Genomic DNA, 136091 nt, shown 5'->3' with positions numbered 1-136091 from the left:
GCGTGAGGCCTCTTCCGACGCATGTATTTCCTGCCCCCGTGGAGCGTGCCAGTGGCCCCCAGCCACCACAGAAAAGCTCAGCACTGGGCAACAGCACTGGCAGGGCCAACACAGACATGGTTTCTGTTCCCTCTTCTGGGAAATGGATGTTTTTAAAAGCATGGATTTCCCTGGATGGTTGTAAGGGTTTGAAGTGTTAATGCATGAGAAATGCTTGAAGCCTGCCTTGACTCAGCACAAGCTCAAAGGGTACTTTCTCCTACCACTGTCAAGAAAAGGGTGCAGGGGCTTGGTGTGGAGAGTTGGAGGGTGCACTGAGGCCCAGCTACAGAGAGAACTTTGTGGCTAGGCCTGACTTCCACCGTTAGGCTGGGGTATGGGCCTCCTGACAGTCTGCAGCAACTCACAGAAATTCCCCCGAGAGCTGCACAGGCCAGAAGATGGCCCTGATTTTGTGCACCCACATATCAGGGTTCCAGGGGATCTACAGGAGGAGTCCAGGTGAGCCGCGAGGCTGGGGAGGGTGGAGGGAAGGCCCAGCTCCAGCACCAGGCCCAGCCTCCAGCCTGTGACTCCACAGAACCAGGACGGCACGGCCACCCCACAGAATCACGGGCGCACCCAGGTCACACTGCCAGGGTGGCCGAGCTTCATAAATGCGTGGGCAGGCAGCACCGTCTACATCCTACAGCAAAGCGCAGAGCTGGGGGCTCGGCCATGGAGCCGGGACACTGCGTGCAGTGCCCAGGCTCCCGGGACAAACAACAGTGTTGAAGGTACTCGGTGCCCCTCCCCACAGGCAGGAGGCCTCCATGCAGATGCGCGTTTTGAGCATGGAAAGGGTGTGCAGCTTTCATCAGACTTACCAGAATCGGAGAAGGTCAGACCCATAACTTTCCCCACTTGGAGGACAGTGGGCCTTAACCTGGGGGAACAATCGCCCCAGAGGCCAGGGCAGCGCTGTGCTGGGAGGGTGAGTGTCACACGGAGATGCACAGAGCTGCTGGACGGGACACACTGCCCTCATTTACCAGCCGTACATGGCCGGCCCTGTAAGGGGCACCAGGACGTGTGGCCCCCCTCGCATACAGACGGGAGGGTGGGCTCCTCGTACCTTGCAGACACGGGCCAGCTCGTACTGTAAGTCCCTGATGGTCCTATTCTTTGATTCAAGAACGTCCTGAAGGGGAGAGAGGCAGATCTGAGTTTGAGACTCATATTTGGGCCAAGGAAGATGGGGTGGCCCAGGGTCTGGGGGCTCCAGCAGGGACCCCTGACGGCCAGAGGACAGTGGCCTGGCTTCATCAGCACGTGCGCCCACACGGGGAGCAGCAGATGCATCTAAAAGCAGCGGAAGTCTCCAGGGAGAAAGGAGGCAGCCGTCTGGTGGCGACAAGTGAGAGGGGCAGGCCTGGCCAATTCTGGTGTCAGTCAGGGCCCAAGGAAGCTCCTCACACCCCCACCTGCCACCTGGGTGTCACTTCCACACAGGGTTCCTGCCCACGGGCCAGGTAACTAACCAGGAAAGGTGAGAGCTGACCCACAGCCACCCTGGCCCGTGGCCACTGCAGCTGGGGCAACACCAGTGGGCAGGACGGATGTGGATGCCACTCATCATGTTGGGCAGCCAGGGCCTCATCCGGCCCCACGACCAGCCGCCGCCCGGCCTGCCCACACTACGCTCAAGGTGACACACACACAAGTAGCGCCAAGGACGCAGAGCAGCCTCACACCTAGGATCACGGTGCTGCTGCCCAGGCGAGGCCTCCTGTGGGGCCGCAATGCCCCAGGCCCTGAGCGCCTGTCCCTAGGGATGGGTCACACAGGCACTGCCGCCCACTGAGCCAGAAACATGGGCACCAGGTCACCTGGACCTCAGGCCCCTCTGCAATCGGCGACAAGTCATTCCTGGTATCCAGCTCCTGCCTGTGGCACAGTGAGCCCTCTCGGATCCAGTCCGCACTGTCCATAACCTTCCATAGGCCCCCACTAGCCCCAAACTCAGGGGCACAGCTAACGGGCTGGCATCACCCCCTCAGGGGCCGCAGCATCACGTGCCAGCTGCAGACCCAGGTAGAGGCTGGGTACGGGAAAGCCAGCCTGCACTGCTTCGGACACAGACTCGGTGACTGGTCAGTTAACCCTCTGGTCCTGGGGGTATGTGAGCAGTGGGGTTTTGCATTTGGCCACGTTGCTGAATCACCTCAATGCTGCCTGTGCTATTTCTCAGGATCAAACAGACCTGCACACAGACGGTGCGGAGGCCTTACTATGACCCAGATCTGGTTCTCCATGAAGACACCCTCCAGTCAGGACAGATGATCTCTGGGACAGGCCTCTGGTGGAGACATGAAGGCCACCTGCACACCTGCGTCCCTCGCCCAGGTCCTCCAGGGAGCTGTGCCTGGGGCCACATCAGGCCTGGCGGCTACAAGTCACCCAGCTGTTCGGGATCTGCACTCCAGCTATGCTTCCCTAGCAGCACCACAGACCCCTCGTCCCACCTCACCCATTCCTTCTGTGACACCGCGTCAACCAGGTCCATGGAATAGAAGGACGAGGCCCACCTCCAGGTAAGAGATGACCAGCCAGGTCGGTCACTGTCCTGAGGCCTCAGCTGATCCCTGGGCACTGAGACCTCACTTCTCTGGTTTACTGCCGTCCCCTGTGCCCAGGACAGCCCAGCACAGAGGAGCACCCAAAAAACTGGACTCACAGAGGAACGAGTGTTCTAGCCTCTGACCAGACGTAAGTCCCTCTGGAAAGCCATTTCCCGCACCCACCGCAAAGGCCCACCCTGGCCCTGCCTTTCCCTGTCCTCACTGCCACAACCAAAGCAGCACATCTCGGTGTCCAACATGGACGGTGCAGGACAGTCAGCTGTCTCCCAGGCCTGGGTCTGGTCAGCCACCAGATACCCAAGGAGCTCAGGCCCATAGGATCGAGAACGGCTTGAGACCCAGGGCCTGACGGGTTAAGCTAAACCCAATGTGAAAGCTGAAACTGCCAGGGGCTCAAGGGCTCGAAGGTGCCGGGAGGTTAAGGAGGGGGCCGGGAAGACCTCAGACGAGAGCAAAACCAGTGAGAGAGGGTGGGGACCCTGGTGGTACACACAGGCGGGAGCCCCTCCCCAAGGATGAGGGTCTCCAATGGTGTGATGGAGGCAGGACGTGCTGGGGTCTCACCATGATAAGTGACCCCAACCAGAGCCAGGCTGCCGGCCCAGCGCCCCCAGGAGCCCATCCTGGCGTACCTCCAGCTTGCGGGACACCAGGGTCAAGGCAGCGGGGTCCAGGTTGGAGGCCGCCAGCACCTCACTGAACTGCGCCTCCTTCTTCTCCACGGCAGCACTCAGTGCCTGCAGCTTGCGCTCTAGGACCAGGCTCCGGAAGCCTGCTTTCTGCTGCACCTCAAGGACGGCCGAGCTGAACTTCCGGTAGAGTTCGTCCCGCTCCTGCTGCACCTGTGGGGTAGGCCAGGCTGTGGTGGGTGACGGGGCCTCCTGGGAGTCTCTCATTTGCAAGAAACACCTCCCACCTCTGCCGGAGCCAGAACACACCACATCGGCAGAGCAGACACCTTTCACTGCGCCGTCTGCAACCAAGGACAGGTGGGTCTGTGTCATCTAGACTGCCTGCGCCCCCACTTTCTGTGACAGAATTAAAGGTGTGCAGACCATAGGAGGGAAGAGGAAACACCAGTTGGACCCCCCTCGAGGAAGGAAGCAACAGGGCACCCTGGTAAGAACTGGAGAGGCACCACAGAGGGGTCAGGCCGGCCTGGCCCTGGGTTTGGGCAGAGCCCCCTGATTGTCCCCATGTACAATCCAGGGCCTCAAACTGTAGCAAGCAGCGTTTGAGGGTAGAGAGCCGCTCAGGGACCCACCCCCTCTGCCAGGTGCTGCCGATGTGCCCCACAAACAGGAGATCTAGGGCACAGCCCTGGAGCCAACTGCCTGTCAGTTAATCAAAGTGCTTTATCATCTGTTACTTTCCACTGTAAAAAACACAACTTTGTAGAAATGTAAAAAGGGAACCCCCTTTAGCCCCCCCTCCCACAGGCCACCAAGTGACCATCTGGTGTGACTCCTTCCCGTGGGCTATCCATCAGCCTGCAGGCCCCTTGCAGCCAAACTCGACCTGGTGCTCACAGAATGTTCCTGCACAGCATCGGATGGAAGCTGGCCCATTCCATTATCACAGTCAGCGAGTGCATTTCAATTAAGGGAGGAAAATACACGCTGTACTAACAAGCAACTCATAGGCAGACCATGGAAATTGCAGAAGCAAGGAGGGGTATCTCCAAGACTCCCCGGAGACGTCAGAAAGACATTCAATGAGATATTGCTACACAGCCACCTCAGAGGGGCACTATCAGGTGCTTCAGAAGTGAGTCTGAGGGGACAAAGTGGGCGATATACTCCCTACCAGGGAACCTGCTCTGTGGGACCCCCCTCCCCCAGGCTTTCTACACAACGTGCCACAGGTTTCTGCCTCTGGAGAGCTGTGTGGAATGAGGAACCGGCAGTGGGACCTCCAGCTCATGAACCCAGAAGCCCAGCCCCAGCGTCGGGGCCTCCTGGACACAGCCATGCAGGTGCACACCAGGTAGGGTCCCTCCCTAGCTGGGGCCCTGGCCTGCCGGCTGCTCACCTGGACGAACCGCTGCTCCAGCACCTCATGCTCCCACTGCAGGGCCTTGAGCTCTTTCTCGGTGACTTTCAAACGTGCTTTTGTACACTGGAGAGAGATGGAGGTGGGGACACAAAGCACTCAGGATTCAGGCTGCCAGGTAATAGAGGCCCCTGGAAGATGTCAAGGCCAAAAATCATCACGAGAAAGAACGGGCTCAAAGGCGCAAGAGGCTCAGCCCCAGTGGGCGGTTGGTGGGGATGCCTGTCTCCCAGCACATGGACTCCGGTCACAAAAGGGAGTCAGACTCCCTCCGCCCTAAGGGTCAAGCCCTGCTCTGGGCCTCAGGAGACATCTTGCTGACGCTCCTTCTGTCATGAGCCCAGAAGGAGCCAAGGAGGGGGATGAATTCAGGTGGAAACTCACAGCCAAGGTCTGCCTGTCCCTGTCGTGGTTCGCGAGCTGCTTCTGCATCTCAGCCATCTCGTCCCGAGCCTTCTGCAGGAGATCTGCCAGGCGCCGGTTCTGCACAGAGAGCTCCATCGCATCCTTCTCCAGGTGGTCCTCCTTCTTCCGCATGTCCTCCATCTGCTCCTGTCGGCACAAGTCGGGTGCAGGAGGCCTCAGCAGGCAGCACTGGGGTCTGCGGCACCTGCCCACAGTCCAGACCTGAGGGCTGGACGGACGCACACCTCCTAGACCTGTTTAATGTGTGAACACTGTATTCTCCACAATTTTAACTTATTCTGAATTTCCCAGGAATAGTCCCCATGAGATTATGTTTTGTTCAGGACACCCCGAGGGGCATTCTCCACTGTGGGAACTCCATCTGCCCGCACTCGGGCGACAATGACACCTGCAGTTCTGCCTGAGCCTTTCCCTATCAGGACGTGCAGTGTCCTCTTACTCCCCCGGGACTATGGTGAGGGTGACATCCTGTTTTCAGCTACAGGTGTAGACAGGTTACATCACCTGTGGGATTCAGTCAAGGAGAGGGGAATTATCAGGTTACTTGACAGCGGGCGCTGGGTCTGAAGGGCACCTTGAGGGAGTTGATGAGGGCCAGGTTGTTGAGGGTGATGTCGTTATAGTAGTTCTTGATGTCTGTGAAGGCTTCCTCGTGCCGTTGCATCAGCACGTTGATTTGGCCATTCTTCCTCTCCTCCACTTCATGGATCTCGGTCTTTCTCCGCAGGTCAAGCTCATCCCTAAGCATCTTCATCTTCTTATCATACTTGACCTCGATTTCTGAAAGGCAGCAGCACACAGAGCAGCTCAGCAGAGGAGGAAAAGGTGGTCCTGTACACAGGCCCAAGCACGCCCAGTGGGACAGCAGAGGAGGAAAAGGTGGCCCTGTACACAGGCCCAAGCACGCCCAGTGGGACAGCAGAGGAGGAACAGGTGGCCCTGTACACAGGGTCAAGCACGCCCAGTGGGACAGCAGAGGAGGAACAGGTGGCCCTGTACACAGGCCCAAGCACGCCCAGTGGGACAGCAGAGGAGGAACAGGTGGCCCTGTACACAGGCCCAAGCACGCCCAGTGGGACAGCAGAGGAGGAACAGGTGGCCCTGTACACAGGCCCAAGCACGCCCAGTGGGACAGCAGAGGAGGAACAGGTGGCCCTGTACACAGGCCCAAGCACGCCCAGTGGGACAGCAGAGGAGGAACAGGTGGCCCTGTACACAGGGTCAAGCACGCCCAGTGGGACAGCAGAGGAGAAACAGGTGGCCCTGTACACAGGCCCAAGCACGCCCAGTGGGACAGCAGAGGAGGAACAGGTGGCCCTGTACACAGGCCCAAGCACGCCCAGTGGGACAGCAGAGGAGAAACAGGTGGCCCTGTACACAGGCCCAAGCACGCCCAGTGAGACGAAGGCTGTGCCCAAGAGCGGGTGGGTTTTGGTGGAGTTTTCGCGGCTGATGCTCACAGGACACACTGAGCACACACGCCGCTGTCTGCTGCCCTTTGCCTGTGGCAGGCATTGCTAACAGATGCCTGCATGGGGCTCCCAAAAGCTGAGCGTCTACGGATCCAGTGGGCACTAGCCATGGTCCGGGTGGCCATCCAGCCACACCATGGGACTTTATTAGTAAACCAGACAGACTTCTCAAATGAGGGCCTCCTCCAGACAGGGGCCATGGAGTAAGGCTACCCTCAGAACGCTGCCCACGAGACTGGGCAACTAGCACCTGCTCCTGGTGCCAGGAGTGAGGAAGCAGGCAGTCACCACAGCCTCCCCAACTTATGCGGAAGCTATTCTGGGATTCTGAGTGGTCTATCACCCTAGAAACTACAATGTTCCCTGGCTGCAGAGCTGGGCTGCTTTAAGCTGCTTGAGGAGCCCTTTGACAACAAGTCCTGCAGGCAAGCTGCTTTCTGATGGCAGGGGCCCTGGCACCATCTCCCACAGCATGTACCTGTGACACTGACCTCGCACTTGCCTCTCAAAGTCGTTCCGCATCTTGGTGATCTCCTCAGTGTGTTTCTGCAAAGGCAGAAACCGGCCATTATTAGGTGACAGACAGAAAGCCCAGCACAATAAACCCCATACTGCTTTGGGCAGGCGCTGGGTTCCCCCATCTACGAGCTTATACACACACCCAGAATAACATGGTGTGGTAACTCCCACGTGTTGTAACTCCCTTGGCAAAAGTCACCTCTGAGCTTGAGAGAATGTTAACACAACGTGCTCACTGACCACGCTCGGCCCCTTGCCTGACCTGCCTGCAAAAGGACTGCAGTGGCCACGCCCACACAGGCCTGCAGACTCTCCAGGTGCCTGCTAACCTACTGTACCTGGGGCTCAGAGCAACATGAAAAATTACTACAATAGACAATATATAGAAATCCTGAATAAAAAATGTTAGTTATTTTACAGAGCAGTGTTTTTACACAAAAGGGAACTCGGATCACGTAACCACTCCCTATCCAGGCCTTGGGCAAGCAGACAGCCTGACATCACTAAGCTTCTGTCAGGAAAGACCAGACAGTTCTTGAGCGTCCCAAACCTTAGCACCCTCGGGCTTTGCTGAAAAGTCTTCAGTGTTACTGAGATTTTCCAGACCCAGTTGAGGCTGGGCTGCCTTCACATGAGACAAATGTGCTGACAGTCTTCTCAACCTGCAGCCAGCAAGAGCCTTTGAAAACCAAAGTTGGATCATCCTCGCCCTGCCAATCCTTGCACAGGCCCAGACTCACCTAGGGTCAAGGCCCCAGTCCTGCCCGACTGCCCGGCTCCTGGCTTCTCTGGGCCCTCAGGCTGGTCCACGCCCTAGCACTTCTCCTGGCCTGGTCCGCCAGCCTGGCTCAGCCCTTACCACCTTTGCCAAATGTCACCTTCTCAATGAGGTATTCCCAGGACAGCCAGGAGAGGAATGAAGCCCCCTCCTCCCGCTGTGCTCTTCCTACAGCACTTACGCCCAGGGGGTGCTGTGCAGCTCTGATGCCTGTCTTCTTTGCTATGTGCAGGCCCTCCTTTCCAGGCCATCAGCACACGTGGGAAGGCACTTTGTCAGTCCTGTTCCTGCACGTCCCCTGAGATAGAACCAGGCCTGGCTCCTATGGGCACTCGGCAAAGAAGTTCCAACCTCCACCTGGAACCCCCAGCCTCCCTCAGAATAGACCAAAGGGTCTCAAAAGGCAGTCGGCTGCTCATGACAAACTGCTGTGGCCGCCTAGGGACTGGCGTGCTAGACACTTTACTACTTGTTTCCCTGACATACTCCCTGGGAAAGCAGCTGGGTGTCAGCAGCACGTGGAGAGGAACCCCGAGCTGGGTTTTCCTCATGTCAGCTTGTGGCTCAAGTCTGAGACAGAATTCTGCACTTGGCCCCCAAATTGGGTCTCAGTGGCTGCATGCTTTTTAAAAAAATTTCAATTAATTGCCAAATTGTGCTAGTTTTTCAAGAAAAATGTGACTTCCCAGTTGTTGTTGACGAGCGGGGAGCTCGCTGTCCTGGCAGCCGGCTGATGACCTACCAGCCGCAGGTTCTTCACGGCCGCCTCATTAGCCAGCTCCTGCTCCTTAAGCTCCACCTTCAGCGCCCGTGTGTCCCTGCGCAGGGTGCCCTCCTGTGCCCGGTGCTCCTTCTGGGCCAGCGTCATGGCCACCGTGCCCTCAGCCTTCATCTCCGTCAGGCTGCTCTGATGCTCGTACAGCAGGTGCTTCACCTTCTGCTTATAGACCTGCGGGAAGAGGGGCGCCACCTGTTCACCGGCCCCACACACTGCTGGACACACGCTGCAGCATCTCCGCAGTGACCGCAGCGGGACAGGCAGCCTTTCCCACTCACCTTGATCTCCACCTGGTGCCTCTCCTCTGCCTCCTCCATCTCCCGGTCTTTGTTCCGCAGCTCAGCCTTCTTCTCCTCCAGCTGCCTCCGCGTGATCTCCCAGAAGGTGTGGATCTTGTCCCGTTCCAGCTGGAAGTAGTTGCGCTCCTCCCGCTCACGGTCCAGCTCCTCCCGGATGCGGCTGACATGTTCCTCCACCTGGCAGGGCAGAGCAGCTCCCAGCCAGGGGCCCAGATGACCCCCACCTCAAGGGCGTATGGGAGGAGAGAGGCCAGCAAGAAAGAGGGTGGGGCCGCTCATCTAAAACTACATGACAGCTGAAAGTGAGGAGTTAAAGTACAATGCTGGGAAGGCTGCCGAGACAGGACACATTCAGTAATTAGCAGAAATCTCTGCTTTTGGCCAGTAACCATAAACCTATGACATCCTTTCACCCACTCCTGGGAATTTAGACTAAAGAAATTTCTCAAAAGAACACAAGAGCTTTCTGCTCAAACATATCAGCCACATCATTATTACAAGATGAAAAAAATTAAAAAGGAAATGACCTAAGATGCTTTTAAATACGGAAATGGTTAAAAAACTAGTGTATTATCAACTATAAGATGATATGGCCCAAAGTTACAAAGATATGAAGATAATATAGCATCATGCAAACACGTTCACAAAATAATGCTGACTAAAAAAAGTTATATTTAAAGATATATGTTAGGCAAAAAGTATACAAAACCTGCAGACCCCCTAATAGTCAAGAGGTTTGGTCCAGAGCCAACTGTCCTCACTCCGTGTCATCTCTCTACGAGTTTTCAGGAGCCTTTTAGTTGAAATTAAAATTATATAATTACATTCTCTAGCGCTTAACTTCATCAAAATGGACAAGTGGCTTAAAAATAATCCCTGTTGCTTCATGGTAAATAAACAAGAATACTATATATGCATATACTGGTAACAGCTCTGTAAACATCACGAGCATAAAACGATAAGAATGAAAGGAAATACAGAAAATTAAACATCTGTTATACATCAGAAAAATATTTCCTTCCAAACTCCTAGCACAGCATAAAAAACTTCTTCAGTGTAGCTGTATTGCAATTTTTAAAACATATGTACTGCGCTTGAGAGCTTTGGAGCTGATGGGTCTATGGGAATGGGGACAGCACACCATGGTTTGGTCAGGACCACAGAAGCCAGATGCGGGGAGAGGAGCAAAGAGGCAGAGGGCAAGACGAGGGGCACTTGTCTCAAAGAGGTTCACGGAGACAGGTGGCCAGAGAGAGAAGGCTGGAACAGCACCCCCACCCCACCCGCCCAGGACTGGGCCAAGCTCAGGGCCGGCGCTCACCTGCTCCTTGCTCATGTCCTCCGGGGGGAGCCCGTCAACAATCGGAGTACCTTTGCCTTTCCCTTTCTTGCCTTTCTTTTTGGGTGCCTTTGGTTAAAGAAAAGGTGACTGGGTAAGGAAGGGAAGCTCTGTGGAGTGGCCTCTTTCTGGCTGCCTCGGATTCCTCGCCGGGGTCACCTGGGAGAGGAGTGCCTGGTCTGGAACCACCACGTACCATTTCTGTCTCAGGCCACGCTGAGAGCACATCACTCTGCTCTAAGGCTTCCCACCCTGACCACACTCATACTCTCTGTCGACACCTTTGGAGAAGCAAGGGGAAATCTCCCTTTTCTGAAGAGAACATTTCTCCCTCAGAAAGGAACGGAGGGGCACTCGTTCCAAACCCGCTCCTTGGTACACAAGGGACCTCCTTGGTGTGGATGCAAAACCCACTTGGCCTCAAGAGGGGTAACCGCAATCTATGGCGGCAGACGCCGCCGTGCTGGCTGTGGTGCCTGGGAAGCAGCAGAGAGAAGCCTGCACGAAGCTGCTCAGTACGTGCTGGGACTAACGCCTCCACAGCAGCAACCGAGGGCAGCATATGAGGTTTTCTTTCTTCCCACCTAACACTCCTTCACAGAACGCTGGTCCACCACATGGCCAGTTCATGGCGTCACGCTTGCTTTTACCAACTTTGAAAAGATGAGGAGGGAGAGACCCTTCCACCCCCCAGTCACTTCTCAAGAGCCATTCAAGCAGCTACTGAATTTTCAAATCCTTATGCTTCTGCCTTCACTTCTCCCAACTTTCTTCGGCCCATGCATTTGTGTGTGTGCGTCCACACATCTCTGTAACATTTTTAAGATTACAAAAAATTTCATGTGTAAATCTTAGAAAGAAAACGTAGAGAAGCAAAAGGAAAAAAGGAAAAGCATCCATATTCCCACAAGCTAGTAACAAGCAGAAGTAGTTTGGTGGTCTTTTTCCGGGGGATTTCTCAAAAGACCCATCCACTGAAGTCTTCACTACTGAGCCCTCTTGCTAATCCCTCTCCAGGAAGTCTGCCCATCACAGGGTCCTCACCACTTAGCATCTGGGACACACAGGCCGCTGCAGGGGCTCCCCCACAGAGACACCCACCCACCAGCTGGTACCTGCCTTGACAACTCCTATTTGGCGGGGAGGGGGCAGCTGAGGGCCCTATTACATGAGAGACAAACAGACCTGGTGAGGCAGAGAGCTCCCATCCCGCTCTTCCCAGTCCAGGCCCGACTCCTTGCAGGCTCCAAGGCACCGGCAGTTCCTATACCCTGAGGCTCTGCCCTGGGTGCCCCATGGGCACTGGACCCTCCATCCAGGTCCCCTGGATGTAGCGGGGCCTCTAGCCACCCTGGCATGCCCACGCTCTCCGTCCCAGACACTGGAGGTCCTAAAGTGACACCCTAGGCCCCAGGGAGCTGACTGACTGGGCCTTGCGTTCCGGGCAGGGCGTCCCCTTGACCCAGGTTCTCTTCTGGACAGCTTGCACATCGGGCGCTGGGTCTTGGGAGCCGGAGTTGGGCGGCTGTTGTATAACCATCCCTGTGAGCACAACACCCTGGAGAGCCCAGATCGTACAGCTGCAAGAGCGTGCGGGAGCCGGGATCCACAGCACCCTGGGCTCTGGCCACCGGGGCGCGACCCACGAGGGCATCAAGTCCTCAATTTCAGGAACCCCGGAATGCAGGCCTCCCCGTCCGGGGTCCTTCTGCGCGCAGGGCCGCTAACACAGCCCAACCCGGCCCGCCTCACCATTGCTCTAGACGTCCGGGCCCCGCCGCGACTACCAGACGAAAGCGCCCTCCGCGCGGAGGCTGCGCCGTCTCCCAGCAACCGCTGTGAGGTCCCGCGCGGAGTATCGGAGATCCTCGCGAGACTCCGTAGGCCTCTACAGGCCCTGGCAACGACGGGAGCGCGTCCCTAGCAACAAGCGTTGGACCTAGCCAGGGGGTGCGGGAGCTGGGTAGGTCTTGCCTGTAGCTGGTCATCATCCACACCCTTGATCTCGCCGGCGCACCGAAACGCTTGCGGGATGTACGTGTACATTGCCAGTCTCCCCCAAAAGTTCCATGAAGAAGGGAGGAACTGTCTCGTCCACTTCTTACCTACAGGGCCTAGCAGCAGGTGCTCAATAAAGATGCTGTCATTGAGGGAGGGCGGAAGCCCTGCTGCTACCCCTGGCTCCCGGACATTACACAAATTAGATTCCAATTTGGGCTGAGATTCTGCCCCAAAGCCTGACCCCACCTTACCCACCTTTGAATATTACAACCCACCCCTCCGCCCCCGCACCTCCACCCTGCTATTCTGCTGAGGATGGAGGATAACCCGGTTTCCACAAACTATCAGAAGAAAGCAAAAGTAAAAAAGAATAACATGGTTCAGCTAGCTCCAAAGTTTTTTTTTTTTTTTTTTTTGTTTTTTTTTTAAGATTTTATTGGGGAAAGGGAACAGGACTTTATTGGGGAGCAGTGTGTACTTCCAAGCCTTTTTTCCAAGTCAAGTTGTTGTCCTTTCAATCTTAGTACTGGAGGGTGCCGTTCAGCTTCAAGTTGTTGTCCTTTCAGTCTTAGTTGTGGAGGGCACAGCTCAGCTCCAGGTCCAGTTGCCATTTCTAGTTTCAGGGGGCGCAGCCCACCATCCCTTGCGGGAGTCCAACCAGCAACCTTGTGGTTGAGAGCCCGCGCTCCAACCAACAACTGAGCCATCCGGGAGTTCAGCGGCAGCTCAGCTCAAGGTGCCGTGTTCAATTTTAGTTGCAGGGGGTGATGCCCACCATCCCTTGCGGGAGTCGAGGAATCGAACTGGCAACCTTGTGGTTTAGAGCCCACTGGCCCATGTGGGAATCGAACCGGCAGCCTTCGGAGTTAGGAGCATGGAGCTCTAACCGCCTGAGCCACCACGCCAGCCCCCTAGCTCCAAAGTTTTAACATCAGTAAGTATCCCCTTCACAAAAATAAACTGCTCTGCCTGAAGGGGCCTCTTCTGTGGCCCCATGCTCCCGGGTGATTGAAAACTAGAAACCTCTACATGAGGGGTCCGGGCAGGCAGAAAAAAATGAGTTACCAGGTCCCTTTCCTAACTATTTTATATATAATTTCCAAAGCCAATTTGATCCCTGCCAACACACTATTACCTGCATGTAGCACATGTAGCACTCTGTGTCACCCAGAAGGTAGACAGCTTGTCACAAGCAGGTGCCCATCTTCACACACAATCAACTCCAGCATCTTCAGAACTACTGGTTTTGCAGTGGGACATTTTTCCCCATCTATTTGGAGATGCAGAAGATTCCAGAATCTTCCTCCCCTGGAGAGTTGCATTGGGGACAGAATGTGAGTAATGAAGAAAGGCCTGGGTCTGCCTGTCCCACTAGGGAGGGGGGGGAAGGAGTACGCCCTATGAGCTGGGCTTACCCAGACCGCAGGCAGCCACTCAGGAGCTGGCAGGGATCTGAGAGCCACATTGATGGACCTGACGGGCTTCCTATTTGTCCACCCAAGCCCTGATTGTTCTTGGAGTGGGACAGCCAGTTGCACAGAGCATGACTGACTTACAGTAGGCCCTGGGGCCTTTATGGGGTCTGGTCGTGTCACGGTGCCTGGGCAGCCAAGGGCCTGCACGTCAGTGCCAGACACCACTGGCCTGATAGGGGCCTCCTCCCTTGAGACAGGGGCCTCCTAGAGGGGGTTTCGCAGCCAAGGCAGTGTAGCTGGGTAACACAGTGGGATAATTCTTATTATTGAACAGTGACTTTGCAGACCCCATATGCTAGGTGCCTCATGCTGACTGGCGTTTGCTTTGGAAGTCTGGCTGGGAGTCCTGAATTATATACATACATTAACAATAATTCCTTTCAGCGAAAAGGGCAAGCGATAGGCAAGGGTTAGCTCAAGATAAGCAGACAGGGTGTTCACTGCTTACAAAACCAGTCGTGTGGCCTGGTTCATCAGCATGGACTGCAGAGCCCAACAAGGCCCACAGCAACATGTGCTTTTCATATTGGATCTCAGTCCAGATTTTTAGAAAAGAGCCTTTTCTTCACATGCGTGGCTTAAGGTACTTTTATTCAGCATCAAGCTGTGCAGCTCAGAAACCCAGATAAATGGCATCTGAGTTTCGTACAAAATCACAGAGCAAATGTTAATACATACAAACCACTGACCATGTTGTCTAATGTTTGGCTCTTCCTAATGCGCACTTACTTGGTCGTCCAGGTAAACTGCTCAGGGGGACCTGGATGTCAGAATGCCTAGAATCTCTTAAACGGTGAAGTATTTACCTATGTGTGAAATGATACAAAGTGCAGACCTTGGGTTCAGGACTACTGACTGTCAGTGTCTGGCTGTGCCATCTTGATCGGGTTACCAACCCTCTCTGTGCTCGGTTTCTTCACCTGGAAAACCAGAATATCCTCCTCTTAGGATCACTGGGAGAATTAATGAGACATTGCTTGTGTGCGGTCCTAGTACTAGTGCGGCCCCAGCGTTTGGAGGTGGGGCTTGGTTAAACCCTTCGGTACTCTCAGCAAGCCCAGACCCCGCCTTGGTTCCTAGGAGAGCCCTCCTGCCCGCCCTCATCTCCTACCGCCCACTTTCCGGCCTCGCCTTTAAACGCAGTCGCCCCCACCTCCACCCCCCGTGTTTCTTCATAACATTTATTACAACGTGCAGTTAGTTGTACGCTTATGGGCGCTCGAGGGTTGGCCCCGCCCTTGCCTCTCCCTATGTGAAGAGCCGGCTCCTAGTTGGCGCCCCATAAATATCGGGCTGAACAAATGGACGGAAGTCAGCGCGGCTGCGGGATGAGTGTGCGCAAAGGGGTCGGAGGCTGCGGCCAGGTCCCGGGTCCGCGAGCAGAGAACAGGGGTCCGCAGGGCCCGGAACGACAGGGGGCGCGCGCGGACCGGGGCGGGGCCGCACCTGTGCTGCGGGGCTGCGGGGAGGATGGGGAGGCCGGGGCCCCGGAGCAGCTGCGCGCCCCGCCCCGCGGGCTCCTCCCCGCCGCCGCGGCCCCCCGGCTGCTGCCCGATGCGCTGCGCCGGGATCCAGGGCCGAGTCGCCGCCGCAGCAGCAGGGTCGCCCCGACCGGGTGACGCCGCGGGATGCATGGAGGCCCCGGAGGGCGCCGGCCCGGGAGGTGAGTGCGGTCCCAACCCCCCAGGAGTCCCCGAGCTGCGCCTTCCCCGCAGCGATCCGCAGCCCCTTCTCCGGTGCCCGCTCATCTTCCGTGCTTGGGGGCCGCGAAGACCATCCGCCGCTCCGGGTCCCTGCTGCTCCCGGCCGAGCCAAGGGGAGCCTGGTCCGCCGCACCGGGCTGCGGGCACCTGCCGGGATCCGCCGCAGCTCGGGGCTGGAGGCGCACGGACCGCGTCCCCGCCCCCTCGTCCTCCGCGCTCCCGGCCCCGGCAGCCGTGCCTGGCGTGCTCCTGGGTAGGTGGCCCAGAGTTTCTTCCTGAACCCTTCCCAGCCGCCGAGCCGTGAATCCGGGAGGCAGAGGATGGGGCGTGCCGGGGCCGGAGTTTGGGGACCCGGTGGACGAGGCATGGAGAGCGACGCTGCTCTCCTGGACGCGCGTCTGCTTTGTTCTCCCAGCAGCGGCTCCGAGGGGCTAAGGCGGCGGTAGGGAGGTAGGGGGCCGAGGCCGGAACCCTGCGCAGCACCCGGCCGAGGGAGGCTCTCAGAGGGGGTACGGCGTGGGGGGGGGGGGCTCCCATGCATGCAGGGTTGCCAGCCTGGGCGAGGCCCAGGGAAGCACACATCTGGGAGGGCAGGTGTGCACCGAGTGACCCCTCCTCACACTCTGTCAGCTCTCCGGGACTAGCGGGTGAGATTCTCCCGTAGTGGGAGGAAACCGTAGGAACCCAGTCTCAAGCCCTTTCAGGAAGGGTTTGTAGGTGCCATCCGCCTGGGAACTTGGATACAAACTGCACGACTCTGCCACCCACCTTCCTGGTCAGGCCCCAGGTGCACCCTTGCTTTCCTGGAGGTCCCGTTCCAGCGAGCCATTCCCTGACCCACAAGGACCCGCGAGGGCTCCCCCAGTGACACCAGAGGCCTCCTCTGGAACCCAAAGGGCTAGTTGTGGGAAGTGTCTGGAAGCAGTGGGTCCATCGCTACTGTTTGTAGCCTGAGTGACACACGGCTGTCTGGGGGCCCCTATGACCCTCCCTGCAAGCACCACCAGACACACACAGGGGCGAGTGGGTGTGGGTTTTCTTTGTTTTGTCATTTGTGGGAGGAATCCAGCTTTTTCTCACAACTGACAGTTCCAGAAACACCCACCACCACCCTTTGCTTCCCAGTGGCAGCTTTGTGGGGATGTGTAGGGGAGGATTTAGGGAGAAGGGCTGGGAGCACAGAGCTGTGACGTGGGCAAAGCAGGCGCCGGCTGAGCTTGTGTGTCCACTTGTCAGTGGAGACAGCCCCCTGCCCTGAAGGGCCATGGGGGAGGAGCTGAACTCGGTTTCTGAATCTCACTGGCAGCCTCAGACTGACTCATTCAGTGCACACACAGGTATCTGCCAAGTGCCTGTTCTGTGGTGGGGCGGGGGAGGCAGGACACTCTGGATTCACCTGTTAGCCCATAGCCATTTCCTGCATGCACAGCAGGCTGGTCATCTCCACTCCATGGGACCTCAGGAGGTCACGTGTGGGTGAACTGACATTCTCTCAGTTCACTGACTTTTGAAACTTTATTTCCGAGCCTGTGGAGCACACACACGAGCGCGTAAGCAGTATGGTAAAGCCCTCCCCCACCACCCTGCTCCCTTCAGGAGCAATTTATAGCAAATCTAGACATATTATTTCATCCATAATTATTTCTGAAATTATCTCTAAAAGATACGGTTTTTGTAGAGCATATTTAAAATCCCACTTTTGCACCTAAATTAACAATTTCTTAATTACCAAAGTGTGCAGACACAAAAGTGAGAAGTGAGTGTGGGTGTGGTGGACAGTGTGTTTCTTAAAGGGACCCAACTATTGCTTCTGGGAAACCAGGGTTCAAGCCACCCACTCCCCCCCCCCCCCCAGAGAAGCCTGAGCCTGGGCTGGGCCTACCCAGCAGCTTCAAAATGCTTGGGGGTGGGGGGTGGGGGACACAGAATCCAGAGATATGGTTTGGGGAAATGGGGTATGGGAGCCCCACCTCTGTGACCATTTCTCCCTTCCTGAAGCCATTTTGTTTTTTATTATTCATTCATTCACTTCATTAATTTGTTTGTTCACTTGTGGGTATGTGCAGAGTGCCTCCTTGTTGCTGGTGCAAGGCCTTGGACACACAGCAGGGAACGTGAGATTTGGGACAAGTTCTCGGCACGAATGTGCTGGAAAATAGGTCAGCAGCATAGCACAAGGTAACCCTATCGGCTCCACTCACATCAGCTATCCGCCCTGGGTAGGGGCTGATGGTGGCACCCCAACTCCAGTCTCCACACAGGGGGCTGCACTGGGCTGAGACCAGGGTATTGCTTTCCCTCTTGCCGGCCCTCCTGGGGGCTGTTGAGCCCACCCAGCTTGCGGCTCAGTGAGTCTGCAAAGCACGCCACTTGTGCCTGCCTATGACACCAGTATTTGCTCCACACCCAGGAAGGTCAGTGGGTCTCATCTGTGGAGAATGTGTCCCTTTGTCCTACAAGGTATCAGACAGCTGCCTATTAACTGTAGCATGGGGTCGTGGGCTTATTCATTCAACAAACATTTATGGTGCACCTGCTGCGTGCTAGGACCGTTCCTAGGCCCTGGTGCTCACACTTCTCACACCCACTCCCAGCCTCTGAGCCTGGTGCCTGGTGCGTGCACAGCATATGTTAGCGCGTGCACTAAGTCCTCCTGACTTTGCCCTTCAACTCCAGCCCAAATCAACCTTTGTTTGAGGGCTTCTTTAAATTGAAATATAATTCACATATCACAAACTTCAGCCTTTTGAAGTATACAATTCAGTGCTGTTAGTATACACATGGTCCCCGACTTATGCTGGTTCAACTCAATGATGTATCAACTTTACAATGGCCCACAGTGATCCGCAGTGCAAAGGTCTTTGAATGTTGAGTTTGGGCCTTTTCCAGGAGGAACACTATGCGATACTCTCTCATGACCTGCAGGCAGGCTAATGAGCACGTGGGAGGTGGGCTGGGCTAAGCTGTGATGTTCAGTAGGTGAGGTGTATTACACGCCTCTGTGACTTACATTTTCAAATTACACTGGGTTTATCAGGGACGTAACCCATCACAGGTCAAGGAGCATATGTTTTCAAAAAGTTGTGCAACCATCACTATCACCTTCATTTAGAATATATCACTTCAAAAAGAAACCAGTAGCAGTCACTCCCCATTCCGCTACACACCCCAGCCCCTGGCAACCGCCAATCATCTTTCTGTGTCTTTTCTAATTTACTCTCTACTCTCTATAGATTTGCCCATTCTGGAAAGCTGGATAAATGGAGTCATAACATGTGGCCTTTTGTGACTGGCTTCTTGCACTCGCCATGTTTTCAAGGTCACCCATGTTGTGTCTTGTATCAGTGCTGTGATCCTTTTCATGGCTGGATAGTATGTCATTGTGTGGATGGACCACGTTTGTTTATGCATCCATTGATGGTCATTTGGGTTTGATTCCACATTTGCCTCCTATCAATAATGCAGCATGGACATTCGTGTACAGGTGCTTGTGTAGATACATGCTCAGTTCTTATGGGTTTAAGTGTAGGAGTGGAACTGCTGGATCACGTGGTAACTCTACATTTAATAGCTTGAGGGACTACAGTGGCCATACCAATTTGCATGCCAAATCAACCCCTCCCCCTACTGCATCCCTGGTACCTGCACTGGCATTTTTCACTCTTTTTCTTTTTTTTTTTTTTTAAAGATTTTATTGGGGAAGGGGAGCAGTACTTCATTGGGGAACAGTATGTACTTCCAGGACTTTCTTCCAAGTCAAGTTGTTGTCCTTTCAGTCTTAGTTGTGGAGGGGCGCAGCTCAGCTCTGGGTCCAGTTGGCGTTGCTAGTTGCTAGTTGCAGGAGGCACAGCCCACCATCCCTTGCGGGAGTCGAACCGGCAACCTTGTGGTTGAGAGGACACATTCCAACCAACTGAGCCATCCGGAACTGAGCCTTCCGGAACTGAGCCATCCGGGAGCTCAGCAGCAGCTCAGCTCAAGGTGCCGTGTTCAATTTTAGTTGCAGGGGGCGCTGCCCACCATCCCCGGGAGTCGAGGAATTGAACTGGCAACTTTGTGGTTGAGAGCCCACTGGCCCATGTGGGAATCGAACCGGCAGCCTTCGGAGTTAGGAGCATGGAGCTCTAACCGCCTGAGCCACCCGCCATTTTGACTCTTATTCTCCTATTTCCATTACTTTCTTCTAGCCAAAAGGTCCGTGTCCTTGACGGCAGAAGTTATATCTTCTTTTTCCTCCCCTCACAGCTTTGACACAGGCCAGGGCACCAGGATTTATAAAGACCAGGCCACTGCCAAAGGGAGAGAGAACAAAATAAAAAACTAGACACATATCTTATTGCGTTGACTCCAAAACACAGATGCTTTGCTGTTCCAGAGATGTTGGAAGTTGATAAAAGCTGCTTCTTATAGTCAGTGCAACAGGCCACTCTGCCTGTGGGGATCTGTTCCAGGGGCTTTCCGAGGCCCCTGCGTCCCAAGATCTGTAATGAGGCGTATCGATGCTCCCAACCCCCCTCCCCCACAAGATGGGGAAGGTGTGTGCTGTTTGGCTAAGGTCCGGCTTGGCCCCCCATCTCAGCACCTGTGGACCTCATCCTTCCCACCTGGACGGCGTTCCCCCCAAAATGCAAGTAGATGCTGTCCCACTCAGCTCAAAGCACTTCAGCAGCTTCCCCCAGTGTACTCAGAGTAGCAGCCAGCTGTGCGCCCCCTCCTGCCCTCAGGTATGGCACAGCTCCCACCCACCTTCAGACCCCTCCCCTAAAAAGGAAAACAGCCCCCACTGCTCCCCAGCACTGCCCACCCTTGAGAGGGCAGGAATTACCTACTTTGTCCATGCTGCAGAGTAGATGCTCAGGAAATCTTTGAGGACTGGCTGGCTGGCTGGATGATGGTTAAATGGATGGATGGATGGATGGATGGATGGATGGATGGATGCCTTTTTCTCTAGATGAGGGGCTCCACCCAGCAACACAGAGACAGAGCACTGTGAGCAGACAGAGCCTCTGTCCCACTTTCTTTCAGAAGTCTACTTCCATCTGGGTTGGGGCCCAGGATACCTACACCAGCTTCCTGGTGGGCACAAGGCCAGGGTTCTCCCTCTTCTGGCCCATTTCCAGCCCTGTGGCATGACCTGGGGACAGAGGTCGGCAGGTGATGACTGAGAGCTCATCCTGTGCTGTGTGCCTGGGACGAGTAGGACCACTCAGAGCCACATCTCAAAAACACAAAACTCAGTGTCCCTCCCTCATAGCTGGTTGTGATGTTAGTTGAAAAACAAAGTGCCTGGGCTGTGCCGAGCACTGACCAAGTATGAGAACACTGTGTCATTACCCGAGAGCCACGTGCCCTGAGCCCCCAGCCCAGTCACCCACCATCACAGGCCACCTGTGTAGGTGCGTCTCAGAACTGGGGCCACAGTATAGGCCAGCAGGAAGCGTGTACCACAGTGCCACCCCCCACACCCCGATGAGAAGACAAAGTGTCCTGCTGAATAAAGCCCCCCACCCCACTTCCACCAAAGACTTCCTGGACGCTGAGCAGGGACTCTCAGACAGCTGGTCTGAGCTTCCAGGCAGAGGCTCCCACTCCCTCAGCCCAGAGAGGGGTCCAAGTCACATCTCTAAGTGTCCTCTGGGCAGGACGGTGTCCTTGCTGGGCTGTGGGCCAGGACAGGGGTGGGTGTAATTCTACCCGCCAAGGAAGCTGAGAAGCCACATTGCAAATGCGGCAGAGGTGGGAACCGGATCCAGGCCCAGGCCCCATGTGGTGACACAGCATGGTGCAAAGCTTCACAGGCTGCCAGTCAGCAGGTCCGCCCTCCCTCAGCCACACTTCCAGGGAGGGTGGTGCCCTCCTAGAGGCCAGCATGGCCCTGCCACCCTGCAGCTGTGAGCCCATGTCATGTTCCCACTCAGCTAGGGACTCTCCAGACGCACATGTCCGGCATGGCGGTATCCAGGCTGCTGTCCACACTGTCGGTCCCACCCCTCACAGGCAGCTGTTGGCACAGGGGGCCCCAGATGGGCTCCCTTCAGCGCGCCAGTCGAGGCAGCTGCTCCTTGAGCTCCATCCACACCCAGCTCTCGGCATCCAGTTGCCGGACAAGAATGGGTGCAGAGCACGGCGGAGGGGCACCCGGTCCTCGTCCACTCAAGTCTTCACTGCGCAGCTGCTCGGCTGCGGGTTCCAGGAGAGGGCAGTGATGTGCAGGCAGGCTCTGCAGGTGCGGATGGAGGGGTGTGGCTGGAGAGCAGCGGAAGGCGTGGTTGGAGCTCCTGGGGACACTGCTCTCATCTCTGGCAGTCTCCACCAAGGAGATCCACGAGGGCCTCCTGCTCTCATCGTACACAAAAACATTGTAAGATATGAAAAATGAGCAATCGCATTTTTCAAGGAAACTAACTGTACAGAAAAGACCTGGAGGAACATCGTCCCAACTGTGAGGTGAAGTTGGTGGCAGGGGGTGTGCCGCTCCCCCGTTCTGTAACTCGCAATGGAGCGGTCATGTAGAAGGTTCTCTGAAAGCAGTCGGTCCACAGAGGACAGACAGGCAAGTGGGGCTGTGTGGGTTCAAAGGGCAACACAGGGCAAGGAAATGCAGGAGTGACCACTGGCCCCTGGTTGGACCAAAGTGGGGACAGGTGACAGTGTCGGGTCACTGGGGGATCTGAGGTGATGGGACCAGCGAGGAAGTCCACGTGACACCTGCATGGCCTGCGTTCATTCTAGCTCAAGTGATCAGGGCCAGGGTCTGGAGGCCGTCCATAGCCTCCTCTTCCACAGTAGGCCTCACCCTCGTTGCAGGACCCTGGCCTAGGCCACCTGGAGCACCCCAGTCCTGCCCAGCACCTCAAAGGAGGGCCCATGAGTCAACTCCAGTCCTCACCACCTGTGTCCGCTGGATGGGGAGCCCCCATGTCTCCTCCCAGGTAACACATTCTGTCTTTTGCAGAAATAGCTCAGGAGGCTGTGGTGCCACAGGCTACCCTGGGCACCACGGACCATGAGACGGGGGACAGCTGCCACTCGCCCGTGGTGGAGGATGTGGGCACCCCAACACTGGCACCAGGGCTCCTGCAGGTCTCAGAACGGAGGCGTAAGTATGGCTTACCTGCCTGGCACTCTCCATGGGGACCTGCAAGCCCCCCAGGACATGGGGAGCAGGGTCCTCATCCTGTCCAAACATGCCCCAGGCATGGTGGGCACCGAGCTCTTCCTAAAGCTTTGGCTCTCTGGGCCTCAGTTGTACCATCTGTAAAATGGGGGACCCTAGAGGGCGTTCAGTCTTGACTGTGGGGAGCAGAGTTGGGGGCCTGGCTGGGCTTTACCCAGAGCTCTGGTTCTTTCCTGGGCCTGGGGGACTCTTGAGGAGGCTGTGCCAATGACAAGCCCCCTGCCCCCAGAGCCCCTGAGCAGCGTCTCCTCCCTGGAGGTGCACTTTGACCTCCTGGACCTCACCGAGCTGACCGACATGTCCGACCAGGAGCTGGCCGAGGTCTTTGCCGACTCGGACGACGAGCAGCTGACCAGCGAGTCACCAGCAGGTGCGGCTGGCAGTGGGGCGCTGGGGGGCAGGTCCTGGGGCCCGAGACCACCAAACACTGCTCCCTGCAAACCCCTACTTTTGAAAATAATTTTATCTCAATATGTTTAAATGCACATTTGTCAGCACTGCACTATTTTATTCAGCATTTCTGCATTCCACATACCTGTGTGCCGCTTTATAAGGAATTTCCCTATTACAGCTAACCCTCAATTTTGCTTTTCAAACTCCAACAAAAGGCCAAAGCCACAGACCCACTGACGTTAGAGTTTACGAAATGTGTATTTAATTACAAGTTAAGCCAAGCACAGAGGGGGTGCCATTTGCCTGCCCTGGCCCCTCCTCAACTCAGGCTGACTCAGTTTGCCCTTTGGTTCCCAAGGAAACGGCACCCTTGGCCTAAGACCCTGAAGACCTTAGAATGGCAGCCAGTGGGTGGGTGGGCCCAGGCCCTCCTGTCCCGCTCACCTCCCATACAGATGGAGTCGGGGGGCTCAGACCCCAGCCATGTGGGAGCAAGGGGTGGTCGGCTGCTCGGCTACACCCAGACCCACACATCCACATTGCTGGTAACCTGGCGCTCAGGGGACCCCCAGTGTGTGTCTGGACCCCGTGTTGGAGGCACACACTGGTCCAGCCCAGTAGCTGCAGGAGAGAACCAGGACCCCAGACCATACTGACCCACCCATGTTCCCCAGGCCTGCACCCACTGCCCCGGGCCAGCTGTCTGCGATCCCCTTCCTGGACACGTGCAAGGGCCGAGCAGAACCGCGAGAAGCAGCCCCTCGGCGACCCTGAGCGACAGACACTAACTGTGGACACAGTTCTCACTGTGGAGAGGCCCAAGGAGGACTAGGACAGCCAGGCCGAGGTGGGGGAGAGCGGACAGAGTGGCCCCCACACTCCAGCACAAGCACAGCCCAGTGGCCTTACGTCCAGCTCCTTCCCAGGCCCTGGTAGTGCCCAGGAGGAGACGGGAGTGGCCTGGGCCTTCTGGAGACTTGTCTGCAGGACTGGTGCTCTTGTCTGTTACAAGATTGCCAAATGGGTGCCAGGTGAGGGGGGACCTGAGCAGGGGACCGCCGCTCTGCACAGCCCTGGGGGTCTCAGGCTTCTGGTGTGAGTGCCACATCGAGTTCCAGCCCAGAGGATGTTCTGTTGTCCAGCCAAGTACATGGTTGGGGAACTCAGTCCTGAAAAGTGCCACCTTGGTTTCAACCCCGACCCTTTCTGCCACACAGGGAGCACTGCCGGCACCAGGGTCCCCTCCCAAGGCCCTAAGACCCTGTGAGACAGCCAGGCCCAGCCTCCTTAGTTCAGAACACCAAACATGGCAGGACAGCTTCAGGCTACTTGAGGGGGAGGGGCAGGGGCGGGCGTGTTCGCCTTCTCCCCATCCAGCACCCATGACACATCCCTACAGCCTGGTACGCACATGCGTGGGTTTGTGTCCGCAGCCAGCATCCTGGTCTGGGGCGGAACGGCCCGAGGGGAGTTGGGGATGTGAGGGGATCTGGGCACAGCCCTAGCCCCCATCACTGCTTTTCATGGACAGAATGGGTTCTGGAACAACTGCGACTCCAAGATCAGTTTTAAAGTAAATGTGTGAGCTTGCTTGTTGTCACCAAGCCAACCTGCCCTGACCTATTCCCCAGAAACGTTTCTGGGGAAGGAAACTGGCTCCTCCACAGATGCGCTGGGCATGCGCTGGGCCCATGTGCAGGCTTAAGGCCAGTCCCCGCGGGGAACATTGGTTCAGAAAGGTAGGAGTTTGCTGGGCATGCCAGGGATCTGAGGGACACTGCCGGCTCCCTCCACACGCAAGGAGCGACACGGTGTTCACCAGGCAGTTTAGAATTTAACTTAAAACTGACCCCATAAGGTCGGCCGCATGCCCCACCCACCCCACCCACCAGGGTCCTCTTCCCAATTTTCATCCTTCCCGCTTCAGCTTCCGCAGAGTTCAATTACAAAAAATAGGATTAAAATGTCACCTGTCCTAAGTGAGGCCCAACGCCGTCTCTTCCTTTGTATCTGTCACCAGAGCTCCAGGGTGCATGCCAGGGGGCGGGCTGGCTGCTCCAGGAGCCAGCTCCCTGCTCTGTTGTTTGTCCAGCTGAAGCCACTGGGCGCCCTGCTGTGCTGTACTCTGCACTGCTTATTCGGGTCACATTTCAGGGAGAATTGTCCTGGATCTCCAGTCATTAGGTGAACACCCTGCCCCCACACAAGCCCAGGCAGCGTGAGGCACCAGGTGCTCCCTGATGAGCCGCTTCCCAGACCGGGGCGGGTTTCCAGGACCTCAAGGCCAAAACTCCAACCATTTCAATCCCCTGTGAAAGAAGGGCCCAGAGAAAGGCCCAGGGCACCGTGCCAAGTGGTTTCTGGAACCCTGAGCTTCCCTCATGGAAGATTCTCAGCCAGGTATCCTCTGCCCATGGTCCCAGGAACCGACTCAGCTGGTGGCGAGTACACCCAGGAGGTGCGATGGCCCAAACAGGGTGAGGGGGTGAAGGAGCGGAGGAAAGGGGGCACGGCAATAAGGGTGCTGCAGGCAGGGGATGTCACCAGGGGTGGTGGGAACGCCCAGGTGTGGCCGGGGCTGTGCCCTGAACCCTGGGGAGGAGCTGTGTTCAACTTCAGAAGGAACAGACCCCCAGGCTCTGGACACCACGGGTGGGCCTTCTTGGGGTAGAGGAGAGCACCCCCACCTCCAACAGTGGGAGCCCTGAGACAGGACCCCAACAGACCAGCTAGTAGAGGCTGAGTTTGGTGGAGGCAGCATGACAGGGTGAGCCCTAGATACTTGAAAAACACGACTATGCATGTTTTACAGACAACAGAAGTCGGAAGTGTTTGTCCCAAGTTGGAAATTCTATTTTTTATTTTTTTTTTAAGATTTTATTGGGGAAGGGGAACAGGACTTTATTGGACAACAGTGTGTACTTCCAGGTCTTTTTTCCAAAGTCAAGTTGTTGTCCTTTCAATCTCAGTTGTGGAGGGTGCTGTTCAGTTTCAAGTTGTTGTTCTTTCAGTCTTAGTTGTGGAGGGCACAGCTCAGCTCCAGGTCCAGTTGCCGTTGCTAGTTGCAGGGGGCACAGCCCACCATCCCTTGCGGGACTCGAGGAGTTGAACTGGCAACCTTGTGGTTGAGAGCCCACTGGCCCATGTGGGAATCGAACCGGCAGCCTTCGGAGTTAGGAGCATGGAGCTCTAAGCGCCTGAGCCACCGGGCTGGCCCTGGAAATTCTATTTTTGAAGCAACTATAACAAACAGTCCGGAAAATTTTAGACCAAGTCCCAGTCTGGTCTTGGCCGGCTGAGAGCAGTGGGGCAGTGAGTGAACGCCCCAGCAGCAGTCTGGGGGAGAAAGGGTGTCTGGGTGACCCAGCCACCTGCAGGCAGCAGCTGACCAAATTACTACTGTGTTTGGGACGAGTGTGGGAGGCAGCCTGTGCGCTGGAGCACACACGCTCAGGGACATTCCCACGAGGTCCCAGGCTCCCAGGATGCTGATTGCGCTGCAGGCCCAACCTGCAGGTCACCACCAGAACTGGCAGCTGCCCGACACCAGGAAGAACGTTCATAAAGTGGCGCTGACAGCAGCCTACGGGGACCAGCTGCTGCCTCTTGGTAATTCTAACCAAAGGGGCCACAGGGAATGCAGCGTCCTGGAGAAGGAAATTAAGGCCAGGTGCCCCATGGTCTTCAGGCGCCCGCTCTGGTGAACAGCAGTGCTGCCTGTGCCCAGGCGCTGGGGGTCCCTCAAGGCTCCCATCCTCCGCTCAATTGCACGCCTGCAAGAGGGGCAGTTTCCTCCATGACTGACAGGCATTCCACCAACCCAAACACTACTTTAAAAATCTAACACTTTCCCTTGACAACTGGCTTATATCTTTTTTTTCTTAATTCTGCCAGTTCACCAAATCTTGAGGATTTTTCAACTGAGCGAAAAGCATGTTCTCCTTGGGGCAATAAGGTGGCCAGCACTTGGGCGTCTCCCTGAGGCACTGTCCACCTCATCGGAGGCCATGAAAGTCCCTCCCTCGGCTGCCAGGTGGCAGGGCACGTTCTGGTGCCAGGACCCCTGAGGGCTCAGAGTACCCGTATATAAAACGCCTGTTTGCAGCTGTACGTGTTTTCATTTGTTCTCCGCGTTCCTGGAAGCTGCTTTCCAGGCAGAGCCGCTAAGCTGGGCTGTCCTGCCCACTGCTCTGTGTGCCTCTCCCAGGCTGCCTTCCGGTGCCGCCCACAAGCTCAGCGAAGGTGGACTCCTCCGCGAAGGGCGGAGGCCCAGCTCCACCACGTCAACCTTCCCCAAGACCTCTCCCCAGCAGCTGCCTGACCATCTGCAAAGCGCGGATACCACTCCCAAGACGGAAGACACCATCAAAGGTGAGCCCAAACCCTACAGGCACCGGCCATTCTTGCCTCGTCCACTTTCTCGGCCCAGTGTCCGCTTGTGGGCGCAGCCAATGAAACGCGGATGAGCTGGGCAGTGGTCTTGCTGGATGGCCCCTCCACCAGCATCTCATCTTGTCGGGGAAAGTCGAAGGACACCTGTCCCAGCTTTCCCCTCATCCCAAACTGCACCTGGGAGCGACTGAGGAGCCAAGGGTGAGCCTGGGGTCACTGCCCTTTGCCTGGGCCGAGGCGCTCTGGGTGACTGTCCTCAAGGTGTCCTGGCCTCCGTGGGGATCTGCCCAAAGAACAGCTGCTCAGCCACTGTGCCCCCCAGCATGGCATACACGTAGGCGAAGGGCAAAAGCTGCTCCTGCGTGTACAGATGCCCACTCTCTGGGCAAGCGCCGCATGTAGCCAGGTCCAGTCCCCGGAGAGCAGACACCTATAAGGCACAGGTGGGTGTTGCCTTCAGCATGCCCCATGTGGACCCCCACCCCCTCCAGGGGTCGCCCCTGGAGCATGGCAGACCAACATAGCCAAGCTTTGATCGTTGGTGTTTCTGCAAGAGTATGAGAGGAAATGTGACCTCTGGACACCTCCTCCGACCAGGGGTCACCTTGAGGATGACTATGGAAATCACCTCCATCTCACCTGTCCCAAAGAAGCTGGAGGAGCCGACCACCAGGTCCAAAGCCTAGGAGCAAAGGCTGTTTAACATCAAACCTCTAGGGTGTCAGGTGGCTGGTGCCCAGGCCCCAAATGGAGTCAACACCCCCTCTTCTGCCTACCCACCCACTAAGGAATCTTTCGACAAATTCTAGACCATTACATTCCTTGAAAAGCAGTATGAAAGGGCCACCACCTAGAATGTAACTGCCCACATGACCACAGGCTGCACAGACACCCGCAGGGTGAGCACTCAGGCCCGGAGACCCAGGGCTGAGCTGGGGTAGAGGCGGCCGCACTGCAGACAGGCTGGCCGGCGAGACTGACCTTCAGCAGGCAGTCTCGTGCTCCAGGAACCAGCCCATCACTGTGTGTCAGGCTCATGGCCTCCGTTGTCTTCTCACTTGGCTACAGGACCTGTGTCTTCCTCTCCAGGCCGAGAAGTCAAATCCCAGGTGAGTTAAGAAGCACAGGAGGGACAGACAGCTGGGAAGTGGGTGCCAAGTGCCTGCCCTGCACTCAGGGCATGTGGGGGGCTGGCAGGAGCCTCTGTTCGGCCAGGCAGATCCCCAGCCTGGTGCCTGTCCCCACACACTGCACACATTGGGCTGTGTCAGGAGGCGTTTTCAAGACAGCGGAATTTGCTACTTTCTGTGACCTGACAAGATGATGCCAGAAGCATGGGGAGACAAGGAGTGACTCTCAAAGCCCTCCTATAACCCAGCTAACAGATAAATGACGGGGCACAGAAAGGGACAAAGAACTCGTGCTGAGCTGGCTGGATGACTGGCCAATGCGTCAGAGCCACCAGGACCCCTCCAGGCCTGCAGTGCTGGCCTAGGGCTACTCAGTACTCTGAGTGCTTCTCTAAACATGTTACAGGTCAGTCAAGTTAAACAAGGACAAAGCAGTGTCGCCAACCTGCTGCCTGCCAGTTCTCACAGCCCTGGGGCTGGACCACGAAGGACAGTTACTGGCCATGTGGACACCTGCCTGCTCTCCACCCCTGGGAAGGCACTCGGGAGACCTTCACCCAACTGACCACAGCTCTCCGAGCTACTGAGCTGAAGACGTGGGCAGAGCCCTCACAAGCACACACACCAGCATCACCACTGACAGTGCACGGGCCGGGCAGGAAGACCCAGGTGGAAGTCCCATCTCTGTGTCTCAGTGTGGCTCTGGAAGATGCACAAGGCTGTCGGCAGAGCCCAGGTCCCAAATGCTGGTTTGGGAAACCACCTCCGATTCCCAATTCCCATGTGAAGTGAGCTGGGGCCCCAGGTGAGCGTGCTGCACCTCAGAGCTGCAAACGTGCCCTCCCCAGGGCCGCCTGGTTCACCCTCAATGACCCTGTCAATAGCCTGCACAAAGCGCAGGTCCTGGACAGAAAGCCTCAGGTGGCAGGCAACAGTCAGGGCTGCTTCGTTGCAAGCATCAGAAGTATCAGCACCTGACCTGCAAAGGAGAAACGGCCACCATCAGTGCCCTGGTGTGCTTTGTCCAAGGAGAACCTCCAGCAACTATGGCTGCCGCTGTCTCCTGTGTCCTGCCCAGTGCTGGGGTCAGATCACACACTGGATCAACATGAAAAATCTTCACATTTAGTGTATTAGGAAAAAAAAATCAATGTGATCACTGACACATGGTATGTATCAATACAAAAATAAAGCAACCTTCGGGGGTGGCTGGATGGCTCAGTTGGTTAGAGCATGAGCTCTCAATAAGGTTGCCAGTTCGATTCCCGCACGGGATAGTGGGCTGCACCCCCTGCAACTAAAGATTTAAAGTGGCGGCTGGACTTGGACCTGAGCTGTGCCCTCCACAACTAGATTAAAGGACAAGACTTTTTGAGCTGATGGGCCCTGGAAAGCTTACTCTTCCCCAATATACCCCAATTAAAATAAAAAAAAAAAACCCCTTAAAATACAGAATAACTTTTCATAGAATCTTACCCAAGGGAAGGCATTACAACACAGAAGTGTCTGGAGTGGGAGGTACATGAACTGCAAGGTGAGAGCAGCTGAGCAGCTTGTCTTGTTCCCTCTTCCATAAAATGCGGTTGTGCGCCTACCAGCAGGACGGGTGTAAGACTTACACGCGAGTCCGTGTAAAGCTCTCAGCACGGAAGCCCTCAAGCAGTAGTGGCTGTTACTAGAATGGCAGACTTGGGCTCAACGATTGACGGTTGAATTTCAGAACGTAACAATTTACAACACTTTCACGTCCATTATCACATCCGGTTCAGAGAGCAACTCTGCGAGAGACAAAGCAGAAGGAACGCGACTGCGGAGCCCAGGAAGACACGCGCTGGCCGCGGGAGCCAGGTGCCCGCGACGCCGCGCGGCAAGGTCGCCGTGGGGCGGGACTTCAACGCACTCGCTCATCCTGGGGCTCTCCGGGGAGGGGCAAAGGCAGCGCGGGGCACTCGTTCAGCCTCCCGGAGGGAGCCGGCAGCGCGAGCTTCTGAAGAAGAGGGTGGAAGGGGCCGCGGGGAGAAGAGCAGGGGCTCGAAGGACGGAGGGTGACAGGTCTCGGCTGCGACGACTACGCGAAAGCCCCAGACCGTCGGCCCGCACTGAGCCTGCGCCCCGCCCCCGCGCTCGCCGTCCGCCGCCCTCCGCCCCGCTTGCCCGCGTGACCAGCGTCCCGGTGACGTCACCGCGGCGCCGAGCGCAGCGTCCGCCCCGCCTCCCGGAACCGGCGGGCCGGGCATCCCGGCTCAACTGCCCCGCGGTTCCAAAGGCCTTCAGGCCTGACCCGGCCGTCCTTCCCTGTTCTGGGCCACCGTCGCATCGCCACCGCCCGGCTGCCGGCCGCCACCACCAGCCGATACAACATTACCCGCCACCGCCCTCAGGCCGCTGGGGCGGGCGCATGCGCAGTGAAACGGCCACAGGTCACCGTGGCGCCACAGCCCCAGGCGCCCCCGCGGGCTCCGGGAGGCCCGACACAGGCCGCCGGAGGCCGCGGTGCGGCCAGAGGACTTCTCTTTAGCTGTCTACTCTGCTGCCTGATTCTTTAAGGATATGGACAAATGCTGACAACAGAAACCCCAGCGAACGGCTCAGGCTAGGTACTAAGAGGGTAGCCGGCTCCTTTAGACTTATTTATTTTTTTAAAATTTTATTGGGTAACTGTGTTTTTTTCCAGGACCCATCAGAGCCAAGTCATTGGCCTTCAATCTAGTTCTGGAGGGCGCAGCTCAGCTCCAAGTCCAGTCGCTGTGTTCAGTCTTAGTTGCGGGTGGCACAGCCCACCATCCCATGCAGGAATCCAACCGGCAACCTTGTTAAGAGCTCATTCTCTAACCAACTGAGCCATCCAACCGCCCAGCCTTTAGGCTCATTTTAATCGGGCATCTATAAGGACACGTATTTCTAGGGTCCTCTATGGGCAGCGCTCACAAAAGAGGCCTGTATTCTGTCCCTGCTTTGCCCCTTCTCACCCAGTTGGTCGCTGCTGCGTCTCCTTCAGTTATTCAGTACAGGGGCTGGACTATTGCTCATATCCGTTGTGAGAAAGGGAACTGATTCAGTGTATGCTATACATCATTAGTCGCCTTCACGATTTTTTGTTCTCTGGATCAAAAAACCAGTGCCAATTTGGATGTGCCTGCAGCTGTGCTGTCCGGGAAACTGGACATTCAGATGGACACCAGAGGCCCATGCTGTCAGCCTGAGAGTCAAGAATGAACCAGCTTGTTTCTGGGCAATGGGGCTGGGCAAGCCTGTGGTGACCCACGTTTCCAGGTACATCAGCCAGCACCTCCTCCCTGTCCCAATTTCTCTTTCCCAGGTTCTGCAAGGGAGCATAGAGGGACCACAGTCATTCTTGCGCCAGAAACTGCTGTGATTTTATTACATTTTGCAGGCAAAGATGCCTGGGAAAAGGCGCCTAAATGCACCGGTTATCCCGAGTGCCAAAAGGGAACGGAAATCAATTACCCTCGACATAAAATTAGAAGTGTTAAGAAGATTTGAAGTGGGTGAAAAACTCAGCCAAATCGCAAAGGCCTTAGGCCTTGCTGTCTCCACGGTGGCGACAATCAGAGATAATAAAGAAAAAATCAAAGCGAGTTCACAAATAGCTACTCCCTTGAGAGCCTCTCGGTTGACTCGCTATCGAAGTGCAGTCATGGAGACCATGGAGCGATTGTTGCATGTGTGGCTTGAAGACCAGAGCCAGCGAAACATGCCCCTGAGTGTCACCATTATTCAGGAGAAGGCTAAGAGTTTGTTTGATGACTTACAGCGTGAACAAGGTGAAAGCTCTCACAAGGAAAAGTTCAGTGCAAGTAAAGGGTGGTTTGTGAGATTCAAGGAGCGCCATTGTTTGCCGCGCTTCAAGATGAACAGCACAGCTCCTGAAAACAAGGACGCTTATCCAGAAGTACTGAAAAGTATAATCAAAGAAGGTGAGTACACCCCCCAGCAAGTTTTTAACGTAGATGAGACAGGGCTGTATTGGAAGAGAATGCCTGAAGGAACGTTTATTTCTGTAGAAGAAAAAGCTGAGCCAGGGTTTAAATCATCCAAAGATCGCTTGATGCTGCTTCTTGGTGGCAACGCAGCTGGGGACTTTAAGTTGAAGCCCTTACTGGTTTACCACTTAGAAAACCCCAGGGCCCTGAAGGGATACTCCAAGCCCAATTTGCCTGTGATTTGGCGCTCAAACAAAAAGTCTTGGGCAACCAGGAGCATTTTTCATGAGTGGTTTACATACTTTTTTTGCCCTGCCGTTGAAAAATACTGTGCCCAAAATAATCTAACGAACAAAGCATTGCTTATTTTAGACAATGCACCATGCCACCCATTAAATTTGAGCGATCTGTCTGATAATGTAAGAGTGGAATACCTGCATGACAGTATAGCTGAGTTCATCCAGCCCATGGGCCAAGGTATAGCCTCCACCTTTAAAGCTCATTATCTAAGAAGGACTTTTGAGCACATTCTAGAAGCGACAGATGGGGAGAATACAGCTGTGATCAGGGAGTTTTGGAGAAGCTACAGCATCGTGGATGCTGTGGACAACATTGCAATAGCTTGGGAGGCTCTCAGACCAGCAACAATGAACAGTATGTGGAAGAAAATGTGGCCCCAGTGTGTTCAGTACCAGCGTGTTTCCCAAACAGATGACATTGCACTCCTTCAACAGAACATTGTCACCCTTGCCAGGAATGTGGCTTTTGAAGAGATTGTAGAAGCTGATGTGGACCAGTTGCTACGGTCCCATGAGGAAGCACTCTCAAATGAGGAGCTGATGCAGCGAGAATGGGAGCCAGAAGGAGAGGAGGGGAGCGAAGACACTGCACCCACTCTGCGCCAGCTAACCACAGGAGAGCTCGAGATGGCCTTCTCGCATTTTGAGGCTGGCTTGCAGTTCCTTAGCAGTAGCAGCCCCAATGATGAGTGGAAACTGAAAGTTTCAAGAGCAATCAATGATGCAATAAACTGCTACAGGGAATTGTACAATGAGAAAAAGCGGCGCTCACAACAACTCTCTTAGGTGGTTTTTCAGGGTGTGTAAGCGAAAGTTAAGCAGAGTGAAACCAAAAGCAACAAGACGACCTCAAAGGAAGAGGCCCAGCCAAGCCTCTGCCTCCAGATATTTAACATCCCAGGAAAACCCATTTCTGCTAGCTTCATTTTGACACTGGAGAGTATCAGATTTTGTCATTAAAATTTTATTTAAATATGTGCTTTAAAGATTGCATGCTAGAACACCCAGGAAAACACTTCTCTAAAAAAGAAGAACTATGAGAAGAGCAGCCCTTCTAGACGTGAAAATACACTGTAAAGCATCTGTAATAAATTAGTGTGGTAATCAGAACTGGGACTAGAATAGGCTAGTCATACCTGTGGAATAAAATAGCCCAGAAATAGGTAGATAGACTTTTTTGAAAAGGTTGAAGGACAACTTGTTAACCATTTGGAAAAAGATAAAATTAGATTCATACTTCACAGCATATAGAAGATAAATCAAACAGATAAGGGGTCTACAAGTGAAAATTGAAACCATACGAGTACTAACACACATGGATGAATGTCTCTTTGACCTGAGTGTGGGGAAAGATGTTCTATGACTCAAAATCCAGGTGACATAAACAAAAAGATTAATCAATGTTGCCACATAAAAACGGAAACAAAACAAAACCTTTCCCTGGGGAAAACTACAAACAAAGCCAAAGGCGATTGACAACTGAAGAAAATATTTGCAATTAAGCTCACAGTCAATAGGCTCATATCGCTGATATGTGAAGAATTCTTACAGATTGAGAAGAAAAAAGACCAAAAATCCAACAGAAAAGTGAACAAAATACCTAACTCATCAATAAATAAATTGGATCTTAAAACATAAAAAGAAGTTTGAGTTCACTCACAATTAATGAAATGGCTGGTTTGAGGGCTGGGAAAATACAAGCCCAGAACACCTTGCTGTGCTAGAAAGTAAATGAGTCCCTAAAGCAGGAACAGGTCCAAAGGACACAGGAGACAGGTGGATCAAAGTCATCCCCTCCACAAACAGGACAGATGATGGGCTAAGGATGTGGCATCATCTCTGGAATTCCCACCAAAAGTGCAAAACCTGAATCCAATCAGAAAAACACACATTGAAGGACATTCTTCAAAATAATTAGCCTGCGCTCTTCAAAAATATCATCATGCACCCCTCCAAATTTAAGAATGCTGAAGAGACATGACAACTGCAAGGCAAAATCTGAATAAGGTTTATTGTAGGTTTTATGGTATATCAGTGTTAGTTTATGGGTGTGTTTTGATCCTTGCACTGTGGCCATGTGAGATAAAGTCCGTGTTAGGGAGGAATACACAGAACTATAATACTTAGAGGTGAAGGAGCATCATCTGTGCAATTTACTGTCAAATGGTTCAGAAAAGTGTGTGTGTGGGGAGGGGGGGAGAAGAAAGCGAATGGGGCAAAATGTTAATGGAATCCAGGAGACGAGTAAATAGGAATGCAACGTTTCTGTAAATCTGAGTTTGTCAAAATAAAAAGGTTAAAAGAAAATACTATGTTATAACCTGAAGGGGGGGGGGGTGTAGATTGCAGGCCACCTCGTGTCCACAGTAGAGCTTGTTATTTGCAGTTGGAGGCGAAGCTCAAACACGCTAGTGTGGGACCTACATACGGCCCTCGCATGTCTTTCCTCCCAGCCTCTGCGGTCTCCCTTAGAGCACTCTGGTTTCTTTTGGAACAGGGTTGCCACCAGCCCATCTGTGTTGCAATTGGGTATGGATGATGTGCAGACACTGTGTAAAGCAGATTCCCGAATTTTCTGGGTCTTGGCCCCTTTGAGATCATGATAAAAACGTAAATCATCTCTCTGTAGAAAAATGTACGTCACAGAGGTGTGGAAATAATTTGGGAGAGGGGTTTCATGATTTCCTGAAGTCCAAGGGTAATGGGAATGGCCTTGAGATGCAGTGAGGGCTAGTTTGTGAAGATGGAACAGGCTGCTAGGAGCTGGACCTGTGACTCCGCTACACTGGGTTAGTGAGACAACCCTTCCACCATGCCTGGAAATAAGACATCGCTTCTATTTACAGAGCATTGTCTGCCTGCCCAGCTCAGGGCTCAGTGCCTCCCAGAACCCGAGCAGTCCGTGTCACAAAAGGGATCAGGCTGGCCTACGCCTGACACGCAGGTCCACGCTGCTTGCCACCCATCAAGAACACCTACTCTCCCAAACCAGATTACATTATACACCATTGGATGGGGAAGGCTGGTCTGCATGTCAGCAAACCCTGCCTTGTCCCCACTTACCACACACACCAGAATCTAGAGAACACAAATTTAATGACAGTGGCTGCAACATCGTTACAGCAGTGTCCCTCGCTGCTTTTCTGTGAGGTGCTGGCTGTGCCAACTGGTCCCCCAATAGGTTCTTATTATACCGTTCTGCTTTCAGAAAGGCCACACGATTCTGATCAGACTCATCAGCAGAGGTAGGTAGGAAGGGGCGTGGGGGGAGCCAACTCCATCCAGCACATTGACGTTTCCTCTGCACTCGGATTGTCACTGAGCAATGTGATGTTGATTACACAGTGAACTTGAGAATGGCTAATATCCCCATGATGGAAATGTGAGGCAGCTCTAGAGAAGGGGAAGCAGGCCCAGGACCCAGTGTTGACGCACCTCAACACTCTCACATGGCAGAGCACACAGCCTAAAGCCACCCTGTGACACTGCCTTCACCCACCCCCACATCGGGCAGCAAGCTGAGCTGACCCTTGTACCAGAGGCATCTCTCCTGCTTCCCAGTCAGGGGGGATGGATACCCCAGTGCTGTGTTCTCTGCCCACCATCTGCCACCTGTAAGTGACATCCAAGCACAGTCCACGGCAGGAAAAAGAGTGGGAAGCCATGCCCTGAAATGTCCTCTTCCCCCGGGCCTTCCCCTCAGCGCAGGGTCTCCAAAGTACAGAGTGTTCTGGCAAACGGGGAGACCTTCCACAGCTCCCACCAAAGGGCTGTGAGTCTCGTCCTCTGTGCAGGGGGCCCTTGTCCGCTGGGGCATGGAACCATGCACACCTCAGTCTTCCTTCATGGGCTTTCGGCCCCAGCACTTGACCTCAGCTGCCCCCTGGCTGGTCTCCAAGCTGTCTAGTCCTATGCAGACACTATAGCAGCAGCACAGACCTCATTGGGCAAATCTCATCCTCAGAAATGCCACTCAAGCCTACTTACTGTAACTAACCCTCTTGCCAAACTGGGAACCTCACGTAGGGGCACAGCTGGAAGCAGGACAGCCTCCAGGATGGATGCCCAGCCACCCAGTTCAGAGCACCAGGGTAAGCTGGGCTAGGCCAAGGCAGCAGTGGCTGGCCCACCCAGGGCTGAGCTCCGTGGCCACTTTCCTCCATGCTGTACAAAATGAACCTGTAACCCCTGGACTGGCCCTGTCAACTAATCCCTGTTCTCTCCAGGCAACCCCTAATCTACTCCAGAACCTCGGGGACAGTTGTAAAGAGCCCTGGCCAGGGACATCCAGACGACCCCACAGAGACAAGGGGAGCTGGCAGCCTGCAGGTAGATCCCAAACCATCCACTTCAGAGAAAACTCAGGCCAAGGCTGGGTGTTTGCAGCTGGCATCCTTGGGCCTTGCCGGCCACTCCCCTGAAGCCCTCCATGGTTCCCAGGGTGGCCTTGGCCCCATGGGGGAAACGAGAAGCCCTCTCCCACTCCCTTGCCCACAGAGCCCTGCAGTGGGGGGCACATTCTGGCCCTCACAGCAGCACATCCAGGAAATAGCCGGCATAGCACCAAGTCCCAACAAGGACCCGCAGGTGATGGTCCTCATGGTGCGTATACCCCTCTGGCCCAGCACGGGGGGGTGTGTGCAGGGACGGGGGGAGCACAGGTCCAGGGGTACCCTAGGAGTCTTCAGAGCACAAGAAACAGCTTGACTTTGGCGATGACCAGTAGAGTGGGCGCCAGACAGGCCCGGGAGTGATGCCCACCACTCTAGGCGTCCACGTCTGTCCCAGGCTCCTGGAAAAGTGACTGCTTCCGCAAGGTAAGCCTGGCACACTTGGGACACGTGGTGGAGTTGTCGTAGTAGCAGTCCCTGGGGACAGGGAGACAGGGTCAGGGCTCTCTGCATGTAAACTTCTACCAGTGTAAAATTCTTCACAAGCTTCCTAAGTCAGGTCCTAATATCCCCCTCTACAGTTGGGGGAACCGAGGCATAGTTTCCCCCAAGCAGGGTCTGCCCAGGTGTGTCTGCCAAGACTGCCACTGGGCACCTCTGGTGCAGCGCCTCCCAGTTTCCACATGTTTTGCTACAGACCTTTCTCAGCAATCCCAGCTCTGCAAGCCTATGACGTCAGCTGTTGCTAGACAAACAGCAAGGGGCAGGCAAAACTCAGTGTGGACAGAAATGGGGGTGGTGGTGTCCCATCTGAATCAAGTGTGAGAAGCTGTGCGGGGCCCAGCAGGCAGACACACATTATTAGTAATTGTGCTTAGTAAAGAGTTAATATACTTTTCTTCCAATTTATGTGTATTATTTTCCCAAACATCCAATAGGTCTTCGGTTCATACACGCATAAGTTGTTTGGCCCTCAGTACTTCACAGACAAAACGTTAGATATTTCTTTTAGCAGAGCGAGACAAGTTTGAAAAAACTCAGACACTAGAAGTGCCGGGAACTGGAAACTTTCGGAACCTCTGGCCTGTTCTAAGCCTGGGAGGGCAACCTCCATGCAGGTGGAAGGGGAAGCAGGTGAGCCGTGGTCCCCGGGGCAGGGCCGCAGCGCCCCCTCCCCAGGCCCACAGGTGCTTGCTGCCAGTGGAACTCTCAGCTTAGTCACAGACATCAAGGCCTAACTCTATATCTAAGGATCAAAGCAAAGGGCTTTGAAAATCTGGCAGCGGAGACGGAGCCCAAACTTCTCCCTGTCCCTCTCCCGTAGAGGAAGCCTCGCTGGCACCCGGCTTGAGGTGTGTGTGTGTGGGGGGGGGGGGATCAACGCCACACCAACCTGTGGAAGACGGCAGAGCAGTCACTGCACACGGATGTGTGGCTGTCGAAGGGGAACAGCACGTCACCCTCTCTGCAGAGCTCACATACGAAACCCTTGGCCTGGCACCGCTGTGAGTGGAGGGGGGGAGCAGGTCAGCGCTGCTCCGAAGGGCACCTGAGGCCAGGGACACGTGGCCTCCCCGCCCTCAGGACTGGGAGCAGAGACACGTGGTCTGCTGTGGGGCACCCACCTCGCAGTCCAGCTTGATGTGCTTGGCGAACAGTGTGTGGGTCTCGGTGAGCGAGCAGCCCAGGCGGCCCGTGTGAGCGTCTAGCAGATCCTGGATGGAGTACATCTCATCGTTCTCCACAAAGTGCTGCCGGTCCTGGAGCTGCGGGGCCCAGCCGCATGACTGCACGCGCTGCGTGAAGCCCCTCCCAGTGCCCAACCCTCCACCACGCCCACCTGGGAGCGGAACTGACCTGCCTGCCCTCCCCCCACTCCCAGAGGTGCCTGGCCAAGGGTCCTGGCGCGCTCATGGAAGCAACAGACTTCAGATGGTGTCACCATACAGCCCCTCCAGCCACAGCGGCCTCCTGGCTCACTAGGCACACCGCACCTCCGCCAGGCACACCGCACCTCCGCCTGGCACACCGCACCTCCGCCAGGCACACCGCACCTCCGCCAGGCACACCGCATTTACTCTGGGTCCTGACCCCCATTTACTGCCCCAACATTCCTTACGCCTTTCCCTGCTTTTTCTTGTCCACAGACCTCACCACCCCGATGTACTGCTTATTGTTCTTTTCTTCCCCACCCGAAGGGCACTGTCTGAGATGAGGGCAGGATCTTATTTTGTTCACTGCTCCCAGAACAAGAACAGTGTCTGCCCATAGCAGGCACTCGGTGAATAAACGGGTACCCCTTGGAAAGCGTTTTGTGGTCAGCCCTGCCTAGGCAGGCCTGGAGATTCACTGACAGGCAGCAGGGACGCGTTTGCTTCTCTGTTCCCACGTGATGTGATCACAGGACACTTCTATGGGTAGAACGTCTGTTCGCTCATTATAGACCTAGTGTTCCCCGGGTCGGAGTGTGGAAAACCCTCCATGAGAGGCGTGACACACAGAAGACATCAAGTCTTCCGAAAAAGACCTGGGCATGCCGTGCCCGTCTCTCTGGCTGTTTCTGACCTGCCCTTCCCCCCAGGACCCTCACCCCCACCCCCCAGGCCAGTGGTCTGACCTGCAGGAGCAGACGTGCTTCCATGGCCTCCTTGCAAGTGACGAAGTACGGCTTCATGAGCAGAATGTCCTGACGCAGCTTCTGCGGACAGGAGGGTGGTGGGCTCCCAGGCCATGGCAGCGGCTGCTGGGGCCCTCCATGGGGCGGCACAGGAAGCCGCGTCACCTTGCACGCTGGGCCAGTCCCTATACACCCCCAGGATGGGCCCAGATCCCAGTGCTCCAGCCACGCTGACGCTCAGACCACAGCTTCCAGGCCGGGCAGGACCCTGAGGCTCACTGATCCTCAGGTGCTCCACCCCACACGCGGGTCTGGGCAGCAAGCAGAGCCCCAGTTCCCCTTGACTGGCCCGGGGAGTGATAAGTAAACAGACTCTGCCTCAGTCTCCTCCCCTTTAATGGGGATCGAATCCCTTCTGAGCACTTCACCAGAGACACAGTCACGCGGGCCCTACCTTCCTGCTGGCTTGGCAAACAGAGTGGCCAACAGCCACGTGTAAGCCCTGAGCACTGCCCTAAGTGTAGAATATACCCGGGAAGTGAAAAGAAAAGCAATATCGTGACTTGGTAATGTGTACTGATTAAGTTGAAAACGTTGGGTTATGCAGGAAAGATACATTATTAAAAATAACTTTTCCTGCCTCTTTTTAGTCTTTTAATGTGGGTACTAGAAAATTTCAAATTGCCTCTGGGCCTAACATCATATTGTGCGCAGATGTGGCTCTAGCGTCTGTAATCCGCAGAGGACCGCGCAGGACACGGGGCTCTAGGGAGGCGGGGTCCCCGCAGCGCACCCTACCCGCCTCACCCGTATCTCCACCAGCTCTTCCACGTAGTTGAACAGAAGAGGGTTGATCGCCCGGAGCCTGAGCACAGGCCGTGACACCATCAACGCCAGGTAGCGCATGCTGCAGCGAGACACCTGGGGGCATGATGGAGCGGGCACATGCAGCAACCCCCCCCCCACCCCGGCCACGCCCCCTGGAGCCTGCACCGGCTCTGGCTCCTCTGGGCCACGCCCCTGCCCTACCTGGGGTCATGCCCCCACCCTCCCTCCCTCACCTTTCGCGGCTCAAAGTCCCAGTTGTGCACCACGCGAGCAGGGATGACGGCCAGGTCATTCCAGTGGCAGTGGCTGCAGTAGTACTGACCTGTGTAGTCACACTGCCGGGCCTCGTTGGGCACGCCCCCTGCGGAGGGGGCGGTCGTTACCAAGTCGGCGCTCGTTTCAGGGCCCGCCCCCCCCACTTGGTTTCCATGCCACGTGGTGCGGGCCTGTCGCCCAGCTGTGCCCATAGCACGTGAGGAAAAGAGCCAGCTGAGCCTGGGGTTCCACTTCAGGACCTGATTCAGCCTCTTCTCAGCCGCTACACATTAGGTGTGTCAGGCGCCTGGCTGCCTGCGGTTTTCTCATCAGTAAAATGGGACAATAGGACCGCCCCGCGGGGACTGCTGAGGGGACCCCGTGAACGAACATCAGTAAATCTCTAGGAACATGGCCTGACGCGCGCGCAGCACGTGCATGACTACCGTGTGGTTTTCCTAGTCCCTGTCTAGGTGGGCTTTCGGTGACAATATGGCCACACACGGGAGGTTGGGTGCAGGCCCAGCCCTGTGGTACTGCTGGGTGACCTGGGCTGGATCCTCAGTCGTACTGAGTGGGAAATCACAAAGTGCTGTAACAGCCCTTTGTTGTTTCCCAAGGAAAGAGACGCGTCTGCAGGAGCCATGCTGGCCATAGCTAGGATTCACCCCATGTCCTCCAACGGCTGTTCCTTCCCGGCACTCACGTAGAGAGATGGACGCGCGACACTCTGCACACCGGTAATCCTGGCTGTCCAGCCCCGCCTCTGGACAGATGTTGAGCTCGTACTCGGCTTGGTGGCTGACTTTGGAGCGCACGCAGGGCTTGGAGATGAGGTTCAGACACTTGCTGTGACAGCGGTAATAACATCCTGGGATGGGGGTAGGGAAGTGGAGCAGCAATGTGCCTCCTGTGGCCCAGGCTGACGTTCAGCTGCCGGGACCCCCAGGGGGGCTCTACCCGGATTCCCAGACCAATCCAAGAGCTTCTCACTGCAGGCCCTTGGTCCCCATCCCCAACACTGGCCCTGAAGGCATGTGCAGACCTTGCCCCTGAACTCCGAATTCCAAAGCCTCAGGGCCTAGCAGCCATTCAAAGCCAGGCCATCTGAAGGGGATTTCGTCTCACCAAACCCACCCCAGACACAGCAATTCCACCTCAGACTTCAGCGACTCCACCTGTCCTCCTGCTGACACTAAAAACCGAGAACTCATCCCAGCACCTCTCTCTGGCACCCCGTTTTCAGTCCTTCAGATAGTTCACTGGCTAGTAGCCACTTCTCATCCCCAACTTCCCCATCCTGATCCCCCCATTTCCACCTTTGCAACCCTCCTTCTGTCCAGGCCCAGCTCAGCAGCCAGAGTGACGGGTGAAACCTGGGTGTTTGCAGCAGGAGCCCCCTCAGCCACCTCTCCTCTCAGACGCAGTGCTCCAGCTCTGCTGCTCTGGCTCCTCATTGAAGACGCCACACATCCCTCCCCATAGGAACCTTCCTGCACACATGACCCCTGGCTTGCTCCCTGACCTCCAAGTTTCTGCTGAAACGTCAGTTGGTGTCTTTTCATTCGAGCGTGAGGTCACACCTACCCCAGTCCCCGACACATGCTACTCCCTTTCCTTATTCTTCTTCACTGAGCTGTACTGCCTCACACACCGTGTCATTTACTTATCGATTTCTCAGCCAGAACAGCACCATCCAGTGGAATTTTGTGTAATGATGAAAACATTCTCCCTGTAGTGCCCGCATGCGTCTACTGAGCACTTGTGATGTGGACAATACAGCTGAGAAACTACACATTTCTTAAATTTAGTTTGAAGAGCCAAGTGTGGCTAGTGGCCCCATACTAAAAGTGCGGGTGTGGCTGTGAGTCCAGTGAAGGCAGGGGTGGGAGTTTCATCCCTTGCGTATCCCAGCATGCCCAGGGCTCAGTGAGTCCCAAAGACACTGTAGAGAATTCAACTGCACACAATGCAGACGTGGCAGCAGACCTGCAGGGTCCTTACCCTTCCCTGGGACGCACCGGCCCATGCAGAGTAGCCGGTCTGATCTTGACTCACCTGTGCAGGTGTACCAGGTCTGAATGAGCCCCCAAATGATGGCGTTACATTTGTCACAGGTCTGCTTCACACTCTTGCTCTTCTCCTTGTAGAAGCGGTGCTCCAGAAGGACTCGGATGTTGGGCTCATCTTCATTGGGGTCCTGGAAAGAGGCCCAGGGAGGGGTGCCAGGGGAGCTGGGCTTCACATGAGCCCCTCGACTTGTTTCTTCCAGGCACCATTTGCAGCAGAGTTGTGAGTCTGCCCCAAAGTCACACCCCCTTCTGTTTAGCAACAGAATGCTGCAGTGAGAGCCAGGCCTGGACACCCAGACAGCAGACTACCTTCCCAACCCCGGGCACTTAGGCGCAGCCCTGTTAGGGCGTGGGGACAGGGTGACATGACCTGCTCTGCCCTTCCTGCCTGTTTGCCTGCTGGCTGAATGCAGACCCAGATGTGTAGTAGGGCCATTTTGGATTCCCCCAGGGACTGGCAGAGCAACAAAAAAGGAGGACCTGAGGTTCCTAACACCATTAGCTGACTTATGGGCCCTGGACCACCTATAGCATTTCTCCATGAGTAAAATTACACACCTAATTCCTTGAAGCCACTGTCTTCTGAGTGTCTTTCTTACCACAGCCTTACCTACATCCTAAAGAGCATTCTACTTTCTACATTCCCATAGACGGTGGCAGCCAGGCCAGAAGGCACCCTCTTGAGGACAACGTTATGGACGCCTGTGGTTTTTGGCCTCCAAGACCCACTACCCCCATTGTGGTCACCTTCAAGAACCAACCCTGAGTCATGTGATTCAAGGTGAACCTTATCTCACCCACTTCCTCCAGTGGGTGAGCACGTGACCCAGGACTGGCCAGTGAAAGTCAGACTGACAGAGAAATCGTCTGCACGTGGAGTAGGAGAGCCCATGTCTCTTCCTGCCTTTCTGGGCAGCTTCTGCCTCAGCCAGTCAGCCCCGGCGCCCTCCACGGAGGGCCAGGCCAGCACCCACCTTCAGCTCCTGGAACTTTAGTCGCAGGTGGATGAGTCTCACTACAGCATCCTTCTGCCTCTCTGAGTGCTCAGGCAGCTCCAGAATCACCTGCTTGCACTCCTCAATCGCCTGCCGCAGTTGCTGGATGTCGGAGGCCAGGAACAGACCCTGGGGGTGAGGACGGGCACACGAGTCAGATGCCCGCCCCCCTGCTCTCCTGTCAGGCCAGGCCTGTCCTCATGGACAGTTAGGCTCAGAACAGACCTCCCACCTCTGCTTGCCCAGAAGGGGTGAAGAACTCATTCACGTCCCAGAGAAGTTAGCAGCGTGAGTAGGAGCCACCACACACCACCTGCCCCCCAGCTTGACCTATCTACCCACAGGCCTCTGAAGACCTAGTCAAGGAGGTTTTTCAAAACACAACTTCCTTCTTTTAGAAATGCAATCGCTTTTCTGGCTGTGCTATTTTGCTTACCTCTACGGAGCTTCCTCTTGGATGAAAGCTGGGGAAATGACACTCGCCCTATTACGATGGAGAGGAAGTGGCCTCCCGCTTAATCACCAAGCCCAGAGTCACTGCAGGCACCCACCCACCTCCCACCCCAGCACCTCACCGCAACCCAGGGTCGGGCCCAGCAAAGTCCTGGACTCAGGACTCCACTGCCACTGGGGAAGGAAGACAGGCCCAGGTCTAAGCTGGGGAGCAGGGGCCCAGGAAGGGATGTGGCTGTTCTCAGGAGACATCCTGGGCTCCAGGACACCAGGCAAGGAGGCTAGGCCTCTCCTCTTAGAGGTCGGTGAGCGGCACATAGGAGGGCCTCAAAAATGGTACAATAAAGATACGACACGCAAATGAAATATATATATCTGTACCTGCAAAGCTTAAAGGCCACATACGAGATGAAAAGTAGATTAGAACTTGGTGCTTTGGGGGTAATCTTTTTTATTTAAGTTACATTTGAATGTTACTATAACGTTTCTCTCAAATAAAAGTTAGAGGCAGTTTGCATTAAACTAAAAGATTTTCAAAGTTTTGTTTAAATTCATCAAAGCCCATTCATTCATTCATTTATTTAAATATGGTTTCCATGGAACAAAATGCAGAACAGACAAGCAGGGCCCAGCCAAGCCGAGTTGTGGTGGGAGGTGGGCATGGGCTTCTCTGTCCCTCCTTCAGCCTCGCCCTGAGGATTGTCTGCAGGGTTCCCTAGGACCCCAGAAGGGTGAGCCTCACATCTGTGTCACAAAAGCCTGGAGTGCAGGGGGAGGAGCAGCCCTGCATGAGAACAGCCGGCTCGCAAACCTCAGGTCCAGCGTGTCTCCACCAGCCCGATGCGGGGGTGGGGGGTACTGAGGATGGCTGGATGGCTGGCTCCCCACACCTTGGGTGCTCCCCAGTGTCCCCCCAGAGCATGAATCTTACCACGGGGCGGGAGAAGTGGTCCTCGGACAGACCGAGATCCATCACACGCTCGGCGCAGTGGAAGTCCTCAGGGGGTGGCTCTGGCAAGGCCTCTGGCATGAGGTGGGTGGAGGGTAACAGAAAGAGAGAAGTCAGTCTGCCTTACCCCCCGTAGGGGGTGAGGGCCGCTGAGAGCAGAAAGGGCCCTCGGGGATTTGGGGAGCCCACAGGAGGTGCTGAGGGGAGCCTGGCCCTGCCCTGGCATCTGCCCTGTTTGCAAAGGAATCTGCACCCTTGTGCAGATAAGAAAGAGCCATTCAAAAAGGTGACACACAAAACACCCCTGGCGCTAAAAGACCAGTGTGACAGAAACATCCCAGTGCCTAAGCAAACACCTGTGCATGCGTGCATATATGGATTCCAGAAAAGCACGGAGGGCTGCACCACAGAGCCGAGTACCATGCGGACTCCACCTGCCGTCTGGCAGCTCCTGCCCTCACAAGTGCTCCATCCCCCAGCTCTCCGCTCTCAGCTCACCCCCTAAGTGTTCCCTGAAGGACTACCTGCTCCTGTGGGCCCTGGGCCACAGCAGTGACAAGACAGTCACAAATCCCTGCCCTCAGGAGCATTCACTCTTAATAAAGGGGCCGAAGGAAGTAACTGCAGAACAGGTGGAAAGTGATTTGTGCTGTACATAAAAGGAAACGCCAGTACAGTGCCCAGCTCGGCGGGGAGCCGGCACCTCCACAGGAGAAACCGCCAGAGAGGGAGAGGCCCGAGTGGGGGTCAGATCACCCACACAGGCTTCCCCTGCCACCCACCTTCAGAAGTGACGTCAGGGGTCTCCTCAGCAGCCCCCTGCTCATGCCGCCTTGGTCCCAGCTGCTTGTTGAACGGGTTGAGGTGGGCCTGCCGGAACCTGGCCAGCTTCTCATCATATTCCATAGCACCCCACCTGCGGGGTGTGGCGGGGCAGGGGCAGAGGTGACATCCAGCTCCCAGACTCCCTGCACCTCACCCCCTCCCTGCATTTCTGTGCTCTCAGAGGGGATGCCTGGCCTCTCACTCCCCAGGAGGGTCTGGGTGGAGCACCGCCATACCATGGCCACCATCTCAATCCCTTCACGCAGGCCCCCATTGGTGGTGCCCCTCAGTAGGAGCAATGGCATTCAGCGTAGTCCCACTATGCAGATGGGACAAGCGAGGCTAGGAGAAGGACTTGACCTATGCAAGGGTGCCCAGAGAGAAGGTCTGGGCCCCAAGTCCCTGCCTCCCACCCCAGGGTCCTGTGGCCACAGATGCCTCCTGCAGCTACAGTCCAGCCATGACTTTGCTGTCCGCAGAGGGAAAGGCTTGACTGTCCCCCTGACACTCGCCTCCCAGGAGTCACTTCCTCACTCCTGGTCCCCCAACCAATGCTCTCCTTTCTCGTCAGCATACCCCGAAACCATAGCCCCTGAGTGTAACAGTCAGTGATGACCATCCGAGGGCACAGTGCTGTAGCCACTGCCAGGGCCCAGGCCTTCTCCGCCACTTGCAGTGTGGCCGTGGGCAGGGCCCACCTTTCCAGGGCCCCATGGAGTTTCATGTCCTGCTGGCACCTCACTGGCCTGGGTTCCCGCTGATGCTCCCTGAGGCCCATCAGTGTGGGATCCCAGGCAACAGGCAGGAAGTGTCCGGTTCACCACCTGGCACTGCTTTTCCCTCCCTACAGCTCAGCATACTGGCACACACAGGGCGATGGTTCCTGGCAGAGGAAGGGGCTTTGATTTAGGTAGGAGTGTGCGTCCCAGGTCCCCACACCTAACTAGCTGGGCCTCCAGGGTGAGATGAGTTCGAAGGAAGTCGCAGATACTTTTTTTTTTTTAAAGCTTTGGAGTACGTGCCTGCGTGTTGGTTTTGCTTTCTCTACACCCATCTATCTATAGGCTGAAATAATTCATAATTATAAAAGATAATCCTATGACTTCTATCTGCTCCCTCCCAGGAAAGAGAACTGAGCCCAGGGCCACTCCCACACGTGCCCAGTGCTGGCTGTCCTACATCTGGGCCAGGAACTCCCACACCACTGGTGGGACCTGTTCTGCCTGTTTGGCCTCTGTGGTGGGAATGTGGGTTGAGAGTTACAGTCTGGCAGAAACTAGCACCCATTGATTGGCGGCCCCCAGGTCAAGACGGAGGAGGTCACAGGTGCCATGGGCTCAAGCCTCCTCTCTTATTACCTATTGGCTACAGCGTCTCATGCCGGGTGGGTGGGCCCTGATGCCCAGTGTTCCACCAGATGGTAGGGGCCTGAGTGGCCTAGGAAGCACCCATAGTACAGGAGAGATCCAACTGTCTTGGGATTCACGCACCCCTTCTTCCTGAGTGGTGAGAAAGGTTCTTTGCTCACCCAGGCTTCACTCAAGCTCCTGAACCTTCTCCTAAGCCCATCTGTGCCCTTCCTTTTAAAATCCAGTTTTAGCAAAAATCCTGCTAAGTCAGTTTAGCGAGAGTCCCCTACCCTGATATCTGGTCACTGTCATATCTGATTGGGTTCCTCATTCCTTCCCCCACCCCAGATGTCTGATCATGCTGGCCTGGCTTCAGCAGAGATCCCCTTAGGTCAGTTTAGCCAGAACCCCCCTCACCCTTAATGTCTCCTTTTAGCGATTTTCCATCCATCGATCCAAATTGCTCCTTGGTTATAGATCCCATTGGCCCAGGCTGTGTTCAGAATTGAGCTCGGTTCTAGCCAGAGGTCTCTTTTCCCCTATTGCAATTGTCCTGAGTAAAACCTATATTTACTGTTTTAACAATTGTCCAGGTCTGGTTTTCCTTTGACAGTGGGGAACCTTTACTTTGAGCTTATCACATGACTTCCCAGCTTCTCTACGGCTAAATGTGGTCATATGACCATGTTCTGAGCAAGATGTAAACAGAAATCTCTCAAAGACTTTCTGGGAATTGTACTTAAGCGGAGGGGCTGCCCCTCCCTCTTCACCTCTTCCTGCCTCTTGCAGTCTGGGATTAAGATGTAATGGGTGGAGCTGGAGCAGCCACCTTGGTTTGTGACAGAGAAGCCCTGAGCTGTTCACCCCTGGGCTTCATTCAAATGAGAAAGAAAGAAACTTCTTTTTAAACCACTGTTATTGGGAGGGGGATTTCTGTCTCTTGCAACAAAAACAGATCCTGACTGATCACTCCAACAGCCTTGTGGTAATAAGATGAATTGGCCCTATTCAAATTCCAGCTCTGTAGGCTCCTAGCTTGGGCAAATGCCTCACCCTTCCTTTGCTTTAGGTTTCTCATGTCTCAAAGGGGGTAATAATAGCACCCACTGTATAGTGTTATTGTTAAGATTAAATTTGTTAATACAAAGTTCTGAGGACCCTGGCCAGCACATGGTAAGCATCCAATAAATATTGGGTACAACTTATTGTTATTGTCACTATTATTATTAAGAATCAGACCATGCTGATTTAAACTCTGGCTTTCCAAATGATGAGCTAAGTGACCCCATTTTCTTGCCCAGAAGTAAGGGAGAATGCCTACCTCCTGGGTGGGTGAAAGGACTAAGTACTTGTATGTGGCAGTGGGCCCATTGCCCAGAGTTGCTACTGGGCAAACTGTCCGTCATCACGTGACGACCAGCCCCACCCCAGGGGTCTCTCCCTGGAAACCTCCCAGCATTTTAAAAATATGACCAGAGTAGCTTCAAGGCAGGAACACCTCGGCTCTTCCCAGCAGCTCTCCTCTGGGCTGCAAGTTCCCCCGGAAAAAGCTTCTTTCATTTACCTCCTTATGGGCAGTGCCAGCCCCAAGCCTGGCACAGGGGACCTGGATGAATGAGTAGGGTCCCTTGATCTCTCTCAGCCTCACTTTCCCTCCTTCCAAGTTAGAGAATCATATTTCCCTCAGAGTCACCAAGAGGTCCTGTTATCACCCCAGCCGCCACCGGAGGGCCCCATAATCCTTCCTGGAGAGGACAGGGGAGGGTTACTGTCCCTTTAAGGGCTGTTTGCCACTGAGTACTGGCAGGGTGGCCACTACCAGCCACCCCCAAACGGTACCTCCCTCACCTTCATCCACAGTGGCAACAGATATACACTCTGGGGACCCTCACTAACCAGCCCACACTGAGGCAGGTCTCTTCCACCACTCCACCCATTTCATAGGTGAGGAAACTGAGGTTCAGAGCGGCATGGCAGCACAGCCACAGGGGTCCCCAAGGGCCTCACGAATCCCACAGACAGTGCGTGTTGATGGCTGGAAGCAGTGACAGTGTCACCTGGGGGCCATACTACGTCTGGTGTGCTAAACCCTGCCGGAGCGGGGTGAGGGACAGCTGAGGTCACCAATAACCCGAGCCCCTAGGTGAAGCCCGAAGGGTGGGCGTCCCAACCCAGAGGATCTGAACCCTCCTCCGGCGCGGGCGGGGGGGCCTCAGGCAGGTCCCTCACCCTCTGCGCCCTCGGTGTCCGTGGGGAAAGGGGGCTCCCGAGCTCCGGGGTGCGGCAGGCCGAGTGGGTGGGCACCCGAGGGCCGGGAGCCCCGGTACGTCCACCCCCAGCATCCCCCCCCCGCCGCCCCTCACGGGCCCGCCTGGACTCCCCCTCCCCGGCTCACCTGACCGCCGCCGCCCTCGCTACATTGTAAGCAGCTCCGCCGCCCTTGCTACATTGTGTCCCACCGCGCCGCCCGCTGCTGCCGCCTGTGGCCCGGAGGCTCATGACACGCGGGGGACCCGAGTCTGCGCGCCGCGTCCCTCGCGGCCTCCACGTCCCCCTCGGGGAAATGGGTGACAATTCAACTCGTCTGTGCAAGATGGCATGGGGGGGGGGGGGGGGGGGCTGCATTTCCTATACTTTCCGGAATCATGAAAGTCCTGGTTTAAACCGAATCCACTATACATTAAAAAAAAAAAAGGGGGTCGGACGGGTGGCTCAGCTGTTTAGAGCGCGACTTCTGAACGACTAGATTGCCGGTTCGAGTCCCACATGGGCCAGTGAGCTGCACCCTTCACAACTAGATTGAAGGACGACTTGGAGGTGATGGGCCCTGCAGAAACACACTGTTTCCTAATATTCCCCAATAAAATTAAAAAAAAAGTGGTATTCAATTTTTTTAAATCCGTGGTTGAAAGGGGAAAAAAGAAAGAGGGACTCAGATGGCCAGCAGCAGGTGCCGGTTCTCCCCACTCACTTCCACCTGCACGACCCTGTGCTGTTCACATCTGGGGAAGGAGGGGGCGGAAGGCGCTGTCCTTCTACCGCCTCTCAGGAGGAGGAGACAGGCTCAGTGAGGTCTGGGCTGCTCTGTGGAGGATGGTGTGGGGTGTTGGAGAAGCCTGTGTTTGAAGGGTTGTTAAACTTCCTGCACGTCACTGTTTTATTTCTCTCTATAGCCCTCATCACTGTCATACACATTTTTTTACCTTCCCGTTGTCTGTCTCCAGTACCATCCCCAGCCCCAGACCCACCAGAGGCTAAGGGCTGCAGCAGGGGTTTTGTTTGCTTTCTCACTGTTTAGGCCCAAGACTGGTGACCAGGCACAGCTGTTTCTGGGCTCTCAGAAACTGTTTCTGGTGATTAAGTTCGGGGACTGAGAAGGGAAGAGCACCGGAGGGAGGCTGCCCTGAGAGGAAGAAGGCCCTTGCAGGTGGCCCTCTGCACAAACGAGTGTTCGCAACAGTTGGTGAGCTGGATCAGTGTCAGCTGACCCACACCTTGCCTGAGGTACTGACAGCGGTGAGAAGACAGACAAGGTCTCAGCACTCAAAGAGCCAGAGAGACGCTAAGCAAGGGTGCCAATTAATAAGAGACGTAACGAGCACTAAGCAGGAAATATGCAAGGTGACAAGGTAGTGGACATGGTCAGGGGAGGAGGACACCGTGCTGGAGCCAGACCCAAACGTCAGAAAGAAAGAACCACAAAAGAGCTGGGGAAAAGCCTCCAGGAGGAAGCCACAGTGCAAAGGCCCCCCCAGGAACCGAAAGAGCCTGCGAAACAGAAAGCAGGTCAGTGTGGCCTGAGTTGGGTGGAAGGGGAAGTGAGAGGAGAAGGTCATAGATGGGAGAGGCAGCGGCCATTTGTGAGCACATGGCTTTGATTTGTGGTGAGATAGGAGCCATGGGAAGTTTCTTTTTTCTTGACAGCTTTACTGAGGGATAATGGACGTACAATACATTGCACGTGTGCAAGCGTGCAGCCTGGGGAGTGCTGACAATGCACACACCTGAGGAGCCGAGCAACGACCATGCCCGAGGTAGCAAACCTGTCCACCATCCGCAAATGTTTCCTTGTGCCCTTTCACAACCCCCTCCCCTGCCCCCACCTCTATCCCCTGGCAACCACCAAGCTGCTCTGTCATTAGCGGCATTTTCTAGAATTTTCTAGCAGTGGATGTCCTCTTTCTTATTCTGTACTCTTCATTTTCACTGGCTTCTCTCATGCAGCATAATTATTTTGAGACTCATCAGTGTCGTAGCGGGTGTCAGGAGTTCATTCCGTGTGTGGAGGGACCACAGTTGGTTTTACCCATTGATGAACATCTCGGCTGTTTCCAGTGTTTGCCTCTGTTTGTCCAGATGGAGAGTGGGTTCAAATGATGCTGTTTCTGAATATGCTGTCGGGAGCAGTGATAGCAGCATCTCAGGAGAGCACCAATCACAGACCACGTGTGGCGAGCCCATGAAAATGGCTTTTGTAAATTAGCATCGAGGGAGACCTCTGAGTCTGCTCGGGTGGGTGGCTACAACCAAATGCCACAGACTGGGTGACATAAACAACAGAAATTGATTTCTCCAGCTGTGGAGGCTGGAAGCCTGAGATCACGTTGCCAACATGGTCGGTGCTGGTGAGGGCCCCCTTTCTGGGTTTCAGAAGGCAGTTTTCTCCTTGTGTCCTCATGTGGCTGGTGGAAGGGGTGAGGGAGCTCTCTGGGTTTCTCATGAGGGCCCCAATCCGCCTGACCTCATCTGGTCCTAATGCCATCACACTGAGGGCTAGGATTTGACATGTGAATTGGGGGTGGGGACAGAAACATTCAGTCCACAGCAAGTGCAATGCTGAGAAGCCTGTTTTTGAACCTCAAAGACTGTGAGAAACACTGTTTGCAACCACACTAGTGGCAATGGGTGTCTGGCTCCTGCCAGGAGTGTCTGAGTCACGTGGTCACTTGATCCACAGAAAGTGTGAGTTTCACGTAGGGGTTTCCACACCGATGCCCCACGTCTGTTTTAACTCTGCAGTTCCCCTAGAAACGGTGTCCTGGGCAGCTTCCAAGTCCCGGTCTGAGGTGGATCTTACCCCCAGCCCGTGGGGAGGCGACTTCATCTCAGTTTTGCTTCACGCCTCCATTCCTCTGAATGCCACATAACCCTGGCTCATCCTGTTTTGGGGAGGACCGCACCCCACTCCACTGACAGTCTGGGGGCAGTGATGGCGGCATCTGGTGTCTCTGAAGGCTGGGCTTTACCCAGTATGTATGTGCTCTTTCAAATGAACCTATATGGAATTCAACTCCTAAAATACAAGCAATGACTTGTTCTTTGCAGCTGGGGAAAGTGCCCTTGAGAGGGGGTGTGACCTGGCCGCATGGGGAGGAGCAGAGTTGAAGGTTATCTCCTTTCAACTCTCTCACCGTCCCCAGGGGTGTTGGGCACAGTAGTGATTTAGCCCCCAATCTCCTCCATTCAAACCATGGCTCTGCCACTGACAGCTTGTCTTCGTGTCTCAGTTGCTTTATCTGTAAGCATCCGTGGATGGAGTGAAGGGCTCAAGAGCATCTGGCCCCCAGGATAGGTCCAGCTGTGGTGCTGCTGGGGGGGTCCCAGTCTAGGATTATTGGTCTAGCAATTAATGGACCATTGCCTAATATTAACATGACTACAAGTGGAATATTGATCACTGTTGATCTGAAATTCCATTTTGACTGTGCATGTTGTATTTGCTCTGGCAGCACCACCCCTGGGCTTGAGGTCATAACCTTGCCCCTGAGGAACCATGCCGGCTGGTCAGAGGGCGGAGGGGGGGTTGAGGCTGGAGGGTGCCCACATCTGGATGCCCTGGGCCCTTTACCCAGAATGAAATGGACAAGTGGATGTGAGGGCAGAACAGTCAGTGAGGTGGCTGGCCCAAAACACCACCCAGTAGGGTCAACCACACTGGATGGTGCCTGGCTCTTCTAGAGGATTCTGAAAGAGTGAGTAGCCATTGAACTGGCTCCTCCTGCCCATGCGTTCTGCAAACAAACCCGTCACTAATAACAGCAGAACCCTAGAAGAGCTGACACAGCCACGTACTCCTCTAGCTGGTGTCCATGTGTGTTTCTATCCCTGTTGCTGCATAACAAACCCCTCAGAAATTCAGTGGCATAAAGCGGCAGCTGTTCCATCAGCTCAGGGTGGGCAGTCGTGGGTCAGGAATCCACGAAGGGTGCAGGACTGTTCCACAGTGTCTGCAAAGCAGGAGTGCGGAATGAGTGCTAAATTACTCCTCCTAAGGAGATGGAGGCTCCTGGAAGGAACCAGCTGAAGGAGGGGGGAGGGCTGGAAATGAAGGGGTGAGGCCCCCCCACTGGAGAGGAACTCTGGGGAGCAGCAGACGGGATATGCCAGTTCCTGTGCCTTTACCTCCCACAGCAGTGCTGGAGTTGGGGTGGGGTCTGGGGAAGGAGAGGTGAGGGGTTGGCCCCCCAGCCAGCTGCACTGAGGCAGAGTGGCCCTAGGAGGTCGGGTGCATCTGAGCAAAGATGAAGTCCTTGTGGGCTCAGGTGCTCAGGAGGCAAGTGTGATTTGGGGCCATTTTAAGGAAAGTGCAGAGGAACATGACCTTGGGCCAGACGGCTGGCTCTGCCACTCGCCAGATGGCACATGCCCTCGCTTCTCTGAGCCTCTGTTTCTTTGCTGTGAAGTGTGGACAATAATGTGACGGGTAAATGAGGTATGTGTGTCCAGGCCTTAGGAGAGGCCCAGTGAAGGAGTGGACCTGGGCCCAGCAGGAGTACCTGTGAGTATCACGACCCGGGCAGACCTTTGTCAACACTGGCCAGGTGTCCCAACTTTTTGGGGGACAGAACCCTTTGAGAATCTGAGCTGTGGACACCCCCTGTCTCCCAACTCTGTGGAGACTGGCAGCCCTGCAAAGCCATGTGGACGTGGCATTGGAACCCAGCGGCTGTCCAGCACCTTTCACCATGTGGTGGTGAGGGCTCCATCTCCACCTGCCATGTGGCCTTGACTGCCACACACATTGGAATTCAGCTGTCTCATGTGTGAGGTGGTGAGCGGGTGTGAGGTGCTCAGCACAGGCCTGCTGCAGAGAAGGTGCCCACAAGCGTCAGTCCCAGGATGCGCGTCTCCGTTGCGGGGGCCACAGCCCAAACCTTGGCCCTTCCTGGCCCTCAGTCCCCTGACCCCTCTTCTGCACAGATATCCATAGAGGGGTGAGGCACGGGGGTGTCCTAGGGGAGCTAGGCTTCAGGACACCCGTGGCTTCCAGGGTGGGGTGTGGGATAGCCAAGCGGAGTGGGGTCTGGGCCGTCTAGCCCCGTGCACGCTCGCCATCGGTGGCCAGGGTGGCTGTTTCCAGGCGCCCATGCAGCCAGACACCGGGTGCTGTGGCCACAATGCGCTGACTCTGCCCGCCCTTTCCCAGGGCCCAAGCCCCAGCCCCCAAACACACCACGTGTTTCCGGGGAGTGCTCCAAGGCAAGGCCCCCTTCCTACCTCCCAAATGGGTCTTGGGCTTCCTGCCTGTAATGTCCAGCACAGATAAGCCGGAGGAAAACGCTGGAATGTTCGTCACCCCGTAGGAGACTAGGGATTGTTCCCAAGTCACGGGGAAGCCAGGCCTGGGCTTCTGAGATAATGCTTCATGAGGCAAGGCCCATTTTTCTCTCCGTCCCCTCCCAGGAGCCCCTGCTCCTCATTCCCAGGAGCTGCTCAGATGCTCTGCAGCGGGATTATGTGGCTCCACGCACAAGCCTGGCCCAGCCACCAGCCGGGGCGACAATGCCCTTTGCCCAGGCCCCTGGGGCTCCCTGTCTGCCCCTCGTTATCCTTCTGGGCCCAACATTCCAGAATAAAAAGAAATCTGAAGCATCAGGCAGGGGTATCAGACAGCAATAAATTTATTAAGTATCTCCCCAAAATATGAACACAAACCAGTAAAAAAACCTAAAATGAACCATAAAACATCAGACCTGGAGCTGACAATAAAGCAGAGACAAATGAGTGACACAAAAATGCAAATGACCTGTGGCGGGAAGACAGAGCTGAATGGACTCAGGTGGGGTGGGGAGGCTGCAAATACTGAAGGACAGACACGAGGGAGCCCTAGGGTGACGTGACGGGAGCCGGTGGGCGAGGCTGGGTGGCGTCAGTAGGTCTGGGGGACAGACCTCTTGGCCCTGGCCATGGTCTGACCCGCCCCCCCACCGCTGCTTCACTTGGGGCCCTGGGCCTCCGATTCCTCCTCATCATCTTCGTACATCTCGCCCTCCTCCTCGGCCGTGGCATCCTGGTACTGCTGGTACTCGGACACCAGGTCGTTCATGTTGCTCTCGGCCTCGGTGAACTCCATCTCGTCCATGCCCTCGCCCGTGTACCAGTGCAGGAAGGCCTTGCGCCGGAACATGGCCGTGAACTGCTCTGAGATGCGCTTGAACAGCTCCTGGATGGCTGTGCTGTTGCCAATGAAGGTGGAGGACATCTTGAGCCCGCGCGGCGGGATGTCGCACACGGCCACCTTCACATTGTTGGGGATCCACTCCACGAAGTAGCTGCTGTTCTTGCTCTGGATGGCCAGCATCTGCTCGTCCACCTCCTTCATGGACATGCGGCCCCGGAAGACTGTGGCCACTGTCAGGTAGCGGCCGTGGCGGGGGTCGCAGGCGGCCATCATGTTCTTGGCATCGAACATCTGCTGGGTGAGCTCGGGCACGGTCAGGGCGCGGTACTGCTGGCTGCCCCGGGCGGTCAGCGGGGCGAAGCCGGGCATGAAGAAGTGCAGGCGTGGGAAGGGCACCATGTTCACGGCCAGCTTGCGCAGGTCTGCGTTCAGCTGGCCCGGGAAGCGCAGGGAAGTGGTGACCCCGCTCATGGTGGCCGAAACCAGGTGGTTGAGGTCCCCATACGTAGGTGTGGCCAGCTTGAGGGTGCGGAAGCAGATGTCGTAGAGGGCCTCGTTGTCGATGCAGTAGGTCTCGTCCGTGTTCTCCACCAGCTGGTGGATGGACAGCGTGGCGTTGTAGGGCTCCACCACGGTGTCCGACACCTTGGGCGACGGCACCACGCTGAAGGTGTTCATGATGCGGTCGGGGTACTCCTCACGCACCTTGCTGATGAGCAGCGTGCCCATCCCGGACCCCGTGCCCCCTCCCAGCGAGTGGGTCAGCTGGAAGCCCTGCAGGCAGTCGCAGTTCTCACACTCCTTCCGCACCACATCCAGCACTGAGTCGACCAGCTCGGCGCCCTCCGTGTAGTGCCCTTTGGCCCAGTTGTTCCCAGCCCCGCTCTGGCCTGTGAGGTCAGGAGGTGGCACAGAGGGTCATGCCTCCCACACCTGCTCGAACATCCCAACCCAGAGGGCCACTGCACCCGCTTCCCCGCTACCAAATGGGAGGCCACCCGTCCTCATGCTCCCCACGGCTCACCACGCTGTTCTGTCGGGGTCCATGCTGCCCAGCTGCCATATTAAGCGCCCTAGTCAGAATCTGAGAACCTGGAGTTACAGCTCCAGCTCTGCCTCACTTAGGGGTCCTAGGTGACTTCCTCAGCCCTTCCCTCCAGTCCACCCACCATCTGGCTGGCGGTGCTGGTGGCATGAACTACAACCCCCAGAGTCCCTGGCACCTTGGGTGATGGATATGGATTGTGCCCATCTGTAGTTCTGAGCTCTGGAAGGCAGAAATGGGGCAACGCCCTCTTATGGTAAGTGTGCCAGCATCCAGGGCCCTGCCACTCATCATGGGCATGAGGACCACCTGATCTCTTGATCAGTGATGTCGTGTTGGCAAATGCCAGGCCTCTGGAGGCTGTGATTCCTGTCCCATCAGCTCTACAACATTCCTGTAAGCTTAACTCTGTTTTACACACAGTTCTTGAAATATACACTGGTTTCTGTTCCCCGCACAGAACCCTTTCTCTGGGCCTCCACTGCAAACTGCAAAATGGGAGATCAGCTCTGCCCTGCAAGATTGCGTTGAGGGCGACGATGCCCTTTTGTGCCTGTTGATCTGGACTGGCCCGTGATGGGGTCTGCCATCAGTATAGGACCAGGGAAACTTACCAAAGATGAAGTTGTCAGGCCTGAAGAGGTGCCCAAAGGCCCCAGACCGGACGCTGTCCATGGTTCCGGGCTCCAGGTCCACCAGGATGGCCCGAGGCACATACTTGTGAGCTGAGGGGAGAGGGTGGGTTATGTGGGTCACAGAGGCTCAGGGGCTCCTCCTGGCCTCTGAACCCTGCCTTGGCCTCCTAGCCTGGTCCTATCGCCCTGAGAACTCAGAATCTTGTCACAGAGGCAGGAACTATGTGTGAAAAGGGAATTGACGGGACTGCCAGGACCAAATCCCACATCCATGTGGGCAGGTTAGCATTTCTCCAGCTCAATATAGACACCATTTCACACCAGTTGCTAAATGGTCCCTGCTCAAGTCCTCCAGGTGACCCCGGCTCCGGACCCTCCTATAGGAAGGCCCCCTGAGGGGGCTTTCGGGGCCCTGCCCAGCCTTGTCCACGCCTCTGGAGTGTGCATGTGTCTTGTGGCCATGGAACTCATTCGAATCTCACTGTAGTGACATTTACTAGGATTCCTTGTCTTTATTCTGTGCGTGTCAAGTTATATCTGCCTGCCAACCAATAAGAGGGCAGATCCCAGGACCCAGCATCCAGGTGCCCTCCCACCTCCCCTGGGTCAAGGATGGGAACTCACAAGAGGCCTCGTTGTAGTAGACGCTGATCCGCTCCAGCTGCAGGTCTGAGTCTCCCACATAGTTTCCACTGGGGTCTATGCCGTGCTCGTCGCTGATGACCTCCCAGAACTTCAGGGAGAAAGGAGAGGTCAGCAGGTGGCCATGACCCCCACCAGGCCCTGTCCCTCCCAAGGCGTACAAGCCCTGCATGTAAAATTGGGGGCTTGGACACAAACTCTACAGTAGTCCCTTTGAGTCTTCGGTAAAGAACCCCAAGCTTTGTCATCTGTCAGAAAATTGTTGTAATAAGTGTCACTTCCACGGTTCTTGGAGTCCTCAGCCGACACAGGGCAGCACACAGACCCAGCTCTGAACCTGCTGCCCAGGGTCAGTAACAAACACCCTCTGTGGGTGGCTCTTATTATTCACTTTTCAGATGAGGAAACTGAGGCACAGAGAAGGTAAGTGACAGAGACAGAGTCTGGGCTCCACGTGCCCCTCGGTATCAGGGCAGAGGACGTGCAGTGACAGGGTCAAGCAGCCTCAACCACAGCACAGGGGCCCCAAGTGGGGACTTGCCTGGGGTCACCCAGCCTGTCCACGCACAGCCCTAATTGCCAGGCCCCCTGCTGCCCGCGCCCCCCTCAGGCAGGAAGCCACAGCGCCTCTCACACTTTGCTCCCATGACTGCAGCAGGCAGGGGGGTAGGCCAGGGCCTTGACTCAGGAACTGAACCACCCCACCCAGCTGGGTGACCTTGGGCAGATTCCAAAAATACTCTGTGCCTCAGTGTCCTCATCTGTTCAATGGGCCTACCCATGAAAACAGGCCACTGTGAGAATAAAGTGAGTGTCTGTGAAGGCGTGTGAAGGGCGTGTGGCGGAGGCTAGTGCTGTGTGCAGTTATCAGCACGTGTGTCCACACAAGGGCACGTGCCCTGGGGGGAGGGAAGGCTGCACAGAACCCTGCCCTCGCACCAGGGGCACTTCCGGTTGGCCCACACAGGCAGGAGGTTGCTGGTCATACAGGGTGACTTCCCGGTGCCCCTTCCCCTTGCTCCTCAGGGGTGGGGTGACTTTCAGAAGATGAATGGCTGTGAAGTGGGCTGAGCAGGAGTCCTGCCCTGGGACAGGCTGCCCGGTTACAGAAGTGGTTAGAACAGTCTACATGTGCTCCTCTGTGCAGAGGTGTCCCCAGCAGACAGAAGGCTCCTGGCAGCTGTGCCCAGCTGCCTGGGCATGCGGCCCCGGCTGGGGAGAGACTTCTTTCCACTGTATGCCCTTCAGTTCTTTTGGAATTCTTTGTCACATGCACATGTTAAATTCATGCACACAAAAAGATTAATAATCAAATTGTTTAAAAACCTGAAAAGTATGAACAGGGTCATTATTATAAAATGCATAGAAGCATCTTGGCAATTCATCAGAGAGACTGTTCTCAGAGGTCAGAGGTCACCTTTCAGCGACATGAGATTGGATTCCGTCCCTATTTTGTGCTTTTTCATCACTGCTAAAGTTTTCTTCTTCTTTTTTGCATTAAGTGTATGTTAATTTTGTACTTTGAAAAAATAAACATACAGAAATGCCACTCAGAGGCATTCAGGGCCTGATCAGAGCTTCCTGTCACTGCCTGGCTCCCCATTCTTTCCTTCCCCAGGCTGTCCACGAGGCTGAATCTGGGGACACCCCAAACCTCTGGCTTCAGGAACACACACAGCCTCTGTAGAGGAGGGGTGAGCTCAAGACAGCAAGTGTGGGGCCAGGAGAGAGTGACCCAGGTACCACGTCATCTATGGGAAGCATGTTCTTCCAGGAGACAACGGACCACAGTGGGTGCAGACCCCAGCACCAGCCAGCATGTGACAGTGACTCCACCTCTTGGGACCTCAGCTTTCTCATCTGTAAAGTGGACGTGATAACGGTATCCACATCAAGGGGTTAACGTAAGTCCTGACACATAAAAGCATTCAGTGTGGGCCGGCCCGGTGGCTCAGGCAGTTAGAGCTCTATGCTCCTAACTCCGAAGGCTGCCAGTTCGATTCCCACATGGACCAGTGGGCTCTCAACCACAATGTTGCCAGTTCAATTCCTCGACTCCCACAAGGGATGGTGGGCTGCGCCCCCTGCAACTAAGATTGAACACGGCACCTTGAGCTGAGCTGCTGCTGAGCTCCCAGATGGCTCAGTTGGTTGGAGTGCATCCTCTCAATCACAAGGTTGCCAGTTCGACTCCCGCAAGGGATGGTGGGCTGTGCCCCCTGCAACTAGAAATGGCAACTGGACCTGGAGCTGAGCTGCGCCCTCCACAACTAAGACTGAAAGGACAACAACTTGAAGCTGAACGGCACCCTCCACAACCAAGATTAAAAGGACAACAACTTGACTTGGAAAAAAAAAAAGGCCTGGAAGTACACACTGTTCCCCAATAAAGTTCTGTTCACCTTCCCCAATAAAATCTTTAAAAAGAAAAAAAAAAAAGCATTCAGCAATTCAGCAAATGTTGGATGTTGGCTTTGTTGAGCAAAAAGGCCTTAGATGCTTTTTCAATTGGTAAAGCCATATGCGCTGATAACTTAAATAAAAGATAGCTTTAAAAAATCAACATGCTTTGGAATACCGTGGCATAGTGAAAGATCACCAGAGACATGAGATCTCCAAGATATACCCTTGAGGAAAAAGGCACAGTGAGCAATGACATATACAGTAAAAAGGGAAACCTTATGACAGATGCTATATTCCTGTACAAAGACGTGTGCACATGTGCAGAGCAGGGAATAGAAGAATGAAAAACAGACCTGCCCACTGGAGGGCGTGCCTCGAGGGACAGGTGGTTAAATGGTTACTTTAGCCTGACCTGCAGTGTTTCAATATTTTAGAAGTGTTTCAGTATTTTATATTAATACTTGCTTTTGCAGTTAAAATAAAATGATAATTTAAAATAGTAAATAGACCCCATTAGTAAAATAGATTATGTAATATTTAATAAATAATAAAATACAATTTTGTAAGTTAAATAAGAAATCTTTATGATCACCACTACAAATGAGAAAAGTACCAGATGGCCGTGGACTCAGGGTCCAGGCCACAGCTCCCATTTCAGACCCTAAGTTTTTGTCTGGCGGTGGGGGCGGGTCAGGCCCTGGGCGGCGGCGCTGTCCTTGGTGCTGATCCTTTACCGCGCTGCTCAGGAGCCCAAGGCAAGTGGTGTGCAGCCGCTCCCTGGACGCAGGGGCGGGGGTGTTAAGTGTCTCCAAGACACCATGCCTTTTCCCACCCCCACCCCACCCTTCCACAGCGAAGGCCACCGTGACCCATTAAGGAGGCGCGGGGGCAGAGGGAGGCTGGAGGAAACGAAAACCCCTCCTCCCTTTGGCTGTCAGGGCCAGAGCCCCTCCCCTCTGTGGCCCCGCCCTGAGGAGGGGGCGCAGACAAAGGCTCCAGGACAGCCCTGCCTCCCTAAGGGAGGAGGAAAGGGTCCTGGACTCATCTGCCCAGTTGTGGGGGTGCGGGTACCCCAGGCATCCTGCTGTATCCACGCAGACAAAGATTCAAACTCCTGCCAGTTCAGGCAGGTGACTCAATTTCCCCGAGCGTTGAGTTTTTTCATCTTTGGGAGAAGGATGACACCCCGTCTCACTGCACTCTGGCTCGGTGCTCAACAGGTAGTGGTCAGATAGGCATGTCCTCTCCTAGTCCCAGATGGCCCTGACCTCCGTCCATCCCCTCCTGCTCTCCCCAGAGTGGGCAGCCTGATTCTGGCAGCGCTCAAGGACGAGTCAGCAGGAAAGCAGCCCCCTTGCCCACACCAGTCAGCTGATGCCGATGGGGGACAGGAAAGCGTGGCCCTCCCCCTTCCACGGAAACAGAAATGGCCAAGGATCTGCCTGTCTATGAATCAGAGGCTGAGCTACTGGGCAGGCAAATTCTCCACATGGGGCCGGGCAGCCTCTGAGAACTTTCTTCAAGTTTGGACTCAAAGGGGCAGAGACTGGGAAGGTAAGGAAGGATTCCCCTCCCCCAAATCCACCTCTGTCTTGTTTGATTGTTAAAAAGAATCAGATATAAATTTTTACAACAAACATAAATTAAGAAAATCAATGCGAAAGGAATAAGAAGTAATAAGCAAACCCAAGGGTCACAGCGCTGAGAAGCAGGAAAAAGAATCTCTGCGGAGGACACTGTGGGGAGCAGCTGTGGGAGGTGCGGCCCTGCCTTTGCCAGACGTCCTGTCCCAGCAGGGGAGGAGGGGCACAGCTGCATCACCACTCCCCCAGGCCCAGACGGGATTCAGGGCTGCTCTCCCTTACCGCGCGACCCCTGGCCCTCCGAGGAGCAGATGTTCAGGGCAGGCCTGGCCCCTGTGACATTAATGAGCTCTCGGCCCCTCCTGCATGGCCAGGGCAGCTGTCAGCGATTGCCCCAGGAGCCCTGATTTGATTTGAGGCCATCGTCCCCCAGGCATCCCCCTCCCCCAGCTCCTTCCTCGGGCAGGCACAGCTGTCTCCTCAGTAATTAGGAGTCTCCCGCTACCACCTCCCCGAGACCCTATCCCAGGGGCCTCCACCCTAGAGCCCAAATTGCAATTTACATGTCAGCCACGTGGCTGCCCCAGACCCCTTGCAATTAGCTTTTTTGTTCTTGCCTCGTTTCCATGGCAACCCCCTCCAGAGGAAGCCTTTCTTCGGCCCCTTCCCCTCCAGGACTTGTCTCCTACCCCCGCCTCCTTTGGGGACCAGCTCAACACCCTCCGCGCGCTGGGTCCCTGGCCTTGGTCCTGACAAGGCCACCCTCTCTCTCGTGTTGTTTTGAGGGAGCCAGGCCCTCAGGGCCGCACCCACCCCGCCTGGGCCCCGCACTGGGTGTCCGCAGGGACTTGCTGTGTGACCTTGGGCAAGGGACAGCCTCCCCGGACTTGGAGACGCGACACCAGCCTCCTGGGTACGTGCCACCTCCTCTTCCCGCCTCAACCCCAACATCTTTGAGATGGGCTAACAATGGAGGGGAGGGGCCGCTTGGCGTTGAGCTTTCCAAGCCTGGAGCCCGGCTTTGTTCCCACGTCCAACCCCCAGACTCGCGGTCCAATCCCACGTGGCGTTTGCCCAGGCGGGTCCACGCTGAGGGAGACTACAGTACTGGACCAAGGTCACCCCAAGTGCGGGCCCAACTTCTCCCTCAACAAAGGAACAGGGTAGGGCCAGGAAGCAGAGGGTTATCGGAGCGAGGCTGGGGGCACTGGGGCGGCTTTGGCCTCTGGGAGAACCTCCTGTTCCTGGGGGGAAGGAGGGCGGAGGAAATCATTATGGCTTTGAGGGGGGAGCCCCACCCAAACCTTCCCACCCCACCATCTCGCTTAAGGCTTAGTTGCGACCCCAAAGGAGGGCCACGCGCAGCCGGCGCCCCAGCTGCACCTGCAGCGGCCGGCGGAGGGCGCAGCTGCGGAGGGAGCGTCGCCGCGGACTTGCTCCGCGCTCGCGCAGGCCCAGGGGACGGGGACAGGGGCCGAGGAAAGGCGGGGGTGGGAGCGGCAGGGAGGGCTCGTTGCTTTGTTCTCGGCTTCGCAATGGCGAGTGCGGCTCGGGGTGAACGGCGCCGCCCTGCTGCCCTCCCTCTGGTGCCGGGTCGGGTGGGGACGCGGCAAGCGCGCCGGGTGCGCGGTCGGGCGCGTGGCGGCGGCGCGCGGCCTCACCTTGGCCCCGATCTGGTTGCCGCACTGACCGGCCTGGATGTGCACGATCTCCCTCATGCTCGGTGCGTGGCGGGCGGCTGCGGGACGCGCGCTGACTGCCGGGCTGGCTGCGGAGGCTCTGCCGCCCCCGCTACCCGCTCTTATAGGCTGGGCCCCGCCCGCCACGCCCTGCGTGGCGTCACCGCGCGCGGCCAATCGGGGGAGCTGCCGCAGAATGCGGCACCAGTGCTGCAGCATCCGTCCGCCGCCACCGGGGTCTGGGGGCCCCCGGTCCACCAGAAAGGAGGGGCTGGCGGGCTCCAGGGAAGACAATGAAGTCCTCTGGCCTTGGGACCCCGCACCGCCCGCCCTCGCCGGTCCCACTCCTCGGCTTTGCAAAGGAGGGTCTTTCTTCCCCGCACCCGTTTAGGGACCAACCCCATCTTCCCACCCCAAAGGTCGACATGGACGCCTCCCAGCTCCTTGTGTTGTGGCAGGAAGGGACCGACAAGGTACTCTGAGCTTCGCCGGAACCCTTAGGGGTGGAGCAGGCAGGAAACTGCTGCAGCAGGCACTGAGAGCAGGCATGGGGCAGGGCTGAGAAATGCCTGAGTCACGGGTTATGGGTACAGGAGGGCGTTGGCGGGCGACTATGGCAGCTCTGAGCTTCACTGTCCTCCTCTGCAGTGGGGGATGGCACCTGCCCCTCCTCCCCCTGGGGGCTGCCGTCAGATTCCAACTGGATCTGCCTTGTACCCCCAGCAGGCACAGCGCCTGGCACGCAGCCACTGCTCAGTGAATATTGGTTTCATGAATTGTCATAAGAACACAGCCAGGTGAGGGACCGACAGGGTGGGGGATGGTGTGCATTGGTTTCTAACTCACTCCGTGATGTCACCTGTACGTCTGGATTCTTGGTCCAAGTGAGGGCACAGGGAGGGGGCTATATAGGGAGGTGGTATGTGCATAAGGTGGGGGTTCTTGGAGGAAAAACTGGGAGAGTCCACTGGTCAGAGGAGGGAGGGAAGTGGGCATGCAGCGACACTGACACTTCTACACGCGCACACACTAGCGGCTCTGTATTCTCCTGGTAGACTAGGGAAGCCACCTGATAATAAGGTCCTTCTGATATTTCAGGAATGAGCTTCTCCAGAAAGAGTGTTCCCCATGCAGTCGGCAGAACACGATCGTAGGTACGCTCAGCACTGGGCTGGCATGGTGGGGCTGTGTGCTCTCTTCTCCCCTCCTGCAGCTCCCCAGGTTAGCAAGTCTAGAAGTGGGTCTTTTGTTCTCAAGAGAAGCCCCTCCCCCACAACGTGTCCATGATGTGCTTTTCTGTGGTTGGCTTCCAGCCACCTGGGGCCACGCCCTGTCCCCCCCTCTCAGGGGGTCCCTGGTGAGCATTTGGCTCTTCCCTGGAGCCGGCTGCACCTCCCTGTCTGAGCAAACAAAGCTTCACAGCATCCAGTCAGCCATCCCGGGCCCTGCCGCCCTGGGGCCAGACTGGCCCCCCTCCAACCCCAGAGGGCTCTGGTGCGGACTCAAGGCTGACTCACCGTCCTGTCTCCCAGCAAAGGCTGGCTCTGCTGGGAATCAGCTCCCAGCCCTGAGACCTGCAGTCAGGGCTGGAGCTGCCAGTGTGGGTGGGGCACTGGCCAGCTGGGGGGCTGCAGGTGTCTCTAGAACCGTCCTGGAGTTGGCTGATACTATCGCTTTGCCTCCACTGACCCTGTGCCAGGAAGTGGGTCGACTGTGCAGGAGACCAGGTGGGCTCCTCAGTGAGGGGTCCTGGGCTGCAGCAGAGGGTGGAGCCAAGGCTACCCGCAGCAGGCAGCATGGTCCACCCCAGATGCCCACTCCCAGGACTGGGACCTTGCTGGACAGCTCCACCCATGCAGGATGCCTAGCCTCAGATACATCCCGAGGTGGCTGAGCACTGACCCCTCCCAGGACGGCATTGCTGGGGGGAACAGAAAGCCCAACCTCTGACCCACCTGCTCCATGGGCCCCTCAGAGCAGATGAGGAGGGGCCAGTGGTGCCCCGTCTTCTGCAGCTGAGGGCGGCCTGGGCAGTGTCTGAGCCTGTCACCATGGAGGTGGTGGGCACAGGGCTACCCTGGGCTGGGGGTTGCATGTGGAGAGTCGGCAAAGACACAGGGTAAGAGTAGCCGCAACTTGGGTCCCCATGCGCTCCCCTCCGGAGGCGGGACCTCCGGCACTCTGGCGTCTTTGCATGCCAGCCAGTTTCTGGCACTTACTTCTCCCCCTCATTACTCCCACCCCTCCCCTCTCCCCCAGCCTCTACCCTCAAGCTTCAAGCAGTACGGGGAGGGAGCTGATGCATGGCAGTGAGGCTGCCCCAATGTTGTATTTATTACCAGACCGCTTTCCAGCCCAGAGACTCTGTGAGCAGGCACTGGCCGTGCTGCCTTGCAGACAGACATGCTGAGAGCCTTAAAAGACATCGGCTACACCCAGCCACTGCAGCACCTGCAGACACAGGCCCCCCAGAGGCAGGACCTCATCCTTCCTGTGAGGCTGGGTCTTGCTGGTCACAGAGTCCCTTCTCCGGAGGCCTCCTTGGGAGCAGCACTTCTGATGGCTCTTCACATGCCGGTTGGCCAGGCTCAAGTCCCCAGAGTTGGGTGTGTCCCCCTCAACTCCTCATGGAGAATCGTGTTATTCCTCTCTGGCACCAGAGGGTCTGTGCGTTCACACCTTCAGAGGTCATCTAGCCCCTCTGCTTTGACAAGCGACTGCCCCGGTCACACAGGCACTGGGCCATGTGGTGTCACCCCCGCCACCAGCAGCACAGCATCACCTCTCGGAGCGTCCTCCGGAGCTCCTGGCTGCGGAAGGCGTACACGAGGGGGTCGGCAATGGCGTTGCACATGATGAGGACCAGGAAGAGGTGGGAGTTCTTGAAGATGCAAGCACAGGTGGGGTGCTGAGGACAGAGGACGGTGAGTGAGAGGTGCAGGAAGAAGGGGCCCCAGCAGAGGAAGAAGATGCCCAGCAGGAGGGTTAGGGTGGCAGCGCCCTTGAGGCCGGAGCCCTGGTGGGTGGGGCGCCGCGTCTTGTGCAGCCGGGCAATGCCACGGGCATGCTGGCACGCCCGGGCAAGCATGTGGACGTACAGCACCGCCATGAGCACCAGCATGGCTACGAAGAAGCTGACGAGGCAGAGCAGGGCAGCCGTGTGGGCATAGTAGCTGGTGAAGAGGCTGCTGGAGATGGCGCTGGCCACCCAGATGGCTGCGATGGCCCGCCACACCCGCGGCAGTGTCACGATGCTGTGGTACCGCAGCGCGTAGAAGATGGAGATGTAGCGGTCCACTGCGATGGCGCCCAGGAAACAGAGGCTGGACACCATGGAGGCGCACACGAGCACGTCGATGACCGTGTCGAGCTGCTGCACCACGGCAGCCCGCGCAGCCAGGGCGCCTGCCTCCAGCAGCTGCGTGACGGCCGTCTCCAGCACGTTGCTCACGCTCACCAGCAGGTCGGCTGCGGCCAGGCAGCAGATGAGGAAGTGCATGGGCGAGTGCAGGTTGCGGTTCCTGGCGATCGCGGCCACCACCAGCACGTTCTCCACCAGGCTCACCAGCCCCAGGCTGAGGAACAGCCCATCGGGAATGTGCACCTCCAGGCACCGGGGCCCCGTCCGGTTGGTGGCCAGCGCGAGGTGGGGGGCGGCTGGGGAGGTGGAGTTGAGGGCGTGCAGCAGCCTCTGGGGCCCCTGCGTGGCCATAGTTCCTCCAGGAAGCAGGAGGGGGTCCTCCATCCACAGAAGTTCCACTCAGCTCATGGTGCCACCAGTAGGGCGGCTCGTGTGTACCCCAAAGTCCACCCTCACACTCACCCTCTCCCTGGTTGGACAAATGTCGGCCCGGGCATGGCCCAGAAGGAGAGGCCCCAGCCTCTCCACCAGTCTAGTCTGGTCACTTCCCAGCAAGACCCCAAGCTCGGCAGCACCGACCCTCTGCCTTCAGCCCACCTCCCCACCTGTTCGCTGGCGGTGCGGTCGCTCAGGTCTTCATGCATCTGCCTCCTGCCTCCCCAGGTCAGGGGTGCGCTGAGGTCTGGAAGAATGGAGCCTTTCTCCACGTCTTTAAAGTGGGTCCTGAAGCCCCTCCTCCTGAGGGCAGCCACATGATGGGCGTGTGCCCTGGAATGCACCCTGGCCTGCCGCTAGGTGGAGCAAATGGCCCCTGGGGCTGTCCAGGCTTCCAGGGTCCCCAGACTACTGGGGGGACATCTCCCTTTCCCACTCAAAGCCCCTGCAGCCTGGCCAGCCTCACCTGTGCTCAGCCAACCAGCGCTCCCAGTCTGGCCTCTGCTCCAGGCTTCTGTGCACGTGGGGCACCCTCTGGACCTGTCCCTGAGACTTCCAACCCTCTAGGCCCACAGCAAACACCACCTCCTCCAGGAAGCCCTCTGTTCCTCCACGCCTGTCTGATGCTGCTCTGCCTCTGGAATGCTCATTAGCTGTTCACTGTCCATCCCCAGCCCTAATGCCTAATCCCTCACCTCATGTTAGATGTTGACCGAGGGCAGACCCTGCCCCAAGGTACCCCCATCCTTTTGCTGAGTGCTGCCAGGGGCGTCCTGGCCACATGGGCTGCAGGAGCCTCGCAGGGACAGAGGTGCTGGCCCCCATTTCCTCTGTGCCAGGAACCACTTCCAGACCTGTCTCTGTCACTGCAGGAGCTGGGTCAGCAGTGCCCCATGGCCCCGATGGCCCCATTCTACCTGCTCCCATCACTCACTCACTGAGAACCATGCCCTCCTCGGAAGGCCCAGGTGTGTGTGGGGGCTCATTCCTCTGTTGACAGGTGGCGAGTGGCTGGTGGTGGAGGTGAGGGGCGGGGTGGGGGAGCCCGAGGGAGGTCTGTTTTGGGTGTATCTGTGATGTTCCTGCTGAAGTTCATTCTCACCCATCCTCCCAGTTGCCAGATGGCCTCGAAGCACCCACATGTGTGAGCACAATTACTAGCCACTTACGGTATCAATCACTGCTTCCATCTGCACAATTTACAAAGCTCTCTGCCCCCTTTGTTTTGAAGCCCGCCACACATGAACGTGCACCGTTATACATATGCAGGCTGGTGGATGCCCGTCTGCACACAGCAGCGCCCAGTTGGAGCAGATGAGGCAGTCACCGCACTGGATACCCTGGGGCCGTCCTGCCCCACTTTGGAACTATCTGTGCCCAGACCCGGTTCAGGCCTCCCGCTTAGCACTGAGACATCCTTGAGCTGCATGGAGTGGCAGCTTAAGGTGTCCACCACGTTGGCATTGGGGCAGCCCCTACTGCTGGGCACTTTTGTCACACAGGCATGTTCCAGCTGGCATGTCCCCCAAGGAGTGGGCTTCCATGCTCAGGTCTTTAGCTTTTGTAGATTTGGCCAAACCATTTCCCCAACTGGTGGCCCTGCCTGCCTGTTTCTGGCAGTGCACAAACCCCCACTCTGTGCAGTCCCAAGTCCCACAGGAAGCAGGCACACCCCCTCCCATTGACCTCCTGGTGGAGAGCCCTAAGGGAGCTCAGGGTCCCAGGGTAGGTCACGAGGCAGAGCTGCAGCAGAGGAAGAGGTCCCGGCAACAGGGAGGGGCTGGGCTGGCACCTCCACAAGTCCTAGGACCAGCCCTGCAGCGATCCATCCCCTAGGGCCACCTTCCAGCCCTGGGGCACCAATGAGCATCTGCTGGGCTGCCCCCAGCTGCTGTGTCGTGACATTTCAGGGATGTTAGTATTTCCAGCTCTATAAATGAGGCCTTTGAGGTGGCCAGTACCCCCCACCCCCAGCCTGAGACTTCAAAGGGCGTGAGAACTGGGCAGCCTTTGGCAGGCGACCACAGCCCTCTTCCTGCTGAGGCCTCAGAACTCCCCATCTGGTTCTCACTGAATCTGCCCGCTGGGGATGCCATTCGAGGGAGACAGCAGGTACAGTCGAGCTGGAAAGTCATCTCTGTGATTAGTTACAGTCACGGGGGAAACATCTAATGACATCACAGATGATCTGAAGGCCAATTATATCACTCCATCGCCGGTGCCCCTGGGAGAAACTGAGTGACGGCCAGGAGACAGGCGGTGGGCACGTCCCCTCAGAGACGACAGCCCCGCCCACTGAGGTGGCTGTGAGAACAGGAAGCCCCTCGGTCCTAGCACCAAGAAGTGTCAGGCACACAGGACTGCAACACGCAAGCATTAGGTGTGAGTGAGCTCTGTGGGGACACTGGGGCATGAGAAGCTTCGCATATTGAAGAGTCGGGGGCGCCTGTCACTAGCCACAGCAGGAGGTAGGGGTCACTGCCTGAGCAGGGGGCTGTGCTTTCGTCATGGGGGTCCCCTGAGGGTCAGCCAGGAGACAGCCACACGGGGTGTGCAGCCCCTCCTGGGTCTCGGCACAGTGGAATCTCAGGGAGGGCTGGCACAGAGCTGGGTCGCCGTGTCTTGGTTCGAGGATGGTCTAGTTTTCTTTGACTTGGGGGTGTGTGTGGCTTATGTGCCCTCCCAGTGCTGCCTGCGCTGAAGGGGGGGTCTGACTTGGTGGCAAAGGGCACAACCCGTTAGCCATCCTGCCCATGGGTAGCACAAGGCCTGTGAGGGATGCTTCACCCTGGACACTGGGTGTTCAGACATGGGGGACCAGGCGGTCTTCTACCTCCCGCAGAAACGCTGCTGCAATGACGTAAGCCCAAGCACTTTCCTCACCGCCTGGGCCCAGCCTCTCTCGTTCATTACCCCCTGGACATGGGCTCTTCATTTTCAACTTCACCAGCTCCTGGCTGCAAGACGGCTGCTACAGCTTCAGACATCACATCCCCATCTGGGCACCAAGGTCTCCTTGCTTACATCATTTTCAGAGAACAAGTCCCTTCCCCGAAGACCCCCAGCAGACTCCTATCTTATTGGCTGAAGTGCATCTCAGGCCACCCTCATGGGGGACGTGTGCACTGAAGACAGGATGGGATTGTTGGTTTTATACTGGACCCCGGGGCTGGGTATAGGTCCCTTCCACCAGATCGTTACGGCAAGAAATGAGGTGTGGGTGCCAAAATGGACAGACCTCACAATGTCTGCGGGGCTCTGTCCTAGCCATGCGTGCTCAAAGCACAGGGGCAACTGCTGACCCTCCAACACCGGAAGCCCTCCAGTTGGGAACTGCTGAAAGGATGACCTCCCCAGTGGGTGACTTCACACCAATGATGAGAACAGCTTAGGACTCCCTGGGACGATGGCTGATGGAGCAGGACTCGGGCGGGCGCGATGGGAGACAACTGGCCTGCATTCCCAGCCACACAGCCAGCCTGGGGCCCAGACCCCACCCTGGAGCACATGGGCAGCGCCTCCTTCAAACCCCGTCTGCTGCTTCTGGGTGGAGGTCAGGGACGGGAGGGTGCAGTGGACAGAACACCTCCAGCTCATGACCTCAGTGCCCTGGATCCTTCCAGAACCAAACAGACACCTAAGTCCCAGGCAGCCCTGTGTGGTCTTCAGCTGTCAATCAAGTGTGCCCAGACCTGCACCAGCCGACAAGCCCGCCCTTAACCACATGCTCCATTCACCCCAAGGATCAAATGTCCCCAATTTCTGCCCGGCACACTCCCCAGAGCTGCGAGACCCTCCTCTCAGGCTTCCCCTTGACTCAGTAAAACCATTTGTCAGACTGGACAGACTGTGTCCTACTGCCCAGCCCAAGGAGCCCAGCGTCAGTTCCTGCTGACCTGGGCATGGACCCCAGCCTTGGGAACGAAGGTCAAAGCACGCAGGGAGAAACAGGAGGCAGGCGGATGACACATCAGCATTTCTACTTGAGAGGACCGGCCGATTCCGACCAGACAGAAACCAGGGAACATAACTGCACAGCAGGGCAGGCGTCTGCACCGCTCAGTCCCACTCCCCGTCCCCCTCAGGGTGGTCCTCGCGTGGCGCCTCCAGGTCATGGAAGTGAAAGTTGGCCATCATGTCCCGCACAGCCAGCATCAGCCTGTTCAGGCCCTGCTGATGGTCTAGGCCCTCGGCCCCTCCGTCTTCGGGCCTCTCGCCCTGTGTCAACGAGGCTCGTCTGAGCAAGGCCATCCCGGGACGGGGCCCAGCACCCCTACCACACTCACCCCGCGACCCTGTCCAGGAGAGAAGGGGCCCAGAAACCACACACACGCATCTAACAAGGCCAGGCCGCCAGCGTGCGGTCCAGCAGCCATGCTGACTCATGGACGTTTTGTCTAAGTCGCAGCCACAGTCTCAGGCGGGCACGTCCCAGCCTCCTGGACAGGCTGGGTGCCTGAGCTGCTGCCGTGCTGGCTTTGGACATTCACACCTGAACCCAATCAGCAGGGAGAGGCCAAGACGTGCCCACATACCTCCATGGTGTAATTTGGCAACAATGACCGAAAGAAGAGGGCGATTGTGTTTCCATGGCTCACAGGACTCAGCCTGAAAGAGAAAGTCACCAATGGTCAGAAAATGGGGCTGAGCTGACACCTGTATCCCCTGCCTGCCCCGGCAGGGATAGGAAGGTAGCCCCAAACAGGGGCCGAGCAGGGGCCTGGACCCCAGAGCAATGAGGGACGGCTCAGGCCCCAACAGGAAGGGAGTCCTGCATGGGCACTGGCCTCAGCACAGCCAGGCTGGACCCTGCCACTGCACAGTGTCCAGCATTTAAGAAAAGCTGTAGTTTCAAAGTGTCCAGCACTTAGAGTTGAGAGAGTATAAGCTGATCACATAGAGAAGATTCTAGGACACGCACGCGTTAGGTGAAGACCCCTCCTGGTGACATGAAGTACTGCAGCCCAGCTCTATGAGCAGAGGCAGTGACCCTCCTGTGCTCAGAAAGTTCCTGGTATGCAGAGCTGGGGGAGCATGCACACAGACAACACCGAGTCAGCCATTCCTCGGTGCCACGATGTCCAGCATGGCAGCTTGTTTTTGAAGCCATGACACTGATAATAATATTTACCCCAATTGATTGGAGAATTTAACTGGGAACTATCACCCTATGAACATGCAACCCAACTATATAATTCAGTGAAAAGGGACATTCTACAAAATGTGTTCTACTGAGGTCTGGAAAACATATGCTCCCTTAAACGGGACAATCAGTTGGTGACTCTTCTGGGTATGACTCTGTGGGGACAGGCTCCAGCCGAGGCCATTACTCAGCTTTGATGGGCAGAAAGAAAGACACCCCTCCATGACCCCCTTCTGAAAGCTGCACACTCACACTGCTGCCACCGGCCTGTCCTCCTGGCTTGGCACCCAGCAGCCTCCCACCCTCCTCACTCGGTTAAGGGACATTCTTCCTTCGCATGTCAGTGCAGCTGCCATAAGTTCCCATGTGTCCCCTGCCCTGCACATTGCATGACGGCAAGATGGCCTCACTACTCCCCCTTTTACCTCCAGCATGTGAGAGAACCCGACGGGAACACCCTCCAAGATCAGACGAGCGAGTGAAAGAGCCCGGCCCATAAGTTGGTCTGAGATCTCCAAGCCCCTGTGCTCTGGGGCCCAAGACCCAGGGAGCCTAAAGCAAAGGAGCCGAGTGGCAGGTGGACAATACCTCTCTGGCCTGACGTAGGAGTAGATGGTGTCCACAGGAGGCAGAGGGTCAAAGCCCAGCACAGGTTGTGAGCTCACATCCTGCCAAGGGGACACAGAACAGGCACACGGCTGAGCCCTGGACCACACCTGCCCTCTTCCCTCAGCCCGTTGGGGATTCTGCTCTGGGTGCGGGCAGGCTCGGTGGCCAGGCTGCTCACTGCACCGAAGGCTCTTGGTGGGGCTGGGACGGCCTTTCTTCCATCAGGATACTCGCCTGGCCCACATCAGAATACTGCACACAGGGAGTAACAAACCCACGATCACCCTCACCCAGGATGTCAGGATTCCCCTCAGCGCAGGAGGCCACAGGCTACGGGGCCCTGGGGGGGGCTCTCCCCTTACCGGGGGCAGTGCAGCAACTGCTTCCTTTATCTCGGAGAGGATCACGTGACGGTGGATGTTTCTGGGCGCACGCTGGTAGAGCACCTTTCGCCTAGGGCCCGTGAGAAAAGGGACAGCAGTGGAATGGAGTCTGCCCCACCTGTCCTCACGTCTGTGACTGAGACACCGAGCTGCAGGGTGTGTCCTCTTGTGGCCCGGTCAGGCGGCCCCCAGGCTCACCTGCTCTCACACGCCTCCACGGCGGGGTCCCCGGCGTCCACTGCCTGTAAGACTTCACGGACGGTCTCCTCCAGCCAGCTTATGGTGGCGGGCTCCTTCCAGAGGAAGTGTGACCGCCCCAGGTACAGGCTCACCAGCTGGCTCAGGGCAGGGGGCTGGCTGCAGGAAGGCAGGGCCTGTAAGCAGCCCCCACGGGTCCAGGCCTCCACACACCTGCAGGCACCTGTGTGGGTGTCCAGGGCATGCCTGCAGCCTAAGCAAGGAGGCTGCCCAATGGAGACGCGCCACTGCCCGGGGTGGGGCACACAGTTGCAAAAGCTCCTTAATAGGAACGTAAAATAGAAAACAAGCCCGGGGTCCCCACGTTCTGCCCCTCTTGTTGGGAACCGTGTGCGTCGGGCTGTAGGCTGCTCGCACACCAGGGAGCTCCGTGTCCAGTAGGCCAGGGTGACGCCCCACGCAGACACAGGACCCAGCCCTCACACTGGGGACAGTCCCCTAGCCCAGGCGATGTGCACACAGCACATGCTAGGGAGTCGGCACTCCCACCACACACGTGGGCATTCGTCCCCCAGGGCGTATTCCAGTCTTCACCTTATCTCGGCCTCAGGTCCAAAGAAGTGGTGACAGGTGACAGAGGCATCCGGACGCACGCTGCAGTATCCGAGCAAGGGCATCAGCACTGCGGGAGGGAACAGAGGCCCACGGGTCACCCAACGCAACTTTCTGCAAGGGGAGGCGGGGGCTGTGGGGAGCACCCACCTCCGGGGAACATGGTGAGAGCCTGTTGGAGCAGCAGAGAGGCCTTTTCCCTCGCACAGGTGAGCTCCTGCTCTGGGAGGTCTGCTTGCTGACTCAGCAAGAAATACGCCAGGGGCACGGAGAAGGCAAAATTTGGGAGCTGGGACAGGTTCCGATGAGCCTGTACGTGAGGCAGAAACAGTGTGGGGCTGCAAGGTGGTGAAGATGCAAGATGGCGAGTTCACAGGACTTAGTATGCAGGTGACTCCATCTCACATTTGGGGGCCTTCACAGAAAAGACTAAACAGTCATCTCCCCTTATCCTTATTCCAAGACCCCCAGTGGATGCCTGAAACCACACAGTTGCCACAATGTTCTCTCCTGTACATACACACCTGTGGTCAAGTTTAGTTTATAAACTAGCCACAGTAAGAGGCTAACAACAATGAAACAGTGACAGCCAAACCAAAACGAGTTTTTTCCTTCTTCTGTTTCACTGACAGAAGATTCGCTCTCACGGTGGATCTTAGCAGCCTCAGGGCAGGTTGTTCTTTTTCCTCAGTAAGTCAAAGCCTTCACCTTCTCCCAGGAAGCACACTGCCGGCATCACTACCAGTGAGCTCTGGGGCCGTTACTAAGTGACATTAGGTTGACTTGGGCACAAGCCTGTGACACCGTGGAAGTCCATTCGATACTGAGACGGTTGCTCAGTGTACAACATGTACTGGGCACAGGGAGGACACACGTGCCCCGCAGGACGGATGCATGGCACGAGTTTTCACCATGCTACACAGAGTGGCGTGCAATTGAAAACTTATGAAGGTTTATTTCTGGAATTGTCCATTTACTCTTTTCAAACTGAGGCTGACCATGGGTAACTGAAACCGCGGGTGGGCAGGAAAACTGTAAGAGGGCGCCGGGTGCGGTAGGGTGATGAGAAACGCAGCAGACATTACAGGTGTGTCACACTGCACCCACCCTTACGACAGTCCCAGCTTCAGGAGAAAGCAGGGAAATTCTCAGTGGGGAAAATCGAGGAAGCACTCTACTGCCACCATCAACTCACGTCTGTGGAAGTTGCCGGGCACTTCTGCTGTCTTCCTCTGCATATGTACCTAGGTACCCCGTGTGCTATGCTTCCCCTACTAAAACAGGACACGGGCACCACGGTTTCATAACCTGCTAAACCACCATCAACACTATGGCAGCCCCACCATGGGGCCTCCCTGCAGCTGCTTTTCTGTGACTCCAGGAATTTATGTAAACCAGGTCCCCAGAGCTGGCGCTCCCAGGCCAACTACACCCACGGACACAGAACTCAGTGATCTGCATAGCTGTTTGTCAATCACACACCACCAAGTGCTGTGAACACACACACACACCCACACCCAGCTACAAGTTCTCCCCTGCACGGTTTATGAGACCCCAGGATGGACATCCCCCAGGCACACCATGTGAACATGTGTCAGTTCAAATTTTCTAGCAGCCACTTTAAAATGCAAAAAGGTGAAATTAATGTTAATATGTTCTACTTAACCCAGTACACCTAAACAAGCACTTCAACCTGGAAGGACTGTGAGTCAGGTGCTGGGAGCTCCCCTGCACGGGAGTGCACAAAGCCGCTGTAGTGCCCGCTCCCGCTCTGCACGAACGCTTGTGCACACGTGCAGGGGCCTCACCCGCACATTCGCACACCGAGCCAATGAAACTGCCGCAGCGGCTGCCTCCGGTCTGCACCAGCCCATGGCTGTCTGCACGCGCACGATTGTGGAAACAGGGTTGGAGGGAGAGCCAGGGGCACTGGGGTCTGGCCCCGACCCTCACCACCACATAGCTGGGCCGTCCCTGGAACGCAGGAGACTGACGCGCAGTATCGGCGCGCACCTACCTCCCACTCCTGGAAGAGGCGGATCAAGTACTCGTAGTTCCGTGCCCGCAAGGCCAGGTGGTCGATGAGCAGCAGCATGCACAGCGGGTCCTCGTCCGGCTCAAGGCTTCCCGAGGCAGCACAGGAGCAGGGGAGGGAAGGAGACAAAACCCAGAGTGGGACCATGTGGGTGTCCACGGGCCTGCGGTCACTGAGAAAAACAAGCAGTGGCAATGGCCGGGACACTTACCTCAGGATGAGCTTGCAGTACTCCAGCGCCGTGCGCGGGCAGCCCCGCTTCTCCAGGAAGCTCATCTGCTTGTAGAGGGCCAGGTAGAAGCTCCTAGACCCAAGATAGTGCCTCGTAAATTAGAGCCACAGCAAGGCGGCAAAGCCACGTGGCCTGGAGCCCTGTCCAGCACTGTGTCCATCCTCTGCCTGCTGGCTTCCTCGGCATGTCCTGTGTGGCCTAATCACCATGAATGTTCAAGAATGTTCCTGTGTCTGCAGAGAGTCATGCTCTGCTTGTTGTTTACGATTATGTAGGTATCCATGTACAGAAACCACATGTATTGGTTACTTGAAACATTTAGCATCTTGGGTTTTTTTGTCAAACCATTTATCACTTAAGGAAACAAAGTTAAAATCTCTGGTAATTACAATCTTAATTTATCCTCAAATTTCAACAGTTGCTAGTAGCAGTACTGTGGGATGCACAAAGTTTTGTGATTTGAATAAGCCCAGGGGACTCTTATTCTTATCAATAGCCTACCACCTGGTTAATGTGTGGAAATAGTAGCATCTTATAACCTGTCTCAAAGAACTAAGAATTTAATTGGAGAGACAAAACTAACAACACAACACAACCAGCAGAGAGAATTCAGTACACAGTGCAGATGGCGTGCACTGGGAGTCAGCATGCCTGGGACGCAGGACGCCTGGACCACAGGAGGGTGAGGAGGGCGCCCAGGACAGAGGGCACACCACGCCCACCCACCAGGGCCCTGAAGACCAGACCAAGGGCGAGGCCAGTGGGGGGGCTGCTAGTGAGGGCGAGACCTAGTGAGGCCCGAGCAGGGGTTCAGGGAGGGAGAAGGGTCATGTGCGCACGCCGCTCACTGCAGGGGACAGGGTCAGGCTGGCTGGACCTACTGATCTGAACAGCGCCGAGGATGCTAAGCTCGCAGGGCACTGGTCCTTTAGTCCAACGATGCAAGAGACGCCATTATGGACCCCATCATGGTGAAGGGGCTGTCAGGCCCTCTTCTAACAAACAGCTTTAACCCCAGGCCAGCCCGCCCTTGAGCCCAGCCCCCTTGCATTCAAGCTTTAAACACAGCGAGATGCCGTGGTCCAAGCTACCAGGTGGGAACCCTCGTGGAGAGCCCATGCCACCTGCTCCGGCTTCTCCCACACTGGTATTCATGCTACCTGTGACGGCTTCAAGACACAAAAGAGCAATGAGTGCTACGTCTGTGAAAGCCCTGGCGATAGCCAGCTCACCTGTTCTCAGGTCGGCGGTAATCCAGCCGGCAGGTCCCGCTGGTAAGGCTGAACAAGGGGTGGAAGGCACACTCCATGCTGTACAGCGCTCTTTCTGCGGGCCACAGAAACACCAGGGGACGGCGTCACAGCCACCAAGCGGCGACTGCAACCCCGTCCTCTGTGGCTTGCAACAACGAAAGCTCTGGAAGGAAGGAGGTCACGTCACTAGGATTTTGAGAAGTGACAGAGCACGGATGAAACTTTGAGATCACTCTGCATTTACTTCAACCACAGGGGTCCGAGCTGGCAACACCCATATTCTAACCAGAGAAAGACCAACACGTCCTCACAGAGCCCATGCCCATGTACCAGCAGCTTATTCACAAGGGCCAAACATGGAAACAGCCCAAGTGTATCCCAGTGCTGGAGGGTAAACAGAATGCGGTCCACGCACACAGCGGGACACCACTCAGCCATCAGGAATGAAGTGCTGACACACTTGTCATACAGTGAACCTTGGAGACATTATGGTGAATGACAGAAACCACAGAGACACGGGTCACGATTCCACTGATAAATGTTCAAAATAGGCAAACCCAGAGACAGCACATGAGTGCCAAAGGCTGGGGGCAGCTGATGGGTTTCTTTTGTATGTAATGAAAAGGATCTAGGATCTAGGAGGCTGTACAATTCTAGGAGGCATTTACTAAAAACCAGTAAATTGTACACTAAACGGGAGAATTTTATGTACTAGAAATTGTATCTCAGTAAAGCTGTAATTTAAAAAATATCCTCGGAGACCCATTTGCATCCTGTCACCTTATGGAACAGCATGTATGCTGCCAGTCTCTGAGACCCAAGTGGAGGGACGCTGGGCCCTGGGCAGCAGGGCGGGGTGCGGCCTCACCTACGAGGTCGCGTGCCATCTCCTGGTCCTCCTGGAACCGGCAGGCGTCACTGAGCTGCAGCAGGGAGTCGACATGGTAGGGGCTGGTCTGGAGCAGGACCTACGAGGGAGGGGACAGCTGCCGGTGACTGCGGGCAGGGCCATCCTGGCCAACACCCAGGGCACCAGACCCCGGCGGGTCTGTCTGTCCGACATTTAAACATTGGAGAAAGGATCCTGGCTGATTCCTGAACCCCAGCTCAAGCCGCGCTCGGCCCAGCTGCGGAGCCCGCTCACTGAGCTGACTGAACGTAGGGACCCTGTGGCAAGTCTTTGCCCCCATGCTCCCTCTCGCCCCAGGACGGCAGCCCGGTCCCCCATGGGCAGACCCTGGCAGGTGCTCGGAAGCTGTGCGCTGGACCGTGGTCAGCGACGGCGTCCCGTGGGCCCCACGCACGTACCACGATGTTGTTGGGCTCCATGGACTCCACGGCACTGAGGAACCTGAGCTGCGTCTGCTGGTACTCCTCGTTGTGTTCAAACGCAAAGCACGACAGGCCCTTCCTGGACTGCAGTAGCCGCATGGACAGACCTGGGGAGAACCCCAGGTCAGCCCTGAGGCGCTGGGGGCGATATGCCACCTCAGGGCATCTGCTGCAGCCCACCGCGCTCCCAGGACACGCGGGCTGCCGCCCTGTGGCTGGGTCTTCACCAGCCCCACACCCTTTGCTCCTTTCCCAAAAGACGCTTCTCTCCCCAGGAGTGAGGACAGCGCACCAACAGCCCAGGACGACGGAGATGAAGACGCACGGCCCCCATGTCTCATCTGGCAGGGCCCAGACACTGTCTGGTGAGCGCCACGGGGGACCATGCAGGGGCGGGGCCAGGTGCTGAGGGACGAAAACCCACGACTGGAGGCCTCTCTGCTCCTCGCACCCAACTCTGGGTGTTTCTTCAGAGAACCTGAAAACTCCCGTCTCCCTTCAGGACCTTCATGAAGCAGGCTGGTACTTCCAGGTCACCCTTGGCTCACTGTCCCTTGATTGCCGCACCAAAGGCCATGCGCACCAGGACCACAAGGCTGAGCTCCCACCTCTGCCGGTGCCCAAGGGGCATCCCACCACCCTGGCCCTCGGGTCCGAGGCTCCTGGATGCTCCTCCACGTCCCACAGCCACATGGTGCTGAAGGGCTTTCACCCACACCCCAAGCCTTTTGTCACTGCTGCTACTTTTCTTTCAAGTATGTGTACTGATTAGCGTGCAACATAAAATATCACATTTTAAACGTGAACTTAATTGCCTGGTATGGTATAGTTTGCACAGGAAAAAGAGGTAGAAAAAGTTGCACTGAAACGTGGTCAAGAAAACATGCAACTGGGTGTGGGGGAGTGTCTGTGCCAAGACACTGGTGTCGCCCAGCAACGCTGTAGGGTGCTCAGTCACATAGCCACACCAACAGAGGAACCCAGCAGTGCCCAGCGCCAGCCTCCGCAAACCCCTGCACCTCTTACCTGGCTTGGTGTACCGGGGCCAGGTGCTCTTAGGGGTCGTCAGCCACGTACACTTGGGGTACACGCGCTGTCTCTGCCGTGGCCTGGGGAGAACGGGACAGGGCACGGCTTCACCTTTGCAGCCCAACCTTTGCAGGGGCTATGGGAGCAAAGCCACGGGGCATGGGAGGGTGGGCACGAGCGGCAGTGCTTCCATGGGCGCAACGAGGACAGATGCAAACAGCGTTAGTACTCAACGCAATCACTACCAGACGAAACTAGAAACGGTGATCTAAACAACTGACAACCAGAGAAAGAGAAAGGAGATCCCCAGACCAGCAAAGTGCAGAAAAGGTGAAAAGGAAACAAAAGCCGAAAACCACAATTAAAAGACAACAAGAATAAGAGCAAGCCTGCAGGAGTCCTCCGGACGCACACGAGCCAGACAAGGCAACGCCGGCCGAGGGACGGAAGGTGCCCATGAGCTGCCCAAAGCCCTGGTCCCCAGAGGGGTTTCTGCTCCCTCAGTGACACTGTTTCTTCCGCCAAGTGATGGCACGTGGACATGTGTACACTATTCTCTGTACTCTTTTGATAATCTCAACTTCTTCATTAAGAAAACAATGAGTAAAAATCTGAACTGTGTTGGGAACAGGATAAAAAAGCATGTTTCTGCTCCCAGTAAGAAAGTCAGAAACTGCAGGGGAAAAACCGACTGTACAAGAAAAGCACAGTCAAAATCTGAAGCGTGTAAAAAGGAGAATTAACTGGCTGCTGAGGCCCAGGGACAGCCCCATCCTGCAGGGAGCCGTACACAACAGGCGGGGCACAGGCAGCCTTGACTGCCGTTGGGACGCTGGCGGGGGACAAGGGCCCAAGGAGCCCCAGACACGGGGCAGGGCAGGGCAGGCCAGGCCTGTCACGGGAAGATGTCAGCGGAGAAGGTCCAAATGTGAGCGCCCAAGAAAGAGCGCTGTATGCGACATCAGAGAGTCTGAGTAACCAGAAACAACAGTCATACACGTGCAGGAGCAGCGTGAGGACGCAGGGACAGAAGGGAGCAGGCAGAAGGCCAGCCTGTGACAAGGGCTGGTGACAAAGAGTGACACTTTAAAGTAAAAATGTTCTTTGTTACTATTCCAAAAAGAAGACAAAATCAGACACCCTTGTATCCTAAATCACACACAAAATAAAAGCAAAATATAAAGTAAAAACCATCAGAAATGCAAGGAAAGTGTGGGTGGATAACACATGAAAAAATCCTCAACCTTATTCATAATCAAAGAAAAGTCAAAACCGGAAGACTATTTTTTATGGGCCTGTTATAGACAGACTTTTAAATCCCCTAAGCCTGCTATGGACCAGAGGAAGAGACACTGTGACACAGGGTGGATGGGTGTAAGTGGCACAGCTATCCTGGAGGGCAGTGGGGTGACACGCAGCCACCTCACGATGGGGACACCACTCCTGGCAATTTCACCAGAAATGCCAGCACAGGTGCAGGAGGACCGCAGCCAACATGCAGCCTAACATCTGTCCCCTCGGGCGGACACAGTCCCCATGCCCAGGGCGCGTGAGAAACTGGCAGTACTGCGACTCTGGGTGGCAGCAATCCGTCTTGACTGGTTACCTTTTGGGGGGTGTCAAAGCAGACAATTCTGAATTGCTTCAAGTTTTTATAAGAAGTATTTAGTTCTATGATCAAAAACAAGATGCACATGAAAAGACAAAGCTTCTGCTGGCCTCTGGACTCTGTGATGCAGTGTCTGGAAGCCTCCCACAGGGAGTCCCAGATACAGACCCTCGTGCTCTGAGCACTGCTCACCGCGTCGGCCACGTGGCGACAACAACTAAGAACTGTTCAATTAAACTCCAACTTCTTGGGAACCTCCCCTTCAGTTGGCTGCTGCTGACTGGGAAGGGAACACGAACCCGCCTAACATTTCAGGGCCAGAAGCTCCACCCTGAAGGAGTCTGAGAACCTATGCAAACCGACGGGGCCACACCAGACATGATGGCCACAGCCAAGGTCAGACAGCAGCTGCTCCCCAGGCCCTGGCAGCGCCCTCAGAATGGGCAGGAACCCTTTCTCACTATGGCTCGGACAAACCCCTTTCTGTACTTGAGAACATGGCCCATCCTGCTCTTACCTTTGTTCTCCCAGGACAGCTCGAGCACCAAAATACCTTTTCAGTTCTGTGTCTGGATTCAAGTGTCTAGAGAATTGAAAATTTTACAGATAAAAATGAGATTGAGTTCTTTTACAATGATTTCAGGGGTTTTACAAAGCCACGTAAAACCCAGCGAGGAAAACAGCAATTGTGGCATGAAAGTTGACTGGCAGGCTGCTTCCTCTAAAACCACACTGAGCCGAGGCCCAGTCAGGGCAGCGAGAGACCTGACCGAGCTCGGGGCGTCCCCAACGACTTAGGGAAGAGCTGGCTATTTTGGAGGCTGGCAACAACCTCTGTAGCACCTACAAGAAGAGCAGGTGGGTAATTCACCCAAAAAAGACCTCTCTAACACAGGTCAGGAAAGCGTGCTCCCACATACAGGAAGCAAAAAGGAGGACTCCCCTTTTCCTTTCTCCGTGTTCCTGTTTCCTAAAGGTTTGATAATAAACTCATGTTACTTTTAAACAAAGACAGTACATTTTCTTCTTTTTTCACTAACACTCTTCTCCTCAATGGAGTCTGTGGGGACAGCCAGTGAGAGCCAGGAGGGACGGGGCGTACCTGTGCTCCACATACAGGACGTGCTTCTTGGAGCTCAGGGGAGGCGGGCCCAGGGGGCGTGAGCCACTGCCGTCCTCAATCCTCTCCAAGATGCGGTCAATGTCCTCCAGCCCATTTTCCTAAAAGCAACAAAGAACACGCCACTCAGCACACTAAATGTATTTGATTTACTTTTAAAAGAACAAGCATCACATTGTTAATCCCTGAAAGACAGTAGCACATACACAATTTAGAAAGGAGGCAATGCTTCATAAGAGGAAACTTGGGACAGACAGAATCACAGAACCAGAAGGACCCTGGAAATCACTGGGCCACAAGCCCACAGTTCTCAGGTGACTGAGTGGGGACCTGTGCCTGACTCGGCAGCCACCAAGCTATAACCTCTTCTCAGGACACATACAAGGGACCACGAGGCCCCAGGCGTGATCCTGGAGATGCATTTTCCGATCACCTGGGTGGCGGAGGCGGGGCGTTTACACCTCGTCATCCCTGAGTCTGTGGGCACCAGGGAAAGCCAGGGCAGGCGGCCACAGCAGGCTGAGAACGGTGGCCATCCAGGGACGGCATTTCGGAGGTTGCCGAAAAACAGAAGGGAGGGTGGGACTCTGACTCTTAAGGATAAAGGGAACAAAGACAGAAGATTTCCTACGTAACTGTCCCTTTTCATTTCCCTGACATCTGAATTAGTTACACTCCTAATGGGAAGGGATCAAAGTATCAAATAAAACCCACTGCTTTCAACCCCGCCTTGGGAAACAGCCAGAAAAAAACGGAGAGGAAAGCTGCTGGGCATACCGAAGCTTCTGCAGTATTTTTCTTGTTTTTCTGTTTCTTTTTCTTCTTCCGGAGTTTGCCACTTGCGTTCGACTAATAAAAGAAGCACATCTGAATCACTGGCAAGAGACAATAAAATCTTAAACCCTGAGAACCAAAGCAGCAGACGGACAGAAGATGCCTGTGGGGTGTCCCCTCCCTCCCACTTTTGGGGTGTCCTGTGAGCTCCCTACTCTTCTCTCCAACAAGCACCTCCCACTGTCTCCCCGACTCAGGTCCAGCCTCCATCTTTCTCCTTACACGCCTCGACAACCTCACCACTGCCCACATGCCCTCTGCTTTCATCATGCATTTTGTCCACTACTGTCACCGTGATGCTCAGCCACCTGGAGACCGGGCCCCGCATCCAGTCCCTCTGCCTCAGCGCCGCTCCTGCCTTCACCTGGCCATGTCTTTCCACCAGTGTGACTGGCCCTCACCACCCCGAGCTCAGTCAGGTCTCCCCACCTGTACTTGTCCATCCATGTCCCCCTCTCGACCAGAGGCCCCTGGAGGGCAATGACTTGTCCCCAGAACCCAAGAGGCTTTCAAAAGCATTTGTTGAATCAACGAGCTAAAGGTCTCCCACAGGACCCTCCCCTGTGCAGTGGAGAAAACAAAACTGACCTGGCCTATATATTTCTTCAAGGCACGCCCACCCAGGGGGCCCCGAGCTCCAGACGCATCGTCATGGGGCACACACGCCCACCTGGGTGGGACCAGACGCCCCCAACGAGGGAGGCAGGTCTCAGACCATGGACTTGTCTCAGGGACCCTGGATATCGCACCATGGAGGCCACCATGAGGATTTCATACAAATCTGATTGGGGCTCCCAAGGAAACTTTGGGGCAACTGGGCAATGAACAAAATGGAATTCAGAAAATGATCGCAAAGCATGTGTGGCGGGGCACCTGCTCTGGGGGAGCTGCCCCGCCAGCCACCTCTCCATCCTTCTTGGTCGCAGCACTTCCACTCTGGGACCTCCTCTTGCTCCCCGACACCACTGTGTCTGCGAGCAGACAGTCGGGCCTCTCCCCGTTCACCACAGGTCCCTCCTCAAGGTCCTCGACGTCTATCTGCAGAAAGGGGTGGCAGAGAAGGCGTTACTTGTACGTCCTGGTTCCAAGTTAGCGCTGAGCTCAGGACGACAGCAGAACAGAGCTGCTGGGCGGGCACCTCCAAGGCCACTCCGAGGTGAGAGGGAAGGGACACAAACGTCTGCTATGCCTCACAGTGCCAATCCTCTGAACTGCAGACGATGATGCTGGGGCACCGAGTTACTACACAGTGCGTCTGCCTCCAGAGCTGACACGGTGCGGAGTCTGGACATGACAACCTGCCCTCTTTCTGAGCGCCACTCAGGGCAATGACCTCACATAGTGGAGCCTCATGGCAGCAAAAGGGGTGAGCCAGTCGCACAGAGGGCACGGATGGATGTTAGGGACACAATGCCGATTGGGGAAAAAGTCCCGAAAGTCACGCTGAACACACACTAATCACACACACTCAGGCCCTGCCACCACTGCTGAGATGTGCCAACACAGACGACCTGTGCCTGTCATGCAGAAAGGGTCACAGCCGCGTCCTCCTGCGTGTCTGTTTTTGTTCGCAGCCGAATGTTTTTGAGGTTCCCCCTTCCTGCTGGCCAGTGCAATGCCTCTGTGTGGATACAGCACCACAGGTTACCTGCCCGCCAGTCATTCCTTGGTTACCCTCTGGGGCTGCTATGGGTTAAGCTGCCATGAGCATTTACGCAGACATTGTGTTGGTATCCACAGTGGGACTGCTGGGCTATATGAGGTGAAGGTTTAGGATCATAGGACTTCAAGCTCCCCCCAGAGAGCTCTGCTGGCTCCATGAGCTCAGCACTCAGCATTTGTAATTTGGGCCATTCTAGTGGGTGTACAGTGGTATTGTGCTATAGCTTTCATTTACATCTGCCTTTGACTACTAACGTGAGGCCTCTGTCACGTGTGCTTCGCTGACTTCTAAGAGCTGTTCATGTCCTCCGGACACAAGTCCTCTGCCACCTGTCCCGAGGCCTCTCCTCTGGACCGCGCCTATTCCCTCTTCACGGCACCCTGACCAGCAGAGGGTTTTCGGTTCTGATGAAGTCCACTCTACCGAGACTTCTCAGGACAAGCTAGAGCTTCCTGGGCCCAGCCTGAGGACTCTTGGCCTCTCCCAAAGTCACAAAGGGCTTCTCCCCCACTTTCTTCCAGGAGCTGTGTGGTTTCCATGAGTGGCTCTGTGGTCCACCTTGAACACGACGGGCACATGGGCTGCAGTGCATTTGTTGCCACTCAGACAGTGACTCTGCATCAGTGTTATAGCTTTCCCTACCACAGAACTGCTTGTGGGAAATCGCTGGACTGTGTAAGCATGAATCCAGTTCTGAACTCCCAGTTTTGTGGTGTGATTTGCCTGTCTATTTATGCCAATACCATAGCCTAGTTCCTATTTTCAGTGACTGCTCTAGTTTACATAAGCATCTTCTATGTAATACGACTTAAAACGAAACGTGAGGACCTCACAACAGCTATGTCCATCTTCCTCTCCCTCCTCTGTGCTACTGTCATCCCGTACTTTACTTTCACGTATTATAAACCCAACAATACACTTCTATCCTGTTTTAAACAATGAATCATCTTTTAAAGAAATTTTAAAACCAGGAAAGATTGTGTATTTACCATTTCTAGCACTTTTTACTCCTTCACATACATTCATATTTCCATCTGACATTATTTCCCTTCAAAATGAAAAATTTCCTTTGACATTTCTTTCAGTGTAGGCTTTCTGGTAATGAACTACCTCAGCTTTTGTCTATATAAAAATATCTTTATTTCATGCTCATTTGTGAAAAATATTTCACTGGCTATAGAATACCAGGTTAAATTTTTTCTTTAACAACTTCACAGATGTTATTCCACTGTCATCTGACTTGCTTTGTATCTAATAAGAGGTCAGTCGTGATTCTTATCAGTGCCTCTCTGTAGATTCTCCAGCTACTTTTATGACTTTTCTTCACCACTGGTTTTCAGCAATTTAATTATGATTTACATTGTTGTCATTTTGTTTGTCCTGCTTAGGGTTCATTGAAGCTCTTGGACCTGTGGGGTTTTATGTCAAATTTGAGGATTTTTCTACCACTGTTTCATCAAAACACTTTTTTTTTTTTTTTTTGCCCAATTTCTCTCTTCTCTTGTTCTGCTTATTATTGTCCTACAGTGTAGTGAGATTTCATTTTCCCATTTCTGGATAGTTTGGATATTTCTGTGCCCTAAAATCAAGACCATTGATCTTTTCTTCTCTAGTGTCTAATCTGCTATTCACACCACCAAGAGAATTATTCATTTCAGAGATTGTATTTTTCAGTTCTAGAATTTGCTTTTAGTTTCTATTTCTCTATTGAGATGCTCCTTCATTGTGTTCACATGATTGTCTTTAAATCCGTGAATATATTTATACGTTGTCTTAGGTTTGTATCTAATTTCATCATCTGTTACTTCCAGGTTTGTTTCTACTGACGGATTTTTCTCCTGGTTATATGACACATTTTCCTGCTTCTTCACATGTCTGGTAATTTTTTAGTGTATGCTAGACATCATGTTGCTACACTGTTGAATGGCTGGATCTTGTCCTTTTCCTTAACAGTACTGAAATTTGTTCAGGCAGGCAGTTAACTTACTTACATATTAGCACATTCCCTTCAAATTTTACTTTTAAGCTTTCTTAAGACAGGTCTAGGATATTCTTTATTGGAGGGATACTTCAGCCTACTTCTCAGGAGTGGCCTATCTGAAGCACTACCGAACACCAAGGCCTTTTAGCGAGGTCTCTGAGTTCTGGTTGGTCAGAATTGAGTGTCTTCCCATACTCTGTCACTCTGTGAGCACTAATCACAGTTAAACTCAGTTCTCTGCCAGTTGTTCTTCCCCCAGTGGTGAATATTGAGCCAAAGACTCAAAGCAGATTTCTGGAACACTTTCTCTCCAGTACCCTGCCCCATAAACCCCAGCCCTCTCAGTGGGCCCAAAATTTATCTATCTCTTCAGCTCACCGTCACCACCTTCATCTCCTGTGACAGCCTCCCGTGCTACTATCTGAAAAGTGCCTCCACATAGAAAGCCAGGTCATTGGGCTCACTCAGACCTGCAATGCTTATTGTCTAATATCTGGAAACAAGTCACTTCATCTATTTTGCTCAGTTTTACAGTTGTTCATGGCAAAAGGTGACTTTAGTACAGCTATTCTGCTGCAGCTGGAAATGGGATCCTACTTCTGTTTGTGCTCACCCTTGGCTTGGTTTATTTAGACATTGTTTGTGGCTCTATACAAATACATGCAGGGTCCCATGAATATCACTGAAAGTGCTGCAGGAGGAAAACAAAGGAGTTATTTTTCCCACTGGAAGGTGGAAGCCATTAAAACGCTGCATTACTGGAGAACATGCTTCTGCAGTCTGCTGTCAAGAATGACAGTATAGGTAGACACTGGAAGACATCTAGAAACACCACATACAATTTTTTACACTGTTCAAATAATTTACAACTGGAATATTGATCTATAACTCTTTCCTTGCTAACAGTAGCACTGATGACACCCACCTTTGCAAAGACAATCTCATGGACTTGAGGACAACAGAGATGCTGTGACAGGACTTTAACCTGAAGGGTCTTAGAAAATTATGATAATCCTTGACCACATTTGCCCTTGGCTAACAGAAGCTAAAAAAGCCATAGATGTTCCAATACCATATATTATTAAATGCTTTTGGGACTGAATCTGAGGTTTTTACTCTTGCTGCCATTAAAACAAAGGATCAAAGTCAACTTTGAGATCAAAGATAAACACGACACATGCTCTGGCAAGTCGAAGATCACGGAGCAATTTCAGGTCCTTATCCAGCCAAACAATAAACCCGATCACTGAATCTTACTATGAAAGAAGTTTGTTTTTATTTATTTGCACAATTTAGATTTATGTAAATTACTTCAGGGAATGGGCATTATATCGTACATGAAAACACACAATTTATTTGTGCAAAAAGTGATCTTCCTCACTTGGATAATTTTTCAATGATACAGTATAAGTTATGATAGTTTTAAAATGTGTCTGGGGTTTTCATCAGATTATCAAAGTGGTCCTTGACCCAGAAAGTACTAAGAAGCTCTAGTCTACATTATTTTTAATGCTCGTACATATCTTGTGCAACAAAACTCAAACTATTCACTTAAAATGGGTGTATTTACTATATATAAACTATATCTCAATAATGTTGCTTTTTAAACATCCACTCTCAATGAAGTAGGAAAGGTGACTTACAGTCTAAGGCCAAAGAAACTTACCCAAGAGACAGCAGTGAGGAGGACCATCAGAGCCATAAAGTAACCTAGGAGGGGGCGTCCCTGCTCTGCTTCCCTCTTCCCAGGAGAGCATCGCAGGCCCTGGAAATACTTCTAAGGAAACCACTTAAGGCCACATGTTCTACTTAAGTTCGACTGTACCCTTCACTTGGTTCTCAACATCGTTTAATATTTATATCTGATGAGTGCTGAGCATGAGCTCAGCATGGGCTAAAGGCTGCACATGTTAGTTCATTTATTCCTCACGACAACCCCATGAGATAAATAAGATCATCCCCAAGAAATACGGATACCGAAGCTTATATTAGGTATTTTGTCCAAATTCTCACAACTCTAAAGGGGTTGGGTCAGGATTCAAACCTAAGTCCTTCTGACTCCAAAGCCTGTGTGCACACACTCTGACTGGAGACAGTAAGTGCTGGCTTCTCAGAGGAAACACTGACTCATGCCATATCTTTACTGCATACCTACGGGGGGGCCACACACTGCTTTGGGTGGTGGGCACACATTAGGGAAAAGAGAACCTCTGTTCCCACAAAGCTTATAGTCCAGCAGTGGGAGACGAGCAACACAAACTAAAAAGAAACACAGGTAATCTGTATGGTATGTCCTATGATCACTGCCAGGGAAAATGGGAGAAGATCAGAAGAAAGGGGATGGGAGTTTGGGGGTAACTGTGGGAAGGGTGGGCGAGACTGCGAAGGCAAAGCCTGAGGGAGTGAGCTGTGTGACGTCTGCATACAAGGCATTCGTCCCTGGCAGAGGCAATGACACAGGAAGCCCGTGTGGATGGAGCACAGTGAGCAAGATTAGGAAGCGGTGAGGGGGCAGAGCTCAGGGGGCAGACGGGGCGAGCCTGGGGATATGGGGGGCTGTGAAGAAAGGACGGCCGAGATCACATGTGTGCTCAGCAGGGCCACCGTGGCTGCTATGTTCAGACAGATTGCAGGGCGGTGACGACCCATGCCAGAGGCGATGGCCATGCCACAGGCATAGCACCTGGGCTGACACAGAGTCCCCAATAGTTTGCATGTGGCATATGAGAGAAAGATGAGGGATGTGTTCTCGGCTGTTGGCTGTGGCTTCAGGAAGAATGAAGACGCCCTTCAACAGAGGGCAGTTATCGTTTGGACACACTGAGATGTCTGTGAAACATGTAAGAGGAGATAGATGTGCGAACCCAGAAGGAGGTCTGAGCTGGCGATAGCAACATCCTCCCAGAAAGCAGAAGGGACCACACACAGCACAGCGCTGACCTGTGTGTGTCCCTCTGTGTGGGGTCCCTCTGACCTGAGTGCATGGGAGCCACATAGCATCCTGTTTCTCCACTTGCACACAAGCACCTGCCATTGTTCTCAGGCCCCCAACACCCCTCCCCATCCATGTACCCTCCTGTCTTCTTCACCAGGAACACTGACTTTGCTTCAGAGACAAACAGCATGGCATGCTTAAGAGTACAAGTTTTAAGTAGGAAAGCCTGAATTTACATCGCAGGTGGCACTTACTACCTCATTTGCACAATGGGGACAACATGACCTCCTTCTCAGACCGTAAAAAGCACATGACAGAGCAGCAGTGCTTGCATGTGTTAAGTGTCCTCCAAATAATGGTCATTGTTGTTAAGGGCTAAAACTGGAGGATGTGGGAATAAGAAGAAAGCACCACCGGATAAAGGTCCATGAACATTGCCGGCCAACTTCAGCACAAACAGATGCCAGCCTATTAACAAGGGCAATGGGAAAGACGCCTGGAGTGTTTTAAAAGAAGTCTGAAAAATTCCTGGCAAATTTTAGGATAAATTATGTGATGGAAGTCTTGGGAAAACACGACTGGCTTTGTGTCTGTAACTGTTTTGTACATGTTTGAAATTGTCCATAATAAAACAGTTAAAAACAAAGAAATGACAAGACACAGGATAGAGACTAGGGAGTTACTATACTTTCAGTCAGAAATCAGAAGCGTGGAGGGAGAGCATGGTGAAGCTATCTGTTACCATAAGAGAGAAGGTCAATAATCTCTAAACCAGACTTCCAGACCAGTGACGGGTGGCTCACACTCCCCACCGTCTAATGATGGGCCCTTTAACTTGCCAACTTCATAAGAAGTTGGGAGAAATTGCAAGACCATGAGAGAGCTTACAAAGGGCCTCTAGATTCTCCATGATCTTCAGATCCACTACTATTCGCTCAACCATTTGGCAAATAGCGACTGAGTCCCCACTATGCATCAGACACATGGTGCTGGAGCTACAAGGTAAGGAAAACTCATGTTACCTGCCAGTACAAGGAGGTCAGAGAAGCGAGAATGAGATAACGCACACACATGCCAAATTACAGACTGAGGCCAGCGCTGAGAAGCCTCGGTTGGGAATTTATTCCTTCAGTTCACACCTACTGTGTTATTTCTCTGTGCCAGGGAGCCAGCGATAAGCAACACACCAAGTCCTGGGTTGTGAGGAGTAAAGGGAAATGTAAAGACCCTGCAAGTGCCTGGCGTGGAGATGGAAATCAAGGGAAGGATCCCCAAGACCCTGAGAAGTGAAGCCCCGCCCACCGTGCTGCGGCCTCGCCCCTCAACTTGACAGCCACTCCCACTCTATTGCAGCCCAGACCCCACGTGCCCCATCCTTAGACATTATGGCCCCGCCCCTCAACACGGCCTCAAGCGTCGTGACCCCGCCTACTACCACGCCCCCATGACCTCACGCCACCGCCCACTCCATTCGCCCCGCCTCCCCGCTGCAGCCCAGACCCGTGTCGCGCCGCCCCGTGACGTCACGGCTTCGCCCGGTGCAGACCCGTCTTGCTCGCTGCCCCCACCCCAGGCAGCCCCGCTCCTCACCAGCTCAAACCGGTTGTTGACACGGACGCCCTCCTTTCCTGCGTCCCGGGGGCGCCGGCCACCTGGCCCTCGCTTTGGTCCTTCTTCTTCCGCATCATCGTCATCACGGAGTACAAACTGCAGGGCGTCGGGCCCGAGGGGCTCCTGGCCGCGCTGTTCCCCCCTCAGCCTCCGGAGGGCCCGGCGCGACATAGGACCCAACGGCCGCTGACGTCTGGGCACTGGGAGACGAGGAGCTGGAGACAGCGGCCGGCGCGCCTGCGCACTTACGGCGCGCTGACGCGAGGCTGGCGTGTTGCGTCTGCGCGCTGCGGCTCTCCGGAACTTCCTCTCCGTCATCGGTGACGTCAAAGAAGGTGCGGACATCCCGACGAGTTCTCGCGGGAGTTGGGCGCTGCTGCGGCCGGGTTCTCGGAGTCTTCCCGAGGCGTTCTCGCGACAGATGTCAGGCTGGGACGGGGGAGGGAGGCGCACAGGCTCTGAGCCGCCCCCACCCGGGACCTAGACCCTGTTCTCCGAGTTCGGGCCGACGGGGCGGAGGGACACGCCAGGTGAGGAAGCTATGCGTGCAGGTGGGCGTACGGCCTCGCGGCGTTCCGGGTGGCGTTGCGTAGGTGACATTTGGGGGGATCTGGAGGGCCCTAGTCCCTGCTCTCCACGCCCTGCCTTGACTCCTCAGCCTGGATTCAAGGATGCAGACGGTCTAGTTCCCTCGTTAGATGTAAGCACATCCAAACCGAGTAGCTTCCCAAAGTTGCGGCTTTCTGGACAACCCCCATCCCGGGTGGACTGAAACCGAACCTTAGGTGCCGTCCTGCGAGTTTGTGTTGTTAATGCGCCCCAGGCGATTTCCTGTCCATCTAGATGTGGGAATCCGCGGTCTGAAGTGGAGGCTCGCCGCCCTCTCTGTACCTGACAACATCCTGGGAGATGTTTGCAGTAAAGATGAAGGACCCAGCCCTAGGAACTCCGACGTGGTCCTTGGCATTTTAAAAAGGTCTTAGGGAATTGAAGTGTGCAGACGGGATTGAGAAGCCCTGCACTGCAAAGGCCCAAATGTAAGAGCAAGATGACCTCATGCCAGGTAAGGTTCTCTCCCACCCTGACGGAAGACTGGAGAGGGCGGCCTCGAGCACAGGGACGGCTGTCACTATGAAGCCAGGCCAAACACTGGCCTAAGTTCTTCATCCTGCGAGGTAGGTACCCCCTTTTACATGTAAGAAACTGGGACTCAGAGATTAAGTGACTGGCCCAGGTGGAATCTGGATTTGCATTCGCGTCTGTGGTTCCAGAGTTCACGTGAGGAAGTCCAGTGGCAAGGACTGAGAAGAGAAGGCAGAGACGGCATGTATGTGTGTGTCTGTGTATACATGTATGCGTGTGTATGTGTACGCACACGTGCACATGCCTGGTCTGTCAGCCTGTACTAGTTCCTAGGACCTTGAAATGCTTCACACAGACTGGCATATAGCTGCTGCCTCAAGCTCCCCACATGTCCCAACTCCTCAGCCACTCCCGCAGTTCCCTAGAAACCAGCCTTTCTGCAATCCAGCTACTGAAGGGTTATGCTTTCGCAGCACAGATGGGACTTCCAGGACACCATCCTCCTATCCCTTCTTATGGTTTGGGGCCAAGCTAGTTGGTAAGACAGATTTTGTGTCACTCCTGGTCAAGCGATGCAGCCAATTAACGCATGCTGATTGCCTCGCCTGTGGATGAAAACTGGGGGAGTCTCAGCTTGGAGCTTTCTGCTTTGCCCCTCACGCAACAGTAGCTGTGTAACAGAGGGAGGCACAATCAGGCCCAACCTGAGTGCCACCTTCCCTGAACAGGAGATTCTGAATGTGAGTATCTCCCCACACCACAAATTTAGTTGTAAAGTTTTACATTAGACTTCATTTGTCAAGATTTGTTAGGTGAGGTGGAGGCACAGCCTCTGTCCCTGGAATTCTCAGGAGGCAGGCCTGGCAGCAAGACCCATGTGCCGGTGACACTCCCTCGACTTCACTTCTGAGCCTTGTGTGGGCCCCTTAGCTCAGCCCAGCTGTCCCAGGACGTCTTTCATTTCCAAGTGTGCCGCATATGGGAGTAGGCCACACACGCTGCCTGACCCATTTCCTCACCTGGAGAATTAGCATGGCAACTCGTGGAGCACGCTGCACAAATGTCAGCTTTCTCACTGCTGGCCGCGTGACTGCAGAGCAACCCCTTACCCTCTCTACCTGTTCTCATTTTGAAAGGGGAGTAATGCTCCCTGCCCATGAGGCGCTCAGAACAAGGGCTGGAAGCTGGCTATTTTTACTGGCTGCTCTTATTTTGTGTAACTGAATGCCCCGGACCCCAGCTGATGAATGTCTTCTCCCGCAGGCCCATCTGTCACAAGTCCTGTGCCTCGGGCCTCCTCCAGGCCCACGTCTGCGTGGCAGCATTAGACCCTGTGAGGCCTGGGTTGAGGCAAACTGTGCATCTTTAGCCAAATTGCTTCGATGCTTTGAGTCTGTTTCCTCACCCGCAGGGTGGGATGACAACAGAAACCACCTCCAGGGCGCATGTGGGCACTCTACAGTTGCTCCCATGCTGCGAATCCCAAGGGGGTCATCTGCCTGGAGAACAGGAACAGGGATCTGGGGGATGAGGCCAAAGGGTCCCCCAGGCTGGCAGGTGACAGGCAGCAGGCTGAGCTGCTGTTTCACATGCTGGTCATGGGACCGAGGTGGCCAGACCATGAAGTTGGGCAGAGGGCAGTGGGCATCCTGACTGCACTAGGGAGCAGTGGGACCCCTCAGAGCCCAGCTGCCACACTTGGAGAACACACCCCGTGCTGTGGCAGAAGTCCTTAGTGCACACCCCAGACAGGACACTGAAACCACCTTTATTAGGCCAAGAGTGGCCATGAATACGAACTGCTACTGGGACTGAGAGCATTGCATGGCGTGGCTGTCAGGCAGGAAGTGAGTGTGGCCTCCGACCCTGCAAGGGCATGGCCCTGGGACACCCGCCTGGGAGAATCAGTCCACTCAGGCTCCCCAGGTGCGTCTGCAGCCCACCTGGGGACTAAGGTGACCTATCCCCGTCTGGGTGTCCATCCAGGGAGGGGGATGGAGAAGAGAACAAACACGGTGCATGGTGTCCCCTGAGCCCCAGCACCCTCTGCCCTACCTCCAACCTGCCCTCCGCATTCTGCCTGGTCCCAAACCCTCCCAAGGAGTCCTCAGAGGAAACAGCCTCCCCAGGGAGGGTCCTGGAAGTAAGCCTGACCCCAAATGGACCATGGGGCCAGGAAGCACGCATATAAATATATAGGCTGTGTGTATGTTACAGAAATGTATCTGCGTATGTATATATGTACATGCACACTCGCGGGCGGGAGGGCAGGCCGGCCGCCGTGCCCAGGATGGGGTTTCCCAGCCGGCCCGGGGTGGCTGAGGGCTGTCACTTGAAGTCGAGAGTCCAGGTGTTAGGGATGTAGAGGGACTGGGTCTGGCGGGCACGGCGAGGGGTGGTGTTGAGAGCGTCCACACTCTTGCGGCTGGAGCACACCACGTCCCCCACGAATCTCAAGCAGTCGCTGCAGACGTCCTTCAGGATGCAGCCCTGGGCGTAGATATGCGGGAACTCCATCTCCACTCTAGACCCCTGGAGCCCCTGCAAGGACCTGGGGTGAGAGAGGACAGTCAGCGAGGTCCCTGTCCCCGCATCAGCTGAGTCCTGGGCTCTGATTGCCACTTCTGGTTCCCATGTCACGACTCAGCCCCCAGGCTCTCCCAGCTATCTGCGGCTCAAAACAACCGTATGGGATCTCTGTTTCCTGGGGGTGTCCCAGCCAACGAGGCAACTCCCACCCCAACTCCTGCCAACGCCCCACCCTGGCTCCTGCGTACTGGCAGTGCCTGACCACCATACAATGCCAGCAAAGAGCAAAGGCACGCACTGGAAGACGTCTCTTCTCTGTGTTGGCGTGGTTTTGGCAGTTGACGCCCTCGGAGGACTCTCAAAGCCCAGCGTGTAGACGGGGATGTGTGCAAACTTCTTAGAAGGCGTCTTCATCTACAATGGGGAGACGTGGACAAGTCACCCCCACAGAGACAGTCCAGACATACGCGCCCCTGTGGACCAGCTGCCAGCTCTGGGCCTGTGCGGTAGCAGAGCAGGCCTCAAGGTCACCATTTGCCCTCCGCAGGCTCTCTGGGCGTCTGAAGGCTCGTGCCGCCTTCCACACACACACCCACGTCTGCTCACCTACACAGGCACCTCTTAGAGTAGGTACTGTGCCTTCTTAGAGCACACAGGACCTGGTATCAAGCCTGTGTGCAATCAACAGGCTGAGGAGAGGCAGTCTGTCCACTGCCAAGGGGCAGGATATAGAGTAAGGGTGAGTGAAAATCCCTCTTCACCAGATTCTTGTTTCTGAGCGGAGGTGTAACGGGGTGACACACTTCTAAATGTCATCCATTTACCTCAGTGCACACGTGTGTACACAGACACCCTGAACTGCTATAAAGAAACTCCAAAAATACTCAAGGAAGTTGTAGTGTCAGAAGGTAGGACTATTAGAGGAGAACTGAAGAGTTTCTTGCCACTGTCCTACTAATGAGGAATGTTTTTTAAAAAGGGGTGTGGGCCAAACTACAAGGGTCATTAAAAACTGCATCGTCTCAGAACCTGTAGGAATGGATTCTGCCTGGAGGGAGGAGATGAAAGGTGGCTAGTGAGGGTGGGATCATCTGACGGAGATGGCAGAGGCCCGTCCCACCCTGCCCCCACCACTCCTGGATAAGCCACGCCAGGCAGCACGACACCTGACACTCCTGGGGGCCTTGCTCAGACCCCAGAAGATCCTCACCTTTGTGCAACAGGAAATGCAGACCGCTCTGGAAGGGAAAGAGGAAAGGCAGCGTCAGCTCTGAAGAGGCCACGAAGACACAGCCGCTCCTGGCCCCCAAGTCCACCCTGGCACACCTGCCCGGCCAGCCGGTCCCTGTCTTCTGCTTGGGCCCCGCTTGCTTCAGTGTTTTACTTCCATTTTACTTCCCAATCTTGATTTTCTTTTTACTTAGCTCTACATCCAAAATGCTTCTGCCCCCTTCGCTCTTTTTCAGAGTAGCTCACCCTCCACACTTGTGTGTGTGACATTTCTCACCACAGAAGCACCATCTGAGCCACAGGGGCCTCAATCGAGATGCTCAGTTTTAAGCAGTGATTAAGTTTTTTTCATTCCCCACACTGGACTTCAAAAGTAAATACCTTCTTGTAAAAAATCTGAATATTAGAATTGTAACATAGACCAAGGATTCCTTTCCTCTAAAGCCCTGTCCTCAGAGCTGACCCCTGCTAGCAATAGTCTTCATCCTCATTACATCCTCATATGTAATAACAAAAATACACGTTTGAGATAAAAATACGCACGAGGGGCTCTTCTCCACATTAGTACAAATTGTCCAAGTTCATTTTGTAAAACAAGGCGCCATGTTCTCTTGCATGGATGTCCCATAATTAATTTGCCATCAACAAATCTCTGGGTTACTTTTATTTCATTGCGGTCAGGGAACCTACTTTGTATGACTCAAGTCCTTTTACATTTTTGAGACTTGTTTTATGACCCAGAATGTGGTGTATTTTGGGGAACGTTCCATGTGCACTTGAGAATGTATTCTGCTGCTGTTGGATGGAGTGCTGGGCAAATGTCAGATCAGAATGGTTGACAGTGTGGTTCAAATCATCTATGTCCTTAGTTTTTTTCTGTTTACAAGTTTTATCAATTGTTGAGAAGGATATGAAAATCTCTAATCATAATTGAGGATTTATCCATTTTTCCTTGCAGGCCTATCAGTTTCTGCTCCATGTATTCTGAATCTCTGTTGTTAGGTGTGTAATATTTAGGTTTGTTATTTCCTCCCTTCATCATTATGAAATGAACTCCTTTATCATTGCTAATATCCTTTACAAGCTACTTTGTATGATATTAATATATGGACTCTAGCTTTCTTAAGACTAGTGTTGGCATGGTATATCTTTATCCTCCTTTCGACTAATTGGTGTCTTTAAAGTATGTGTCTTGAAAAAAACATAAAATATATGAATAATCAAATGGCAATAGCTACATATCTATCAACAATTACTTTAAATGTAAATGGATTAAATGCCCCAATCAAAAGAGAAGGTGGCCGGGCATTCGGATGGCTCAGTTGGTTAGAGTGCGAGCTCTGAACAACAGGGTTGCTGGTTCAATTCCCACATGGGCCAGTGAGCTGCGTCCTCCACAACTAGATTGAAGACAACCAGCTGCCACTGAGCTTCCGGAGGGGTGGCCGATGGCTCAGTTGGTTAGAGTGCTAGCTTTCAACAAGCTTACTGGGCTGCGCCCCCTGCAACTAAAGATTGAAAACAGCAACTGGACTTGGAGCTGAGCTGTGCCCTCCACAACTAGATTGAAGGACAACTACTTGGAGCTGACGGGCCCTGGAGAAACACACTGTTCTCAAATATTCCCCAATTAGAAAAAAAAGAGAGATGATGGCTGAATGGCTAAGAAAACAAGACCCTTACATATGCTGCCGATAAGAGACTCACTTCAGCTTGAAAGACATACACAGATGGAAAGTAAAGGGATGGGAAAAAGATATTTCATGAAAATGGAAATGGGGAAAAAAAAAAAAAAGAGCTGGGGCAGCAATACTTATACCAGACAAAATAGACTAAAATAAAGGCTATACAAGGAGACAAAGGAAGACCCAGTAATCCCACTTCTGGGTATTTATGCAAAGAGACTCAAAACGCTACTATGAGGGGACATGTGCATCCATATGTTCATTGCAGCATTGTTTACAATGGCCAAGATGGGGAGGCAGCTTGGGTGTCCAGCGATAAATGAATGGATAAAGAGTAAGTGGTACATATATACAATGGAATATTGCTTGGCCATGGAGGGGAATGGGTTTTGCCATCTGTGGTTGCAAAATGAATGGATCTGGAGGGTACTGTGCTGAGTGGAGTGTCAGACAGAGAAAAGACAGATGTGATTTATATGTGAAATATAAAGAACAAAACAAACAAAACAGAAGCAGACTTATACATACAGAGAACATTTTGATGGTTTCCTGATGGGAGGAGGGTTGGGCGTGTGGGTGAAAAGGGGGAAAGGATTAATAAGTACAAATTGGTTGCTACACAGTAGTCATGGGGATGTAGGGTACAGCATAAGGAATATAGTCAATAATATTGTAATAACTATGTGTGGTGTCAGATGGGTACTAGATTTATTGGGGTAATAGATGGGGGGTTAGGGGGCAGGGTGGTAAAGGGGAAGGGATTAAGAAGTACAAATTGGTATTACAAAATAATCGTGGGGATGTAAAGCATAGGGAATATAGTCAATAATATATGGTAATAACTATATATAGTGCCAGGTGGCTAGTAGACTAGTCAGGGGGGTCACTTCTTAAATTATACAAATGTCTAACCACTATGCTGTACACCTGAAATTAATATAAAATAATACTGAATGTCAACTGTAATTAAAAAATTAAAAAGGGGAGGAAAGGTGAAGGGGAATAAGAAGTCCAAATTTCCAGGCATAAAACAAACAACTCATGGTGATGTAATGTACAGCATAGGGAATATAGTCAATAATATTGTGATAGTGTGGTACGGTGTCAGATGGTTGCTGAACAACTGGTGTACCTCTTAAATTCATATAATATTACGTGTTAGCTATATTTTAATAAAAATCTTTAGAAAAATGAAGTACATGTCTTGTAGGCAAAAGATCATCTTGCTTTCTTTGATCAATCTGGGAAACTCTGCCTTTCAATTAGGTTGTTTAGACCATTTATAATTAATGTGATCATTGACATAGTGGGGTTTAAGTCTATCATCTCGCTCTTTGTTTTCTTTTTTCTCAATTTGTTCTTGGTACCCTTTTCTGCCTTGTGTATTGAGTATTTTTTATGATTCTATTTTATCTTTGTTGTCATAAGCTATTCCTCTATTTTGTTATTTTAGTGGTTGCTTTTGGGCTTATAGTATATGTCTTTAGCTTATCACCTTCAAGTAATATTTCACCACTCCATGTGGAATATAAGAAACTTACAATTGCATACTTCTGATTTCTGCCCTCCCTGGTGCTATGATACTTTTTACTTATAGATTTAAGCCCCACAGTACAGTGCTATTAATTTTTTTGCATGCCTGGTAATCTTTGGATGCCAGACACTGAATTTTACCTTGTTGGGTGCTGGATATTGGTTTACCTTTTAAAGTGCTGTAAGACAATAAGCATACATTTATCTAAGTAGTTGCTACTTCCATTGCTCTTTATCCTTTGTGTGGATTCAGATTTCCATCTGGTATCATTTTCCTTCTACATGAAGGACCTCGCTTGACTGTTTTTCTAGTGTGGGTCTGCTGGTGAAGAATTCTTTTGGCTTTTCTATTTCTGGAAATGTCTTTTGCCTTGGTTTTTGAAACACATTCTTGCTGGATACAGAATTCTAGATTGACAGTATTTTTCTTCTTTCAGTACTTGAAAGGTGTTGTTCCAGTGTCATCTTGCTTGTATTGTTTTGACGAGAAGTCTGTAGTCATCTTTGTGTTTCCTCTACACATATCGTGTCTTTGTTTGCTGGCTGAATTGAAGACTTTCTCTTTATCATTGGTTTTGATCGATTTAATTAATATGTGCCTTGGTGTGATTTTATTCATGTTTCTTGTACTTGGGATTCATTGAGTTTCTTCTGGGTTTATATTTTTCATCAAATTTGGAAAACTTTTTTAGCCATTATTTCTTCAAATATTTTTTCTGTCCCCCACTTCTCCTTTGGGGACTTTAAATACACCTACATCAGGTTTCTTGATGTTATCCCACAGCTCACTGACACCTTTGTCATTTTTTAAATTCTTTTTACTCTCAGTGTTTGAATACAGTGGTACCTCGGTTTTCGAACGTCTCTGTTGATGAACATTTCAGTTTACAAACGCCGTAAATTTTATGGATCTATGGTATCATTAGGTAGTAAAATTCATGCTAAATTTGCAGTTTTAGGGGTTGATTTTAAAGGTCTGGAACAGATTAATCCATTAATGCATTACTTTCTATGGGGAAACCGTGCCTCGGTTTTCAAATGTTTCAGAACTCGAATGGTCTTCCAGAACAGATTACGTTAGAAAACCGTTGTACCACTGTAGTTTCTATTGCTCTCTTCTGAATGTCTAACCTGCCATTAATCTCATCCAGTATAAATTTCATCCCAAACATTTAGTTTTCAAATCCAGGTTTGATTTGTGTCTTCTTTATATCTTCCATGTTTCTAACTTTCTGAACATAGGATATGCAGTTCAAAACTTTTAATGCCCTTATTTGCTTATTCTAACATCTGTGCAAGTTCTGAGTGGTTTTGAGTGATTTTTTTCTCATCGTGGGTCATGCTTTCCTGCTTCTTGACATTACTGATAAGCTTTGATTAAATGCCAGGTGTTTTACCTTGATGGGTACGGGATACTTTATATTCCTATTCTGGGATGCTTGGGAATAGTTTGGTCCTTTCAGATCTTGTTATTTTGAGATTCGTTAGGTCTGGAGCAATGCACAGCCTAGGTACTATTCCCCACTAGTGAGGCAAGACCCTCCTGTGTGTTCCACTTAGTGGCCAATAAATTACATTTCCACCATGGCTGCTGGGAGCAGACACGATTCCTAGTACTCTTCCTTTAAACCTTTAGGAGAGGGCCAGCAAACTTCTGTAAAGGGTTATATAGTAAATGTTTTAGGTGTGGCTAAATGAATAATGTATAAACAAATGGATGTGGCTGTGTCCCAATAAGACTTTATTAACAAAACATGGAGTGTGCCATATTTGGCCCATGGGCTGGAGTCTGTGAGTCTCTGCTTCAGGATGATTCTTTGCCAGCCTTCAGTAATTTCTTTGCATGTGTGTGCTGACCAGCACTCTGCTGCATACTCAAGGGGGACCTTCTGCACGTCTGAGGCTCCTCTCTGCAAGTCTGCACTGGGTGTTCTAGCTGCCTTGGTCGCCCTGAGTTCTCAGCTCTACCTCCTCCACTCAAGGAGCTGAGCAGGCTCTGACTCATGACCTAGAAATTTCAGGCTGTTGAGGTGATCATAGGGCTCACCCCGTCTTCTTCCTGTTTGTCACCTGATATCCAATGTCTCGAATACCATTGTTTCATATTTTTTCCTTTTTGTTTTCGTTCTTGTTTCTTGGTTGTTTCAGCTAGAAGGCAGCTTTTTGTTGCCTTGGCTGAAAGTGGGAGCCCATTAGCGATTTAAATTAAATTAAAAATAAACAGTTCCTTTGTGGCACCATCCATGCTGCACGATAGGACATCCCCACGATGACAGGAAGTTCTACTGGACAGTGCTGACCTACAGGTTTCTTACTTCATCTTCCCCATGTTAATTCATAGCCAAGGTACTTACAGAAGACTCACCTCTTGCAAAAGAGACAGGTGGGCGGCCAGGAGAACAGCGAGAACTTGGTTCGGCAGCAGCAGCAAATCTGTAAGAAAAGGCCTTGTCAGAGCCCAGTATTGTCCAAAATTCACTGGGTCCAGTCCCCTCCTCGCCTGCCCCCCAGGCAGGGCTCCAGCCTGGTGAGGGGACAGTTCAGGGTGCGGGCCGCCTCACCTTCCCCTTCTTCAAGCTGTTGAAGAGTTCCTTGTTCTGCTGGAACTTCTCCATCTCAGCCTTCACCAGCACACGGCGCACATCCATCACTTCCTCCACAGTCAGAGCAAGGCTCTCTACGGGGTGGCTGAACTCCTAGGGGCGGGAGGGTCCAGGGCATGGTGCTCACTCTGGCCCTCAGGCATCAGGCCTTCTAGGAGACTCTCCACAAGTTCTTCTCTTCCCTGAGGACCCTGACATCTTCCTGGCCTCAGTCTGCCCAAGCCTAGCACTTTCCTAGAGCCCCCTGGTCTTCCGCTCACCCGTGCCTAGGAGCTGCACGAGCTCCCATCACTTCTCTGATGGTGTCCTGCTGCAGGCTCGGTTCCGGTGACCTGGCCCTGCCAGCCGTCTGGCCTACCCCAGCCCCAGCCACATTGCTCATGCGACCCTTCAGCTCATCCCTACGTTTGTTTACAGTGCTCCCGACTGACGAATGTGCCTCCCACCTTGCTCCCCACATGCACACACAGCCGATCAAAACCAAACAGGTTCCCCAGGGCCACCTCCCCTCCTCTTAGCATCTCCTCCCTGGCAACTGAAGGCCCTGGGGTCCTCCAGCACCTGTTTCCCTCAGTACTCGCCACTTGGGGCTCTGAGTGTGCCCACCGCAGGTGGCATGTGTCCCACTCATCATAACCGCCCACCACTTTGGACATCATGGTGAGTACAAGTTATGTCCCCCTGATCTTAGCAGAGAACTTGGCCTCTCAAAGCCTCGGCTCCTCTTCTGTCAGGTGGGGTTGTTTTCAGCTCCACTGAGATAACGTGTAAAGCCCTGAGCTCAATGCCTAGCCCCCAGACTGAAAATGTTAGCAACCAAGATGAGGCAGTGTGAGGGCACCACCAAGATGGGAGTTGGAGACTGAATTTTGTTTCAGATTTTCAGTGGATTATGGTTAGGATTTATGAATGCCTGCTACTCTGTGGTATCAGGACAGCTCTCCACTCTGACCTGAAGTACCAGGTCCTCTGGCTTCAGATTTCTATTTCCAGTAGCTAGATGCTGCTATTGATATCAAGTAATCCCCCTCTAAACCTTACAAGTGTCACAGTAATGGGAAACTTGGCCAAGAGCTCCCCTAGCGGGTACAGAGACCAGCAACCTGCTCCCAAGGTTGGGCCATGAGCGTGTGCTGGGGTGGTGGTGATGAAGCCACTGAGGTTCACTGACCTCAAAGAAAGCACTCTCAAGATCTGAGTTGAAAACCACTCTGGGACTTACCATTGTAAAGTATGTCCCCAATTTCTCAACATCCCTCCCTTCAAGAAGTGGTCCCCAGAGAATGGACTTATTGACTCACTTTTAATATACAGATTAAGGTGGAAATGACAAGGTGGCACATCTGAGACCTGGTCATAAAGACATGGTGGCTTCTGCCTGGCTGTCTCTTGGAGCATGTGCTCTGGGAGACCTGCCGCCATGTTGTGAGGACACTCACGTGGCCCTGTGGGAGGGTTCACGTGGGGAGGAACTGAGGCCTCCTGCCCACAGCCTGTGAGGAGCCATCGTGGGACATGCTCCTGCAGCCCAAGCTGAGCCTTCAGATGAGACAGTAGCCCCGGCTGACACTCCAGCTGCAACCTCTCGAGAGGCCCTGAGCCAGACCACCCAGCTGCGCCACTTCTGGCTTCCTAACCCTCAGAAACTATGTGAGATAATAAAGGGTTGTTGTTTAAAGCTGAATTTGGGGGTAATTTTTCATCTAGCAATAGATAACAAATACAGAACTCAAAGGGGAAAACATTACCTTTAGTTGGGGAATATTAACAGTTACACTACCTTGCATTTATATGACACACTTTTCAAAGCATTTTAACATCTGTTCTCATTTGAGCCTCTTGATAAAACTTGAAGGAAATGAGGATAAAAACCACACCACTGACCTCCCCACATGCCAGCAAGGTGTCCAGTGGCTATCATCCCATTTCATCAAATCATACACCAAGGCTGAGGTCCAAGTGGGGGCCTCAAAACATCAGCGAGTGTTAGCTCTTCACAATTACCAGTCACAAAGAATTTCACAGCTGATGAGCCCGAGGTGCAGGGAGGGCGAGCAGCGGCTGCGACCCCATAACATGCTCTCCTGTCACATCACAAAGACTTCCAGGCACAAGGTGCCAGGTCTCTCATCAGAGCTGGGACTAAGAACTTTAGATACAGGTTGTCCCTCCAGCAAGGTCCTTCTCTTCTGGGGGCCGCCAGTGCCCAGAAGGCCCAAAAGGTGGCAGCAAAGACCAACTTCCCAGGGGCCAGCTGGGGGCCCAGCCACACCCACTTTAGGCTCAGGATAGAGCCTTGTCCTGGGGAGGGATGCTGACAGCCACCCTGGATGGCAACACCACCCTCACTCACCAGCCACAGGTGATTGGTGTCAGGGACCGCAGAGGCCTCTAGCCTGTCCTCGGCTGTGCCCAGCTCACTGGGTCGGGAGGAGCTGAGGTCAGGCTGGGACTGGATACTCACAGAGAAGGAACCTGGAGGAAGAGTACAGAGGCCTTGTCAGGACAACTGGGCAGAATTCAGGTGTAAGAGGGTGGTACCCTGGGGATGAGGAAGATGGCCTGCCAGGCAGCAGGAGACAGTGGGGTAGTTTCATGGTGGGTGGGGGTGGGGAGGTTATCAAGCAAAGGTCAACTAGAGAGCATGTCACCCACATTAGGGGCCCATGCAGTGTGGTAGGGCCCAGGAACCCCTGAAGGAGTCTGAGCCCCATGAATGAGCCAATGTTGGGAGTCCCATGATGTAGCCACAGTGCTGGCCAAACAAAGCAGACAGCACTGGCCATGTGGGACCTCCCTGCTCTGTTGGTCCCACCCACTGCAATTCACACTGGGGGCCCAAAAGGGCGGAGAGGAAGAGTAGCAGAAGGCAGACTCGCCTCCACCATGGGGTCTCTGTGTCTTGATGAAAGTTTGGGGGGACAGTGACGTATGGAACTGGCCCTCTTCACAGTGGGAAGTCATAACTACCAAATGGGACCGTCCTGAAAGTGGCTACATGCCAAGGTGACCTTGAGGACAGAGAAGGGGGCCTGGCCATGTCTCGAGGGCTGAGAACCCCATGTCCTCTTGGCACTTCGTGGAACACAGCCCTTACGATGCAGGACTAAGTGCACAGTACAACTGAACTGTCCTCTGCTGACTGACAGGAAGCGGGAGGCTCCTGAGGAACTGAGCTAGCGAGTCAGGTTCTGGAGTGCTGTCTGCTGCAGTCCATCTACAGTGCGGACACGTTTCCACCGACAGGAAAACCACCCGCAAGCTAGAAGGCTGTCAATCAGCTTCCTATCCATCTGTCCATTCATCCATCCGTCACCCACCCTCCCACTGTCATCTGTCCACCTATCTAGCTTTCTTTATATATAATACCGGTACATTAATAGTAATTATCTCTGGGTTATAGGATCATGGGAATTTTTAAAGTTTTAAAAAAATGTTTTACAATAAATACAGATTACTAATTTTACAAAGAAGTTTTTCAGTTAAAAAAGTGCAGGGTGCCTGCCTGAGGTGATGAAGGCCACCTGGGACAGAATGTCAAACACCCTCCTTGCCAGACGAGCTCCCTGTACCTCTGGGTACTGCCTGCTCAGGAAGACACTGGGACCCAGACCAGAGGACACAGTGCCACAGGACAGCGTCGAGGGATAGGGGTGAGAGGCAGCACTTGCCCTGCTCCTGGGTGCTTGGCCTGAAGGTGTGCACACTGCTCGCGTGGGCCCAAGATGGCTCCAAGCCTCCTGGGGGCTGAGTGGCCGGCTGCAGCCCAGAAGCCACTTCATTCCGGAGCTGGACAAGGTCGTGCTCTGAGAAGGAGCGGTCTCGCTTCAGTGTCACCTCCCCACATGGAGACTCTTCCTCCTGCGGACACACCAGACCCAGCCCTACCCTAACCACTGTGCCCACCAGCACCGCCTGCCCACCCCCCACTAAAGCATAGGACACAGGATGCTGTGGGGGCCACTGAGGCCACGGGGCTGTCCTCTACCCACTGCCCAGCCTAACTGTCCTCTGGACAGTGGGAGGCAAGTGCCCCCTAAACTAAACCCTTCCCTGTGGCCTCCGCAAGGGACTGGAGAGGACAGGTCTGGTGTCAGGTGGGGCCCACTGAGATGGCCACCGTCCCTGGTCTTCCTGGCAGAGAGCAGCGAGGACAGGACGGGGAGCCACGTTGGGATATGCTGGCTTGTCGCATCAACCAGGGAGCTGCTCAGCCTCCCGGCCCCGAGATGATGGAGCACTTCCGTCTCAGCCCTTTGTATGCTATGGGAAGGGGTAGCTCTGAGCCGCCAAGATGGGGAAGGGTCCCTGAGCCCTCCATGCTTGCTCCCAGGGCAGACCCAGCCCCACAGCAGGACACCAGCTTCAAAGGAGGGCGCTGGCAGCAGCCCTGAGCAGTGAATGTCCCACACAGCTGGACGCTGCACCTGGGTTTACTCAGCGCTTTCTCACTTCCTTGTTCTCCTACCCACGTTCTCTTCTCAGGAACCTGTGGACTCTGACCTCAGACGTGGTCATCTCCTCCATCTCTGCCAAGGTGGGTGCCTTGAGCAGGACTCGGGGCCGTGGGCGTTGGGTGCTGCTCCCCGCATCGGTAGTGGACAGGTTGATGCAGGAGGTGGACTTGAGGTCCCCAGAGCAGGCGTTGAGGATGCAGGGCAGAGAGCCAAACCCTGGGGGAGGCAGGGAGGTGAGGGAGAGGGGGAGATGAGGGGAGTGAGAGGGGAGGGGAAACATGGGGTGGGGGTGACCCTGGCTCACCCCGCACGGGACGCAGCCTACGCTCCTGCTTGACCTCCTCCAGCATCCTCTCGTGAAGGGTCCTCGGCCTCTGGGGTGGTGAGCGGAGCCTTCTCTCCGAGACCTGCAAGGGGTGTGGCAGCTCACGGTAGGAGGGGCAGGGCCCTGGCCTGGGCACGCTAGGGGAACCCCGTCTGAGGCCTGAGGCTTCCGGGACACTCCGGCAGGCCCACCAGGGGCAGACAGGAGTCTGAGAGCTGCTGGGCGGGGCCCCAGTCCCAGGACAAACACTATCACATCGCTCAGGGAAGGAGGCGGGGCAGAGCAAGCACCTGCTTCAGGGGAGGCCGGGAGCGGATGAAGTCCAGGATGAGTTCGTGGGCATCCTTCTTCACCCTGGGAGGGATGTCCCCATCCACCTGTGGGGAGGGTGGGAAGGCAGCCATAGCCTGCGTGCCCTAGGGGGAGTCTGCCATTAAGGCCTGGTCCCCGCACCCCTCCCTTTGGGCTCCAGGGCTTAGCAGGGCACTAACTTCCCATCTCGGTTCTTCATGTGGAAATGGGGTCGGTGGCACCCCCCTCAGGGCCATCACAGTGTCGAGGGAATGCGCACATTTAAAGTCCTTGGAGAAACCCAGGGCTGCGTGGCCTAAGGCTCTGGTCCTCCAAAACCCTGCATTTCCCCTCCCTGCCCTCTACACAATGTGTCCCTTACAGGAATGGGGCCATGTGTAGGGGACACATTGTGAGAGAACAGCACACCGGGCATGGCCTCGGAGCCAGGGGCGGCATGGCTGCGCACCCGGGCGGGCGCGGCCCTCACCATGACCTTGCGCAGCTTGTAGTTCCTGGCGCGAATGTCTTGCATGAGCATCTCGAAGGGTGTGAGCTGGAACTCGGTGGGCAGTGGGTTGAACTCCTGCTCCTGCACCTTCTTGAGCTTCACTCCATGGCGGAGCTCCCGCATGAGCTGGACCCAGAGTCGGGCCTGGGCCCCGAGAGGATGAGAACGGCCCTCAGCCACTGCAGGGTTCCCAGGGCCCTCCAGGCACAGATCCTCCGTGTCCCGGGGCCGGGGGGCCGCGTCTTACCCAGTCCGTGTGCCCCAGGTTGTCAAGCTCCGCCAGGGGCCGCTCTGCCTGTGGCTCGTCCTCCCGAAGCTTCTGCAGCATCTGTTAGTCCAGGAGAAGGTGGCATAATGGCAGCCAAGGCATGTGGGCATACTGCCGGTCCGTCCACCTGGGACAGTTCCTTACCACATGGGACACTCTTCCATCAGCTCAGAAGGGACAAGTGGGTATTTTGGCCAAAGCTTTGGGGCTCAGAAAGATACCTGGAGCAACTAAACCATCCGCCTTGGAACTACACGGCGCACTCAGTGTGCCATCAGGTATCCGGCAGCTTCTCCCGGACAAGGGCAGGGGTTTCAGCACAGCACCCACACAGAACCTTCTCTCACCGGGTCCACATACCCCAGGGAGGCGCTGAGCCCTCCACAGGTGGCAGAGGCAGGCCTGGCAGCCCTGTCCTCCCTAATCTGTGAAGCATTTTCCTTCAGATCCAGCTCACAGGGCGCTACGTCAGGAATGCCTGTCGTAGCCTGTTCGCCTGGGCCACACGCACCCACCCTATGAGAACACCCACGGCCGCTTTTCCACACATGATCCCCGTGGGAGTCTTACACTTATCTCTCTGCTTCTTTAATTGTTGCCTGGACTATTGGCTCCATGAGTCCAGAACCACATTTTCTGTTTTTGTTTTTCCCTCACCATGGTATTCCTGCTCATAGCACAGCGTAGCACACGCTAGGTCTCCAATGTTGGTTGAATGAATAAAGAGATGGATGGGGGTTATGGATGGATGGGTGCAGGAATGGGTGGATGAATGGATGGTTGGGTGGGTGGGTGGTGGGGGGATGGATGGATGGGGGATAGCTGGGTGAGGAGATGGATCGGTGGAGGAATGAGTGTGGGGAAGGGTGGGTGGGGGAACAGATGGGTGGGCAGGGGATGGATGGATGATGGGTGGGGGGATGGGCAGGTGAGTGGGTGAGTTACTCAGCAAGTCCTGAGAAAATCACAAGCATGTATTTTATGAACAGGGGAAATTGCCACCATCGTAGTGAAGGGTATCAGGGATTGTTAGGTAACTGTTCTATGCTGAGAATTTGGGAAAAGCTTCTAGATCCTCTGTCTTCATTGTCCAGTATCTTGGCAGCAGCCAGGGCCTCTGTTATCACCAACTCCCCCACCCGGGAGAAGCATCTGCCCTTAAGCACACAGCCCCCACCCCCAACTAAGACAGAACCGGTTTCCCGGCTTTAGCCCCAAGCCACTTGCCAAACTCTAGAAAACCCTGCCAAGTCTCTGAGAAGCACAAAGTGTGTGATTCTAAAAACAGAACTGTGTGTGACCCGGTGGTTCATGAAGGGTATGTCCTGCATCCTTCCTGGACTACCTACACTTGTCCCTGAGCAGGCTGTCTCTGCCCCAAATGCCCGCCCTGCGGTGTCCCACCGAGAGACCTTCCACACCAATTCCCTGAACTTCTCCTGGGCCAACTGCCTAAAGTCTAGCGCTGTTGGCTCCTGCTAAAGAAAGAGCTGCCAGAGTCTGGATCAGGGAACAAGTGACTTCAGGGCAAGACGGATAAAAGCATTAGGACCGCCCACTAATTACAGCATTGGAAGGACATTCCCAAGATACCAAGGAGCGGTGGGCAGCCAAGAAGGGGAGGGGGGCCAAGGAATTACCCACCCTTGGGCAATGGATTGGGCTGCAGGTGAAAGCCAGAGCAGTTCTGACTTGTCCTGCACTGGGTCCCAGGCCCCACCAGGCAGGATGATCCTGAGAGCCTCCTCAGGCCCAGAGGGTCAGGGAAGTGGGCCAGATAGCTTCTTCATTAGAGGGAGAGACAGAGCCCTTGAAAAGGGTCAGAGTGGAATCAGGGACCAGTTCTGCCGGCTAAGCACCAGAGGGAGCAAATTCCTCAAGTTCTCCAGTCTCCACTTTCTCACCTGTGGTGATGGGAGGCAGGGGTCCCTGTACCAAGACCCCCCATTTCAAGGACTGAAGCTGACCTCCCATTTCAAGGACTGACCCCCCACTTTCAAGGGAGAAGCTGGGAGAGTGGAGGGGAAGACTGTCAGCCCCTAACTCTGGGCCCATGTAGGGGCAGGACAGCCCTGGGGAGAACGCCAGCTCTGCCCTGGACTAGCTCTGCGACTTGGGGTGAGGGACGCAGCCTCTCAGAGCCTCTAATTCCTCATCTGATAACCACGGGGGTGGGGGTGAGGGTGGATAGCAACGTGGAACTGTCACAGGCAGGGCAAATGCCTCTCACTGAACTGCCCCGGCTCAGAGCTCCAAGCACACGGAGCACCTCTGTGTGGGTCCTGGTGGCAGGAAGTGGCTGCCCTTAGCCTCCTATTTTCAGAAGAAAGCAGCACCTGGAGAGGTTGTTGGAGGCAGGAGGCACAACCCCCTCTGCGGATGTAAACGTGGGGCTCAGGGAGGTTAAAAAGTAACTTAGCAGCAACAGGAGGGGGTCAGAGGCCAAGAGTCCCAGAGCCAGTTACTTAGCATCTGTGAGCCTCATCTCCCCCTGTGCAAAACTGGGTAAGAAGAAAGTGTGAGAGTTGAGTTAACACATACAAAGGCATGTAGGACAGCGCCGGCAAAGAATGCAGTGAGCTATTCAGATCCTGCACTGCCGATTTCCACTCCTGTTGGACCAACAGCAGGACCCACCCAGGGAGCAGGAACAGAGGGGGTCATGCCTTGCTGACCTCGGAACCCCCCAGGAAGGAACCACTTTGGCCTGTCCCCACCTCCTCCTGTGACCACCTGGGCACCCGGCCCCCTCTACGAGCTCCGCCCCCGTCCCACGCCTCACCTCCTTGGCCTCGCGGACCCTGGCAAGGAAGGCCCGCAGCTCCAGCGTCTCCACGAACAGCGCACGGCACACGGCCTGGTAGTGGGCCTGTGCGCCCCGGGGGTCGGTCAGGCGCGCTGCACACAGACGCATGGCCTGCTTGAAGGTGCGCACGGTGCGGGGGCCGCCCTCGGCCTCCTCCTCCTCCTCCGGGCCCCCGTAGCCCTCGTCAGCCACCCCACAGCCACTGTCGTCGCAGTCGTTGTTGGCCATCAGGTCGATGAGCCTCTCCAGCTGTGGGCTGAGCTCCCGCTCCTCGCTCTCGTCCAGCCCCCAATCCAGCGCGCGGTAGATGGCGAAACCCAGCGACTGCACCATCTGCAGGACAGGGGCCTAGTCAGTCATGGGCGACAGACCAACAGCTGGCTGGGCTTGAATTACAGGCTTCTAACAGTGCGATGGAAGCGACCAGCTGTCGTCCAGAGGTGGTGTACCAGGGGACAACCAGCACATGGCACAGAATGACTAGGATGCTCCCCAAACAGTGAAAGAGTTTGGCCACGTTTTATAACCAAACGCATTTACCACCTGACTGCAACTCCTCTTCCGGGAATTTAACCCTGAGAAAGAAAAACATGCATCCACACAAGACTTGTCCTGGATGATACACAGATGTGGCCTTCCCCTGGTGGATGATACACAGATGTGGCCCATCCTTACAGTGGAAAACGAGGTAGCTGTACAAAGGAGTGAACCACTGCACAGTCGTCCACGTGAAAGACTGATGGGAGCCAGCCCAACGTCTCCACCCAGCATGGTTCCCTTATACCGGACTCTAGGAACGTTAACCTACAGCCACCGGAAGCGGGTCAGTGGTTCTGAGCTGGGGTGGGGATGGGGATCGGAAGAGCACAGGAACTTTTGGGGTGATGGAAGAGGTCCGTGTCCTTGATTGTGGTGAAATGGTACACACATTTGTCAGAACTCATCAAAAACTCGAGTGTAAAGTATGCCCCAATAAATTTGACTACAAAACACAGAGATAACCTAATTAAATATTAGCTTTTAATGTAACATAAGACTATATTGTAAATCAGAGGAGAAAGACTAGCTTATTCAATAAATTAGCTATACATGATAAAGTTTGGCACTTGAAGTCACAAAAATTGACATCTCCTCACTTAAATATTTAAAACTGCATGTAAATTTCAAGGTGTGTAAATTTAACCTGAAAAAGAAAAACCTAAAGAGTAATGGTATGAGTGGGGGGAGGGCGAGAGGGGGGGCTCCTCCGGAAGCAGGCGCTGCGATGGTTGGCACCACGTGCCATGTGCCCAGGGCTCGGAGCACTGTTCTGTTTGCTTCATGCAGGCTTGAAATTCTCCATACTAAGTTTTTTTTAGTGCATTAGCACATTAAAAATCTGTGAGTCTTGCAGGAGAGAGACCTCTTAACTCAGCATTTCTCAATGTGACTGGGCAGGGAACCTCACTTTCATGGGCTACCATTAACATCTCGGGGAGCAGTATTCTGTGGAGGACGTTCGTCCGCCCCCTCCTGTTCTCTGCTCACCATGGGCTCTGCTCAGACAGAAAGCAATCTGTGGGGTACGGTTTGGAGCTGGCCATGTGCAGCTCAACACAGAGGGATAATAGGAACCTCAGGCTGCTGCTTCTAGTTAGCGTAGCACTTGGTTTGTGTTTTAAATGGCCCCCGTGTTTTCCCTTTATGACAGTAATACAAAAGGTACACAGAAAAGGACTACAGCTCTTAAGACAGGCACGATGCTGAGCTCTCTGACACTTAACCCTGAAACAACACACGAGATAACCTCGCATGTCATAGGTAGAGGACAGAGGCACAGATGTCACGTCACTTGACCGCAGCGAGCAACCAGCCAAACTAGACTTGAGACTCAGGCCTGTCCATGGCCGTGTGGAAGGCTGCTTCAGGCAGGCGGGGCCACGCCCTCACTAGCCACGCCCTTCCACTCGCTCCATCCACCTGGCCTTCCCTCTCAGTCCAGCGTTCCCACCCCCGGGAGCCCAGGCCAACCAGCCTGAGAAGAGCTGGAGGAGGATAGGTGGTGAGAGCCAGCATCGGGTAGGGGACAGAGCATGAGAACAGGCCTCTGTCCTGCAGAAATGCCTTAGAAAACACCCTGAAATTAGAGGGGACCTGGGGGGTCAGCTGGGCTCAGGGGGACCAGTGGAAACAGCAAGGCTCCAGCCTGAAGCCAACAAAGGCCAGCCCATCCTTGGCGGCTGTGATGTCTGTTTTAGGCAGGCAAGGTCACAGACCCAGCTGGGAGTCACACCCTGGAATCATGAGTCAGAGGGCAGAGGCCAAGGCCTAAAGGCTGGTGACACCTGACCTGTAAGGGCAGGGCCCTGGCCAGCCTGGGTGGGGCCCCCAGGGCAGGGGGTTGGAGAGCACCCTGGTGCCCCTCAGGACTACTGGGCGGCAAGAGCCACCGTTCACACGGACTCCCACCAAGTCCTTCTCCGCCCAGAAGTAGGTGCCAGGAAGGAAACGGTGGTGGAAGCAAATGTCACATCTGCTGAATCAGCCCCACAGGCCCTGCTGACCCTCGGTGGTTCTGACCTGGTCTATCAATGGAGACCACTCTGCCACATGGGGCAGGACAGACAGAGCCCCCAACTCCAGCGCAGCGTGCTGACCCACCCGTGCCTCTGCCTCCCACCCCCCCTGGCCTCAGCTAACACCTCCCCAGGGAAAGGGTTAACTGCAATGCAGCCTCCATTCTGAGAGCTGCTCCCTGAGAGCTCCTCTGTGCCCCACGCTGGGTACTTGTTTCCCAAAAGGAAAAATCTGGGCAGCCAGCCAGAGTCTCCAGACCTCCAGCCTCCCTCTGGGAACTGGACTGGCTGCAGCGGCCCAATGCTGAGCAGCCAGGGTCCAGCCCGGTGACTGAGGGAGCTGTGAGAGGAGCTGAGCATGCAGAGGGCTCCAAGGAGGAGTGTGGTGAGTCGAGGTCAACACCACAAGCTCTCCCTCACCCATTTCCTGGAGTGGGGCCATCAGGTGAATTGACGAGCCTCCAGGCACAGCAGTCCAGATTAGACCCCCACATGCAAAGTTCCTGGTAAGTGGTTTCAACATCAATAACCACAGGTCTCCTTTGCAGTGGCAGATGTGGACACACGTCCATGTGGGGACAGCAGAGACGTGCCTCGGAGCATGCCTGAGAGGCAGGGGGGTGCTCCTGAGCTTTGGATAAAGAAATTATCCAGAATATTGTGTAGCAGCAAGAGGGAACAACAGCCATGCAAAGCAATGTGGATGAATCTTGAAAACACATCGCAGTTTCCCCCCCAAACCCCAGAAAACTGTATCTAGCACAATACAGAACTTGTAGCAATCCTAAATGTATTGTTTCAACAGCCAACATTACTAAGAATTGCCAGCATGTGGTGGTGAGCAGGCGTAGGAAAGCTTTGATATGGTTTTATTAGTTTTTAAATTCTCCACAACGGATGAATTGGCCTGTACAGCCTCTTTTGGCCTGTACCCACCCCCCTTGGTAAACACTGTGTTTAATATATAAATACATACTTGCACAGAACTGTTTTTCAAAAGGCAGTGGAACAATAAACATCAAATTCAGGACAAATTATTACCTAGGGGCAGGTGAGTGGGCCAGAGACAGGAGAGGTCTGAGTTCTGGGGGGATTTCTGGGCTTGCTCACTGGGCTGGTTTTCCCCTTTGCCCCCCTGCCAGACACGGTGCCCAGGTGCCCACTCCACACACCACACCGTTGCTCCCTCTGGTCAGTGGGAGGTACCACCAGGAGCCTGGTAGGGGAAAGGGGGAGGGCGGCCAGGTATCATCGCTTCCCCCGCCCCTCTAGGCCACTGAGTTGGAGTCCACTCCACCCCAGGGGTCTCTCTCCTCACCCAACACTCTGTGGGAATCGTCTCTTAATCAAGGCCCATCAATTAAGCCCTTTGAGAATTTTACCCATGTCCTGCCCTACAGAAACAATTGTGCAAACTTATATGCTTTCTAATTCACATTAAGTAATTGACATACATAAGTAATTTCTAATTTACATACATGCAAGTTTTAATATGTATCAAACTTAAAAATTGTTTGAAAAGTACCTGGGCTTCTGAGCTGGCCGTTGACACCACCATCGTTGTGGGCTCTGCGAGAGGAGAGAACAGGCAGTCAAGACATGCCTCCCACCCCCAGAACACTCCCCCCCAGGAACATACAGTGCACCCCCAAACCCTCCATGGGAACACCAGGAAGCTTACCACAGGCCAAGCCACTGACCATTGTGACTAACGCCTACAAGGTCCAGCTCTGGGCTGCACACCAGGAGAGCAATGCAACCCCTGCCTACCTCACACAGCAATTGTCAACTGAGTCCGCCCCCTGCCTTCCCCCCCCACCCCCGAAAGCGTGGCTGGAGGCAACAATGGGAAAAGAGCGAAGAGGAGAAGTGAGAAGGCAAGAGCTGGGTTAGGTCCCCACGCGGGACCTCAGGGCCTTAAACTCATGATGTGAAGGTACCTAGCACGCCCGAACCACAGCAGTCAGAGGGAGGCACACACTTTGCTCCGGGCTCCCAGCAGCTGAGCTGGGGAAGCCTGCATAGGCTGCAGCACCTCCGTCAGAGCCCGGGCCCCCAGCCAATGCCCAGGCGTATTTATTACGTTTATTCTTAAACGTGGCACTGAGTTAGTATGTGGGAAAGTGGCCACTCGTACACCCACACGCAACCTGGGACGAAGATACTTCTGGAACCTCTTCCACAGATGAGGAAATGGAATCCTAGAGAGGGGTGAACTTGTTTGCCCCAAGGTGCCACTGCTAGTAAGTGGTGGTGCCAGGGGATACCAGAATCTGGGCTCCAGCTGTGCCCCGAGCCCCCCAGGGCCAGGCTGGATGAAATGCAAAAACCCGACACTCCTACAACCTTCCTTGAGCTCAGCGTGCAGGAGAACTGTTTAGCATGTGAGCTGCAGCTGCCTTAAATTCTTTCTGGAATGAGGTGGCATATGAAAACACAACCATGAAATTCCCTGCTAAATGAACCTGCTAACTACGCAAATATTTTCAAAATGCCATCAAGCTCCAGGAAGATTGCCAACGATAAAGGGATGTGCAGTGGACTGATCCAGTAAAATAATGGAAAACAGCCCCCCCCCAGCACCAGCGAGTTAATAAAAAAGTGAGCAGCCAGCCACACACTGGGGCCTGTGTTGGGTGAAAGTCTGTGGCCGTGACTGGGTGGGGGCGATGGGAGGTGGAAAACAGACTCAGAAAAGGTGTCTCCTGGAAGAGACCCATGCCCTGAGTTGTCCTGAAGATGGGGGGCTAGCCAGCCTTCGGTGTGCCCCCCAGTCCTCGGGCCAGCTGGACGCTTTCTGATTGGAGTAATGTTAATGCTTTCGTCCCTAGCTCAAATAGTCCGTATGCTAACAAAAGTAGGTGTTCATGAATCTAATAGTACAGCAAGTTGCAGGCACTTGGGGCGTCTCTGGGTTTTGGTGATCAGGCTGCCCCTCAGTGAGGTTTTGGGCAGATGGAGGCTGTGCCCAGCTCTTTGATACAAAACTAACAAATGACTTACCATGGCTTCAATCCGCCCAGCCACCGCCAGCAGGTTGGTGCCGACTCCCTCTTTACAGATGAGGAAACTGAGGCTCAGGCAGATTGAGGAATTTACCCAAGACCGGGATCCCCACATGAAGCACTGCCAGACCCCAAAGTGTGCCCTCGCAACCAACCCCCCCCAGCCCGGGTGTAACTGAGTGGAGCTAACGTAACTTTGTTACCAACGTGGTCACACAGCATTGTGTAAAGTACCTTCTGCTTATTTAAAAAATTATCTCGGGAGAGCAGAGACCAGACAGAAGCAGATGGTGGCAGCTAGGAGTGAGGGCTTGGGCCACACTGAGCTGGCGCTCGGATGAGGACCCCTGGGTCCCCTCCAGTCAGTGCTTCTCTCTCTGCAGGGAGCACATCCAAGCCAAGAGGTAGTAGAAAAGGGAAGCCTGTCTGGTTTCTTCTGTATAAAATAACAGATGGGGAGAAATAAGAAGCTACGGTGTTTTCTTTCACATGACCCTGTGCCATAGCCGTAAAAGATGACAGGTGTTATTTGGAGAGAAGTCTGTGGGGACGTTGCAGCCTGGAGTTCCCCCAGCAGCTTCAAGAAAGAGCTTGCGCCTGCCCAGCAGGTGAGTGGTGGGAGGAGGCTACCTGGCCGCTTCGGCCCCCATCTGCCTTGGGGTCGGGGGTAAGGAGCACCTTTCAGGCCACATTCCTACCCACCTGTGCCACCTGTGCTTGTTCCTCTCTGACCTCGTTTCCTCACCTGCAGACGGAGATGACACCTGCCTAGCCTAACACAATGACAAGTGAGGTAGCGAGTGCTGACACTTCCTAGGGCACGGTGTCCTGCAAGGACGTGGTGATGACAGGGATGGGACCAGCAGGGCCTCCTGGCCAGGCTCAGCCCGCGGGCATCCTGCACGTGACTCTTTAGGGGCAGGGCAGGGAATGGCCAAGGAGGAGCCCATCACTCCTTTGTCCAGCCCCCCGAAGATGGAGACCCCACACATCTGGGGAGGCTGGCCACAGCACTGGCCTCACTGGGCTCCCCCAGGGGTCTTACTATGGATAGAGAGTGAAGGACAAGAGTGGAGCGGCCTTTCAAGCCCAGGAGATTTCTGCCTTCCACCTCTCAGGCTGGAGTGATGAGGCGCGGCCAAGCGGCCAGGCCGTGGGGGGAGGACGAGCAGGCCGAGGCCTGTGCGGGCGGTGGGGACGGGCCCCATCAGTGCTGGCTGGAGATGGCGACCTGCAGCATCTCAGAATTGCACCCACTCGCCTCCTGACAGCAGGTGGCATGGCACATCCGGCTACTCACTGTCATATCTTCCGAACAGCGAAACACTGCCAACACCTAAAAGTCCATTGAAGACACACGGAGACGTCCACACAAGGGACACTGGACAGCCACTGAGAAGAAGGAGGTGTCCTTTGTAATGAGATGAGCTGAGCCCCCTAGTAAGGGAACAGCTGAGGGCAGACCCCCGAGTTTAGAGGATATGTACACGACGCCTTCCGCTACCGTGACGAGGCTGCCGGGGGACCCTGTAATGTGCCCTTCACACTGTCTGAATCTGGAGCATGTGATACTCTGTGGAGTCAAGAAACTAACGTGTGTGTGTGAGCGAGCAAAAGGGCAGCATCCCCTCCTCACTCACCGCTCAGAGAGCAGGAGCCATGGTCGGCGGTGAGAACAGTTTGGAGTCAGACAACCTGTGTGACTTAGAGCAACTCACGGACTTTCTCTGAGCCCCTCAGAACCCTCTGAAACAGCAGGCTGTCACCCACCTTACTGGTTACTGTAAAGATTAAACAAAACGCTCCTAGCGTTCCAGCGCCTAGTAAGTTATCAGTAAATGCTTGTTACATCATCAGGAAACACATTTTATAATTAGAATTACGCAATGCCCTAGGCTGAGCGCTAATGTCTAGAAATGAGCTGGTGACCGCAGGGATGGAGAACGCCCGCTCGAAACCACGGAAGGTGTGTGTTTGTTTAGCAAATGCAGAGAGCTCTCTGGGTCAAAGGCACCGGTGTTTGGGGTATGCCTGCCTGCTTTGCTACAAAGTCACACATCACCCACAGGCTGTGGTTTCCTCCCCTGTAAGTGAGAACCCCAGATACCAGGACTGCAGTGATTCCAGGGGGACCCAGTCCCGGGGAGCTGTGTGTTGGCCAGAGCTGCCCTCACCCCCAGCAAAAAACGCCGTTAATGTCTGCACCTTCACAATATTCTGGTGCCTCCACCCCCTGCAGTGTGTTCTGGGACAACTGCAGGGATACCCCATCGGTGGTCCCCGCATCAGGCAGCAGCCCTAAAAGCGAGGCACTACATTGCAACTGACGGTCCTTCCCCTGGCATTGCTTCTCGGGGACATCTCATTTAGTCCTTCTGTTGTCCAGTGCGGCCCGCAGAGGGTGAGGAACCTGCCCGAGGCACCTGGCTGAGGGTCAACCCCCACTGGCCTGGCTCTCCAGACCACGGTTTGTCCCCCTCTGACATTTGAGTCATCTGGCACTGGAGGTGTTCCAGCAGGAGCGGGGGGACCCCTTCTGAAAGTGTGGCCCCAGGAATCCACGTACAGTAGCCCAGCGGTCCCAGAGTGGGCCCTGGGACCAGCATCATTGGGAACTAGCCAGAAATGCATATTCTCAGGCCCACCCCAGAACTGGGTGGAATCAGACACTCTGGGTGGGGCCCAGTGATCTCTTTATCTATGTTTACCACAGTGGACTCACGTGTGATAAGTGCCCCCATAAAGCGTTGGGTGGAAGCACAATTCCAGAACCCATGTTCTATGATCGCTGCTGACGGTGGAATCCAGGTGGGAGGACCAGCGTCCATTCTACCCATGATATTTCCCCTCTGGTTGGCAGAACACTGGCCCCCAACCTGTCCATGTTCCAATCATAGGACCTGTGGACACGTTACACTGCAAGGGGACTTGGGGTAGCAGATGCAGTGAAGCTTATGGCAAAGACATGATCTTGGATTTCTGACCTTCGACTGTAAGAGAATAAATCTGTGCTGTTTTAAGTAGTAAACTTTGTAAGTTGTGACCGTGGCCAAAAGACACCCTTACACCCTGCTTTTTAGATCCTCCGCCTTCTCTCCCTCTCCAGTCCCTGGAGAGAGGCTGCCAGGCAAATGCCCTTGAGAGGACACACTTGTGACTGAACAGACAGGGATGCCGGGCAGAGCTGAAGAGAGCGAGGGGCACGGCCCCAGGTGCTCTGGACTCAGTACAGGCTGATTTGCCTAATTACCGGCACGCCACTTCAGGCAGCCTTCTGGCTTGAGTGGGGCCTTACCTGGAGGCCAAACTCCCTCTGAGGAGTCCGACAGGATCAGAGCGAAACCCAGTGTCATCCTGCGGTTGATACTCACTGGCATATTTGCTTAAATGGCCACATCCTTGGACCAGACCAACCAGTGCCAGCCACAGTGCTCCCTTTGTGAGGCGACACATATACTTGCGGGTAAAGATCTGGGGTTGGGAGGGGTGGAGTGGCATCCCCACGAGCCAAGTCTCAAGGTGCACAGGGACCTCAAGGACCCCTTTGCAAGGGTCAGGGCCTCTCCTAAGCGCACAGCGCAGAACTTGCCGCGGCAGGGCCGGCGGGTGGGCCCACTGAGGCAGCCACACAGCTTGCCAGGGACTGCCTTCCTGTGAGGTAATCCTTGCTCAGAGGTGACACTACTTCGGGAATGCTATCTGCAAACACACCCAGCTCAGTCACACCCAGGTGCCCTTCCCAGCACCTGCAGCCTCCCCCACACACAGCGGCAGCCGGGCACCCTCACCACCCAGCTTGCCTGCCCTGGGGCACCTTCAGCGCCCCCCACTCCTGTTTCCCGAAGGGGCGTTCCGGGCATTCTGCAGGTGGAAGACGTTTTACATCATCAGTAAATGGGACGGGGACCAGCACCTACTTCTTCAGATCGGGGAGCTGCCACGTGCACAGGGGTTAGGGCGTGGTGCGGAGAGCCACCGGTGCCAGCCAGTGTTACCCTGCACCAGGAGTGTCCCAAGGCTGCACAGACATCGACCCAGCCTCTGAGGCAGCTGCCGCCGGCCCTCCCATTTCAGAGAATGAAACTGAGGCACGCACAGTGTAAGGAACTTACAAAGCCAGGCAGGAGGTTGGGTCCAGGGCTGGAGCCCCCACCTCCCCACCAGGTGACAGGTGGCTGCTTTTCTCTGGACCTCAGTGTTCTCAGCTATAGAAGGGGATCATAACAGTGCCACCAGAGCACTGTCCTGAGGGCACCCTGCAGGTGCCGGCCGCTGTCACTGTGGGTGGTAAAGGAAAGTGCCCATCCATCCTGGGGCGGCCCTGCTTCATCTCCACACCACATCTGGATTGGGCAACCTTCACAGGGTGCAGCAAAAGCAGAGCTCCGAGGCCCAATGGTGGGACACCCATGTGAGGGGAACCTGGTCACCAGAGGAGGTTCAAGGGGAGGGAGGCTCCAAGCAGGAGTCACTTCCTCAGCAGGACTGGGAAACCATCGCTGGACAATGCCACTCAATGCTCACCGTGTGGTCACAGTGTGGACAAAGGACCACACAGAGGCAAGCTACAGAGACAATCCTGGGGGCGGCCGGACGGCTCAGTTGGTTAGAGCACAAGCTCTGAACAACAGGTTTGCTGGTTCGATTCCCACATGGGCCAGTGAGCTGCGCCCTCCACAACTAGATTGAAGACAATGAGTTGCCCCTGCGCTGCCAGAGGGGCAGCTGGATGGCTCAGCTGGTTAGAGTGCAAGCTCTCAACAACAAGGTAGCCCGTGCAATTCCCGCATGCGATGGTGGGCCCCCTGCAAGTAAGATTGGAAACTGGCGAGACTGGACTTGGAGCTGAGCTGCGCCCTCCACAACTAGATTGAAGGACAAGACTTGGAGCTGATGGGCCCTGGAGAAACACACTGTCCCCCAATATTCCCCAATAAAAATTAAAAAAAAAGACAGTCCCTAGTCACAGGAAGGCACTTGCCAAGTCCCGTTTTAGTGCCCCATTCCACAGGACACACAGGGCTTCCTGGAACACCAGGGGTCCAGACATTCCTCACTGGCCATAGATTCCCCTGCAGCTGTTGGGGGGGACCCTGGACCAGGACACAGACGAGTGAGCGTCTACAGTAGGGACAGACAGCTCCTGTGCATATGCAGTGATGGCGCAGAAACAACAGCGGTGGTGGTGGCACCTGTGTGTGTGCACGTGTCTGTGTGTGTGTGTGTGTGTGTGTGCATGTCTATGTCTGTATGTGTACACGTGTCTGCATGTATGCATATGCATGTGTGTGTGTGCACGTGTCTGTGTGTGTTTACGTGTTTATGCCTGTGTGCACGTACACATTTGTGCATGTGTGTGTGTGCATCCTGGGCCCAGGATGGATGTAGGCTCCCTACTGACGTTCCCTCTCTAGTCCTCACCCCTCCCCAGGCACATGCCACCATCACCTCAGGCCAGAATGGGGGCAGTGGTGACACACCAGAGCCTTCTCTTCAGCATGGCTGTTCCTCTAGCCATCGGGCTGGAGGTAAGAAAGTGGAAAGAGAATTGCAGGTCCCACGGAGTTCATGGCACAGGGACGTCATAGTGCTATGCAGGACAGACTGAAAGTTGTTTCTGAGTGTGGAACTCAGGGCTGCACAGTGAGGAGACTGGGAAAGCCCCGTGTCCATGCAGCGAGGGCTGCAGCGGGCCTTTAGGTTGGACCGTGCAGTGCTTCTGGAGCCTTGAGGTCAGCTGGCCTCAGAACTAGACAGGAGGGGCCTGGAGGGACAGCTGTGACCTAGTGACAGACAGGTCCCGTGAGGCACCGGAGAGTGGGCCCGTGAAGAGTTTGAGCATCAAAACTGACTAGAAAAAACAATCAGAAAAGTAGGGCGGTGTGTACATTAGCATGAGCAGAATGGAGAAGGTGGGAGGCAAAGGGAAAAGAGACACCGGGATAGGCACATCCTTATCTACACCCGCTTCCAGCTTCCAGCCTCTGTTGCCCGTGGTGGTTTTCTTGGTGGAGAGCCTAATGCCTGGAGGAAAGTGTTTCACCAGCAGATGTAGGTTCCCCTGCTACCCAGTCAAGCGTAGCTTTTGGGCTGAAGTGCCCTCAGGGGGCATCAGGGGGACAGACACCCCTGAAAGTATCCCAGGGTCACCCAGTCACTGCCCAGCTGCATTTAATGAGCATGGCCTCAGGCGATGGCTCAGCTCACCACTGCCATGACACCTGACGGGTTTCCTGCTTGGTCATAAAAAGGAGCCCTTCCTTCAGCAGCAGGTGGTTCAAGAATTGCCTGGTAAAAATAACTTCACGTTAACGTGTTTTCCCACTTAAAAAAGGGGGCTTCCAAGCAGTGATGACAAGGTCTTCAGACTAAACATTATTCTCATCAGCTTTTCCCATGTCAGCTTTCCGTACATAGCTGGAGGGAGGTCTTGTTCCCACGTGCATGCTGAGGTACCATTATCACTTCCCAAGTATGGTTTCGTTTTGTTGTTGATTTCTTCAGTTATTTTAAACATTCACTTATACTGAGGACCCATCCAAATGTCTTTCTGACTGCTGTTTACAGCAGGAATTAACAGGCCTCATTCAGTGAATCCCCCAGTCATCACTCAGGCCCCGAGAACTCTGGGTTTGGCGTCTTTGGCAGACACGTGGTCTGAAGTTCCAGCCGATTCACAAAAGGTCAACAAGGACAGAAAAGGAAGTTCGGGTAATGCATTTTCCTTAATCTTAAAAGAGGCAGCAAGTGGTAAACCTCGTCCACCTTTGCCAGACATATTTATGGACAGGAACCAACGATCGTATCGTATCGAGTGGGAAATGGAATTGGGCTCCTTCATGTCACAGGCTGGCACCTCCCCATAAAAGTCAACATAGGGTGGCGACCCGTGAGCTTTGAACCCAGCCTGGATTTCCTGTGGAGCTGTGAGCATGGAGACAGCAGGAAGTGCCTTTGGGTCTGCAATCACCAGGAAGGAGGGGCTGAACCGTCCCTGGGGGCCGGAGAGATGGAGAGCACCCACCACCCTTGAGGACAGCCCTCTTGGGACAACAGTTCAGAGAGTACCAATAAGAAACATAGTGTGACCCCCACAGTTAGGGGGTTGCTGGGTGCATCTCAGTTCTAAGCAGCTGCGTGATTGGTGGCAAACCACTGACCACTCTGTGCCTCAGTTTCCCCATCTTTAGAATCCGAGGGTCAGACCAGCCCTGTCCTGCACTGTGGTGCCAGGAGCCAGACCCCAGGCTATACGGTATTATCTCCGGGGATGGGGAGGGGCACAGGGATGGTCTTTTAATAAGGAAAATACAGTTTCAGGAGAAAAGATCTTTGTCAATATGCAGACTGCAGGGCCACACAGGGGAGACAAGGCCATCGTGTACAGGGCTCTCAGCCCAACCTGTGAGGACAGAGCATTGCGTGCTGACTCCAAACCCTGCTGCTTTCTGTGACTTTAGGTAAGCCTGAGCCTCAGCTTACTGAGTGTATAATGGGAACACTACTGGAGTCTGGAGTGCCAGCTCTTATATCTGCCCCCAAATATATTGGTGTTTTTGTGGAAAATGCAGCAACTCGCAAGTGTCCCATGGCAGAGGTGTTGAGGTGGGTGGAAACAGGGCACAGGGATGAGAAGGGAAGATTTGGTGATGGTTCCTGGGCGGTGTCCAGCAGACGCCTCCTTGTTCCCAGAGCAGCTGTCTCCCCCGTCCAGCTTTGCCCTGGTCCTGCCCGACCCTCCCTGATGCCTGCCATGAGGATTTCTGCAAACCCACAGCTCTGGGCTGGAGCGAGTCCAGCCCTCGTCTGCACACACAGCGGGCCTTTGTGTTTCCCCACAGGGTATCAGCTTTGGGGTAATATCATCATATGCTTCATACCAGCACGCTGGTTCTCCAGGAAAGAAAGAACTTTTTCTGGAAGAAAGAAGCTAAAAATCACCTAAACTCACTATCCTGAACAGACTTCAAATACCTTTAAAGGGCTTAATTGATTATTAGTATTGATGATTAAGGGCAGAGAAACTACGCAAATAGTCCCCCAAGTTGTACACATTCTCCTTGCTCTCCATTAAACCCAGGACATTGGTGGCCATTCAGCAGGGATTCCAGAGACGCACAGCCCCTCCTCCCACCCTCTTATCCCCGAAAGAGCCCAAGGGGGACTTTTGTTCCTCTCCTGCCTAAGGCACCAGCCTTGCAGTTACCAGTGAAGGATTCCACACCAAGAGTCAATGGGTGGAAATGGCTGCAGACCCACAGAGCAGGACGACCTGGCCCCAGGTGGGGAGAACAGGGGATGGGAGACCCAGAATCCAGTCTCCCCACCCAAGGTCCTTAGCCATCAAGCCAAAGTCCCTCTCCGCTGAGGTAAACATGCCCAACCGCAGGCAGCCAACCCAAAGCAGCTGGCCCTGATGTTAACAGATGGGTTCCAGGTTGGCGTGGGGGGTCCAGGAAAGCAGGGGGTATCCCAGATTGGAGGAAGAGGGCTTCCCGGTGGAGAGAGGGAAGGATGGAGAGGAGCAGGGGACTTCCAGGTCCAGCAGAGGGGGGAGGGAGAGGGCAGGCGAGCGAAGGAGGTCTGAGTCCCAGTAGACAGTTGGGGGCAGGGCTCCCAATCCAGAAAAGGGCAGAGAAAGGCCTTCCGGTCCCGCTCAGAGAGAAGGTGGAGGGGACCCTCCTAACCAGCAGAGGGAGGGTGCGGAAGGGGGCGCCAGGTCCAACATTGATAGGACGTGGAAGGGCGGGGCTCGCCTCCAGCAGAGGAGGAGGGAGGGGTCGCAGCCCCTTCCTCTGCACCCCTGCCGGCCCAGCCGCTCGGAGCTCTCCCCCCACCCGCCCCAGCAGCCCCGCGCGCCGCACGAGAGCGCCCGGCCACACCCCCACCGGCCTCACCTGCGGCGCCGGGCTCCAGCCGCGCGCTGACCGAGCCGTCCCTGCGCAGGAGGATGTCCGCCGTGTCCCGGATGCGCCGCCGGCCGCCCGGCGCGCCCCGCAGCCCGCGGCAGCCCTGGAAGCACACGGCCCACGCCTGCTCCTCGTTGATGGGCTGCTCGTAGGCCTTCAGCACCTCCTCCAGGGACAGCTCCCACTGCTCCGGCTGTCCCGCGCCCGCCGCCCGAGCCCCGGCCGCCGCGTCGCCACTGGAGCTGCCGGCCCGGGCCATGGCCGCCCCATCATCACCTCCCGCGCGCCCGGCCGGTTTCCATAACAGCCGCGCCAGGGCAGGCGACGCACCCGCCGAGCGCGGGGGGCGGATCCCGCGCCTCTGGCCGCTGCTTTGTCATCCTCGGCGGCCCCGCCCCGCGCGCGAGGCGCAGGTGAGGGCGGTCGAGGGAGAGGCCTGGCTGTAGGGGGTGGCGCGGAGCCCGGCCTGGGAAAGGTGGTCCGGGGGGGTGCAGGGCCGGGGAGAGCGGGGCCCGAGGGTGCAGGGCTGGGAGAGGCGGGGAGCGCAGGGCCGGGCCAGAGAGTGGGTGAGGAAGTGGGGGAGAGCCGTGGGGCGCTGAGCCAGGCCGAGGGGTGGCCTGCATCCCAGGGAGGCTCTCCCCACCCCCGCGCTCCTGGCAAACCCAGACGGCGGGCGCCCACGCCCGGCTCTCGCTCTCGTATTTAGGCCGACATCCAGCCCAAAACAGTGCAGTGACTCCGGGGCCTCGGGCACGTCTGACGCTGGAACGCAGGAGGGAGCCAGGAGGACTGTGAATCATCACCTCCACCCCCTACACATACACACTCACACACGCAGGCTTTACAATGGTGGAGGAGCGCACGATGCCCTCAGTGGCCTCTGTGGAGGGCAGGCTGGCAAGGTGAGCTCAGGAGGTTGCTATAGGGTGATGAGAGTGAGGGAGACCTCACGGTATGAAGCAAGCACTTAATAAATGACCCTTTGACCTTTTGCAGCAGGAGACTTGTCGGTGTTAAATGCTCTGGTGTCTCCAGGAAAAATAAACGGGCTGTTCACCAATGGGAGAGCGGCATTCCCCTTTGAACGCGTCTGTGCCTCCATTCCTGGCCAGCTCACTCCCTCCAGGGGAGGGGTGGCACCTACACACCCAGGTAGCTTACTCTGGCTGATCCGAAATAACAGAGCCAAATGCAACTGGAGAATAATCAGCACTAAGGCAATGGGCCCCAAGCCTGGATCCCCTGGGGAGATCACAGAATGCAAGTTCCTGGAGATTCCCCAGCTGCAGAGTCTGTGCCTGGTCTGAGGTGGAACTTGGGACCCCAGAGTTCCCTGGTGGTTCTGAGCAGCCCAGTGTAGGAACCACAGCAATGGGCAATTTCATCTCCTTTGAAAGAGATGAGGTGGGGACGGGGGAAGGCTGTCATCTGGGGCCCTAGTGCCAGATAATCCCATCTGGAATTTTAATCTTCAAACAAAGAAGAGTTTGATGAAGACAGATTGTGCCAAAAGTTTCTATATTCAGCAGCGGGCAACTTTCAGTTCTCCAAGCGAAAACTGGACATGGGGCAGGTGGGAGATACGCTGTCTCCTGAATGAACTGTGCGCGCACACGACTATCAATAAAAGTCAGTGAGAAACTTCCAGGTCTGCCTGAGAGCAATGCAGTTAAGAACCCTTCAGTGAGGACTCCCACGCACGCACGCACGCACGCACAGCCGACCGCTGCAGTGGTTAAGGAAAGTCCCTCCTGACTCTCATGACACAATGCCAGGTGTGTTTGACCCCGGGGAACTGTCCCCCCCACACACACACAGCCACACGGTGAGCTTGTTTCTGCTTGGCCCACAGACGGGTGGTTTCTGCTCTCAGACTCCATGGGATAGACTTCCATTTGCAACACCTGTGGTTGAGATGGCGTTGCTCCCACCGCAGCCAGCCACCCTCCCCCTCCTGGGTGTGTGGTGCAGTGAGTGGGCAGGGTAGAATGTGTGCAGTCACCCTAATTAGAAGCTGGTTGGGTCATAGCAAGAAGTTCCTTCCCTGTTCTTCAAAGGCCTTCAACTTTCCCCACCTCAGCACGTGGTTTCAGGATCTCATTTGAAGACCAGGGGGCCTTGGTAAGGACCTAGTGACAATTCACACCTGGCTGGCCCAGTGGTCCTTGGCCTGTGGAAGGGTACAATACCCTCTCTGATATGGCATTGATCTTTTTTTTAGGGATCCCTGGGCACTTTCCAAGACACCAGCCAGCAAGATTTAGAACACTGGGGTTTTACTAAAAGTTTTAAAAAATGAGGTTTTACTTATCTCTTCGTATCCCCTATTGCATTGCCCTGATGTGGACAAGATCACAGCCCTGTAATCTTGGGTATTGTACCCTCACACAGATTTGTCCCCCTCGCCATGACCAAAATGAGCAAGCAGAAGCGTCGGTCAGCTCTATAGATGCTCCTAGAAACCATCACTTTTTTCCCCTCTCAGGTCATTTACTTCTACATCCCCTCCCAAAGAAACGACATGACACCTAGAAATGGACCTAGGTGGGAAGTAAGCCCAATATGGCCCAAGGCTGGCGGTGGTAGGGAGAGGGGTTTCAACCTTGTAGACTGGGAGCCCCAGAGTGGCTTTTAAGCCAGTCATCAGAAAGGAATCAGGACTGCACTGGAAGAGAAAACTGGTCAAAGTGGCCCATGGCTCTCGCAACTAGATGCAGCTGGGTTCTGACTGGTTGGTGGGAGCGCTGCACAGGGCTAAGCTGCACCCAGCAGGCAGCTGGGGTGACGTCCCAAAGCATGGCTGCTAATTAAAAAGTGTTCTTAATACTTTGAATCAGACTGAGGGCTCTACCACAAGGGATTCATGTGGGTAAAATGACAGTTGTCTGGGACGCATACCAAGGCAAGAGCACATCCCAGCTGCTCCTATGTGAGCACTGCATATGGCGCCTGGTCGGGATGGGAGATGGGGTACACCTCCGTGGAAAATGGCACTTGGGCTAAAATATTTAGCTATTTGTCCACAGACGGGCAACACAACATCAGACTCAGAGAAATGTTAGTTCTTCCATAACTTGAACTTGCCACTTGGATTTTAGAAACAGTGTATTTCCGGCTGTTAAAAACGCATGGTAGAATCGATAGAGGTCAATCATTAACTTGGAAAGCTCTGGGGCAAGGTCATTTCCACGGTTGTGGGATCACCTGTGGCTGACTCCTAAAAACGTTCTTTATACTTCATTTCCAATAGATTAGGGAGTCCCAGGGGTGGGATGTGATCTGTCACTGTGGGCTGTGCTTGGGGACAGGATAGAGACATTTAGTGCCATGACAATGTGCCAGTGTGTGGACCTGCAGACTCCCTGTGTCCAGTTCTCACGTGAGCAAAGACACTCCCCAGGGTTCATCTCATGGTGTGCGCTGTGCACTCACACACGTGCTGAGTGCTGGGCATTGATGTCTTCAGTGAAAGGCCACCCAGGTGCCACCTTGGAGAAACAGCACAGGGGAGCACCTTCTCTTCAGCTGGCTGAGGGCTACAGGAGCGTGATATGTAAAAACAACCACTGGTTGGTTGTTTCTCCCAGTGTTTGGTGCTTCGAGGGAGATGTGATCTTGTCCACACAGGGGCAATACGATCGGGCGCCGGTGGCTCATGCCTGCGGTTGGCCATCTATTAAAAAGCTTTAGGAACTATACCTCTGGACGACACAGAATCTAGAGGATCTTAATTTTAGGCTCCTAGAGGCCAAAAGATAACTTGGGGTTGGATCCCCAGGTGCGCTGTGGCCTACAGTTACGTGATTCCAGGAGAGGAGCCCAGGACTCCAGGGTCCAGCATGGCAGAGTGAGAACACTCTGAGTGCATAGAAACAACAGAGTGAGTCAGGCATGTGGGCAGTTGGGTTTAAGATCAATGACAACTTGAGATCAAAGGCCTGTCGACTCCCCTAGACACAGGCAGAGGCTTCGGCTGTGGTGAGTGGAGTGCAGAGGCTCTCTCTCCTACCAGTTCCACTTCAGATCGAAAAACAGGTCGGCTTCCCCCAAGGGACCCAAGCACACCAAGTGCAGTGAGCCGCCAGGCCCCTGTTGCCATGACTCAGAGGCCCCTGAATGCCCTCTTTGTCCTGCTCCTCGCAGCCAGGCAGGGCTCAGGGGTCTGGGAGGAAAGGCTGAAACTCGAGAAGGCCTGGTTTTGTGCTTTCGGTTTATTTTGGGATAATGGTAAAGGCCATGAATCCCAAGGGGAGCCAGATAGAGCCAGACTGTGCTTGATCTCTGAACGGGAGCCCAGAATGGCTCCCAGGCAAGGGCCCTGGACTGGGCATTGCTACAGGTTTGGAGGCTGGTGGTGGACAAGACGAGGAGGCAGGAGACCCAGAGCACAGGGTGGGACATGGAGGTCCCAGAGCTAAGCCAAGAGAAGGAGAGGGCTGTGCTGTGAGGGCAGGACCAGAAGAGGGGTGCTGAAGGGGGTACTCACCCTGGAGTTCTGAACAGGAGGCGAGAAAATCCTGGAGGACACGGTTTGCTTCGTTCTGAAGACATCGGAGGTCACTTCCAAAGTTTGAACTCATTTTCTCGTATGTTTTGAACAGGTAAGGCAGGGTGGTTAAAACTCAGGCGAGCGCTTTCCCAGTGCACTACTTGCAGCTGCTGGAGGGCCTCATCCGTGTACCAGGTCTTCCTCACAGCCTGGAGGGAAGCACGTTTCTGTCACAGCTGACATCTTTGCAGGATTACAGAGGTAATCCTACATATCGATGTGGATGTCGGCTCATCTGACATGCTGACGTCGAAAAGTATAAACTGAGAAGTCTTCCGTCACAGTCAGGCACCTGCGGCCACTGCTCTTCTGTGTATCATCCCCGAAATGGCATCGACCTCCTACAAGCTCATGTCCCTTTTTACACGGAGGGCAGCATGTCTGCGCCCTGGCCTGTGCTCTGCTTTGTCTCTCATCAGGCTGGGGAATGGTTGGTGTCAGCGTGGAAGAGCTTCCATGTTCTCTACAACCGCGTGCTTTTCTCACTGGTGCATTGTCAGGGCCGGGAAGAGCGCAGGGCAGAGGGATGGGGGTGTCATTCACTGTGTGCTGACTGAGCAGCAGTGTGAGTGTGTGCAGGTGTATGTGTGTGCATGCACATGTATGTGTGCGACAGTGTACATGTCCTTGTGCTGGTGAGAGTACACGTATGAGTGTGTGTGCTATGTGTGCATGTGAGTGTGCGAGTATGTGTGTGTGTGTTTTGTGTGAGAGTACTTGAATGTGTACATGTGTGCAGGTGAGAATACATGTGTGAGTCTGCGTGTGTGAGAGTGTGCATGTGTGTATATTATGTTTCCCCGAAAATGAGACCTAGCCGGACAATCAGCTCTAATGCATCTTTTGGAGCAAAAATTAATATAAGACCTGGTATTATATTATATTATATTATATTATATTATATTATATTATATTATATTATATTATATTAAGACCGGTCTTATAGTAAAATAAGACTGGGTCTTATATTAATTTTTACTCCAAAAGACCCATTGGAGATGATTGTCCGGCTATATCTTATTTTCGGGGAAACACAGTATGTGTGTGTACATGGGTACAGGTGTGTATGTGAGCGTGTGTATATGGGTGCATGCATGAGTGTATGTGAGAGCATGTGTGTATGTGCATGTGAGAGTGTTTGTGCCCACACACGCTAAGCTTTGGTTTGGCTTTCTCAAGTTGAGATGTGTGGCAGCCACTATAAGTGGATGTCAGTGGATTCACATTCCTGCTCGCACCCCTCCTTGCATTTTCTCCCCTGCCCATTTCCATCCCCCTTTTCATAAACTGCACTCCAGGAACCGGGCCAGTGCGTCTTCCAACATGGCTGTGAGTGTGTGGGATCCACCCACATCATCCTCAGACATCAATCCTTCTAGGAAGTGTGCGTGGAGGCACAGATGTTGGCTGCTGCCAAATGGTGGGCTGTCGAGATGCTGGCTTTGTGGAAGGGGCGTTTCAGGTGTGGGGGGCTGTCATCACTTCCGTGTCGCCTCAGTGGGTCTCGCTGGCCCTCAGCCCAGATGAAACACTGAAGGTCACTCTTGCCCCTGGACATAGTACTGGCCTTTCACTCCAGAGTGCAGACAGCAGCAGAGCCCACGCCCTTCCCAGGGAAGCTCACCGGCCTCTGTCAGGCTTTACGGATGGAGAAACTGAGGCTCCAAGGTTTTCTTGGGCTTCTTTTCCTTCCTGAGCAGTCTGGGTGCTTACAGGAGGGTCTCGTGAACTCTACTCCTCCAACTCTAAAGCCTTCATTTCCTGATGAGGAGGTCACATCATGGCACAAAGCACCTTGGGCCACCTACCTCTTCCTGGAACACAAGAACCTCTGAGGGTGGAAGTGGGGAATACTGGTGTTGGCACAGGAAACGGAGGCAGGCATTGACGCCACACGTGCCCGCCCTGCACAGCCGCAGTTGGTGTCACCCATGGCATGAGCCCAAGCCAGGCGGAGCATAGCGGTGGCAGGCCTGGCTCCTCAGGGTCTGGCACCGTCTGGTGTGTCTGAGCACAGCCCCCTGCAAGCTGCTTCCGTGTGCTGGCGACTTTTATAACTTCACCTGGTTAGAGAAATTTGTTTAGTGGTTTCTAAGAATATGGACCTATTGTGTCTATGCTCTGGAATTTGGCAAGCATCAGGACAATGTAAGTGTGAATTTACTGCTAATTAAAATAATTACAATAATTAGGGCTCCATCCCAGTCAGCAGCTTGGGGATATTAAGAGAGAAAACCTTTTCTGAGAGAGACCCATGGCCAAGTGGAAACAGTGTTCCCCAAAGCTTAATAAACTCCCCCTCAAATAACTTAAAAAGTGCTTGACACAGGCAGCTGTTGGTGTGGTCTGGGGTCTCTGTCAGATGCATGGCTTGAGTGGGAGGTGGGAACAGGCAGAGCTGCTGGAACCAGACTCCTAACAGGACCCCACTGTCACCGCTGGGCTGCCCAGAGGGTTTGCCTTGACAGCTGCAGCCTTTTTATGGCCTGTTTCCTGCAGTTTCCTATGCACAGTGACTCACACCGTCACACTCAGCCAGCAGAGTGCAGAGGCTCTGAGATCCTTGTGGGGACCTCATGGGTTCTGAATTCCTGTTCCCTCCCAGACCTGGCACACAGGTCCCGCCCGTACTGTGTCTCAGTCACAAAGAAGAGCGTCGTGCTAGATGGGACCCGAGTAGTCAGCATGGCCCCAGGACAGGGCTCTGCTTTGAGGCAGAGAAGGAGCACTGTCCTGAGATGGGGCAGCAATCCCTGAGGGCAGACCCCTTAGTGCTCTGAGCCGCTGCCGGCCGGGTGGCAGTGGAGCGCCCAGCAGCCACTCATGCTGTCAGGGCTTTAAAGGGCATCCATGAGGCACTTGCTCTCATGAACGTTCGAGATACAAAAGGCTTTCACTCATTTTCCACCCGGAATGGGCACGGGGGTCAGAGTCTGCAAGGGACTCACTCTTGTCCTCAGTATTTCCTGGCACCTCGAGCAACGTCAAGGAGAAATTCATCTTCACATTCTGTCCTTGTTCTTGGCCACTTCCATATAGAGATTGTCATGAATAAAGCTGGCGTCCCCATGTGCTGGGCAGCAGAGTCAGAAGGAGGGGAGAGATCCAGGTGTGAAGCAGCTGAGGCAGAGGCAAAACGAAGGGGAGCCGGCCTGCTGGGTCACCCTACCCCAGGCTTATCTGTTTCTCCTGATGTTTGGGGAGGGCAGAGGGCGTGGAGGAAATTTCTCTAGATTGGAAATCCAGGAGGCTCTCTCTCTCTTGTCCATCTGTGTCCAGGGGCTTCAGCCCCACGTGCCCGGGTCTGTGGTTCCAAAGGGGCGTAATGTTTAAGAGCTTGGGTTTGGGGGTCAGACAGGCTTGGGTTCTTTCCCTGTATTTGCTGTTTATTAGCCGTGTGTCCTTGAGCGAATTCCTTAACCGGTGAGTACATTTCCTCATCTGTAACGTGGACTGATACTAATGGCCCCACTCCTATAATGAACCATGTGTAAAGGGCTACATCAGTTTTCTGTCGCTCTGTGACCGACCATCCCAAGACTTAGTGGGTTAAAGCGACAGCCGTTTGCTTAGCACATGATTCTGTGGGTCTGTGGCAGTTACTCTGGGCTTGGCCAGCCTCACTCCCCCGTTTGCATCACTGCTGGGTTGCTGGCAGCTTGATGGCCTATGATGGCTTCATTCCCAGGTTCTGGTGGGGGCAGGATGCCGGCCAGGGCCTGGGACATTTGCCTGGGCACCCTGCCTCTCCTCCGTGTGGCCGGGTCTTCAGGCAAGCCGGCTCAGGTATGTTCTTCGGGGGTTCAGAGTTCCAAGCTCTGAAATACAAGGTCTTTTCAAGCTTCTGCTTGCATCAGGATATGTGCATTTCATCGGCAAGCCCAAAGTGGAAGGATGGAGAAACAGGACCAGCTCTTGATGGAGTGTCCATGCTTGCAGTCCACACAGGCTGAATGGTATGCAATACGTACAGTCACTTCCCACCCAGCTGCACCCACCCAGGCTTAGCAGCTCCAGCTCTGGGCCAGGGCCAGCAGCAGTGGTATAGGGTGACTGTGGCTTGTGCACAAACTTGAAAAGTTGCCATTTCCAGCGACCGGGAAGGCAATTCAGGAGTCAACAGTGGAGAGAGAGCTCTTTGATCATCCTGCATCACAAAGGTCTTCATGGCCAACAGGGTGATGTTGTGTGAAGACCTGGACATTGAGACTGAGTTAAAGGTGATCTGACTCTTTCAACCCTGTGTGAGATAATGGAAATACATATTGGTGTCCCCCCAGTTCCTGCCACAGGGCTCCTGAAACCCTTGTCATTTCCTAAGTGAGCATCTCTTATTCTAGTGGGGGAGACTCTGGGTGGCTCCGAATGGCTTCTGGATGGGGGCTGTCACCACAAAGACCGAGCCATGATTAGAATTCTCAGCCCCACGCCCATCGTCAGGATGGAGACAGGCTGGAAATGGAGTTAACTACCAACCATGCCTATGCAAGGAAGCCTCCATAAAAATCCTGGAGGTACAGTGTTGGGAGAGCTTCCACGTCAGGGAACATGTCCACACTGGGAGGGTGACACACCCCAGTTCCATGGGGACAGAAGCTCCTGCATTCAGGACCCTCCCAAACCTCACCTCTCTCTTAATCTGGCTGGTCATCTGTATCCTGTATCATATCCTCAAAAAACAAAAAACGAAAAAAAACAACAAAAAAAAAAACCCTGGTAAATGTGTTTCCTTGAGTCCTGTGAGCCACTCTATCAAATTAATTGAAACCGAGGAGGGGTCGTGGAGATCCCCAATTTGTTGCCAAATCAGGCAGAGGTCGTGGGTAATTTGGGGACTCCTGACTTAGACTTGGCATCTGAATTGGGGGCCAGTCCTGTGCGACTGAGCCCTCAACCTGTGGGATCTGACGCTATCTCAGGTTGCCAGCGTCAGAATTGAGTTAAATGGTAGAACACCCAGCTTATGTCACAGGAAATTGCTTGTTATGGGGAAAAACCTCCACACATTTGGTGCCCAGAAGTGTCAGAAGTGAAGTGTTCTGTGTGCAAGTGAAGAAGAGTCACAGGCGGGAGACTCACACAGGAAGGAAAACTGGGTGGTTTTTCTAACTCACCTCTTCAGAAGAGCAGAGGACTCAGTTCACCTTCCATATAGTTGTCACCTGTTTGTCGTTACATGTGTGCGTAAAAGTGACACATGGTAACACCTGTCGAAACAAATCTAAAAGAGCTCTTTTGAGGTGATAAGAAAGCCTGTGTTGTTATTTGATCGGCCTTCTGCAATTTATTCTCAACTGAGTGAGACAGCAGCGGTCTGCGGTCCTTGCTCCACCGCCCTCCCCAGCCCCTGGTGGTGCGTAAACCAGCTTGGAGGCCTCAGCCCTTCTTACCCTGATCTGTTCTCACTTTAAAAAGAAAATGTTTTGTGTACTTCTATGACATGGTCACAAAAGGAGA

General features: G+C 54.6%; 8 protein-coding genes and 1 long non-coding RNA gene across 23 annotated transcripts in view; 3 read left to right on the top strand and 6 right to left on the bottom strand.

Annotated features, from left to right (window-relative positions):
• The window catches only part of DRC4 (dynein regulatory complex subunit 4), a 14031-nt gene extending 1904 nt beyond the window's left edge, over positions 1-12127 (bottom strand). The window contains exons 1-10 of one of the 4 annotated variants that reach the window (XM_019740553.3): positions 12037-12127; positions 10267-10353; positions 8925-9122; positions 8611-8817; positions 7063-7117; positions 5674-5879; positions 5058-5225; positions 4653-4739; positions 3254-3463; positions 1115-1180 (exon numbers count right to left, since the gene is read on the bottom strand). In XM_019740553.3, the coding sequence (XP_019596112.2) occupies positions 1115-1180; positions 3254-3463; positions 4653-4739; positions 5058-5225; positions 5674-5879; positions 7063-7117; positions 8611-8817; positions 8925-9122; positions 10267-10353; positions 12037-12039 (1287 nt within the window). In that variant the 5' untranslated portion in view covers positions 12040-12127. Of the gene's footprint in view, positions 1-1114; positions 1181-3253; positions 3464-4652; positions 4805-5057; positions 5226-5673; positions 5880-7062; positions 7118-8610; positions 8818-8924; positions 9123-10266; positions 10444-11469 lie in introns of those variants that run through there. The other 3 variants (XM_019740552.3, XM_019740556.3, XR_002138063.3) reach the window with 3 other exon arrangements.
• A 2914-nt stretch (positions 12128-15041) lies between these two features.
• DBNDD1 (dysbindin domain containing 1) lies at positions 15042-25012 on the top strand. Its single transcript, XM_019740536.3, has 4 exons — positions 15042-15423; positions 22419-22562; positions 22870-23010; positions 23708-25012. The coding sequence occupies exons 1-4, from the start codon at positions 15231-15233 to the stop codon at positions 23863-23865; spliced, it is 636 nt and encodes a 211-aa protein (XP_019596095.3). The 5' UTR covers positions 15042-15230; the 3' UTR covers positions 23866-25012.
• Positions 25013-35875: 10863 nt separating this feature from the next.
• DEF8 (differentially expressed in FDCP 8 homolog) lies at positions 35876-50031 on the bottom strand. Of its 6 annotated transcripts, none has more exons than XM_074315006.2 (12): positions 49928-50031; positions 46141-46274; positions 45341-45432; positions 43936-44085; positions 42948-43089; positions 41596-41760; positions 40868-40995; positions 40614-40727; positions 39807-39929; positions 38815-38955; positions 38583-38692; positions 35876-37666 (listed from the first exon to the last, which is right to left on the bottom strand). In XM_074315006.2, exons 1-12 carry the CDS (start codon positions 50029-50031, stop codon positions 37564-37566), a joined length of 1506 nt encoding a protein of 501 aa, XP_074171107.1. In that variant the 3' UTR covers positions 35876-37563. The 6 variants fall into 6 exon arrangements, with proteins under 6 accessions (XP_074171107.1, XP_074171109.1, XP_074171110.1 ...); XM_074315008.2 differs by having other exon boundaries at positions 38815-38949; XM_074315009.2 differs by having other exon boundaries at positions 39807-39887.
• A 5384-nt stretch (positions 50032-55415) lies between these two features.
• TUBB3 (tubulin beta 3 class III) lies at positions 55416-64058 on the bottom strand. Its single transcript, XM_074316021.2, has 4 exons — positions 63903-64058; positions 58238-58346; positions 57593-57703; positions 55416-56823 (listed from the first exon to the last, which is right to left on the bottom strand). Exons 1-4 carry the CDS (start codon positions 63957-63959, stop codon positions 55748-55750), a joined length of 1353 nt encoding a protein of 450 aa, XP_074172122.2. The 5' UTR covers positions 63960-64058; the 3' UTR covers positions 55416-55747.
• A 54-nt stretch (positions 64059-64112) lies between these two features.
• Positions 64113-71559, top strand: LOC148757611 (uncharacterized). 3 transcript variants are annotated; one of them, XR_016022147.1, is made up of 5 exons: positions 64113-64393; positions 64644-64717; positions 65019-67548; positions 68589-68684; positions 68948-71559. XR_016022147.1 is itself a non-coding variant. In XM_088800398.1 (3 exons), the coding sequence occupies exons 1-3, from the start codon at positions 64214-64216 to the stop codon at positions 65812-65814; spliced, it is 1050 nt and encodes a 349-aa protein (XP_088656524.1). In that variant the 5' UTR covers positions 64113-64213; the 3' UTR covers positions 65815-68922. The 3 variants fall into 3 exon arrangements, 1 of the variants encoding a protein (XP_088656524.1); XR_016022146.1 differs by lacking the exon at positions 68948-71559 and adding an exon at positions 68831-68922; XM_088800398.1 differs by lacking the exon at positions 68948-71559 and having other exon boundaries at positions 65019-68922.
• MC1R (melanocortin 1 receptor) lies at positions 66673-68589 on the bottom strand. Its single transcript, XM_088800399.1, has one exon. The coding sequence runs from the start codon at positions 67663-67665 to the stop codon at positions 66673-66675; it is 993 nt and encodes a 330-aa protein (XP_088656525.1). The 5' UTR covers positions 67666-68589.
• A 120-nt stretch (positions 71560-71679) lies between the features above and the next one.
• On the bottom strand, positions 71680-92613 carry TCF25 (TCF25 ribosome quality control complex subunit). Of its 3 annotated transcripts, none has more exons than XM_019740481.3 (18): positions 92275-92613; positions 84979-85143; positions 84049-84120; positions 83254-83372; positions 82669-82734; positions 80540-80622; positions 79490-79620; positions 79050-79149; positions 78161-78254; positions 76908-77000; positions 76679-76784; positions 74812-74971; positions 74644-74731; positions 74050-74208; positions 73831-73921; positions 73448-73527; positions 72252-72324; positions 71680-71934 (listed from the first exon to the last, which is right to left on the bottom strand). In XM_019740481.3, the coding sequence occupies exons 1-18, from the start codon at positions 92611-92613 to the stop codon at positions 71776-71778; spliced, it is 2178 nt and encodes a 725-aa protein (XP_019596040.3). In that variant the 3' UTR covers positions 71680-71775. The 3 variants fall into 3 exon arrangements, with proteins under 3 accessions (XP_019596040.3, XP_019596041.2, XP_074171099.1); XM_019740482.3 differs by having other exon boundaries at positions 85009-85143; positions 92275-92571; XM_074314998.2 differs by lacking the exon at positions 76908-77000 and having other exon boundaries at positions 76679-76868; positions 92275-92572.
• Positions 92614-95125: 2512 nt separating this feature from the next.
• SPIRE2 (spire type actin nucleation factor 2) lies at positions 95126-126344 on the bottom strand. 3 transcript variants are annotated; one of them, XM_088800393.1, is made up of 16 exons: positions 126074-126344; positions 115697-115740; positions 111593-111949; positions 108790-108870; positions 108522-108686; positions 108031-108117; positions 107720-107822; positions 107462-107631; positions 106630-106819; positions 105312-105433; positions 102917-103051; positions 102721-102788; positions 97118-97145; positions 96183-96321; positions 96064-96124; positions 95126-95929 (listed from the first exon to the last, which is right to left on the bottom strand). In XM_088800393.1, the coding sequence occupies exons 1-16, from the start codon at positions 126342-126344 to the stop codon at positions 95707-95709; spliced, it is 2244 nt and encodes a 747-aa protein (XP_088656519.1). In that variant the 3' UTR covers positions 95126-95706. The 3 variants fall into 3 exon arrangements, with proteins under 3 accessions (XP_088656519.1, XP_019596042.2, XP_019596043.1); XM_019740483.3 differs by lacking the exon at positions 96064-96124 and having other exon boundaries at positions 96206-96321; XM_019740484.3 differs by lacking the exons at positions 95126-95929; positions 96064-96124; positions 96183-96321; positions 97118-97145 and adding an exon at positions 102074-102363.
• A 14-nt stretch (positions 126345-126358) lies between these two features.
• On the top strand, positions 126359-127730 carry LOC109451907 (uncharacterized). Its single transcript, XR_002138053.3, has 3 exons — positions 126359-126498; positions 126792-126987; positions 127082-127730. It is a non-coding gene; the product is annotated as an uncharacterized LOC109451907 (long non-coding RNA).
• The last annotated feature ends 8361 nt before the right edge of the window (positions 127731-136091 follow it).

This window comes from Rhinolophus sinicus, chromosome 8 (assembly GCF_057876585.1).
Source record: "Rhinolophus sinicus isolate RSI-liver-muscle chromosome 8, RSI-T2T, whole genome shotgun sequence".
Classification (NCBI taxonomy): domain Eukaryota; kingdom Metazoa; phylum Chordata; class Mammalia; order Chiroptera; family Rhinolophidae; genus Rhinolophus; species Rhinolophus sinicus.
Note: the sequence above shows the minus strand (reverse complement) of the source record. Positions and strands in the feature narration are given on the sequence as shown.

Excerpts from the sequence above, each read along its gene's own strand:
- SPIRE2 (XM_088800393.1), bottom strand. The coding sequence starts at position 126,344 with ATGGCCCGGGCCGGCAGCTCCAGTGGCGACGCGGCGGCCGGGGCTCGG. Across the intron at positions 115,741-126,073 it reads GCTGGAGCCCGGCGCCGCAG|AGCCCACAACGATGGTGGTG; the intron begins GTGAGGCCGGTG and ends CTCCTCTCGCAG. Across the intron at positions 111,950-115,696 it reads CGGCCAGCTCAGAAGCCCAG|ATGGTGCAGTCGCTGGGTTT; the intron begins GTACTTTTCAAA and ends CCTGTCCTGCAG.
- TCF25 (XM_019740481.3), bottom strand. The coding sequence starts at position 92,613 with ATGACGGAGAGGAAGTTCCGGAGAGCCGCAGCGCGCAGACGCAACACG. Across the intron at positions 80,623-82,668 it reads GCTGTCCTGGGAGAACAAAG|GCCACGGCAGAGACAGCGCG; the intron begins GTAAGAGCAGGA and ends CGTTCTCCCCAG. Across the intron at positions 73,922-74,049 it reads GTGGAGGCGTGTGAGAGCAG|GCGAAAGGTGCTCTACCAGC; the intron begins GTGAGCCTGGGG and ends CACGGGCCCTAG.
- DBNDD1 (XM_019740536.3), top strand. The coding sequence starts at position 15,231 with ATGGGGAGGCCGGGGCCCCGGAGCAGCTGCGCGCCCCGCCCCGCGGGC. Across the intron at positions 15,424-22,418 it reads GGAGGGCGCCGGCCCGGGAG|AAATAGCTCAGGAGGCTGTG; the intron begins GTGAGTGCGGTC and ends TGTCTTTTGCAG. Across the intron at positions 23,011-23,707 it reads GACCAGCGAGTCACCAGCAG|GCCTGCACCCACTGCCCCGG; the intron begins GTGCGGCTGGCA and ends CATGTTCCCCAG.
- DEF8 (XM_074315006.2), bottom strand. The coding sequence starts at position 50,031 with ATGAGCCTCCGGGCCACAGGCGGCAGCAGCGGGCGGCGCGGTGGGACA. Across the intron at positions 40,996-41,595 it reads TCGCGCGTCCATCTCTCTAC|GGGGCGTGCCCAACGAGGCC; the intron begins GTGAGTGCCGGG and ends CCCCCTCCGCAG. Across the intron at positions 38,956-39,806 it reads AAGCACGTCTGCTCCTGCAG|CTCCAGGACCGGCAGCACTT; the intron begins GTCAGACCACTG and ends TGGGCCCCGCAG.
- MC1R (XM_088800399.1), bottom strand. The coding sequence starts at position 67,665 with ATGGAGGACCCCCTCCTGCTTCCTGGAGGAACTATGGCCACGCAGGGG.
- LOC148757611 (XM_088800398.1), top strand. The coding sequence starts at position 64,214 with ATGAAGTCCTCTGGCCTTGGGACCCCGCACCGCCCGCCCTCGCCGGTC. Across the intron at positions 64,394-64,643 it reads GGCAGGAAGGGACCGACAAG|CAGGCACAGCGCCTGGCACG; the intron begins GTACTCTGAGCT and ends TTGTACCCCCAG. Across the intron at positions 64,718-65,018 it reads TGTCATAAGAACACAGCCAG|GAATGAGCTTCTCCAGAAAG; the intron begins GTGAGGGACCGA and ends CTGATATTTCAG.
- TUBB3 (XM_074316021.2), bottom strand. The coding sequence starts at position 63,959 with ATGAGGGAGATCGTGCACATCCAGGCCGGTCAGTGCGGCAACCAGATC. Across the intron at positions 58,347-63,902 it reads GCAACCAGATCGGGGCCAAG|TTCTGGGAGGTCATCAGCGA; the intron begins GTGAGGCCGCGC and ends TTCTCCCTGAAG. Across the intron at positions 57,704-58,237 it reads CTACTACAACGAGGCCTCTT|CTCACAAGTATGTGCCTCGG; the intron begins GTGAGTTCCCAT and ends CTCTCCCCTCAG.